Here is a 140865-nt window from a genome sequence, read left to right as displayed (position 1 = left end):
ACACTAAAGAGACTTCTCTTGACACTGTCCCTGTCCCTGCAAAAAATGTTTTCGTGAACAGAGTATCGTGTGTTGAAAGAGTATCGAGTCTAAGAAATGACGTTTTTCATATTTACCTTTGCATAAATTTACCGAAGATGAAAAATGTCGTCATTGACATAGCATAAATTATTTAGTTAACAATGCTCAACACCACGAGTAGAAGACAAAATAGAAAAGCGATTTACAACCCCACAAGCGATTAACGAACTGCAAGATTCGGCAAGCGGCGAACACGAGGTAATGAAATTCGAACCTAGGAAACTTGACATGTAGAGATCACAACAAGAAATAATGAACTAGTTTTAGCTAACACGCAAATGCAAATAAGTCAAAAATATAGACGACAGACTGATCCCAACGGCGTATTAAAGCGGCCAAAAATATTAAACAAAATAGCGAGGAATAGCTTAGCAACTTAAATCGTAATTTCATTCTTCTAATGCAGAGATAAACGAAATGCAGTTTAAACGGATGTTTTTGCCGAACAACCCAAGATTCAATGATTTGACGGACTGAAGATAATGACAAAGGAGTCGTACAAATAATCGTATAAGATAAAATGTATCTCGATGTGTATTTCACACTTTCAAGTGATTTCGGATGGTATTAAACTCACCAGTTTCGTTTTCGCTTCTCCTTTCTTCAACATTTGTGTCCTCGATGGCGATGTTACATGCCATCTTTGTATTATTAAAAGAGTTTTCCGTCACAGCGAGAAAAGGTATTTTAGTGCTGATTTCTGCACAAAGAATGTATGCGCGGAAGAATTCCTAAGGATGGGCCGAACTCTACCATTTCTCTCGTTTTTGCTGTTGTCTCGCCTTCTCGCTTCTCCCCTCCTGCCTCGTCTCTGTCGCCCCGTCTGCTCTTGGTCTGTCTTGTTCGCCTGCTTTCCCCTCCGTCGCCTCGCTCCTCTGCGGTCTTCCTGCCACTCACACGTCATCGGTCGATCGCATCGTTCGTCGTTCTGCCAGCGCCCATCTTAGTAATTCCTGCGATTGCGTGACTACGGGTCCACCCTTTTCACGGGAGACTGGGGACCAGTTTGCCTGTATCATGTCACGCAATCGATTGGCGATACAATGAAGACTTATGAAGACCAGTGAGGCCCTGTTAGGGATTTTAGGGATAAGGGGTAACTCCAAAAAATTATTTAAGGGATAAGGGATAAATGTTTATATAATTAAAGGAATAAGGTATAACAACTCAATTTTAGGGATAATGAAAATCAAAATAATATTGATAACAGCTTTGGTAATTTTAGGGATAAGGAATAAATGCTCTTAAAATTATTGGGATCGGGGGGCCCCCCCCCCCCCCACCACCTCTGAACAGGGCCTCACCAGCATGACCAGTGGAACGAGGTGCTAATAAAATAATATAATTCACGGTTTAGGCTTAGTTTGTTTGCTTTCCATGCTTTATGTTTTAATGCCGTCATTGGTATTGCAAACTGTTCGTGATGCATCCCGCACATTGCACAGCTCAACCAAAAACTATCATAGATTTGTTTAAGTAAATGGAGTTATTTTTTACTAATGCGCACAACTCCCCGCTTGGACTGCAAGCAGGCCCTCTGCTTTTATCCAATTAACTCGCACTTTACTTTCGCTCCACTGCCTAACAAAGAGCTGTTTGCAATCTACTATACACTAGTCGATGCTTACTTCTATTCAGCTTTGAACTGCCTTCAATTAGGTTTATTCACCGGTCACTATTAATAAAGTCACAACAGCCGTAATTTACTATTATTATTTTTATTTTGTTTTCACCTGTACACACGGTCCCTTTAAATACTCACCACTCGATACTTCAAACTTTACCAGTATTCAGAGTTTACTTTTAACTTATGTTCGAGGAAACTAAAAACACTTGAGCAAACGCATTGGAACTGGATTTCAATGCCAATATCCACACTATAAACTCTGGAAGTTCCTTATGCGTTCTCATGTAAAAAGCTCTTGGATCAGTTTATCAGTAACCCTGGAATAAAGTGGGCCAAGGGCCACCTGTCCAGACCTGTCCTCAAAAGTACCAGAAAGTCAAAGCTTCTTTCGACAAATCCTTCTTCACTTAAGTGACAGTGATATCTAGGTGATATTCATCACCCTCCACGATCAGCTACAGTAATGTTTTAGCTGCGGATTAGTACAATTTGTCGTTTTTTTTTGTAGCTCTCCTTGAGTTGTTGTATTGTTTCCATCTCTAAGCTAGGCGTTGTCTTTATTAAAGTTGTGTGTTACGTGTTTGGGCTTTGATCTTTCTTCCATATCTCGTAGAACACCCATCTGTAGGTTACACACAAGTCAAGGAATTAACTTCAATTAGAAAAAAAAAAGAAGTACCAAACATCATAAATCATTTAACTTTTCTAGCGTTCCTACCTGGCATGAAGAGGGCGACAGGGAGATGGGCTTGTTGTGTTGTAGACTGTATGATATAAAACACCGTACTGACCCCTTTGTCTAAACGTGTGGCGGGCAATCTAAACAAAGTCAGTCTTAAACTTTGACACAAGAGGAAACCACTCGAAATATTTTAAGCAAGTTATTAAACATAAGTGACCAAGCACGGATACTTTGGACTGAATCAGGTTCGACAAAGGTCTACTGTGTTGCTCCCACCAAACATTTGTTAGCTCTCATACCATCACACATTCAGTTCGCTTCCAGTGTCATGCTGTTGTTCTTTAAACCTCCCCCCCTAGCTTATTCAGCTTCTTGAAGGAAGGAGCTGCAAGTTATTAATTTGCAGTTTACAAAATTAACTTCAAAGCTCTCAAAATATTAATATTTAATATATCGTATTAACAAAGGTATGTGATAATAAACCAAAAATGATTAAGGTTAGTCGGTTATTTGAAAAGTGACAATCAACTGAAGATAGATTACAATGTGCCGATGCTTCTTTTAGTTAAGAGTCTAATTAGACGAGCTAGGCTTATAAAGAGAACAGCTCACAGGGATGTAGCTAAGAAAACATTATGCCCGCTCATCAACAAGCCAAGCTGGCTTTTCTGGTCTTAATTAGCAGCTCTAAAAGTTTACCCTAAGTCTTTGTTTTCATGTAAAATTTCAGCCGGATTTAAGTTCTATTTCACCCGGTTAAATTAGCTGGGAGCCGGCCCTTAGCAACATCCCTGAGCTCAGTAGATTTGACATTAGGTGAAAGGATACTTTTCGTGGTAGGAAGGTACAAATACACCTTCTTTTCTGTACTCCACTGGACAGGACAGCTTATCCAACTGTTGCTCGTACATCAGTAACGCATCTGGCTTGTTATAACTGTTACCCTGAAACAAAAACACACACATCTTGGTCATTACTTGTGAGAATTTAACTCTTGACATCCTGCGAGAGCTGGAGAACAACCTTCTAATTTTTTGTGTAGTCATGGTGATTTGCATAAAAGGGTAAGGGTTGGGAGGGGTGGTGGGCTTCCTTTTATAATCAATCAATTAATCAATCAATCAATCAGCCAATCAATTTAGGAGAGGGTGATGCAGAAAGAAGTTTATGAAAAAACCCATTAAAAAGTGCTTGTGCGCCTATCTAAAAATAATACTAACAATTTATTATACAAGAAATAAATATGGGATCTTTCACATGTTACCAAGCTTATGTGTAGCTTGAATTTTCCCTGCAATATAGCAAAAAGGTTAGTAAAGCTCTGAAGATGACCAGGAAAACCGTGAAAAAATATGGAAGGGAATGATCTAATGACCTCTGCCCTATTCCTTTCACAGAACTCTTCGCCCCTTGTTTATTTTGTCAGCCTATGAAGGCTACTTATAAGGAGGTTCGACCATAATTCAAAGTTTTCTGTGACGATACATACATACCTGTGTAAAATATTTACCACTCGGTGAGAGAACTTTCATTGACAGATCAAGGATTAATCTCAAGAATTCCCATAATGAACCTACAAGAAATATGACAACATTAACATCTAAATTTGCCATGTGATATTTGTGCATTTCATCTTGCGCTACTGTATAGGAGCAGAAATCAACTGCTCACAGTGTATCTGAAGTCTTAAACATTTCTATTTTCTAAGTAGCAAAATGAGAAACTAATGTTATTAACATAACTATACACACATCCATGTACCTCTTGGCTCTTTGGTGACAGGAATGGCTGTTAAATCATTGATGACATAATCAAATGTCCTGCCTTCCTTGATATACTGTTCTAAGTATTTGACACAGTCATCTATGTGTACCTACAACAGTGAACATATTTAATATTAATTCACCTTAATGTTATCAACATTTTTACGTTCTGTTGTTACTACTTGTCTTAATTTTTATTTTATTAGCATTTTTGTCTACTTATTATTCAACTCTCTGCGCTTTGTAAACCATTCAACTGAAGATGACAGATGCTCTTTCGAAACATGTCTTTAAAACTTAAAAGAATTGTCGTTTTTCTTAAAATCTTTAATTCACCTTAATTTGTACATAAAAATGTTGGTATTTATTATTGCAACATTGTACTTCTGCCAGTGGTTTAGAATTTAGTACTTCTAGACTGACAGTCCACAGCCTCTAAATAGAGGGCTGTGAACAGTCTATAGTACTTCTGAAAAGTTGGATCAAATAATTACAGCAACCTTTATAATTAAAGGTTTACCAACCTGATGATGTTCACCTGAAAGATTGTCTAAAGCATCTCCACATATCCCTGGTAAATATTTTATGGCACAGTTTATCACATCTTCATCAATCTGACATTATTGAAATAATAATTAAGGACCAAACATTTGCAAGAGAAACTGAGTTTAAGCTCTAATTAAAAAAGTTTTGTGTTAGAAATTAATAATGAAAGAATTCAAATTAAATTAATTAATTAAAAGTTTAAAAACCTGGATCACTCAAAGGATACATCTACCATTGTAACAAACTTAGGGGAGTACTGCAAGAGTTCATTTAGAATTCCACCATCCCCTCCCCCAAGAATGAGAATTGTTTTGTCTTTAAAGTCTTCTCTTCCACTTCCTGTTATTGTCTTGGTATAAATAATGTCACTTTCAGCAAGATCTAAAGGAAAGAAACAGTTTTTTTTTTTACAAGATACCCTAGCTCCAATTTTAACAGTTGTAATTAAGTCATCAGACAATAAATGGTTGGCCAAAAAGTGATTATTAATAGTGGTTAAATGCACTTCGCTCTAAACTTTACTTTCCAGACAAAGGCAGATAATTTTAATTCTTACATATAACATTATATGCTAACAGTCCCAACTTGCAGGAGAAGGATGAGTTGGATATTTACAATTCATAACGGAGGAGCCAAACTTGGGACTACTGACAGCCATAGATAGGGGGTGCGATGGGTGTTACAATGACTCTCAGAATGCAGAAAATGTGGACTTACCGTAATGATTCGATTTAGCGCCCTCCTTCAAATTAGCGCCCCCTTCCGAATAAACGCCCCTCTTCGAATGTGTTTTTGTAAATAAGCGCCCCTATTCCAATAAGCGCCCCCATTCTAATTAGCGCCCCCATTCTCATAAGCACCCCTATTCTAATAAGTGACCTTATTGTGGATAACTGCCCATACCGAAGTCATTGATGTCAACTAGATAAACTCCTGACCGTTCGCCGTACAGTTCATGTATATATTTACTGCTAAAATGAACAATTCTTTAAAAAGTAACTGAACTTCAAACAATTTCTAACTGTTACAGTTTCTGTTATTGTTAGATACATTTGGTTGTTTCTCAAGAAATTAAATAAGCGCCCTGTCCCGAATAAGCGCCCTGTCTCGAATAAGCGCCCTCCCTCGAGGTGCCAAAAGTAAATAAGCGCCCCGGGCGCTAAATCGAATCATTACAACATTAAACAACTTGATTTTTCAAAATTTCCTGGGGGAGGATACCCTGGACCCCCCAAGATGCTCACACCTCTGGCACTTGCACCAACCCATGCAAGATCCTGCCTAGGGCCCTGAGTGTAGTGGCAGGGTGAAGGATTTGAATGCAGGACCTCTAAATTACAAGTCTGACAAGCACACCAAACCACCTGGCCAAGCATCCTCAAATATAAGAAAAACATTCATTTGACAATAATTTACTGAACATACCTTACAATGTACAGTCATACATTCAAGTATAAGTACTTACTAATGTCGTTATCTAGAATAAGCACATTTCCAAACTGCGCCGAGTGAAGAACTTTGATGTTTTGATGGGGTGAATTGGTTTCATATATTAATCTAAATGCAGCAAAATAAAAAGAAACAAAATTTGAAATGAAATTATAAAGAACCTATTGGTAGTAAATTAATTTAAATAATTTACATTGTATATTTAAAATGTATTACTATAATAATAATAAAAATTATAATATAAAATGGCCCAATTACCAGCACAACGTTTCAGTCTAGACTGCAAGCAAGCTCAGCCCTGTTTGACTTTCATGTAAGTGTCTTGAAAGAGCAGTGAAGCAGACTACCCTTATAAGGTGTTGCTTTGTTGCTCACATTAGACACCAAGTTGCCAAGTAGCTGCATGTGCAATAATTATTAGAATACAATCCACCCATTAATCAGGGCTGGAAAATAGTCCTGTTCGGTCATTCAGTACAAGTACAATCATGATAAAGGGACATCTCCAAAATACATTAAATACTTAACACTTTCCCTCATGGTGTCTAATCTGTATTAAATAAAAACAATAATGTAATAATAATATTAAAGAATTTTTATAGTGCGACTTTCCAAAAGTACAAGAGGGTTGATTGCATAGCAATGGCTGCTTGTACAGTGTACATTAATTCTGTAATTGCAGAAAAGCTTTACATGTGCTTATAGCATCTAGACATAACTTCTCTAAATACCTGTCAAAGTCATACTGAACCAGGAGTTCATCTACTGTTGGATAATAAGTGTTGATATCTGCACCCCGATTTATTGGTGGTAGATGTAATGACTTCACTGGTGAAAGTACGTCACAAATCTCCTTTTCTAAACTTTTTAACTGCTAAACTTGCCAAGAAAAAAAAAGAGTGGGTTAAATTAACAAAAAATAATACACACTTATATACAATGTACAGCCATTTACATGTACAATGTACATAAAATACATTGTGAAGATGACAATAAACTACTGACAGTGGATCACATTTTCGAGCTTGCAACAGAAACCAAAATTGATTGCAGAAATACAGAGTTTGAAAAATTGAGGGTAAAATTGCAGCGTTTGATTAAGTGCAAGAGAAACAACTTTTGGTTCGAGTTACTGGGAGGTTTGAGAAATCATTAGGGTTCCAGAAATTAGTGTGATATCACTGTACAGAGTGAAATAAAGGTAAAGTCTGCTTCGAGCCTAGTGGCCCATACAGGCCGGAGCTTATCCCGGTTTCCATAGCATTAAGCGACTAGGAGTATTGCTACTCTCCCCTGGATGGGATGCTAGTCCATCGCAGGGTTACTCCCCAGCAGTAAATTCGCCGGTACCCATTTATACACCTGGGTGGAGAGAGGCACTGTGAGAGTTAAGTGTCTTGCTCAAGAACACAACGCAGCGCCCCGGCCAGGCCTCGAACCCGGGCCGTTCGACTCGGAGGCTAGCGCGCTAAACATTAGGCCACCGTGCCTCCCACCACAGAGTGAAATTAAACAGGTCTAATTAAATGTATGAAATTCAATGTAACCATGATATCAATGCAAGAATGGTGAGGCAAGCTTACAATTTAATTTAATTTTATTAACTGAAACCTTACATCTTTAGTTACTGCTAATTCTTCTCCAGATTCTTCTTTTCCATACTGCATAACATCCAAAGTAATCAAACCACAGGGGAAACTTCGAAGAGTCCAGTGTCTGTGAAAATAATCATTCAAGTCCTTTACACCCGATTGATAATATTGTCACATTATGCATCTGCGCAACGTAAACTTCAATTTATAATTATTATTATTTTGTTATGTATTTGTCCTCTCTCCTCTCCCCTCTCTCCTCTCCCCACACCCACTCCCCCACCCCCCCCCCCCACCATAAAGGAAAAATTCCCTGACTGTTTACTGACTGTTTACTGTCACATTCTGTCAGTAATAATTTCCAATACATGTATAAATGGCACAAAGAGGTGGGGAACACTTAGGGAAGGGGCTGAAACCGGGAGTAAAGTAATGGGAAGCTGGGAGGGGGGAGGACCCCTCTGTCATCTATGTCAACTCTCCCGGATACAGGCTGAATCTCCCGGCCTCCCGTACAGGTCACCAAATCTCCTGGATATAAATAATAAAGGAAAGTGCTTAAAGGATCTTAGTCAGCCTCTGCCATTTTCTCTGCCATCTAAATTTGTACATTTCGCATGTTGAAAAGAAATCCTCGTCCATCCTTGTGTGTTTGCTTTACTGAGGTCTTAAACTGACACAAATGCTTTTTTAAAAAGGTTATTTTTGACTAGTTATTCTATCATTCTTTTGTTCGTTTCAAGTGAAATTTATCGGTTGAAGTTAAAGTATCCTAGTCAGCCTCCGCCATTTTCTATGCCATCGAAATTTCGAAATCTGTATGGCAAAGCGAAATCTTATTGCACTTGAAGTCTTTTTACAGTGATCTCTTAATCCTTTAGACACGCTCAGCAAAAAATGTAGTACCGAAATTATCGTATGTAAACAAAAACAAAGGCATGGCTGACTAGGGTCCTTTAAAATACGTTTTTTTTTTTCGATTCTGGGAGAAAATTTTCAAACATTTGAAGCATTTTCGTCGATGACTCGGTGAAGGTCTATTTTCCATGCCATTTTGAGGGTTGGAATCTCTGTATCTTGATCAAAATTGGTGGTCTCCCGGGTTTCGATGTTTTTTTAGGTTGGCATTTCTGCTCTGATCCCCCCCCCCCCCCCCCACATTATATCATAGGAGACCCAAGCGTGAATGTAGGGACTGGTACTGAAAATTGAAACTAATCAAAAGCATATGTATTTTACTGAATGAATAGACCGTTTTACGGATACGGCATTTTGCCCCCTTCGCATCCTATAATGCTTATTAAAATGATTTATTCTTTTATTGTGATAATTCCGCAATTACCATAATAAAAGAAAAAATATATATTATAGGATGCGAAGGGGGCAAAGTCATTATCCGTAAAACGGCCTATGAGGATAGAATGACAAAAAAATAGGATAGAATGACAAAAAATAACACCAGGCAATGTTTAATAAACTTTTTTCAGTAAAATACATATGCTTTTGATTAGTTTCAATTTTCAGTACCAGTCCCTACATTCACGCTTGGGTCTCCTATGATTATATATGATGTGAAATGAGTATGAGCTGGTTATCGTTTTAAAAAAACCTGCTGCAATCTAAAGAATAAGTTGATCTATAAATAGAGCAAAGATACTGTCTTCATAAAACAGGCCAAATGTTCGAGACTGTAGTAAGCTGTAAAAAAAGTTTAAGCTTAAGCTTGCAAAAGTTTTTATCAAATTACCCGCCATCCTTTCCAATAAAGATAAACAAACAGCTCTTTCCATCTTCCAGTTCAGTCGATACCACGGGACCTCTGGTGTGATATTTTCTCAAAATGTCGAACAGCTGACACCTTAAAGCATCGTTTCTGAGGTCTTTTTCTGGAGCTTGAAAGTCGAAAATGCTGTGACTCACCACCATGCTTGTAAACGAAATCACAGGTTCGATCACTTTCGGGACGAATACGAATATTTATCGATGAGCCGAATGATAACCGATCGCTCCCGACATGGCTCGTCTCCAGGGCATACGCGGATGTTCCTGGTTACGAGGCCGAGTAATTGCAGCTCGAATGCCTCGAAAACGTGTTTTATTTTGGGTATGAATGAGTGCTGTTTTGCAGAAAATGCCCGAACTGTTGGACTTTAAAGAAGAAAAAGAGACGCGAAGGAAACGCAAAGACTCCAAACCATCTGGAAAATGCAGTGTTTCCACAGAAAATGGCGAACTTGCGAATGGACTACAGACACCAGAAGAAAAACCTCCTTTGAGTCACGACTATGGACCTCGGCTCAAAATAATCAAAATGAATGACCAAGTTCGAGAACTACAGACAATTCTGAGAGACAAGTAGGTTCTTGGTCTTTCTTTATTGCCTTTATGCTGCGCAATAATTACTGGATAACCTTGTGCAAATTATTTGATCAAATTATTTGGCTTGACGCGTTCAGTGTGTAAACTTATTTATCTTCTTCTTGACTGATTTATTTGAAGAATGGATACCTTGAATAGGTGGGTGAGGTTTTTTTATACACCTCCATGCTGCACGTCTTAAAATTTGCATGCCAACAATTCAACAAGCAAGTACGTGGTGGATTACCCTGCTTTGGACTTTTAACTTAGAGCTAGCTAGAGGGGTGGAGGGGGTGAGAAGGGGCAAGGTGGCCTGGGAGCAAAGATTTTTTTTGGGGGGGGGGGGTGGGCTAGGGGAAGACTCAGCTCTAAGCATCTTGTGGTGTGATGCCGGCTTACAATCATAAGCTCCCTAGAGCTGTGTTGGCTGGTTCAACCATGCCAGACTGGTCAAAGGGAAGACACCTGTCAAAGGATGGCCCCTGGCCCTACAGGTTCGGGGGTTGGATCAATTACCCCACCTTGTAAAAATTCAAATGATAACAGAAACTTGTGTACCATGTGGTGTAAAGAGGTCTAAATAAGTAACTAAGGAGAAGAGGGTGGGGAGCTCTCTTTGCAAAAAGGTGACTTTGGATACATATATCCTAACCCTCTGTAGTGTCCCAATTTTCCTGTAATTCCTTCAGTTATAGTTATGGTAGACTACACACCGTTAGCAGGAGGTGAACGAATGGGGTATTCCAGCTGAGTCTTACAATATTTTGAAAGCAATACTATTGTAGAAGAAACTTCATAAATGTCCCTTTTTTCTCGTATTCCAGAGAAACACAGAGGGGAGACTTTGTCTTTTATGCTGATAGACTAGTGAGTAAATGCCAGTTTTGTTTCTAGTGTTACTGATCATGTATGAAAAGAGACCATGTCTGTGCCAATGATTATTAAATTGGCCCTTATTCATAATCAACATCATCCTACATGTAGCTACGTACATACATGTATCACTTCTAAGCCTTACTTTTGAAAACAAAGCTGTCTCATCAATATGTTCCCAAAGCAGCAAATTAAGATGAAAAGATCAAATACCTGTACTACATGTAAAGCAGTACATGTATAAAGTCCCTACATAGGCCTGTCAGGGAAAGATTCAGGATTTTTGAAGGGGCCTGGTGGAGACCACCCCAGGGTGGTCTTTGTGGAGAGGTCTGTAGGTATAAAATAATTAAAAACTTTTTGTTTGTTGCACACCAATATCAACATTTGTGATGATAATCATTGATCTCTCTTTCTGCTAGATAAGACTTGTTGTTGAGGAGGGATTAAACCAGCTTCCTTATGAAAACTGTACTGTCAGGACTCCTACTGGTAAGATTTTAGTTAGGGAGCAAGGGAGGGGTGGGGGGGATAATAATAATTATAATAATAATATTTAAAACTTATATTGCGCTTTTTCTATAAAAATATTCAAAAGCGCATTACAATAATTATTATTAAACTAAATTAAAAAAAGTTACACAATAAAAATGAATTTAAAATTACAATATTTACATATTAAAATTTCCAGGTATTATAAATGGTATTATAAAGTCCTGTCTGATGAACAGAAAATAAATATACATGATCAAATGTTTGGAGAAACTCCGGTGGAAGTGTCTTATTCTGGCAAGGTCATATATTATAGGTGTCTTGTATGGCCTGAAAGTTATATTCATTTGTAAATCAGGTAAGAACAATGTAATATTGAAGACATGCTGTTACAAGATAGTCATGATGGCTTTGGATAGATTTCAAATTGAACAAAACCATAACTTACCCCTTTAGAACTACAAAATAGGGATTGTGTTTTAGGTTACAGTAGGTATATTAAAGCTAGTTGTTAAATACATGAATGTAGACGTCTTTTTTATTGTTGGAATAGGTGCACCATATGAGGGGTTAGCTTTTCAGAGAGGAAACTGTGGTGTCAGCATCATGCGAAGTGGTATGTGTCTTTAAGAAGAAATAGGAAATCTGTTTCCCTCCTGATCTGTAGTTTATGCCCCATCAGTCAGTGAATACAATCATTTACATGTAACTTGTTTTCATTATGTACATGTAGGTTAGTTGTTAAGAATGATGGGTACAAAATTGATGTAGATTTGAAATGGTATTTTACTCACTACAGTCTGACAATTAAAAAGTAAAGGAGGGGAAGAGGGAGTGTAGTTGCCACAATGCTAGACTTTCTTAAAGTCTGTTTCTGGTAGTTAGGTCATCTGGCGAAAAACAAACTTTTCTCGCCTGCAGCATGCCCTTATTTACCAGTTTTCTGGTTGGTGGTGTGTCGAGGTGTGATAGCATTGATATCCAATCAGGGAACACAATGGGTTGAGACGTTAATTATCTGAGAAACTTGATTCTCGCAAAATCCCTCACTTGTTCTGTAAATGCTCTTGACACGAGCGAAAGTGAAGACATGCGAAGGAAATGAATGTTTTTTGTTGTTTTTTTGAAGGAAATGAATGTGAAGGAAGCTATAAACGTTGGTTTAACAAAGCTTGGTTTCAAGGAAATTCAAGAGATTCGACGAACACAGTTTTTACAGATAATTTAGTCCAACAGCTTTCTTTCTCTGGCTTCACACCAACGAAATTAAAATTTCTAAGTTCACGCTAGCTGGGGACTTAGTGAGGCCTGTTTAAAAGCTTTCAGCGATAAGTCTGGTTCGAAACAGACCGTTTCTTTAAAATTTGGGAAAAGACTGACCCGGGCAACAGTTTGCTGAAGTCATCTCAATTGATTGTTAAATTCACGCATGTATCCAGTCATTTGAGAAATGTTTATTTGAACAAGTGATGAGCGGGAGGGCTGTCAAATTTACTTCACACCCATCACTTTTTGCACCTACAATTATATGCAAATTAAATTAAATCTCTTGCAGGTGGAACAAGTCGACTCGCAACTTGTGCTGCTCGCCTCTTGCGACTTTGTCACTCACTATCTTGACTTCATTACTCTTTTATCGCGACTTTGTTGCTCAAAAGAGTTGACTTGTGGCAAGACTACCACAATGGCTAACATCTGAATGCTTTCTTTTTTCTAGGTGAAGCAATGGAAAAAGGGTTGCGGGATTGTTGTCGGTCAATAAGGATAGGAAAGATTCTTATTAAAATTAATGATGAAACCAAGACACCTATGGTAAAACAGCTTCTTCAAGACAGTAGTATACTCTGATACATGTTCTTATTGTAATTGTTAATAGTGGCATGTTACAGTAACTTTATAGAACTGAGTGGAAAATTGATGTGTTTTGTTTGACATTGATTTTCCCATTAATGCTCGTTACTTGATTTGGAAACTTTCACTAATTAGGAGGTTAATGATAGCAATTAACGCTAGAGCCAGACAGTAACTTGATAGTCTTTGCCGCAGTGCCAACAGTGCAGTAGCTGTAGATATAGCTGATAGTAGGTCCACAATGTATGCAGAGTGGTAAAAATAAATAAATAAATAAATAAATAAATAAATAATAATAATAATATTCAATATCCTGTACATCAACAAGTCTTGGTAACACTCTGAGAAAAAGGTATCATGACTGAGTACATGAAAAGTAATTTTTTAGAATGAAAATTGTGTTAACTAATATAATTAATTTTTTTTTTCGTATGTCAGGTTTATTATGCAAAGTTTCCTCCTGGTATGGATCAAAGAAAAGTCTTTCTCATGTACCCTCTGCTAAGTGAGTGTAATTTATACTAACAATTGAATCCTGATTACTCAAACCTTCCAATATATTACTAAAACCAAATAACTCTCCTTGGTTATTTCCCTGATATGTTGAACCTATTTTCATTTCCCTTGGACATTTGAGAAAGCATCAGGATTCTGCTGTAGTGGGAGCTGTTTGTCATAAAATTACTGCAGCTGTATCAGTAGATCAAAGGCTACATCATGTTTTTGACTTTTGATTTCAGCAGACTCAGGAGCCACTGTGATAACAGCCATACGGGTTCTTCTTGAGCATGGTGTAAAAGAAGAAAACATTCTTCTCTTGAATGTTTTTGCTACCCCAAAGGGTAAGTATAATTATCATAAACTTAGAAAGAGAATGAGAACATTATAACTTACTGTGCTAATGAGCAAGATAACTTTGGAATGGCGACTTGCGTACATGTATTCACCCTGATGAATATGAGTTGATTCTTCTCAAGGATATTGTTGAGCACTCTGTAAGCACAGTTTGTTAGTTGTGAAAGTAATATTGTTTCATTTGTCTTAGCTTGACCAGTAACACCATAATCCTGGCTAGGCGTGACTTAATTCTCATCTTGATCTGATAATAAGCACATGTGTATGCAGTCTACATACAGCTGTAATGTACAACTGTATGTATAACTTATTTTGCTGATGTGGTACAAATGTATGTTGACATCATACATACATCTATTCAAAACTTCAAACTTTGATTGGACATACAGGTACAACATGTACCGGTAAGTGCATGGTCGTACTGTAACAAGGGTGTTGTACTCTTTTAATAAGTATATAGCCCTACAAACAAAAGTTATGTACCTAGTACATCGTTATTTATAATGGAACTGTTCTTTATCCATTTGTCAAGGTGTTGAGCTGTTGCTGAAGAATTATCCATCTGTAACCATTCTGACATCAGAGGTTCACTCAGACTGCCCTTCATATTTTGGACAAAGATATTTTGGAACAGATTAACACGAGTTGTGATGGATTCAAGATCTAAGTGTTATCCTAATCAGCTCTTCCCATGCACTAACCTTACATGTACATAGCTATGGCTAAAAGCCACTTCTAGAACAGTTTTTCATGAAAGAACAACATTGGTGGGCTTAAACAAAAAGTAACAGGATTTTCATAATATGTACATTAATTTTACGGTACAGAACTTAATAAAGGTTTTTGAAAGTTTTTAAGGGTTTCAGTCAACCCTAAGTTCACATCAGTCACATTGTTCTTGTGTGGATAGCACCTTTGCTGTATGTGTGGCCATTCAAACAGATTAAGAAGTGATGTATTTAATAGTAATTAATGTCATTTTTTAACTTCTGACTTATTAATAAATAGGCAAATCTTGGGAGCAAAAGCGTCAAAAAACAAGTTTTAAGTAATAAAATTAATAACAACCAAAAATTCAAGGTGCTATTTATTTTAACTGTTACAATCAAATTTTGGGTAATTCTGGGATTCGCCTGGGTCAAAACTCACATACCGGTAGCTAGTGAAAAACTTTGTAAGTCTTCTATTGGTATGTTGCCACACTCTATCTAGACCTTGTAGTTTTGGGTATTCTTGTAGGGTAGAGTGACAAGAAATAACAATATTTGTATGGAAATCTAATCTTAAATAATTTCAATATGTAAAACTTGAATTCTCTCCTAAGAGCAAGACACCTGATAAGAGAGAAGCCTGTTTACTAAAACCCTCAACTGTCCCTCCACTGTCTCACTATTTCATTGATGGGTTTTCACTAATCTGAGTGTTTTAAGTAATTTGTATTTACTTGGTTTTACATCGCAACACTTCATGATTAGTTCATGAAACTTGTGCCACTTTCTCAACGGATCAAACCAATCGTGACTTGCTAGCACACGTTTTTATGCACTAGGTACATTCATCTATTATTTTACTTTGGGTTTGCCGCTCGTTGTCGCGGCCTCACTCCTTCACTGACGCGGCCTCGCCGCTTGCTTGTATGTTTTAAACTCCAACAAAACCGCCAGCTAAGCTAATTTTTATAAACTCTCTGCAGTGTTAAAGGCTTAGATTAATGTTAAAAAACAACAGAATATTATATGTATTAAATAATATTATTATTTAAAAACATTGCAGCTCAGATTAGATGGTTAGCAACTGGTACATACTGCTACTGATTTGTGGAAAATGTACCGTAATTTTGAACTCTTAAAAAAGTATCTGATTTAAATCAATATGTACTGTATTTCTCTGGGAGATAGCCAGAATTTAATCTGTAAAATTTCAATAAAAAACATTTAATTATTACAAGATAGTTTGAAGATCAGTTGTTTCTACTTATCAGTGCTCTTAGCTTGATTTTTGGTTAATTTGTTATTACCAGGATTTTCAAATCCCAAAATTCTGAATGCATGTGATTTTGGATAAACAGTTTTAAGTTGTGTATTAATCATTTTGGGATGAAAACTGTTCAACACTGATCACACTGCAAAGTTGATGTGAGTGTTCCCGGAAGTGATCAATGTAGAACTTTGAACTCCGGGTTTCAAGTGACGGGGATGATCGCATGGGGACAAAAATGAAGACTCTAAAATCCCTAGGGCTTACAACATAACCCAAAAAAATCCCTAGATCAACAGATCAAAGATCAACAGCCAAACATGTTTTTTTTGTATACTTTATTCACAGAATTACGCAGCCAAGGCACTTCCACGATTCTTCACGAACATCCCGGAATCGAAGATTTAAAAACCCAAACAAAATAATATGACTTGTCCCCAGTCCTGATGGACTCAGGAGGGACAGAAAAGATGACTCGAGATGAGTCAGCAAAAAAATCCTTCAATCATCCCCGTCACTTAAGCTTAAAATCCCGAGTACACCCCCCATCCCCCTAGGCCCTAAGGCAATGTCAATTTCTATTCCCCCATCCAACCATGTTTGTTTTTTTTTTTGGGGGGGGGGGGGAGGGGGGCAGGTTCAGAAAAATTGAAAAATGACCTCTCAACTCGGAAACGATTCATCACTGGGCAGTATTCCAATTCTTGTCCCATCTCAAACTAGGAGCAGTACGTGTAAGCCAAGTTGAGCCTGGAATTTTGATTTCTTTTTTTTGCAGCTTTGGCATGTTTATATGCGGTTTCAGCTTCCTTTCCCCCCCAACTGCTCCTGGGTTTCTGAGGATGGATCTTTTGTGATTTCTTTTACTTTTATTGAGTAGACATCTAATACAGCCACTAAATTGCACTCCCAGATCAAATCATACAACTTAGAATGCAGGTTTCAAGGTTCTTTTAATTTTAAACTGTTTGCGAATACATAGTTTGTTAAGTTGAATAGAGGCACATTTTACACAGCAGAGAAATTTGGGCACGGACCCGTCACAATAATTGTCCGGACCAAACCACTTTTGTAGAGAAACAGTCAAATCAAAACGGGGCCATAGGCGCCTATGACCCTATTTTGATTTGACTGTTTCTCTACAAATTTAAAGTGATTTGGTCCGGACCGTTTTTGTGACGGGTCGGTACCCAAATTTCTCTGCCGTGTAAACATGCCTCAAGTGTAGGTCCTGTTCCTGGAAATTCGAAAGCAACAAAATCATACAATGTATACTAAAGCAAACAAAAACAAGTGAAAAAGCTGGATAGTACAGTTGGTTTAGCAAGAGAAAAAAAATACTGACCATATTATTAATATACTATAAATATTTCACATGCATGACTGTCTAAATGCTTTACAAAAGCTGTAAGATAAGTGATTTCAAGTTTTAAACCGACATGCCATAAAATTAATTATTACTGATCAGTGTGTCCATTTCTGAGGTGGCTCAGTCCATTTTCTCTGTTCCTCCCCAACAAGAACAAGAACCCTGCATCTTTTAATATTTATATCAGTATTTAAAATTTTTGTTTCATTTGGCTCTTCAAAATAGTTGGTAAGAAAAAGTACATCTGTAGCAATTATAAATTGAGCCTGCCGTAAATAGAAAACTACATGGTATAAATCAAATTTACCAAGTATCAAAATTATGCTACACATTGCAATAGAAATATTTGACTTTCACCCCTTGGTCCAGTGAGCCCCCCCCCCCCCGGCGCCCCTCGGTCGCTGTCGCGCTCCCCCCCCGTCTTTGGGTTAATATAATTGTTAAAAATATTTTTAGTTAACAATTTTTAGTAGACTGCAAGCAGCCCCTAACTTCCCGGCTGGATCAATTAGGAAACACAAATTAAACTGACAATTTTGCTCTGGGCTTGTGTTTTTTTTTTACTCAGCAGGAAAATCAACAAAAGAGAATTACATCACAGTCTAGTCACGGGTATTCCAAGTCCAACTCTTGCATGTACAGTACTTAGTCTTGCTGTATTAAATACAATAAAGAGGCTTAGTGTAATACTTTAGTTAACAATAATAATTTAGTCAAACTTGCGAAATGTTACAAATTATATTTATTTAACTATTAACAGTTTGTACCGTGCTTTTGCTCAAACGAGATTCAACCCGGTACATCTGACAGTTATGTTTTTAAGCCTCTTCTAAATTAGATGGTTTTCTTAGAAGACCATAACACGTGCAGTAAAAGCAGGAGGACCACTTTGTAATTTAACACACAATCCCTTACTAAATAAATATAATTAACTATAAAGTATGGCACAGATTGTAAAATAAACGTTTTTCAAAAAATTACAAACAGTTTTTGAGATAAAAGACTAGTCATCAGTTGCAATTGGAAGTTCTGAGTTCTAAGTGATGAGTGATGAATTCTGGGCTAGTTTCTGCCCTTCATTGTAAATAACTCTCTCCATTTCCGCTGCTATAATGTTACTTTAACTTCAGAAATGATTCTAAATTTTCTTCTTCAATGGCAGCTTCGAACGCTTCAAAGTCCTGGAGGGAAATGATCATACAAAACAAGATAAAAATAGAATTACCTTAAGTATGATTTCTACAAAAAAAGGAAATTAAAAGGGGGGGGAGGCGTGGGGAAAAAAAAAAAAAAAACAAAAAAAAGCAAAAAAAAAAAAAAAAAACCCTACAAGTGTTTTTTTTTTCAGATTGATAACAAGACCCTATAAGGTCTAGCAGCAGTCATTTTAGGTTTCAGCATCCTAAGTGGTACCTATCCACAAATTTTACCCCCTAAAAGGTAAGACAGACACCCCCATCATTTTTCATTAGAGGAGTGACTTTATACATTGGCTGTCAGTCAATGGCAATACCTTTAATTTTTTTTCCTGATTTTTTTAATTAATTTATTTTTTAAATTAGTACTTCCCTATACAGTAAATAACTTGTGAACTCCAAAGGGCACACTTTATTTGGGAATATTTCTTAACGTTGTTTTAATCAGTAGACTTGCACAAGTCATGTAAAAACAATTCTTGGCTACGCTCATTACCGTCGCTTGCATCTAAGCGTGACACGGCCGCCGACATGTCTTTGGGTATCAAACATGGCGTTTCGTCATGAACATTGGTTAGAGCGAACGGCACTTTCAGTTCTCTCACCATAAACACTGGAACAGGCGAAACTTTGCACCAGAAGTGATTCAGTGACTGCAATGCATATCGACACAAATCAGGATCAATTTGTCGATGGAAGTCTTGATATCATCTTCCCCTGACTGTTTCGAAACCGAAATGTGTTGAGTTTCGGCGCGAGTTGCGTTACGGTGCTAAACTTCAAACGTTGATGACCAATCATGCCACGTTTGATACCCAATTAGATCATGTTTCGGCGGCTCGTGTTCACGCTTAGATGCAAGCGACGGTATTATAAAACTAATAGCAAAATATAGAACAGTGCTCAGGGCTGCAAATATTTTTTTTTCACATGAAAGGACATAATTATTATGTCCTACTAAGACACCATCTTGGTTGGATAAAACAAAATTGTGGCCGGACATCACCAAAAACAAAGACCTTTATTTTCTTAAAATAACCAAGGTATCACTTTCCTAGCGATCTTTTTGCACTTAATTATTCATCGTTCCTGTAAAATGATTTACAATCAAAAAATTGTCCAGATATCATGTCTGACCACACTCACACACCGTCGGACATGAGCAAATCTTGGTCGGCCAATGTCCGATGACCGACTGTTATTTGCAGCCCTGGTGCTGCTTTTAATAGTGGAGCTCCTTGGCAGCCCGAAGGGCCGCAGAGCGGAGCTCCATAACCATAATGCACACATAGAAAAGTTGCATAGAAATAGGAGAACCCATGCGTTTCATTTATCATGGTCATTTTGGCTAGCGCATGGTCTGCTGGCGCGTGCGCCCAACAATGACAATGTTGCACAACAAGGCGGCTAACATCTTTGATATTGGACATCCATATAATTATGGTTAATTGGCAGCTGTCAAAACAAGGGTATCTGCTGACCAGTATCACATGACCATATCCCAGGCTCAAGTTTCAGACCTCTCAACCTCAAACACTGGAAATCTGGAGATTGAGGTAAAAAATCTGGAGATTTCAGTAAAAACCGGGAGATTGATCAACTGACGAACAAAAATAACTAAAAGAGGCCTAAAACCAGGCGCTTATCAATGACTTGTTACTCTGTTTACCACGAGATTTCTGTTTCTCATTGTGAGATTGAAGTGAAACCGTGAGTCTCACGACAAAATCGTGAGACTTGAGAGGTCTGAAGTTTAGAACTTATCGTGGTCAAGTGTTTTTTGGAAGTTGTCCGCTGACCAAGTAATGAATGATGTTCCATTGGATGGCGGGCGCACGTCCTATATTTTTTCCTGTCAATAGTCAGTAAATTTGGATTTACAAAAATGGCAATTGAAAATGAATAACCGGGGAGCTCCGCTTTTAGGCTTGACTATAACTATTTAATATATTGGCTGTAACATACCCCACAGTACTCGTCACCATTTGCAATTTGAGGAGCTAATGCCTCTTCATCTCCAACAATTTCCCTCATTCTTTCCAGTTCAACGTCATCTTGTGCTACATCAATTATATCAAAAGGCAACTTTTGTGCTTCAAGTACAGTGCGGATGCGCAACTGACGTTTTTTAATCTGAATAGAAAGCAAAGAATGGGTATGATATGCTTTGTTTATTTATTTATTTCATTTGGAATTTTTTGGTGTTTTTTTTTTAAGGTGGTCTGCCTTGTATGGTATTGTATCTCTTTTGCTGACCATCCTTATCATGGCACCTTTCTTTTTCTTTTTATTGTATTTGTAGTTTTTATAATTATGGGCCATTAAGTTGTAATAAAGAATAAAGAATTTATTTATTTATTTATTTACTTAGCAGTCAAAACTAGTAAATAACGATGATTTCATATTTTTGTTTCAAACTTCGGCCCAAACAGACAAAGAGTTGATGGAAATCCAAATGAAACTCCATAATTTTTTCAAAACTTAAATGATAATGATAGCTGGTTTCATGCTTAAGGGACGTGTATGTCAGAGAATTGACACACTTCTTCTTCCCTTATTTGCATATGATATGTTTCTTTTTAACCAATCACCATTTGCTTTCTCAGGTTACCATCGTGATGATGCCTTGCCTTTGTTAAGTATTGTGCTCAAAGAATGTTGAGTGTGATGAAAGGAAGGATTAAAAAACACACTAGATGACCTTGATATTACCTTACAACTAAAATTATGTAAATTCAGGCAACCTGTCAAATTCTCAGCAGATTTTAATGTGCCTGATGGTGTGTGAATTAAGAATCCAGACAACATTTGAGTTTTTGAATATAATTTGAATATTGCAATCTTTATTTGAGGAGTGTAAGTTTGAAACAAAGATGATAAATTTTGATGAGTTCATTAAGCTCCTTATAGGTTTTATTCATCACTGGCCATGGGGATCAGTCATTCAGTGACTATAAATGAACCGAGAGCTATCAGTTAAAATGTACCTGATCATCAGAAATAATTAAAGCTTTCACATTGAAATTAGATGGTAAATGCTTATTGTATAACGGAACGTTAAATTATACGTGCTCCAGTTTGTTATGAATTCAGTTTTAGTTTACAGCACACAGAAGTCAGCTAAGGAATGTTAGTCATATTGGAAATATGAAAATTCCTAAAGCTGTAAATTATCACAATCGTCATTCAGCAGCTCAATTGTTTTCCTTTTTCAAAGAGGGACGGCATAATTGATAAAAAATTTAAGTGATTAAACCAGCAAAGAAGCTGCTACTGGAGTTATAATATGATTCTGTGTAAACTTGCAAATGAATTATTTATTTTATACTTTAGGCTTATTTTGATCCTTACAAAAATGCTAACTCGAACTGTCGGTATTTGTACAGCTTTAAAGCTTGCACTGTTGGCTATAATTAGCCGATGCTTACCTCTTTACTCCCTGAAATATCGGAGAAGAACAAAGTCACTCTTCCAGTCATGATTCCAGCTCAAGAACCCGGTCAGATCGATGAAAAGCGATAAGGTAAGTGATCTCGTTTTCGACCCAACGACAACACCCCCTGCAACTGTCAGCAGGCATTCCTTGCGTACAGCAGCGCGAACGGGGAGAACTGGGACCTGGCAGATCGGTTTTCGTCTCGTGTGACTTTCTTGGTGTAAATGAGCATCTAAGCGCTAAGCCGCGAGAAAAGAGGCTCATAAAGAGATCTTACGATAAGAAATTAGACGAACAACTATCGTTGGCAAAGGATTACGAGCTGCAGGTGGATTTTTGACCTGTCTAGGCGGAAACTGTTGCGTGACGTAAGGTTGATTGGCATCCAGACAAGAGCAGTTCTTGCTTTGCGTTGCATCGGCTAAAGCGATCCTGTTCAATAATTGTTGCAGGTTTTTACGTAAAGATTTCACTGAAGCATTCTACCATGGGTGATAGGATAACATATTACTATTCTTCTGTCTCTAGTAATCTGGAGGTGAGTTCGGATTTTGAGATGTTTTTGACGCTATATTTTGACGTGAGGGTGTTGTTTGGCTAAAGCTGACCGAAGGGATAAGTAGAAGATTTCAATAGATGCATATTTTCGACTGCATGCAAAGAGCGTTTTATTTTATAGCTGAACTACCGTACAGCAAATTGTCAAGGTTGAGGTATTTTGTGAATCGCGAGGTGTATTTGTAGCGGTAAGCGTGTAAAAAGATGGCATTTCCTGATATTTACAAGTCGGAAAGTAAAATATTATATGAATATGGTGGGGCGCGTATACATGAACATGCAAATTGTATTCAAATTGGAATTTGTAATAAAGAATTTAAATGTGTAAATCTATGGTGCAAATGCACGTATCTCTACAATATGTGCTTGAAAACCTTTTATAACGTGACGTTAATTGGTTTGTTTGATAAGGAATATGACCTCGGGGGTGGTTGAAATAACTCGGGCGTAAAATGTGGGCGAGTGAAGACTTAACTGGGCGGAAACGATTTTATGCATCCACGATTTCTCCTCGAGGTTTAAATTACTTTTAGTTTTCTATTCATGTGCATAATGTAGGTGTTTTCCTTAAAGAAAGTAAAAGTACTTGGATAGATTATCCAAGCAAGACTTGAGCAACATGTTGTCAAACTTTAAATTGCAAAGGAGATTGTTAATGGTTAACTTGGCACCAAGCCCAACATGTATGCAGACATGTCTAAAGTAGCTTGCAAGCAGGTTCACCACTGACTTGTGAGAAGGAGTATTTCTACTCCCCCCTGGATGAGGTGCTAGTCAATCACAAGGCTACCCCAAGTATTTAATTCGCTGGTACCCATTTATACACCTGGGTGGAGAGAAGGACAACAAAGTGTCTTTCCCAAGAACACAACATGCAGTAACGCATCAGTCAATTCCAGCAGTGCCCAACCAACCACCCCCCCCCCGGCAACCATGGGGCATTTCCTAATGTTGTCCGTCCCGAGGGTGGGGCATTTGCATACCTCGGGTTGACCCCCGGGCATTTGACACATGCTTTCAAAACCGTGGAGTGAGTCAAGACGTGGACTACATTGCAGATTAGCTAGTTCATGAAGGACTAGAGAAGCTTGTGGATGTTTGTGGATGTTTTTAAAGGTATATTTTCTCAATTTTAGACATTTCTTCATTGCTCAGAAGCAACAACTTGTATTATATTCTTATATCACCTATCGAGAGATTAAAAACAATCAACCCGGGAGCGGGGCATTTGCCTGTTTCCTTCATCCTCACCCCGGGGAATTTACCAATTTTTTTTAAAGAAATGCTAAGTCCAAAAGGTTAGCCCAGGGGGGGGGAGGGGGGATGGGCACTGCTGGAATTGACTGATGCCTAAATCCTGGTCATAGTCCAGACTCCAATGCACTAATAGGTCTGTTGTTGGTGACTGGCATTATGACAACGAGAGCAGATGTCAGTCACCAACAACAGATCTTTTACACCTGAAGGTGGGTGTAAAGACTTCCCCCATCTGGATGATCATATTCATCAAAACCCTGATACTCCTTGTTTCAAACCAATTACTAATAAATATATAACTGAATAATAGATAACAGAGAGAGAAGGACTACAAAGTGTCTTTCCCAAGTACAAATCCTGTAATTAAAGCTTTTAGCTTTTTTATCCGTTTTTAACTTTGTAATGTGCTTTTGAACATTTTATGAATAATTTAAATTTGCGCACTATAAATGTTATTATTATTATTATTTTGGGCCCCCCCGGCGGCGGGGCCCGGGGGGGGCGGCGCTCTCCCCGCGCCACCCGCTCCCCAGATATAATATTTTATTATTATTAATATTGTTGGTCTCCTTTTCAGTTGAAAAAACATCAGCAGAAGATTGAAATGATCTTAGACAGCAAGAAAATTGATTATGATAAAGTAGACATTGCTGGTAATGACGACGCAAAACAGAAAATGAGAGAAATAATGGGTAATCCAACTGGTCTGCCACCTCAACTGACAAAAGGGGACACTTATCTTGGGGTAAGTTTCATATCTACTCACAAATGAATGACCATGAAGTAATCTTTGCTACAGACACCATGTTTTGCAGTATTAATGCACAAGTGTTAACCTGAAAATCATATGTTAATATTCTATACATGTGCATGCCAAAAGGCATGTGGATAAGGTTACCCAGAAAGTTGCATTGTTTTCAAAATGTAGATGCAAGTACATGTAAAGCAAGTCTATATATTTAAGTATTATACTTTACCATTAACAGCCCAAAATTACATGTACATACAGGACTTGGAACTTACAAATTTTAGATACATGTTAGGGCTGCAAATAACAGTCGGTCATCGGACATTGGCCAACCAAAATTTTTTGATCCTAAATCATTTCAAGGCAATGATGAATAAAAATCTGTCCGACCACAATTTTGTTTTGTCTGACCAAGATGGTGTCTTAGTAGGACGTATGTCCTTTCAAGTGAAAAAATTATTTGCAGCTCTGCATGTAGAAAATTAAATGACGGTTACTCAAGTTTCTTGCACTAAGCGATCATATGACTGTGCCAGTAGAGACTTGGGCCGTAGATTTAAAATTTCAATTAAAGGTGGTTGAAGTGATAAATTACAATTTGTGTGTATGCACGATTCCGATTTTTATCATATTTTATCATATTTTATCATATTTTCTATACTAGTATTTTATCATATTACTGATCTCTTGTTAAATACATGTACTTAAATATATTAGAAAGACATAAACTACATACATGCAAGTATTTACAGCTCAGGTGGAAACAAAGAAATATACAATGTAGCTCCTGAAGGAGCAAAAGCATAATAAAATATTCTTTACTGGATTTAAGACCAGGATTTTAGCAAGGGTGTTAGCTGCTTATTAATATAGTGGCTTCTTTAGACAAAAGAAGATTTTAGTTCTTCATAGTCCATTATTGAGGTGTTTTTCCTCCAGTTTTTAAGAGGTGTGCTGCGTACACCTTTTGAGTTTGAGTATGGCCATGTTTTCCTTGTGCATTGTTTGGGCAAGACACCTGAGTCTTTCAGCAGTTTCAGGTGGACAACAGCAAACAGCTGGTCTTTTTCCCTGTAGCCTCTTCAAACTGCTACAATTTTCTATTTCAAATAATTATACCAAACATTTCTCAGTTATGCAAATAAGAATATGAAAATTTAACCGTCCACCTTACAGTGTTTGTATGCCTGCCTGCCCTATTTAAACAAGCTGATTCAGCCTTTTTCTTTCTTTTTTTCTTTTTAGGGATTTGACGAGTTTGATGATGCAGTGGAAAGGGAGGAGATTGAAGAATTTTTGAAACTAAAATGAGTGAACTTAACACTGACACTAAGTCCTGATGTGAGCTAAACTCAGCCATAAACAGCTCAATTTTGCAGATTAAGTTAATGTAATAGAAAGCAAAAAATAATTACTACTTAAACTAGCTTACAAGGGAATAAAATTCAATATTATTGTTGTGAACAAAGTTTGATATGGCCTTTGTTAATCTTGACTTATTAACCCTGGGTTGTTTTAGGGTCAGTGGACCAGAAAGTGCCCTTCCTTGCTCTCCTTGGCCACTGTACCTCCAAAGTATTTAATATGTCATGGTAGTGAAAACCCTGTATGGTTATTGATATAATAAGTAACCAAAGTTGATTAGTTTAGTCTTGGTCGCATGTCATAAATGTCATAACAAAGTGATGTCACCATTTTCAAAATTGTGAAAACTTTTCAAAATGACTGGAAATCGCTGAAACTGATTGAAAGAAGTTGAAAGTGATATTAAATAAGAATGTTAAAACTGTTAGTGTTATAAATGTCACAAGATAATCATAAAGACCAACAGCAAAACCAGAAAAGTGTCAAGTTCGGGTAGAACAGCCTGTCATAACATAGTTGCCATGGAAACATCTAGGTACATTTAGCAAATTTATCTTGATACACAAAATTGTTCCCTAATATCTTTTAGGACAAATTTGGCATAAATTGTTTGAGTTCTTTTCAGACATAAGTTTGAAATCAGATTAGGTGCTTTCTGCAATTCCCCATTTTTCAAAAGGCTGAATAGGGTTAAACTTCAACTTGTGTAGTTCCATAAATTATCCATACCTCCCCCACGGAAGAGATTTTTCCCAAGACCCAAACCCCTCTGGAAATTCCAATTCAGCTTCATACATTTCCTAACGTTTTTGGCCTTTGAGACCCCGCCCACCCTCAGGAATTTTCAATCCCTTTTTGGCGGTGGGGTGGAGGGGGGAGGATAAACATTTTCTGAAAACACACATTTTTATCTACCAGCGAACCAATAAATAAATGATGATTGTTGCTGACAGCCATTGAAGCAAGGTCCAGTTGTACTTTGAAGAATAGGCCTTAGTAAGGGGCGTGGATGGCAAGGAATTCCTTCCGTCAACCAAATACCTTCTAAGCATCATCCAGGTCAATGCAATCAATACAGTAAACTGGTAAACACCCACATAAAAAACAAAACAAAAACAAGTGGATTAAAAATCTTCAGGGTGAAATTTAGCCAATAAAGCACCATAATTATATTTAACAACAGAAACCCATGCCATAAGGGCTGAAACGTGTAACTTTATGCGATTTGTGTTGTACAAAGCTTTTGCACATTTATTTCCATTTATACGTACCATATTTGGAAAAATCCCGAGAAAATTATATAACTGCAATAAAACCGCACAAAAACATCTCTTGTGAGCCGAAACAAGTAATTCACATGCAAAATACAACTTATCGATTTTCCTTGCACCGCTATGTAAAATGCTTATGAATATCCAGACCACCATTAGGTCTTGTCGTGTAAGCTTGACGCTTAGATCCGGTAATGTTCCCGTTAAAATAGCTTAAGGTTGGGATCTCGCATTTCAAGTTAAAACCCGTCCCAGCCACACAACGATCAATGAGCTTTACACGAGCTAAAGATTATGTTGGTTTATCGTTGAGGCCAAGCTCGGGTAAGTGCTCGGTCACCTTGGGAAGCTGAAAAACAAGTAACTGCCCTTTTCGACAGCACTTCTAATAAATGTAGCCTCTTCCAAACATCACTTGGTTTTGCAGTTTGCAATTTAAAAATGAAACTATCCGCCTTATGTTACTGTGGGCATAGCATGTTGATTCCTTTTATTTTCGGGGGGGGGGGGGGGGGTCCACACCAGCCTTTATGGTTGCCCTACGAGACCTGCCTTAACAAAAGCTATGTATGTATGTGGGGGGGGGGGGGGCTATAATGAGTTCGAGGGTGCAGCAGAAAGGGGCGAACTGGAAGAATATTTGCAACTAAACTAACTCATTAAACGTTGACACTAAGTTCTGTTGTGAGCTTAACTTGGTCAAAACGTGAATAAGTTTGTTATTCTTCTTGAGGCTGGGCTTCATTGTTTGGAGTTAGTGGCCCTGAAAGTACCCCGCCTCCCTCGACTTCTTGTCCCTGTACTTTCAAAAGTATTATTTATTGTTTGGAGTTACCGGAGTCTTCCTTGGTCTGCGTTTTTCAAGATCATGCATGGTCAACCACCAATTAAAGTTGATAGCTTTAACTACTTTATTACTAGATGTATCCACGGGTTAGGAGTTGGTGACTGAAGAGTTGTCTTGTGAGGGGTCATGATCATGGAAAGAGAGTAGGTACCCAAGCGGTTTTGCACACTATGTGAGATTGGACCAGAAGGAGGATCCAAGCTTAAATCTTTAAAGCAAAGACTAAATTGACAATATCTCAAAAAGGCGGAGTTCCAAATGGCTGAAATGTTTAAGAACGTTCTGACAAAGTAAAATAGGTTTTAATGGGTTGGTACACTGTCTTTCTTGCCTCACGGTCGAACAGCCTGCGGATTAGTGTGCACTCTTCCAGGAGGATGGAGCCGTCTTACGTTACAATCTCGGATCTCGTCGTCGTCATTATTGTTCAGGTTGTGATTAAGAACCCTTCCCCTCTTAAAGAAATGAACACTCTATATACAGCTGTCTGTGTTTAAGAGGTGACCAGCTTGGAAGATGAAGTAAAATGACTGAAGTATGGCACACCATGCTTATTGAACTGAATTAGCTGGTTAGAGTGTTTGACTGTTAATGTATTCTAGGATCAAGGTCGCGCACTCTACGGTGTTCAGGTTATGTAACGAAATATAAAAGCCATTAGTAGAAACTCAACCGTGTTCTATTGAAAATCCGCGAATCTGATTGTTTCTCCCACTGTTTTCTATTTTAACAATAGAGTGTTTCTGTCGAGGAACTATCGGCTGATAGTTGCCCCGCGGAAATTTGATGTTCTTAAAACAAATATTAGCCCGAGAAGCGAAGCTTCGAGGGCTAATATGCTAGTTTTAAGAACATCAAATTTCCAAGGGGCAACTATCAGACCGATAGTTCCGAGACAGAAACACTCTATTGTTTTTATTGTTCACCACTAAATTTTCTTCCGCGCGCACATACAAAAACAAGCATCGTAAATTATTTTTACTTTTGAGAATAAAAAACTCAATTGAAAGCCGAAATTTAACAAACGAAACAAAACCAGACGAGAAACCCACTAAATGCAGTGAATTTGGTTGGGTTTTTTTGTCTGCAGGCGGCTTGTTTACGAAAAACAGTCACGGGCGGGCACTATCGATCCGGGCATTTTTTCACGGGAGGGCACTATGGGCTGTTAGCATAACCACACTGACCTACTATTGGTAATCGCGCAATCTGATTGGCTACACAGGTGCCTACTATCGATCTGTAGAAGGCTCTCAGAGCGCGCGCGTAGTCTTCGCTTAATTTTATCAATCAAAACCTTCAATAAATCAATTCTAGCGATATTCTGAGTTTAATAGATCGGTCAGTGGGTTATGCTAACACAATTAGACGGCTCGCTCTCGGTTTCTACCGGCTTTTGATAGTTGGCTCGGGGCTTCGCCCCTCGCCAACTATCAGCCGGTAGAAACCTCGAGCTCGCCGTCTAATTGTTAAATAGTGCCCTCCGGCGGACGGGCACTATCGCGTCACGTGTTCAATTTAAACCAATCAGAATCTGAGAAAATTTAGTGGTGAACTATAATCGCTGATAGAAAACGATCGCGCTCTCGTTGCTCATTTAAAGATTAATTTTTCTTCATTTTTGGCTTATAAGTAGGTAAAATTGTAGGTTTTTGGACTGCAGTCCTTTAAGAGTTTCTACTAAAACAATGAGACTACTCGTCCGGCCTCGTTTTCTATGAGCGAATAGTCAACTCGGCTGCGCCACGTTGACTATTTTAACATTATAGTTCACTTCTAAATTTTCTCCGATTCTGATTGGTTTAAATTGAACACGTGACGCGATAGTGCCCGTCCGCCGGAGGGCACTATCGAAGAGAAGAAGAGCAGATAAAGCAAAGGAAACACTACCCGAGAAGGCGCGCGATCAGACAAATTTGAGCTGAATTAAGGCAATGATAATACTACGCAATGCAAACTGGGTAGGAAAGATTTTTTAATAAACTGAAATAGTTTATTGACGCGGCAGACATCGGATAACATAAAAAAGTAAAAAAAAAAATAACCGCTAAAAGCTATATCTTGAGAATGTAATGTTTGAAACATGAAAGCTTATTTTCATATCGGGATACCACTGTATTGTAACTAAGCTACATGTACACTGACGTCAATTTGACGTCAATAAACGCGAAATGGACGACATGAAATGCGTGTGCTCGATTTCCGTGTGAAAAACTCAGCAAGCGATTTATTACTCTTCTATGCCCTGTATAGTGTTTTGCTTTAGTGTGCAAACTACATGGTCGACTCGAACATTACATTCTCGTCGTCAGCAAGTCCCTCATTCTTGGAAAGTTGTTGCTTGCTTCGCAGCTCTTCTTCTTGAATGGTTGCCTTGCAAAACCAGAAACACAGGAAGTAGAAAATAAAAGCTACCCCTGAAAAAGACAGAAAAGTACAGTCTTGACCTCAACCTCGTTCCCAGGGTCTCTCTCTCCCCGCTCCTTTGAGCGAGGGAAGAGAACGAGGTTTTTTTTTTTTTTTTTTTTTTTGGGGGGGGGGGGAGAGACCCTAGGAACGAGGTTGTCTTGACCTTAGCTCAGTCATGCCCGAGCTGACATGGTGTCACGCTGTTAATCGACTATTCTGTTGATATCAACGTAAATTTACTGGTGTAAATGAAAGTATGGCACTAAAAGTGGATGACAAGGTAAGACTGAAACAGACTCCATATTTCAACTTCAATTTGTAACTTGATACTGTAGGTTGAAATCCTAAGGATCGGAGCAAACACCAAACCAGTACGATGACTCGTAACATCGAAAATTTAGAAATCACATTTAGTTACAATCTCGCCATCCAGGCAAGTTTTGTTCTCTATCTTCACTAAGCAGCGAGGCATGCAGGCGACCAATCTGTCATCACAGGTAGCCCAAGCTCCTAAAGGAGCCGTCAACATATAGACCACATATGACATTGCGTAATAACGTTATTATAAGGGTTTGTATGGGAATTTACCGATCGTGAAAAATAATTCAAAATAGAGGAAAAATATCCAATAAAATCGACTTACCTATCCTCTTCTATGCATATGTTGTGTTTCTATGCCGTTTGGGGGCGATTTGAAGCCATTTCAGTGGGTTTTAGGTTCGCAGGAATTATATATAGAGAGGAAACCAGCGAACCTAAAACCCACTGAAATGGCTTCAAATCGCCCCCAAACGGCATAGAAACACAACATATGCATAGAAGAGGATAGGTAAGTCGATTTTATTGGATATTTTTCCTCTATTTTGAATTATTTTTCACGATCGGTAAATTCCCATACAAACCCTTATAATAACGTTATTACGCAATGTCATATGTGGTCTATATGTTGACGGCTCCTTTAGGAGCTTGGGCTACCTGTGCTGTCATCTGTTTCTGGGAATATGATGATGATGATGATGATGATCCGGAAGCAGTAAGTCACCATTATGGAATTTTCCGCTCAAATATCAGACGTCTGTCGCAGTGGCAAGAAAAGTAACGTGACGAGAGACGTCCGCGATTGATTGATTGTTTGTTTGTTTTCAGGGGAGATAACCCTTTGAAAGCTGAAACTATTTAATAAAGTGAAGCTAACCTGTAAAGGCGAATCCCGTGTATCCAAGCCTGTCAGTCAACGTGTTCATCTCGTAAAACTGACAGTTGCCTTTCTTGCCGCAGCTCTCCCCCCACAGGACACATGTGCCATCGAATATGCGACCAAACATGATTGGTCCAGGTAAGAAACCCAGGCAGCGCTGGATTATAAACTGAAAACCGAGGGCGTACGCTCTCTGGTTGTACGGGACACATCTACAAGCAAATCAATGAATTGTTTAGCCATGATTTAAAACCGTCGATACACCTTCGATACTTACGTACGGAGCCTAGCAAAGTTGTGAACCTACATAACCGATATTAATATTATTACACGAATAGGGTAGTCAGAGGGCCAATAACCGGGTATTGTGCCGATTGATCCCGCGTAAATTCGTGTATTGTATATAATAGTTTACAAAAGTTGAAAAAGTTAAGCGGCACGCAATGCATGCAGAAGCTTAGTGGTTGGAGCAAACGACAGGTGTGCAGAGAGTCACTGGTTTGCTTTCCCGTCGTCTAAGCTGCGCACTCGGATATCACATACTTTTGCAACCAACATGACGGATTTTGTATCGTGACTGTTGCTAAAGGCCTATTATCACTCATCTCATCTGGGGATCCCATCATGATTTTAAACAATAACTTTGTAGGTATGACTCACCTTAGTACTACCGTCTTGTTCGCTATCGCAGTGATAAATACAGAGAACAACACAACCACAATCAGAATTATGAATGCGATGTAGGTCTTGCACCCAGACCTCTTATCGCAGAAGCCTTTCACGGCTGAGCCTTCACTTGAATTGCCTTGTGGGTAGATACAGCTACAGTTTGTAAACGTCTGGTAAAAAGAGAGAAACTTTCACTTGGAGCAATTTCGTTTTTAAAGCAACCTAAATACGAGAAGTTAGGTGCGAGGGAAAGGGGCATCAGAAAGGATGTGTTATGATTTTACCGTTAGGGTGTGGTCTGCGCAAGTCCTTTGAACTAGAGAAAGCTCGCAGCTAAACTGTGACGGCTTCAGTTTTCGATTGTCGTAGCATACAACGACTCGGTGTATTTCTCCTGCCTCTTGATGGGCTTAATTGTTCATAACGCGCACTCCTCTAGCCCTCATCCTTACACCATTTGATTATACCAACTTTCACTGCAAACTACAAGAGCTTGCGTACAAAAGAAAAAAAAAAGGTCCTAACTCATACTAATCACCAGATACACAATATTTGTTTGTTACGATAGCATGCTAAAGGCCTGGCCAAACGGAGACACAAGTGGACGCAAGGTTTCACTTGCGTCTCCATTTGGCCAGGACTTGCGTGCACTTGCGTTGACTTGCGATGACTGACGTTCACTTTGTTCAGGTTCAAATTTGCACACAAGTGTACGCAAATTTTTAACCGTTTGGCCACCCAGCGTAAATCTTGCTGTTTACTTCAAGTACTGAAATGCAGCGCGTTCAGTAGCATTGGAATGGGTTTTTTGACAACTTGCGTGCACTTGCGAGTCCGTTTGGTCACCCAACCCAAGTCTGTACGCAAGTTCAACTTGCGATTACTTGCGTCCACTTGCGTTGCCGTTTGGCCAGAGCTTAACATGTGGGTTCCTTGTATAGTCACGCAAAAAGTTGGAAAGTCACAAACCCATACAAGAGTATTTTTAGTAGTGTTCTATGAGAAAAAATATTTATAGTAGCTAACGATACCTCTTCATTCAACACATTCTTGCATCCAGCATGACAGGGCGAAAAATAAGCCAGCTTATCTTCACCGCATACGGGATTAATACTAGCCAGCGAGCAGCTACAGTTCAGGTTGCACGGCACATTCACTCCAGTTTCTTCAAGAGAACTAAAAATAAAATGGTAGGAAATGCCGTTATGATTCCCAACCATGCCAAATGTAGTTAGTTTACTGCGTAGTCGTGCCAAGGACTGGTTTTCACTAGCGAGCAACTTAGCAACACATGCACAATACGCGGAAGAGACGCCCATTTCAAAAGGATGCATGGGATACTCGTCGGAAATTTTGAACGAAACCCCTAAAGGAGACTAATCCGAATGTGACTCAAGCTCCTTTTGACCTCCAAAAGATAACATTTTAAGACCCAGACAGGGACGGCGTTTTTTATTTCTCACCGGGCAACCCTACACGAGACCTGACGGTCCTTCTAACCTGAACAGTCCAAAATCTGTAATTTACACCCCTATGCAAGACGACAAGCATCCCAGTCCCTTTAACATGGGATAACCGATATGAGCGCAAACGCAGGAGTTCATTTTAACACTGCAAAATGATTGCAAGCCCAAGTATGCACAGGGAGTCAGTGAGCACTTTTTTAGCAATTTCTGTTATTGCAAACTTGCTAATTACCTTGACTTATTAGCTGTTTACATGTAAAACATTATAAGTACGCCGAAAAAATTAATATTGCCGCCCAACATTTTCGTTGGACATTTCAAGAGACTAACGCAAAATTCATAAAATAATCGCCCATGCAAATACCCTTTAAATTTCAACGTATTGTTAAACTAATCCACCTAAATTTATGAGAAATTAAGAAGCAGTGACAAGACTGGACAGTAATCCGTTACGTTATACCGAAGGTTTGTGCCGACTTTACGCGGGTTAACGGGTTTAAAGGCTTGATCAAGCAAGCACTTTAAGGCACAACATTCGTGGAAAGCAGCTTTTCAGTTTTATAAATTATTTTACTCCATAACGTAATTTTGTATTTTGTAATTTTTCATATTTCATATTTTCCTGAATTTTCGCTATTATATAAAACGGTACAAGTGGTTTCAATTCTTATTCGGCCTTCTCTCACCTGCCATTATATGGAGCTATTACTCCTGCTAAATCCGGGGTACCACATCCGGGAATAAACCATGCACTACTTCCTGCGAATGTGAAAATTGAGGCGATGACGCAGAATCTAGCCGACATTTTTAGAGACCTCTTCAAGTCAAATCTTCGAACAAGAGCTCCGCCCAGAAGTACACCACCTGAAACAAAAACAGGGATCGTGACCGTCACGGAATTTACTTAGTTTCGACAACCCCTCCACATCTCCATTCCTTGTCGTTGTAGTTTGATGGTCCGTGCGTTGCACTCCAGGTTGAGAGGTAGATTACGAGCCTGGCCGGCCAGGGATCTCGGTTGCATTGTGTTCTTTGGCAAGACACTTTACTCTCACAGCGCTTCTCTTCGTAAATGGGTATCAACGAATTACATGGACAACTGATGAGGAGAATGGGGTGGGGTGCCTGCAAACAAAAAAACTGCTGCTTTCTCTGTTCTTTTAGTTAAAGTGGCAATAAAAATCGTCAAAAATAAAAAGGAACTATCTCTTGATAACTTTCCATGTCTTGCAGAAATATATATAATGATGCGTCTTGACTCTATCTTGACTGACGAATACTAAACGTACTATAGGTCCATTCGTCTTCGTGGATAAATACAGCCACTATAGCTATTGAAAAGATTGACCCTTTGACTACTGAGTTTTCTATATATAATAGCACTTTTTCACACTGCAGCAACATTTTGATCAACATTCCATGTAAAAACGTGCAATATTTCACTTGGGCCTAAGCGCATAAACTTTTTTTTTTGGCTGAACCGTTCCGAATTTTTTTGGTCCTTTTCCTTCTCGTTCCTTTCTACTCTTCACTTCTAACCCTGAAAAGAAGATTTTGATCAGTGAAAGGTGTGTTGGCCTGTAATTACCGATTTTGCACCAAAAACTGATCGTGTTCTTTTTTTCGAGTAGCTCTGTCAGAATGCAGTCGATGTACAAAATGAACAGTCCTGTGAAAAGGCCAACCCCAGCTGTATCAGTTGCGTATCGAAAAAATCCGCTGACGTGCAAATTGATGACGTCACAAGTGGTTAACTGTCCTCCAAATGTCGACAAAAATCGACTTAAACAGTGAAAGGGTTAAACCGAAGACACCTACCAACAGTTCCTGGCACAAGGACTACCCCAATGACAACGCCTGTAATGAAAGGGTTGAGCCCAAATTTGAGCTGAAGAATTTTCGCCATGAACGCTGCTATGCCAGCTCCGAACAGCGAGCCGGAAGTGACTGCTAGAGTGTTGAAGATAAAAACAGGCCCTTTTATCAACTGAAGTGTCGCGGGCAAGATATCTTTCAGCTTCCCTTGAATCCTTTCATCCTTCTTTGGAATATATCCTTCTTTGACTGCTTGTTCTCGTATGCTTTTGGCCCCTGGCATCTCTCTGGGAAATCCCAGAAGAAGGCCTGAGATAAGGACAAGAATAGATCCCCCAGCCAGGTACCCCAGCCACCATGCTCCTATCCACCGGGGATCATCGGGGCTTAGATTAGATCCTTCGGGCTGCAAGGTGAAACACATGTAAATACAAAATCAAATAGCTATAGGGTGTGGGCACGAGGAGATAAAGTACAGTGAACTCTCTTTAAGACGGACGCCTTCGGGACCTGCCCCAACTATCTGTCTTAGAGAGCTGTCCGCCTTATGGAGTGTCAAGGTAACGTGATACCAGTAATTCTAAGACAATAAAGTTGAACGGCTATGCACAGTCAAAGTCGCTTAATTCAGCAAGACCTACAAACTGGGACAAAGATATAATTTGAAAATTGAGTCGTTTGCCCGTTTGTTCATTACAGTCGATAGTGAGCAGTTCATACATGTTGCAAACTGAAACACGGCTTCTATTGTAAAAACTTAAATGTACACTTTGCAAAATGGAACAAGACTTAAATGATAAAAAGACCGTATTCGCTTGTTGAAGCAAAAGTCGAGAGCTTCTACAAACTGTTAGTAGAAAACGACCTCTTTGGTGTACTAACACTTAAGCAGGGAAGTAATTCGTCATATCAGATTGTTTTTGATAAGTACGAAATTATACAGTTGCACCAACTGACTTATTGATTGCTTGGCTCTGAGAAGTTGTATTAAAGAAGAACCGAGAGTGTTGTTATATTCTAGCTTGATTGACAGAACTTATTACCTGCGTGACGTCAATATAAATATTCAACAGGGAGCCACCAGAGATAAACCCCAACCCAGGCCCCAACAAAGTCAGGGAGAAGAAAACAGCAAGATACACTGGTGACGACTTTGGGGGTACATTTTCATCGATATACGCGGGCCCAAGGGTGAACAGCGGTGTTGTTCCGGCCCCCATAAGTAACTGAGCCACGAAGAAGATGAACATGTAATACCATTGGCCGCCATAATCGTCAAAGCAGAACTCTGAAGTGCCATTGACGTTCAGACGACAAACTCCACCACTGGATAAGCCGTTGGAGTCTAAGAGAGGCTGGTATCGCCCGACCAGTCCTTGAGGGAGGACGAATAATAAACAGCCCAGACCTATGGCACAAATAACACGTGTTAGGATATACCAGATGCTTTTTCATCGAAGAGAGTAAACATCGCTCACAAGAGCTTGAAAACAAAGAAAAGACTAGCCTGAATTTTAGACGCCCCTCTCTGGTCGCCTGCTTTCGAGAAGGGAGGAGACCAGAGAGGGACGTCTGAAATTCAGGCTAAGAAAAGACAGGTTAATTGGTTATTCCTAAAGGTGGTCGCGGTCGCTTACGGGCTTACAAGAGCTTTTTGTTACAGAGTTTAGAGTGGCAATTTTAACGAGGCTTCACAGTGGTGGTCTTAGCTAGAGCTGGACGTTGTAAAGAGAGCTTCAAATGTATGAAAAAAAAAGAAAAAGATGTCACATGTTGTCGCTGAAAATAACATTAATTGTTTCTTTACCTGTAATAATTGAGCCGTACCCCAGCCATTTGATCTTGTTACCATAAGCTCCATAAAAGCTAACAAGCGCAGTCAGCAGAATTCCTGCTACGTCATTGGATGCTGCGACAAATCCTACGTCAGTACTTGTAAGTTGAAATCTCTTCTCTAAAGTTAACAGGTAGAGATTGGTGAAGCCGTTCACTGTCATACCTAATGCAAGAGGATAACAAGAGAATCATGACTGTGCCGTCACGCTACGCCGTCTGTACTGCAATCTCGTCCACACAGCGTGACTGGTTAGGACAGTCTTGCAGCTATACCCTGTCTAGGACGGGTCCAGTCTCTGATTAGGACAGACTCGCTTGAAATATTTACTCTGATTAGGGAAGATGGGCCAAAAAAACCACGCCCTATCCAGCGGATTATCCCCGTAAAACAACAATCTTTACTGTATTCTCTTCTTCTTTCCTTGGACTTTCGGGTGGACTGATGGCTCAAAAAAGAAAGTGGGTTTTTGAAAACAACCAAAAGATGCGACAAGTGCCATTTTCTAAAAGAAAAATAACTGCCAAAGTTAACGAACTCCTTGAAAAAATGACATAATTTGGCAGGTTGAAGGGCCAATGGCGTAGGTTAGCCAACAGGGAAGAGCTCAACAGGTTCCTTCAGGGATACAAGTCAACGCCAATCCACTACAGGAAAGAATCCTGCCGTTGAATTGATGTTTAGTAAAAGGTTTACAACTAAAATGCCTGAGCTGGTCGAGGTAGAAGAGGAGGAAATAGTTGGAAGATGTCTGTGAGCGGCACACCCAAAGAAAGCAATCCAACAAGGACTTTATTGACAATATTAAAGGTTCATGCCAGAGACCGAAATGTGATAGAAGGAGACACCATTCTGCTAGACTGAAGAAGAAAGAGAACAAGCTGTTACCTCGCCACGAGGAACCAAATGAGGTGATGTCTCGGCACGGGGACCAAGTAGCAAGTAGTATTGTGTTCACCACAGGGAGTTCAGCACCATCAATTAAGCATAAATTACATGGAAAATTGGCCAAGTTCTGTTCATTTGTTTTGAAGCACTTTGCAACGCTAGGAAACAAGATTTATTGTTAATAGTATAGCGTTGTTGCAGGTACTGTTAAAGCTCTGCTGTTCTTGTATGTCGGATATCAAGTAAAAGTGAACATTGTGGTAAAGTATGATCCTTCTACTATAAGAATAGGAAGTAAAAGAATATGAGAAATTGAGGCACGAAAGTCCTCAGTCCTCTGTTTTCAGATTTGCATAATATCGATTTTTACGGCAACCTCTTTAGCTAAATGCGGATTTGTGATCCGTATGAAAAATTACCATTTGGAGGCTAGTGTTTGCTAAAGAGACGCAAAAATGGTTGTTGTTAGACCAATTTTGTCACATAATACTGTCAAATCTCAGTGACAAGTTTAGGTAGCATTACGTGAGGGGCGTCACGTTTCCGTTTTATGTTAATACAGGATTGAAAGCACAAAACAAGAGAAAACTGTATTAGCGATAATTTTATGTTCTGTTTTTACCTTGAATGAAAGAGAAAAACGCCAGTGCAACCACAAAACATTTAGGACTATTGAGAATTTGTAAACACTTTGGCCTGAAGCGCCCCCAGCCGTACCGAAGGTCCTCTTCTTTAGCCTCCACCATATCAACATGTAATGGAGTTTCTTCTTCTTTCCCGTTTTTCTTTAATTCACCATTTTCGTCACCCATCTGCAAGAAAAATAGGCACAATTTTTAAAATGAATTGGACAATGCCATGTAACTGCGTGCTGTAGGCATTTTCCCTTCTGTATGACGTTCTTGCCTTTTAATTCACTGTAGATAGGGTATAATCGTGCTCGTAAATTGGTAAATTCTGGCTGCTGGCAGTGCTCGCAAACATTCTTTATTCTGCTTAAAATTCTGCTTGACGAAAGCTATTTTGCCTGCTCGAATTTCGATCGGTAAATATAGCATTTAAGTTCACCGTATACGCCAAAACGGTGTGTGGGAGCGATCCAATTTTGCCTCAGTATGACATGTTGCATGTTTGTTTATTTTGTGGGTAACACCGCTGATTTCAGCTCGTTGTCTGTTTCTTCGGATCTGATTAATAATTTGCTTGTAACTGTTTTAACTACCGTTTTAATTTTTGCTCATTTTTCTCGAATTCTGCTTAAAAATTCCTCACTCGCTGCCGCAAATGCTCAGTAACGACTATAGACCAATTTGCCCAAGACTTTAAACGAGCATTCGCGACTTTCCCTTTGAACATCGTCGAGCGCAAGGGAAGGAAAATCGGTCACGCAAAAACTTGTCGCTACCTGTGCGCGAAATGTTTCATTTCAGCTGTTGCGTATACTGAAACACATTAAAATGTGTATTGCTAAAAATCATTTTAACAGGTAAGTACAATGAAATATAGAGTGGAACCCATAATGCGATCGGTAAAAGACATTTAAAAGTTTTTTTAAGGTACATCTGTTCATCTATCTCTGATAAAGGTAAACAGAAAATTAAGATAAGGAAAAACAGATCGCTTTAAAAAACCTTTTTAAGATAAAGAGTGGATTTATTTGCATCATACGCGTATAGCCGTTGTATTTGCCCGTTGAAATTTTTTATTGTTTTTAAGCTCAGAAACAATAAAAAATTTCAACGGGCAAATGCGACGGCTATACGCTTATGGTGAAAATAAATACGCCAATAAATACCTGGGTTACATCCCGAGTTTTTTTTTTGTTTAAAAAGACACTAATTATAAAATGGCTTTTTTTCACTGATTTTACGCTAAATCACGCTGAATAAAAGCTGATGGTAACCTAGGTGTTTAACTAAATATAAACGATTGATATGAGCAGCAATATTCCTCAACCTTTGCGGTAGAGGGACAGGGGAGAGGCACTGACTTTAGATTTGCCACTGAATTGCGTGATAGCGTAAATGAGGGCAGTCAGCCAGTCAGCGTGACATCTGATCGTGACCGTGACATCTAATCGTGACCGTGTCCAAAACAAATAAACCGCATAATTAATTTTTCGGATTACATAAAATCAATGAAGGCCATCGTTGTTTACATTGGTTTGCAGGGCTTGTACGAGACATTCAGCATAATACTTGCAGATTTGCAGTATTGTTCCTGTCATAAATATTTCTGGCTATAAATAATATACTTATCGCTTTTTTCATTATATAGAGACTCTTAAACCAAAGAGTTCACTTCAATGCTATGGCGCACATTTTAATAAAATATAATCTCCTTTGTTCCCCCGATAGTTTGTTTAACAGCTATGTGTGGATTGCTCGACATACTTTCCTCGTTGAACAGAGAAATAAACTACATGGATTCGGTTGTTGCAATTATATAGAGGCTGCCTAGTACCTGCTTGTATACAGTGCTTTCAAGGATCGATATAAATTCTTAAGTGAAGGAATTTTCAAACGAGTAATACGTGCGTGCCACTTGGTACTGATTACGCAACGGCAGCACCGTCGATAAAATCCTTTGCATAACTGCACAGGAATGCAGGTAATCACTAACTTACCTTAGACTTCGACTTCACTATTGAAGACACTGCCGATTGAGATCCCAACGAATTTTAAATACCCAAGAGAAATGACAAAGATCATGCGAGCTCTACACTCAGTTAATTAACACCTCTAATGAACCGTGACTGGGACTAAATCCCGTAATCTTCACCCCTCCCGTACGTATCACACCAGCGGGGAGAGGGGTGGGTACACTGCACTAAGGGAGCAACTTACCGAGCCATGTTTGAAACGTTTCGAGGAAAAAGCTTTCCCTGGTAAAATGTTCTCGTCGGACAAGCGAAGGCCCGGCGTTGACTTCAAAAGATATGCTAATGAACCCTCAAGTGCGACTTGACGATCTTTGCTGACAATATATTGGAATCAGTTCTCACACCGCAGAATATCAGATTTTTGAGGAAGGGAGGCGGGAGGGGTGGGGGTGGGGGTAAGGGACACAAAATGCCGGATTATTGTGTTGAGTGGTCCTTACTGGGAAAACTTGCAAGCCCAGAAGGAGGCTGACTGTTATTTTTCTTGGTCTGTTTGTAAAAGAAGCTCTGCAAAGATATATTAATTACCTAAAATCACACATTTAAAATAGTTATAAATATAACCTAGTACTCGAAGAACTACTGGGAAATAATGCTAACATTGCAGACCACTCCCACCCACCCCTCCCAAGGCAATGCTGATATAATATTCCTGTAAAAACGATTCGGCATGCGTGACGTCATATTGTTCAGTGAGTGAAGGGGTAGGGGGAGAATGCGCCATTTTGATTAGCTCCGAAGAGTATTGACCAGCGTTTAGTGCTACGGAAATGGTTACAGGACTAGCCAAAGGCTGTTTTTTGTTTGTTTGTTTGTAGTCTGCCGCAGTCGTAGTACCAGCTGTTTGTTTTTCGGATAAGTAAGTAAGCAAGTAATCAATTAGCAAGTAAGTACTTGAACCTGGGGACAAATATTTCAAATCCACCTCCTAAAGCTACTCGGTCACCCCACCTTCTATTATTTTGTCCTAAAATACTAATTTACTAAGGTAGAAATCATCTTAGAAAGTTATAGTTAACAAAAAAAAATTAAATCGCTTTGTTTATCGATTGTCAGATTCAAATGTACAGCTGTACAGTACCTGTGAAAATTGAGTACACTGTAAATAAAATATAAACAAACAAATCATGATTGAAAATAGAACAGAAAATCGGCTTAACTGGCAGGAGGCCGACCAACTAGCTATTTACAAAGCGAAAGTGAGTTAAATTCGGGTACTTCAAACACAAGTCCATCTGGTGGCATGAAGGAGGATTAAAACAAAAGGGAAGAAGAGGGAAAGAAAACGCAACAAGCAGGTCGCAAGGTTTATCTGTAAACCAGTTACCCGAAAATTAACTGATAAATTAGCAAATGTATGTTTTACCCTTGGTACAATTTGGAATGTTCTTTTGTTTAACTGATATTCGTCATATTCAACAGACAGCAGAACGTACCACATTGTACCAAGGATAGAATTGAACCACAACATACACTAAAAAAAAAACTACAAAAACGATCCCACATTTTATTCTTTTCCTTTGTTAATATCTTAGAAATCAATCAAGTAATGTAACCTAAGCAATTAAGCACCGAACAGTGACAACACAGGGGCACCCATCGAGAATATAGTTCAAAACCACTTAAAGATACGATAGCACCGTTGAACGTATTTTAGTATTTAAACGGTAGATATAGGCATATTTTTTATCCCCTAAAATTTTTTTATCCGGTTCGGATTTCCTTAAGCTGAAAGTCTAGTGATCCGAAAGTTATAGGGATCAAAACTTACCTTTTCGAAAAAATTCCAGCCAGAGAAAGGCTCCCGAAAATTCTAGGTGACCTTTTTAGAGTAAAAATCCGTTAAAAATGAACAATTATACCATTTTTTAGATATTCGAAAATCCTAGGAAAGGCAGGCAAGCAAAAAAATTTACAATGAATGTTCCGAAAATTCTAGATCTCAAATCGTCTTCCGAACAGATATTTTAACGAAATATTCCGTTGGGTGCCCCTGACAACAGGGTGAAGTAGCAATACTCCTTGCTTCGTTTGCTGCACAAAACCAGAAATAAAATCTGGTGTTTAGGTTAAGGGGACAATAACGAATGCAATATTGCTCCTCAAAGCCCTGGTATTAAAATCTGGAAAGTAAATAATTATTTCTGACAAGATAATTTAAAGTGCTGGAAAATAACTTAAGAATGCCACTGTGATTGTTAGTCGTAGAAACTTAAAAGCGGAGACCACACATGGCACGAAAAATCTTTGACCTCCGTGAGATAACATTGACCACGACCTATCGATTAGAACACCGTTGCTCTAACGACTGAGCTACGACTGAGCTACAGCCAGAAGAAAGTCGTGGGTAATTAAGTTGGTAATTCTTCGCAAGGTAATAACAGAATGCAGTACTGATATTAGCAGCTGGAAAGTGAAGAATTAACTGTAATGTAATTTATTCTTTGCCTACTGCACTCATGTTCAATGCATTTTATATTGTGACAACTCACAATAATTAACGGGCGATATCGTTGCTGTGTCAACCATTGACGTCATAAAGACGACAACCCCTATTTTTGTTCTCCAATATTAGAATATCCTTTAATGGTTAAAGTATTAACATGTTTATGTTTTTGTTTCCACGACAACCATCAAAACACATTTTCTCATAAAAATAAGACGAATGTCAAGGTTAAAAACTGTTAAGGTAAAGTATTGAAGGTGAAAAAAAAAAAAACTGCCCTGCAACGTTGATGTTCCATTATATTAAACTAGAAGGTCAACGAAAGGAGTTTTTGTAAATTCATGTTATTTTCTAAGCAAATTAGGAAAGTCTCACTGTCTGGCCGTTCATAACAACCAGAAGTTCACAGCACTTGACGTCAGCGCAAGAAGGCGTAGCCTTTAACCAGCACCGCTTCGTATTAAAATTTTCTAAAAAAAAAAGGGCGTCAGAAATATGACGTTAATCGAGGAAGCAAAAAACAACCTGAAAAGAAAACAACGCAGGGCAAAAAAGATATATAAGGCCCATAGAGTCTGCAGTGGCTGTCTGCTCCCGACTGGTGCTGATCACTCTTGCTTGGACCATGTACCCATCCAATCATCCTCTTCCTGTATCTGACCACTCGACAACTGTGCCAAAAGTTTTCAACTTTGCCTACAGTATGCGAGACAGTAGGGACCAACTTGACGGTTAGTTTGATGAATTGTAAACTCTTTTTTCGAGCCCCCAGCTCAAAACAACGATTCTGCAGATACCGAATCGATAACTTTCTTTTTCCTTGTCTTGAAAGAAATTTATGTTCGCCCCTTTGAGAATTAAAGAGCAAATTAAGTAATGGAAAAATTTTCAAATCGCAGTTAGGGTAGGATAAATTATTCTCATAAATTTGCCCATATTCTTGCTGCTTCTCAAATTCTTTTTCTGCATTTAAGTGGAAAAGATTCCGTTTGTTCTCTTTGGGAGTTCCTGTTGCGATTTTATTTTCCGAACTTTACACATTCCCTGACTGAACTGGGTACTCTTGTTTTCATCGCTGATGCACTTCGAATTAGAATCATTTCATTCTTGATCTTCTACAATTATTCGGTTGCGCGTTTATGCCTGTTCTCGGCATTTTTTGCTTATTCTGCTCGAAGGTTATTCTACGCGCAAAAATTAACCAAGTCCGAGCACCTTCATCATGGGTCCCCTGCTCCTCAGTTTTTAGTTTTTTTTTTATCCCCTTCACATTTTGAGCATTCGCCAATAGTTTTGTTTAACTGAGAAGATTTTTGTACTGATATTCAAATTAATACACCTGTTAGATCTGCAGTCTCAAGGAATACAACACGTGTCTGAATCAACTGGAAACAAATTTATCGACCTCGGATGGGACAATCCTACAGGGTCACCAAACAGTGCAAACACATTTCAAGGTTTGTTGTTAAAAGGAATTCAATATTCTGAATATTTATTAGCTCCACATGGACAAAATTATTTGGATTACTACATGGTATAAGTCCTAAATCTTTTATTTCTTCGTATAAGGCCCTGTTCTTTGTTAAAACCTGCTAACAGTTCGGCTGATAACCAAAAACTGGATATACGATTTCCTGTAATCTGATTGGCTCATTCACTGACCAAAATTTTGTTCAGACCGCGAAAGCACGAAGCTCCTGTGGGGCGGTGAGCAAATATGGCGTCGGCCCTCGAGTCGTAGCTGGAATGGCAATAGAATCCCGATTAAACCCACGTTTTCTTGAACTTTAACCTCGGATCGAATAAGACAAACCAGCTGTGGTTGTTTTCCTTTCGTTATTTAAATGCTTTGAAACTTAATTACATCTGTCACTGAGAAATTCTGGGCTTTGTTTCTTCTCTAATAGCTATGCAGGTGCAGGGAAGGTTTGGTCAGCGCTTGACTGAATCGACGAGGAAAACGAAAAAAAGGAGAACCCAGTTTACTCTTTCTCAGCTGGGCAAGTTAGAGGCAGCATTCAGCCAATCACAATACATTACACCACCCATGCGCCAATCGTTATCCCAAGAACTGGGCCTGTCTGAAGGGAGTGTTAAGGTAACGCACTTTACACTGTTTGCACAACTGTATCAAAGAGTTATAAGAGAGCAGAGACAGTTCTAGTGTCACCATGATTAAGTGCTACTTGAAAATGCAATGAAGGTGTTGGTGTTAACTGGAAATCCACTAATGGTGGCTTGGCTTTGCTCGTCAATATGCAGTAGATTTTTCCGTCTTTTCTTTAGTGTTCTGTAACATGGCAGTCGCAGGAAAAATTAGCAACTCAAACGCACTATCGTTTCCTTATGTGGTTAACAAAATAGTAGCAAATGGAAAATTCGAATAGTGTTTCATTAGCGAACTGATGTAAATACGTATTCCTGAAAACAATCTCTGCTGCTTTTTTCAGAATTGGTTCAAGAACCGACGAGTAAAATGGCGTCGAGAACAGTGTCAGTATATGCGGCCTGTTTCCTTGGCTCCAGTTCCCTACGTCCAGTGCTTTGGTCACGTGCCATATCCATATAGTACCATGATGATAATACATCCTGGATATTCTGTAGAGCACAACCTGCACAAGCCTGCAAATACAGCCGCCTCTGTCCAAACAAAGACCGCTGACATACGCATACTGGTTCTTCCAAATCGACGAAGCAACAGCACTAAAAAACTCTCAGACTTACAAGAGATTTCGTCAGATTTCCAATAGAGGTTTCATTTTCTAATGTCGTCTTAAATTATCGAAAACTGAAAAGCTACCGAAAAATAGTGGAGTGGATGGGGGTCCGTAGACCCTCCAACCCTCCCCCCCCCCACACTCACACACACCACCCCAACCCTCGCCCCCACCACTATATTTATGGTCATGGAAGTATGACTTGCATGTACGTCTGAGGGCTTATAACTAACTAATAATTAACTAAATAAGTAATGATGTATCCTGAAACATTTATTTATGGTTGACCTTCATTGTATATATATTGAAAACAAAATTGCTAGGTGTTTGAGTCAACAATAGCCTGTTCCAGGCGTTCGGTTAGTTGGGAAGCGCGAAAAACGGCGAGCAAAAAAAATAAGGGGAGGGGGGGGGGGAGGAGAGCGAGCGAGGGAACTCTCGCCCCCTCGCCTTAGTCCCCTCCCCATTTTTTCGCTCGCCGTTTCTTGTGCCGCTTCCCAACTATCCGAAGGCCTGGAACAGGCTAAGTCAACAACAACAACAAGCTTTATTTGCATGACTTCATAAAAATAAAGTAGTGTAGCAAAAGCTACTTAAATTTAATTACTAATGATTTAATTAATAAAGATAACAAGTAAAACAAAAAATAACATAAAATGAAATAAAATAAAATAAGTACAATAATCGTTCATTTTAACTATTCAAGGTGGTAATCATTGTAACGAGATTGTCTCTCAATTCAAAGCATGCCTTGATAAATGAAATTTGCTGAATTTTTACAAAGTAGTCAGTGGAATTCATAAGATGATAATAAGGTTTCATGTGATAGTAACCGTAAAAATGGGATTTTAAGTTCTTTTCTGAGAAGGCTGTGTCTCGTATGTGCGAATAGGTTGGGCAATCTAACAAAAAGTGACTTTCATCTTCAATGTTGTTGCAATTAGTACAGAAGTTTCATAATCTTTCATTACGAGGTATTTTGTCGTATCTACCTGTTTCAATCCTAAGTTTGTGACAGCGTATCCTTAGTTTAACTAATGTTTCCCTAAAAGGGTTTTGCTTGTTAAATCTAGGGAGACAGAAGGGCAATAGTTATTTTTAATAGTGTAAGAAAAACTAAGTTTTTGCGAATTTTGTACGGTTTGGTTACAATACAAAATATACTTCTCTTTCATGATATCAATATGTTGTTTAATTTTCTCAATCATTTAATGAACTTTAGTTAAAGTTAAAAAACTGTTTTTTCGTTACCATAGAGATCAGTCGATATTTTTAAGACTTGTTTGACTATAGAGTTTTCGTCCTCTTGGTGTACTAGGTAATTTAGATATCTTAGTACCTTCTTATTAATATCAATGATCAGAGGGAATTTACCAAGTTCAGCCCTATACATGCAATATTGAAAGTCAGTGGAATCATGCATTGTTATGACCAACCATTCTCGTTACAGCTCCGGCCCCATTTGTTTTGGCCTGCATGAAGAAAAAAAAAACATTCGAATTTCCTATCTACGACTATTTCGCTATTGATGCGACCACGGACCATCGTTTTGCATGTACAAGACTAAAATGAGATTCTAATAAATGAAAACAAATATAAACCTACGAGGGCCAGAGTAGCCAGCCGTGTACAGCCCTTGAAGGTAAAGTGTAACTGACTTAGTGACCCAGGACGTTATGCACTTGGGCAATTTGAATTCGTGTCTGATTATGTATGCGACTAAAGCAAACTAAATTGCATAAATAAACATTTTGTCAAATTATTATAAAATGCGTCAGTTGTGTTTGCTGTACTACGGGAGTCTGAATCAAATTATACCTGTCCTGATTTAATTAAAAGGGTTTACAATGTCGACTTCTTTGGTACCGCGCCACATTTACTGGAACAATTTATATTCTGAGTGAAACTATAGGCTCAATATTCTTACAAATTGCTTCTGTCTGTTATCCGGCGTTAAAAATAACCTCCATACAAAGATGACTTAATGAATATGATGATGATAAATATGAAGTGATGATGAATATGATGATGATGATGATGATGATGAATATGAATGTGATGATGATGATGTTGTTGATGATGATGATGATGATGAATATGATGATGATGTTGTTGATGATGATGATGACGAATGTGATGATGATGTTGTTGATGATGATGATGACGAATGTGATGATGATGTTGATGACGATGATGTTGATGATGATGATGACGACGATGATGACGAAGAAGCGTGGAAGGCGATTGTTATTATTATTAACTGACGTCGTTGATGCTATTTCGCTTTGTTTGTTCGTAGATTGTTTTCGTGAGTGAGGCTTGGAATAAACAGGTTTTTCGGCTGCTTTTTTTGTAGCGGAGTTTAAAAATGACCCTCCTTCCTTAAATAAGCCTTATGCACGATAACGTCATATGATCAAAATTCACCACCAAGCCCGCCTCGTTTACGCGAATTATACACAACGCATACAACCTTCATGCAGTTATCACGTGGGTATTCTTTACATCTCTGCTGCTTTGGGAATAGACCTTTTTGTATTGTCGGTATTGAACTGGAAATAATTGCAATGGAGGCTATTGCGTGGGGGAGGAGGGGGCATCATTAAAAAGAGCTTTACGTCAATTGCATTTAAAAAGATTACCCGCATTAGCCTCGCATTGCAGCTAGTTTCGATCCAGTACCAAAAATACGAAAATGGTCTATTGGTTCATGATAACATTTACAACTTTGCACTTCGAAAGTGAGGCTTGGTGGTGAAACTAGCCAGTCTGGCGAAAACATGCATAAGGGCTATTTATTATCTGATCCTCCTTTGCAATAACAGATCAAGGGAATCAAAGTGCCCTTGGGATGCGCCCTTTCCCTTGTGATGAAAAACATTATTTGTCGCGCAACTATATGCAATTTTTGTCGCTCGCGTCGAAGTTGCATGAAGTCTCCTAATCGCCGAGAGTTTACACTCGTGTAAGTAAGTGGCGATAAAGTTGCCGCGATATCGCAGGAGTTTTGAACCTGTGCGAAACTTGATGCAACTTCGGCGCGACAGAGCTTGCATTGAAATGTGCGACAATCAAAGTGTACCATTATTTTTAGGTTTTCTACGATACAAATATAAATTCTGCAGGATTAGCAACAATTTAAATTTTGCTTTCCCTGAATTAGTTTTCTTGCGGGTCCTCTTTCCATGTCGAATCGGAATTTGAAAAAGCTGGTTTCTCAGGAGGGAAGAAAACCAGAGTTCCCAAAAAAAAAAAAATTGGAGCAAGGTGAGAACCAACAACAAACTTAACCCACATATGGCACCTGGCCGGAATCGAACCCGGGCCACATTGGTGGAAGGCGCCATCTTTGCTCCCCCAAAATAACAAGCTAAAAAGAGTTTCTGAATGGGGTTTAGTGTTTAGTGTTATTTGCCCATAATTTTTAGTGTTTTATTATATACTGGCCAATCTAATTTTTTAATGTTTAAAGTTTCCAGAGAAAATACTGTTAAGTGTTTGGATGGTTTTTCGTGTCTTTTAGCAAAAAATCACTCATAAAATAAGAGAAAATTTGCGGTTTCCTCCTCGGAATTCGGAAATCTTCCGTAGTCTTCGCCATCTTCAGAAGTCTCCGGATATCTCGGTAGTCTTCGGAAATCTTCGGTAGTATTCGGAAATCTTCCTAAATGATCGGAAATCGTCGGAAAATGGATGAAAACTTCTTGATATACTAAACAAAATGATATTTGCCTCTTTGGAGCTGTTTTTGTTTCTTTCTGGATAAAATTTACTGTTACAGTGAATTTTTTACTGTTAGTGTTAAAATGCCTAAAATTTTACTGTTTTTTGTTCCAGAACCCAAAAAAAAAATAGGTGTTTAGTGTTATCGAGGTACCCCCATTCAGACCCTCTAAAAATAGCTAGAAAGCATTATTTTACTGGCGTAGCAGTTACGTCATTAGGTTAAGTTACCAAGACGACCACAATAACAAACAAAAACAAAGAGTGTTGTTCTTGGAAGGGGTTTAACAAGAAATATCTATAGAAGTGGTATATTATGAGTTGATATAACTGCATTTACCTGTTTTAATACCTTTCTGACGAAATCATTGACACCTTTTTGGGGGAAATAGCTCATCCGTAACGGATAAGTAATAATCAATAAAAAAAATAACAGACTCAACTAAGCAATAACGTCACAATCAAACCAAAAATATGCAATTCCAGGTCCTATTTATGTCATCTTGACGACAGTACTTTAAAATCAGCTCATGTTTTCCTGGTTGCCATGCGGATCATACAACAAAACAAGAAAACACTTAGCCGAGAGACAGCAAGGAAAACACATTGCTATTTTCTTTTTATTTCAAGGAAATATTTCAAAATTAAAAAAAGCAAATAAAGGAGTTTGAAGCATAATTGTCTGAGTTTAGTGTGACTAGTGTATTTTTAATCTATAGTTACATTTCCTTTACCCAGCATGGTAAACAGTTGGATAGGTATTAAATTTACGGACGTTACTCATTCGATAACACGTCATTCCAGATCGTTGACTTTGGGTTACTTGCGTATTCAAGACAATAACTCTACGTTCAAGCCACACCTAATCAATCTATAAAAAGGTAATTCCTTTCAAGTGTTCATTGTGTGTTTTGCTAAGGCGTGGTTTGATGACGTCAATCTTATTTTAATCCTTGTTTATTCAATCAATGGCTCTACGTTGGTACCAACGTAACAGGCATTCAAATAAACAAAATTTTAACGTAATTTGGATCGAAAACATTGATAATTACGTAGACTGATTACAGATTGAGGATATAAATTGCCTCGCCTGAACTCAGTAATGACCAGTACTCACTCGGGACTGACATGGCGTTTTCTCCGTTTGTTAGCAGTGTTGACTTGATTCGAACAGGTGCGACTGGTTATTTCACTAAACCGAGTCTATCACCACCAACCATGACAGCTGGCTATCCCAGACCTGTGACTATTTCATTTGCCCAAAATGTCAGCAACTGTCAACAGGAAGGTCCGACTTTTTACATCGGTCCTAACACGAAAAAAGGTTAGTCTTTTTTGAATGATTGAAAAAGTTCATATAACTAAATTCGAAAAAAAAGAATTAACGCATGAATGTAATTTTAAATATAGTTTTCAATTAAACGATTTTCTAAGCAAAAAATTGGATATATACGCAAAAAATCGCTGTTAAAAATGTAGAGTACGATTCCAAATTTGTGCTTTCTAGAATAAATTGTCATGCTGTTCAAACAAATTAGAATGCTGAAATAAATTCACAGTATTGAGATGGTCTCAATGGGGTTAACCGTTAGCCGTAATATGGCCAAACATTTGCCGTTAGGCATAAAATTGAAACATTTTAACCGTTACCTGTAAAACAAGTTAACCCGTAACGACTATTATAAGCCAAAAAGTTCGGCCAACAGAAATTCGACATTAAACTTTACAGCCTCGTGGAAATTAGCGGCGTTATAATTTAAAATAAAATAGGCTAGATAACTCATCCCGGAATGATCCTAAGATCTTAAAACATGTTTAACAGCAACAGAAAATTACTTTTACCTCACAACAATGGAAATTAATTTTTAACCTTTAAAACAGTGAAAATTAATTTTTAACACTCATGTTAACCGTTACGGAAAGAAATAAACCGCAAGTCTATCGTTAGTTTTCTCCTTCTAATAAAAATTACTTTTCCTTTGAGATAATAGCTTTGAAGTATGTTTGTATATCTGATTTGGGTACGCTTTTCTATCATGGGTCAACCCTAGCAATTTGTTGGGTTGCCCCTTCGCCGTTCAAGTAGTGTAAAGTGTCTTACAAAAGAACAAATAAGTACAGAAGAAAAACCAGGACCAGAGCTCGAACTAAAAACGGTCGCGGCGGTCTTTTCGATCCGGAGCCCAGATACTTTATTTACGTGAAATCAGTACTTAGCCATACGGCTAGTTTACAGATATTCCACAAATTAAAAACCCAAAATCTAAATTAATTGAAATATAAGACATAAAAATGCTCACTACTACACAATTAATATAATCACCGTGATTAAAAATATAAAAATTAAAACACAAAAATTAAAACGAGATGAGCGAAGTCCTGCCCAGCGGTGCAAACCCTGCCCGACAGACCAAATTCTTTGTTGCTGTTTTTAAATTTATGCTTTTTAATTTTTGCAGATTTGCCATCACAAGCAGGCCAAGGAATAATGGGACATCACGTGGACGAGCCAATTAAATGCTTGAGAACCCAATTTACTGCCTATCAGCGTTGCGAGCTTGAGAAGACATTCGTCCAATCACAGTACATTTCACCTCAGAAACGTCAATCGCTATCACAGCAGTTGGGGGTTTCTAATGAAATAATTCAGGTACATCTACAACATTAACATCATTTACAACATGTTTTTAGTGCTGCGAGATTATTGTTAGTGGAGATTAACTGGTTATGTGATTAATATATAGTGGAGCTCTAGCGCGCGAAGCTTGCCAGTGGAGCACCATGGGTAAGGAAATTTGGTAAACCCATCATAAAGCCAAAAAAATTTGGTTGTCGAGTGAGCGTACGCGCGGGGAGTAGAAACTTATATTTTCTTCGTCCCATATACTCATGACAAGCTGAATACAGTTCGTACTACAGTATGACCAAGTTTAGCAGCTAACCATCTTTGTATTTATCAACATACCAATAGTAAGTTTAATTTTTTCTTCTAGACCTGGTTCAAGAACAGACGGGTTAAATGGCGAAAAGAACAGCGGCTGCCCAGTAAGAGGACTGCTTCAACTTCTGTTTCAACTGGTCCCTACTTTCAATACTTTGGTCACGTGCCTTATCCAAATAGTAAATTAATGATGCGTGATGCCCGGATGCTTTTTGGCACAGCTTCTGCACATGCTTCATATGAAGACCAATGATGGCGAAGTTAACCAAGTTAAGTCGCTACTCTACAAGATTTATTTCTCCTCATCTTCTTAAAAATTAGACAGTGAGGTCAAGGTTCTATCAGATGATGATTAGCGAGGGGTTTAGCCCCGAGTGCCGTTATCAAAGTAGATAGAATCCGATAGCAAGCAATTCTTGTCATATTTGCATAACATTTACTAACTGTTCAAATTGTTGAACAGTTTCGTTTATCATAGTTTACTCCAAAAAAAAAACTCGTTTTACAACTTTTTCTACAAAAAACATCATGTGCTAAATCAGCCTATACTAGGCGATGTTGCCTTGTTCCTATAAGTTTAGTAATGCTATGCAGATATGACATATTAACCTGACAAGCTAGTGCTATTGTTTAAGCAAATAACCCAGTGGCCGATCTTCTGACACAGAACACCGATATTTCTGATTTATTTAGTGATATTTTTGTTTGACATTCAGTCGGCCGCAATCTGCCAAAAAAGGGCGCAAACGCTGCAAGGGGTTTCGTCTTATGCTAACAATAGTAGAGCCAGACATTTGTGTAGCAAATTAGATTGCGAATTTGGAAATAGTTGCCACTTTTTTATGCTATGCTATGTATATAGCTTTTTTAGCCACATTTATAGGTTTTTTTTTATCGCTCTGATGGTTTTCAGGCGAGCATATTTTGATATTTCTTTTAACTGCTCAATCAGAGATTGTTCTTTTTTGTATGGTAAGCCCGGCGCGAAATTAAACGTATTTAGTGTAACTGTTTCAGCATTCACCGGCTTTGCTGTGTCAGATACAGCACCGGGAGTGTTTTCCTAGCGCATAATATTTGTGTTTTGAGATAAATATGCTACAAAATGACCGACGGTTTTCATATACCACGAACGAGATAACTGTATTTCAGTTGTTTACTATTCAATATTGTTTTTACTCTACATTTGAAATCTTATTTAAGGTGGCTTACTATAGTTTTGAAGGGGTAAAAGAACCCAACTTTGAAATTTTTTTTACGTAAATATGGAACACTCTAGACCAGTCAGTAATCGCGAAAGGTACACTTGCTGTACTGTTATTTATATTTATTTATTTATTTATTTATTTATTTTGTAAATATTTATTCATTACTGCTGTAACGATCAGGCAATGGCTAGCATAAACTGAAGACATAGTGATTGTATTTCGATATTCACGGCTTAAAATACATCAAAAAGACAATAAAGTACTATTGAAGTGTAGTTATGTGTGGAAGTTCTTGGCCTGCCTGAAATCCAGATGCCGCGGTTACTTGGCATCCTGTAGCTAATGACAGGATTCCATCCTCTTGCTGCCTAGAGGCTTGCTTCCAGTTAGTTCTTTTCCTACGTACCCCACCTGCGTCGTGTGAATTTCTTCGCCAGCTAGTGTTATAATATAATAATATAATAATAATATAATAATATAATAAAAAGGTTTAATGGACACTCATTGCAGGAAAAGTTCTGTTACCATTTCCCTTTTCAAGGAAAGAAAAGTCTGGTGTCACAATGTTCCCCAGTACAGTCCCGCCAGCAAAGCATGTTATTAAGTGAGCTATAGACTTGCTTAAAAGTCGAGCTCACAGAGCGCGAAGTGCAAAGGCTCGACAGCGGCGGTTTTCTACTACCACCAAACCGGAAACAAGAAGTGAACGAGTTTTAGAAAGTCTAGGTGGGCTACTACATAGCATTGGGATAGTTAAAAATGCTTGGTTTTGATTGGCTACAAATTGTGTGGTTTAATGACGTCAGCTCTTATTCCTTACGTAGGCCAATCAACGGTGCTACGTTTATGCGATCAATATATGGGTGTGTCATATTCCCTTTGAGATGTTTATTCGTTATAAATAAAAGAAAACATTCAAGTGTTAATAGGGCGCGGGTTAATGACGTCATTCGTCTCATTTCTTGCGTAGGCGAAACAATAGCGCTACGTCTCATGCAAACATAATAAGTGGGTGTGTCATAAACAATTCTAATCGTTCATTGGTCAAAAGAACGAAGCGTGTGATTTGGCGTGAAGTCGTGGCTTAATGACCTTATTGATCTCTCATACATGCGATGGCCATAATAACAAAAAACAAGACATTGTGCTACCTATCGGGCAACGGAATTCACATTTATTCTACAGTAATTGTCAAGTGAATGAATTATATTGTTGGGGGCAACATTTTTGTTACGAGAAATGTATTTAAAAAGCATCGTGTGATTTCTCAAAACCTTTATATGTTACTTCGTGCTGCTGCTAAATCGCGCTGCTATATTCCCCCCCCCCCCAAAAAAACGGTCATCCCAGTTGAAAAGGAAGCCTTATAAATGTGTCAAGGCGTGGCTTGTTGACATCATTCCTATTGTATTCTGTGCGTATGTGCCAAAAAATAGCTCGTTCTACGTTCATTAAAGATTGTAATTCACGAAAAACATTAAGGTTAATGGCAATTAATGTGTTTTTATTACGCAAAACTATGTTGAAGTAAGGATATAAAAACTTCGCCAAAATGGGCTCAACGCAGACTTTATTTTCAAAGCCAAAGAGCAATGGAGTTTGCTACCTCCCTTACCAGCACTGATTATAACCAGATCCAGACTCATCCTACTGGTTTTTTCAAGGAAATACAGCCATCAACTAGCGTCACGTACGTATATGCCAAGCCTGTGACAAGTTCTGGCCAACCCGAAGGTCCTGCGAGTCCAAAAAGAGGTTTGCAGTTTAAGATATCATTCAGGCATTTTATCGTGAAAACATGATCTGTGTAGCGTTTAAATTGGTAAAACGTATTATTTTAAAAATACAATCAAACCCCTATTAAGCGGCCGCCCTCTATTAAGCTGCCAGTTATTTAAGTCCCGAAACCTGTTGTCAGTATAATACTGTAAATAAAACCCATTTTAATCGGCCACCCCTATTTTGAAAGCGACCGCGGCCACTTTTTGCCCGCCTGTCCCATGAGCGTTCTTTTATTTTTTCTGACCCTATTTAGCGGCCAGCAAGAATGTAATACACAATATTTAGCTTTTTATTCAATAAGGTCGAGCAGACAAGAGTCTCTAAAAGAAAGTGGTGGCTGATCTGGATAAATCATTCAAACACAGGATTATTGTCGTCGTATGTAATTCTGTTATTCCTTTTCACACTATTTTGTGTTGAAATAACGTCACCTTTCTAGTGGTCCAGTTTTGTTCATTGTTACTATGCCAGTGTACTGAAGTTATAAACTAGCGATATTTATGCGATGCTATCAGGAAGTTTTGATCACAACTTCAAATAGTCAGGCTGTTTTTTTCAAGTTCACTGAGATTGTTTGTTTTGATTGTTTTCCTCGGGTAACAATGTTACGGAAATGTTCAACAAGTATACATCGAATTTGATGCCAATTGTTGTCTTTCGCATTCATGGATAATTGCTGATTTCAAACTAATATGACTGGTGCATGAATTGTGAAGTTCATCTTTATTGAATGATGTAAATAATTGCCTTATATTCGGGGAGCAGGGATGGCGTAGTGGTGAGAGCGCTCGCCTCCCGCCAAAGTGGACCGCGTGCGATTCCCTAATTCCCGGACCAGGAGTCTGTTGTTGGTTCTCGTCCTTGCTCCGAGGGTTTTTCTCCGGGTTCTCCGGTTTTATTCCCTCCGCAAAAGCCACCACTACTAAATTTCAATTCAATATGGGATCAGTGGGATCGGAAGAGCCACCGATGCCGTTGTAAATTCCCATTAGTTTTTTCATTTTCCATTATATAACGATTTATATATTATACAACATTTTATTTGCAGTTTTGCCACCTCATGGAATTCTGAAATCTCGGTCAGACAAACCAATCAGATACATGAGAACCCATTTCACTGTTTATCAGCGGCGCGAATTAGAAAAGACATTTAGCCAATCAAAGTACATTTCACCTCAGAAACGCCAGTCATTATCAGAAGAACTGGGAATTTCTGATGGAATCATTCAGGTAAAGTGTCAAGTTTACTCTTGTATTTATTTTTAGATAAATTTATGAGATTTGCCAGTTTACAAAACTATACGTTTTTAGATAAGTTAGATAGCTACAAATTATAAAGCGGAGCTGTGCTCAGCGGGCTCTAGAAAAGGCTCTAGAAAAACCCACCTTTATAATTTTTTTCGTGCGACAATAAAGAAACGCCTCTTATTACCAAGTGGCTAACAGCTCCCCATTCCGTCCTAACCTGCGATCAGGCTTTCTTTTTTTCGCGGCGGAGGGAAGGAGAAAAAAAAGGAAAGCCTGATACAATTACTTGACAAGTCGTCTGCCGCCCCTAATTAAAATATCTGTCAACGTCGTCGAGAATGTCGGCGATGCCATCAGATATTAAAGCGTGATTAGCGCCTTCAAATTATTTTTTTACTCTCACGAACATGTGTTAGAATTACTCTTTTTGAAGGAGCTGATCGGGTGGTTTTTAAAATTTGTTTTCTGCAAAGGCTGATTTTGTGTAAGGCTCATAATTCCAAGGTCGTAGTTTTCGTCACTGGCACGATCGTCTGGCGTCTTTGGTGGTGTGATGTAATACCCTTCGACACCACTGGTGATAGATCACGCTCTTACCGAATCCCATCGGAAGCACAGCCAAAACATCTTTTCTTTCACAAACTATTCGCCGAATACACTCCCTTAGTTCGTCTTTAAATGTTTTGTGAACAAAACTCGAGAGATTTTCTAAAACCTAGAAGAACTCGCTTTCTACTTCATTCCGCTCAACACCCGCCATGATAACAATCATCTACCATTGTTTTTGTCTACGTGCGATATTTTTGGACCGGAAATCAGACTTGAACTCCATTAGCCAATCAGGATAGAGTTTTAATGCTGCCTTTTGTTTTCCGGCCAATCAGAAAAAAAGTCCAGATTCTGGACTTTTTACAGACGACTCGACAAGTAATTGTATCAGGCGTTCATTTTTCCGTTGACCCCTCCCGCGAGAAAAATAACGCCTGATCGCAGGTTAATTCCGTCCTTACTCTGGTTTCTGTAGCATGAAGCGGCTAGGAGTATTGCTACTCCTCCTGGATGGGATGCTTGCTGTATTTCACTGCAAGTTACGCCCGGCATTCTGTCAGGTTGCTCTAACGACTCGGCGTTACTATTTATACTGATGGCTGGAGTCCGGAGAGGCACTGTGAGAACAAAGTGTCCTGCTCAGGAATCCGAACCGCTCTCGAGATCCGGATTGCGGTGTTCTAACCATTGTCAATCCACAGCGCCTCCCACGCAGTTTAACATTACTTGAGTTTTTTAACATCGATGAAGAAACGCTAAAAACATTTATGTCTTAGCTTTCTACTAGAAATTAGTCACAGGTTTCATTTTGTTAGCGGACAGAAACTAAATACGGTGAGACTGACCAATGAAGATCCTAAATCAGCCAACTTCAAAAGCAGAAACAACTGACTTCTGTTTTTCATTTTTCAGAACTGGTTCAAGAACAGACGTGTTAAATGGCGTAAAGAACGGTCCGTGACTGGTGCGAGCTCTGCTTCCATTCCTGCTACAACTGGTGCCTTCCTTCACTACTTTGATCACGTGCCCTATCCAAGTGACAAACTAATGATGCGTGATGCCCGGATGTTGTTTGGTTCAGCCTTTGTGCATAATTCAGAGGAACAGCAATATGAATAATGATTTGCGTCAATGTAATCTATACTATTGTACAGTATACATAAGTTTACATAACGTAACAGTTCTAGCGTTCATCGAAAGAGCTAATTTTCCGTCTGAAAAAATAAAACGTATGATTTGCGTCAATGTAATCTATACTATTGTACAGTATACATAAGTTTACATAACGTAACAGTTCTAGCGTTCATCGAAAGAGCCTGTTATAATAGGGTTTCTCTTTTCAGACGTTCTTAAATCAAATTTAGCGAGAAGGCGAAAAATCTTCGATAAACCAAAAAGCTTCTTTGCTCGCTTGCTTTAACAGCCGCGAAGGCTTTTTAGCGTTTCAATTGAAGAACGAAGAAAGAAAGCTTCTGGGATCAGAGTTGGAAACAAAATAACTTACAACCAAAACCAGCCCTCGCCTCTCTTCCGCTTCGGCTTGAGCAATGGGCGCCACAATTATAGTTGTGAAACTTCACTCTGAAAAATGCATCGATTTTTGCTTCTTTCCCTTTCTTCTCTATAAACACGTGCGTGGTGTCACAAGCTAAGTTGTTCATATCAATATCGAGTAGGAAAATCGAAGGTCACAACGATTTAGTAGTTGACGGAATCTAATGTATAGTCAGAATCAATGTATAACTGGTCGTATGAACTACAATCCCGGACACATGGCCTTCGAACTGGGGGTCTGTGGGCCGGGTTGCTCGAAAGCTGATTAACACTTACCCAGGATTAAACGTTGACCGATGGTTCAATTTCTCTTGTATAAAAGCGTTTTTATTGCTTATGTTTTGTGTAGTTTGAGGTAAGTCGACTTCAAAACTTGAGGGCAGAAAATATAAACAGAAAACCACACTGAAAAGTTAAAATAGTGAAAACAAAATTCGCACTAATCCTCGATTAGCTTAATCGGGCTTTGAACAACCCGGCAGCTGGAGTAAAGTTTTTTATTATTATTAGAGACCTTTAGCTTCAGGTCTTTTTGGGGAAACCGCAAACCGCAAACCGCAAACTGCAGTTTGCGATTAGACGTTTGCAGTTTGAGGTTGCCAGGATTTCGAATTTTAGCAAGACGTTCGACTTCGAAGTACGAGTTTCGTTCCGCCTTGTTGTTTTTCGTCAAGTCGATGTGCTTCACTTTCATCGCCTATAAAACTGAATAATTCTTTGATTCAAGTTCAACAATTTAACTAGCACATCGCAGACAGGTAAAGAGACTTATTTGTTGCCTTTAAACGTGAGGCTGTACAATTTGTAATGGCAAAAAACCTTGCCGTAAATCACTTACCGCTAGAAGCCCTTCCTGCCGTTCAAACGTGAACTGCAAACTGCAAACGCGACCGCAAGACCGTGGTCACGTGATATCCTCAGGTTTGCGGTTTGCGGTTTCTCATAAAAAACCTGATGCTAAATGTCTCTATTATTAAAATTATACCTGAGTTTACTAGTGAAGGGTCAGTAATTATAATGCTGCTGGTGTATGTTTCATGGCCATGTAGCATGTTGCGCGTATTATGCGCTGAATCATGATCACGTTACGTGGTGTCTGCCCTAAATCAGTAAATTCTAAGGGGCTATAATCACTAATTCTTTTGGTAATTCGTCTAGTTAATGAAATTATTTGAAAACCGGGTTAAGTAGTAAAATAAGCCGACGTTCAACGCATTTTAACGAACTCCCCGACATACTGAACAACATTCTTCAGCCCCGGCGGTCAAAAAAAAAGTATCCAACAACCCGATATAAAGAACCAGGCCTGGGTATAGCGAAATCATGGCCGCGTCATTACGTACACATTCGTCCTTTCGTTAAATCGAAGTTCCACTGCACAGCTATCCTAGTTTAATGACCTCGGCGTCCTGTGTTTTTTTGTTCGCCTGTCTAAAACTTGGCAAGAGAGCAAGTGACAACAAAAACACCGATATCAGTCAAATCAAGGGTTATCAAAACATTGCCAAATTTTGTGCACATCGCCCCCTCAGAGTGGGGATGGAGACGAGGCCCGGGGGTCGGCCCGGGAGACGAGGGGAGACTCCATATCGTATATGGCACTGGCGGAAATGCCTTTCCTACAATTTTAGACGAAAAATTATCATTTTTATTCAAGATTTTTTTTCAATTCCAGTTGCAGTGAACTGAACCTGAGCCGTGCCACTGGAACCGAAATATTCTGTAGCGCACTCACTTCTAATGTGTCCCGTGACATTTGGAATACGCGTAACCCCCTCTCCAACTTGTCGTATTTATTTAGTCCCCCCCCCCCTCCCCGGGCCTATGGTTTACGTGCGGTACCAATGTTATGCCCGGACTTATCCCAGTCAAATATTGTCGTCACACGTTCGTCGTCTGAAGATTGGAATTTTTTATTGTGTTGCGTGCTATTAACGATGTCACCGGCAAGTACGGAGGTAAGTCAGATAAAAATTGCTACATTCTGGTATTTAACGAAATTGAAAAAAACAAAATTCAATTACATTTTGAGTGCTGGTGCGTGCGAAACAGGGATGGGGTAATTTTATTTCAATCTCAGTTGCGTGCGGCGCTAGGGGAAAGTTTTGTGGCGAGTGATACAATAATGTTACGTTCGCGCAAGGCTTATGCTGTGGCGAGAGTTGATTGAGTTGAAGTTCTGTTCTTCGTGAAACGTTCTGTGTTATACATAGAGTGATTCTAAAAGGGACACCGGCTTCGTTGTTTAGTAATTGCAGTTTGACAACTGCACCGTGGCATGTGGAAGGGTCCTTGACGTAACGACCCTATACAGGATTTTCTCTGTGCGGAAGTGCTATCCTAAGATCATTAGGTATTTTACCGCTCCTTTGAAAACTTAGTGGAAATAAGTTGCTTGGGGTTCCCATCATGTAACTCGATAATTAAATTTCGTTTTCATTGTCTCATTGTAAAGAGGGGGACGTACTGCGACAAAACTGACCTATCAGGTCAACGCTGGCTTGATGAAGACGGCTAATTTTATTCATTTCTTGTCACCATTTTTCGTGTAATGCCGTGCTGTAACTAAATGTTCTTATTTCCGTATCAATCACAGAAGCCCATTAATGGTAAAGGGCTCCTGACAATCACTTAATCCAGTCCACTGACTCCCAGAAAATTTGAGTGAAATGATTCAGAATTAATTGAGTCTAACCACAGGGGAAAAAACTCTCACGATAGTCAGGAAAGCCTTAATGGCATGATTTACAAAACTTCACCGTACCGAGAAGGAATGCGTGAAGGAAAAAGACACGCAAGCGGGTCGGATCAAACAAAGACGATCTTCGGTTACAAAAAATTGTTGCTATAGCAACAAGACTTTTTTCACAACTGCAACGGACACTCCCGCTGGCATCACAGTGATAAGCATTAAGAATTCATGACTTGAGTTAGCATTTCTAATTTACTGTGATTCGTTGTCTTAAGAGGTTGTTGAGAGAATGCTGGTTTCAGTATCCGTCGCGCTTTGCATGTTAAGGTCATCATGTTGTTTTGGCTAGCGATTTATTTTAGTTGGCAATCGGGTTATAGATTATACCTTTTGGTCTAAAATAGGATCAAATTCGTTTCATGGTGCAAACAATAGTCGCCGATTGTTTTCACTTAGGTAATACAATTTGGCACGTTTAAGTTTTGAGGGGGCAATCTAGGCAAATTCCAACTGGTTTTTTTATTATGTATGCTTATATTTTTCCGAACCGTACTATGCTTTCAGTTTTGTAGAAAGAAATGTTGTAAGTCTTAGACTCACTGCCTTTATTAAAAAAGCACCTTGTGTATCTAACAAATATTCCATAATTTGGCTCTCTAATAATAGTTTTGCCACATATTATCTGGTGGGCTCTCAGCCTATGAGAAGGAAAAAAAATGATAAAAAGTTATACTTATTCTAGATTATTTTCCATTTCAGGACATGGATAAAGCAACCAAGCAGGATTTAAGATACGGCTGGTTTTCCTTCAGGCCAAGATGGCTTCAGACGGTTAACAATTCCAAATGTTTTCTCTTCGTTGTTGTCATTCTTACAATGGTTCAAAGTTAGTTTGCGTCAATATTTTTTTCTCCTGGAATTTTGATGAACTTATTAGAACTAGAAGAAAAAAGCTTAAGCTTAAAGCGCGGAAAAACACGCATAAACTTCGTCATGATTGGCCATCTTTACTTTTGATTGTGTTTGTTTCTATTAATTATAGGGCAGTGCAATAGTGTACGACTGTCAGATTACTTTTGATAGTAAGTCTAGGTATTAGAAAACTTTAATCTAATAAGTTTGATTCCTAATACTTGTTCCTTCCTTCCTTCCTCCCTTCATCCTGTCTGCGTATCTGTCTTTCTGTCTGTCTGATAGTAAATTAGCCAGTCCAGTCAATTCAGGCAGGGGGCAGGCAGGCAGTCGGCCAGTCACAATGAAGACTGAAAAAGGTGTTCTCTGACTGAAAGAAAGCGACTTTTGACCGTATCATTGTTCAATTTTACCCATCGAGGATTTCATATCGAATAGTGGAGAGCTCGTAATTTAAAAAAAAAAAAAAAAGAATTGGAACATATGTTTAATCTTCATTATGTTTCATCCTGACTGGCTACGGCCCCTCAATATTTTTTTGTCTGTCAATCGGGCAGACAAACAGTTGGTGAGTTTTTGGTTGGGGTGTAGCTTGAAGTCCTTCTTTGATATTGTCTTTTTTTAATTTGTATATACAGGCATGACAGTTAACGGAATCACAAGCATCAACCTTCCCGCGCTAGAGAAGCGTTTTCAACTGCGTAGCCAAGACCTCGGCCTCATTGCTGCCTCCAACGACATATCCGCCATCTTACTCGTCAGCTTTGTTAGCTTTTATGGAGAATTTGGAAACAAGATCAAGTGGTTGGGCTATGGAACATTAGTCACAGGTCAGTTTCAGTAGCGCATGCGTCATTTGAAGAGTGGAGCCGTACGAATGCGCAAAAAGGTGTTGTAGGGGAGCATGGAAGGCGCAGTGATGAGAGCGCTCGCCTCCCACCAATGTGGCCCGGGTTCGATTCCCGCAACCTCGTTCCCAGGGTTTTTTCTTGGTAAGGCCATCCCCCTTTTTTTTTTTCGTTTATCGTCGTATGTGTTTTCTGATTTTGGGTCGGTCGGTCGGAATTAAAAAAAAAAATTAAAAAAAAAAAAAAAGTGGATAAGGAGTCTGGAACTAGGAGGCCCGGTACCTCAGCATAATGTCCGTGGAGCCTGGAAACAAGAAGGCATGGTTACAAAGTCAACATGGCGGCAATGGAGGAAGGAAAAATCGACGTCGTGGTTAAACTCAAACAAGAACAGCGTAAAAAGGATGAAACATTATTTAAAATAATGTGTCATTTCCTTCTATACCTTCTGCATAAATTTTTTTTTTTGAAAACGCGAAAATCTGGGTCGGTCGGACGACGCTAAACAGAGAAAAAAAAAGGGGATGGCCTAATAGCCCAGGGAACGAGGTTGCAATTCCCGGACCCGGCATTATATGTGGGTTGAGTTTGTTGTTGGTTCTCGTCCTTGCTCCGAGGGTTTTTCTCCAGGTTCTCCGGTTTTCCTCCCTCCACAAAAACCAACACTTCTAAATTCCAATTCGATCTGGAATCAGTGGGATTGGAAGAGCCACTATGTGGAAGATGCCACTAAAATTCCCATTATTATTATTCTTTTTGTTCGAGGGCAAGAAAAAATGCGGCAAGTTATTTTTTATCTGAACCTTGTGTTGGGTAATGGTTTGGAATCATAAAGGGACGCTACAATATTCGACTATTCAGTCTGGGTCGGGGTCGAGGTTGAGGCCGGATTGAAAAGTCAGTTTGTGAATTTCAGTTTCAAAGTAATTGTATGTGACATTCCATTATTCCTACATGATGTAGATTGTGATCGACTTTGTGCTCGGAAGCCATGTTGTTTTGAAAAATTTAACAAGAAGAGTTTGCCAGATGTTTTGGCTTCAGTCGAGTTTCTGTTAGAACGCAACTCTAACAGGAGCCAGCCTTTAATACATACAGCTACTACTTATGGTGTTGAGTACTGGTGAATTATAAACACTGATGTGCACTTACTCTGTTTTTGTTCGCAGCAATTGGCTGTTTCGTGTTTTTCCTACCACACGTCTTGATCAGCCCGTACGAACCTGTTCTGTCAAACACCACGTCCAGTTCCCAACGAGCTGTAGAATGTATCATCAGCAACGGGAGCTCAACCAGTAATGCCTGTTTTTCTGGATACGAGTCAAACAGGATATACTTGTTTATTTTCTGCTTAGCGCAACTCATCATGGGTGCAGGTACTACACCGCTGTATTCCCTTGCGCCTGCGTACATTGATGAGAACGTTCATCCTAAAGCATCGCCCATTTACCTTGGAGTATTTTTCGCGGCTGCGATAGCTGGCCCTGGTCTTGGATTTGTTGCTGGTGGACCAATTCTGAACGAAATTTACATACACATCAAACAGGTTCGTTAATAACTTAATCTGTTACCTAAACCCTTGTTCTGTTTAATTTAAGGTGCAGACACCACGTGCAACATTGCTTGTAAAAAAATTGTAGCGTGTCCCCTCCCCAGCCCTTTATGTATTTTACTACAGTAGAACCCCGGTAACTCGAACTCTGAAGGGAAACGAAAAACCGTTCGAGTTAGCGGGGTTTCGAGTTATCGGGGTAGATTGAATATTTAATTTGCCAAGTTAATAATTGATAGTTTACTGATTTTTCAGCACTTCAGTATACAGCACAGTGCAAATTAAACTTATCTCGTCAGAAACTCTAACACGATCATAAATTCTTAGGATAAGAGTGAAAAAAGGCTGTCAAATACGTGATCTGTTTTGTTGCTCTAATCAATGGGCAACTGTGGCGAGTTGCAAGAACCGGAATTCGAATTATCGGGGTAAATTTGACCCAAATTTTGATCAAGGGAAACGAAATTTAGTTCGAGTTAGCGGGGTTTTCGAGTTATCCGAGTTCGAGTTAACCGAGTAAAAATGACTGAAAAGTGAGTTCAAATCCAAGGGAAATGGAAGTATGTTCGAGTTAGCGGGGTTGTTCGAGTTATCCGAGTTCGAGTTAACGGGGTTCTACTGTATATCATTCCACTTCGAAATTGCTGCTTACGACTTATGTTACACACATAAATAGGAACAGCTTACAGAAGCAATATTATATCGTGGGTGAGAGCCTTTATCTCATTTTTTTGTGACGCTTTAATTCTGTCACTCCGGCGGTGAAGAAAAACCTTGGGATAATTTATCTTCAAAATAATAATTAAAAACGTTTATTACATTTTGACTCACTGCGTGTTGCGAAACGTTTTCCCCGCCAAATATTAACCGTCGCGAGGCAAGCCGAGAAGTTGTGCCAGATTTACTCCGAGCACGAAGCGACAAGCGAAGAACCTCCATTCTCAACGGAAGGGGTGCGTTCCAGACAAAAAATTGGGTGTCGGTAAAACACCGACTCGGGGCCGGGGCCGGGGCCGGGGCCGGGGTCGGGGTCGGGGTCGGGGTCGGGGTCGGGGTCGGGGTCGGGGTCGGGGTCGGGGTCGGGGTCGGGGTCGGGGTCGGGGTCGGGGTCGGGGTCGGGGTCGGGGTCGGGGTCGGGGTCGGGGTCCGGGTCGGGGTCAATTTTTTATTTATTTTTTTTTTTAAATTCACTGATTCACTGAAAATTTCACAGAAAAAAAAATACAAAGTTTATATTAGCGTGTGGGTCATTTTGGGTCTTCACAAATTCGGCACAAATCTTGATCCTTATAAGTTCAAGACTATAAGAGAAGCAATTTAGTTAAGGTCTAACAGGCGAGAGGTGAAATTTAACTTTTACATACAGTTTAGCGATAAGATGTTGTTGTTAACTTCTCTGTAATCGAATATTTTACACCCGCTTTTAATGCTACGTGCATAGCTATCTTTCTACGTCCGTCTTTCAACATCATCTTTCGACAGCATCTTTCGACGTGCTGTTTGAAATGAGCCAATTAACACCGATGGATACCCTTGTTGGTTTCACCCACAAGGTCAAAAGGTCATTCTGGTGGGCTGTAATTGGCGGACTTCGATCCGTGTTGTTTGTTTTAACTAACCGCTATGCACCTAACACTGAAGGCGGGTGTGATACTTTCTCGTCAGCATAACCTCAATTAAAATGTCTTATATTTAAAACAATAACAGAATTTAGAAACTTCAAGATTGCGAGACATGTTAAGGTCGCGCAGGACCCTTGCAATCATTAGTATGTATTTATTTAAAGAGTATGCACGAACTGCCGGACGACTGAAGCCGACAACAAACGAAATATTCATGAGAATGTTTGTTTTTAAACTCTTTTGTACAAGTAATTCAGCAATTGTTCTCCGTTTTGTGCCACGTGCGCTGGAACATAGGGAATTATCATAATTAGATTCGCAGCTTTGAATATGTCACCCGTTGTTGTAAACATTGATTCGGAAGGTCTTCGGAAGCCTCAAAACCTGCAATTTTGTGTCCAAGTTTTCTCAGCCGATATAGAATTTCAATAGTTGATTCGCGAGGAACGTAAACTTGATGTACTCTATTGTGCTATGACTAGAGCGAATTTTTAAATTTCCTTCTCAAACTGAAGATAGCACGTTTCAAAGTTAAGATTTCACATTTTTGCTCTCTTAAACGCCATTAACTTGTAGCAGTTTTTGAAATCGAAAATTTCGTTCTAGCCATAGCACAAAAGGGGTTATGATTTATCACTAGGCTATATAATCATTTAATTTGGTGCACTGTACTAGCTGAAAACTTGGACACAAAATCGCATTATCTGCAGTTAAACTTTTAAGGGTTTGTAACATCTCAGACAACGGTCATCTCTCAGTATAAGGACAATCATGAGGTAATTCCATCATCCCCGAATATCCTTGTTAAATTTTAGAGGAATCGATGTTCAAAATGTAGTGAATTAAAGCTTTATAAGATAGAACACCCTCAAGAAATTTGGCTAATGAATTTATTAATGAGCAAGGGTCCCGCGCGACCTTAATGCGAGCTTCGCTTGCTAAACAAAACAATTCTGCCTCCTCATAAATACTTTTTTGGATACGAAAGGCGGCTTTATTTTAACGATATAAACCTGAATTAATTTTCTCTTGCTACACAAACATTTGTACAATTTAATTTAAACCTGAAAAAGTTCATGCTATGTTAGCGAGTTGCTAGCGCTCAGAAAGAAGTCGTCAGCAAATTCTATCCGCCGAGATAGACAATTTCACCTGTCGCCTGCTAGACCACAAATTTCTTCTTTTATACTTTTGAACTTATAAGGATCAAGATTTGTGGCGAATTTGTGAAGAAAATGCTTTTTTGACTCGAAATGTCCCACACGCTAATATAAAGTAAATAATAAAGATGGTAAATTTTCAGCTCGGTAATTAATAATGAAGATGAAGTGTTCAACATGACTCGAGCATGGGATAAAGAAAAATTCTGAGTCCCCGACGGGAATCGAACCCATGGCCTCCCAGATACCGGTTGGGCGCTCTAACCATCTGAGCTACGAGAGACTCGTTGTGAGCTGGGCCATTTTACTAGGTTGATAAGTGACACGCGTCCTGCATACTGCTAGGATCAGCAATGTCGAATTCATCAAGTTTGTAGTAAATAATAAAGATGGTAAATTTTCAGCTCGGTAATAAATAATGAAGATGAAGTGTTCAACATGACGTACTCGCTAATATAAACTTTGTATTTTTTTTTTCTCGATCAATGAATTAAAAAAAAAAAAAAAAAATTGACCCCGACCCCGACCCCTACCCCGACCCCGACCCCAGCCCCGACCCCGACCCCGAGTCGGCGTTTTACCGACACCCCAAAAAATTAATCCGTGAACTAGAGAAGCCGAGAATTTGATTGGGATACATAATGTATTCGAATTTCAAATGAGCGGGAAATTTCTCTCCACGACTCGCTTGTTACGGTCTTTTGAGTATACACCACAGCCATATTGGCTTTAGCATTAAATTTGCCACTGTGCCACACAAGATGAAAATATAAAGAAGAAAAATGCCGTTTGTTCTTTTCTCTATGCATGTATATCCTCTTTTTACTCTGTATTCCAGGATAGTCGCTTTTGAGAAGCTTAGTTTGTACTCTGATTCCCACCATCATGTTCTTAGAATTGTTTTTTCAAACGTAGCCCGAGGGAGCTAACTTAACTCCAAGGAATCCACAGTGGATAGGGGCCTGGTGGCTAGGATACACTGTAGCTGGTGTGGTGATGTTTATAAGCGCCATTTTAATCCTCGGTTTCCCCCGTGAACTACCCGGATCAAAAGAGATGCGAGATAAAGCAATTAAAGAGGGGGACTTGCCAAAAAAGGACAACAAACTGCGAGGAAAATTGAGAGATATCGTTCCAGCCACAATGCAGCTCTTAAAAAATCCAACCTACATGTTCAATACGCTGGCTGTAACATCTGCGTCGCTGGTCGGGGCAGGGATTGAAGCGTTTATTGCGAAGTTTGCCCAGCTGAAGTTTGGTATTAACCCAGGAATGGCAGGGATTAGTCTGGGAGCCATATTTGTTGTTGGCGCAGCAGGTATCTAAATCTTTTTGACTTCCTCTTTTTTCCACAGAAGCACGAGATCTGTTATCTTTTTTCACCATATTTGAATCATTTGCGCGGCGGCAAGGAGAAATAAGTGGACTATACGTGTACAGAACCTGTTAAAACGGTCTTTTAGAGTACAAATATCGTGAGTTATCTTTACTTGTTTCGTACTTTATTTGTACTCCAAGCGGTGTTTGATAATAATTCTTAGTAGAACTTGCGATGAAATATACAGCACGATGCAATATTCTTAAAATTTTCCTCTGCTGTCAAAAGTTAAACTGGCTTTGAAATAGCTAGCGAAATTCATCACCAAAACTGAATTGATGGTGGCCAATTTTTAACAATTCGAAATCGCGCGGAATATCGCCTGATACCGCAAGATTAAGCAGGATAATTGTTTTATTATTCAACAAATTGTCAACAAAAACATTTTGCAGATAGAAAAAACTGGGGTTGTGCAGCATTTCCAAGATTTCGGACGAACTTTGACAACCTACGTATATCGTAGGATATCTGTTGTGTACGGAGGATAGATAACAATCACATTTTGACCATATATGGGCAGCGTGCGCATTTGTTGAACAATAAATCCTGTTATGGAGCTAGCTGAACTGGTCACTCAGTAAACGTTGAATTAGCATTAATCTCGAATTATCGATGATCGTCTTGCAGGTGGTATCATGTTGAGCGGTGTGATCGTTAGAAGGTTCAATTTGAAGAAGTCCTGTCGACATTCTGCAAAGTTCTGCTTGATATTTCAATTTATCACCTTATGGACTATAAGTTCCTTTATTATTCCTGGATGTGATCAGGTGAATTTGGCGGGAGTCGTCAAACCTTATTTCAACAGGTTAGTGTCCTAAAAAAATTAATAAGGAAGTGAGCTTGCAATAACTTGTGACAGGCTCAGATGTCACGTTCCGTGCCAATCACGAGACGAGACAGGAAGGGACAAAAATAGGAAGGAAATGGCCCGGGGGGGGGAGGCTACTCAAAAACGTTTTGTACGGGGAGGCTCCGGCCTGAAGTCCAACCCCTTACCCTTTTATATACCATTTTGACAGAAAAGGCAGCACTTTCGTTTACCATTTACTGAAAAAAGGTACCCCTTTCATATACCGAAAAGACATGACAAATGCCTAAAACAAGAAGTCTTGATGCCATTTTTATGTAGTGTTTGATAAATTTAAATGATACCTCCATAAGGTGCGTCTGTTCATAATCTTTTAATTGAAGGCATTTTTAAATACCTAAATGAGCGATATGCCTACCATTTTATATACCTTAGCTTGTGAAATCCCTACCCTTTTATATACCTGAAGCATGAAAAAGGTACCCCTTTCGGGCAGAGCCTCCCCGTATAGGCCAATATAGGAAGTGCCCCCCCCCCCCCCTCCCGGGGGAAATGGACGACTGCACCACCACTAATATACTGCGTCGCAGACGAACTCAACCCCGGGGCCGAGCTGTCTACAACGCAGGCTACAACAATGAGCGAGCACATTCTTTAGGTGACAAAATCTTTTATTCTTAAAAGAACGTTTAGTTTCTTTCGTTCTTGGCCGCACAGCGCAAAAGTACCCAACGAAAATTGTTATCGAAATCCATTTATTAGTGACCTAGATGATAAATGGGCAGTTCAGTTAATTTTTAACTACCCTGATGAAAAATTATCTGCTCATCAAGGGGAATAGTCACTCCCTGCTACAGACACCAAAGTTAAGCACCGGAATAAGCCATTGGGCCTCTAAGATCCCTCGGATTGGAACAAACTCAACCTCCATTTAATTTTTTGCTTGTTGCTTTTTTGATCAATAGCCAGTTGCAAACGAGAAGTCCAGTGGCCCCATGCAATATGAACTGCAGCTGCTCAAACGCGAACATAAACCCCGTATGTGGAGTTGATAAGTTGACTTACTTTTCGCCTTGTCATGCTGGGTGTTCAAAGGTGATAGGAACAAAGGTATGAAATATGAAATATAGATTTTGGAAACCCGTTTGGGTCTGAGAACTCTCCTTCGTGGGCTTGGTAGGGAAGAAAGATTGCATAGCAAATGAAATGGGTACTTCTAACAATGGGTACTTCTAACTGCGTTTGGTGAGAAATAGAACATTTTTCTTCAAGGTAATATTTTTCCTCGGCATTTGCTCCAAGACTACAATCGTTGGCCCTTTAGCCTGGTTTTCACATATCGGGAAAATCCGAGATGAATCAGGGTGCTTGTTAATACCCTACGGTAACCGTTCTGACCGTTCCAGATGTTTCCGATATAGGACACTGTTCCATATTAGATGCAAGCTTCGTTTTGAGACCAAAGCCAAGGACAGTATAAAGGGTTGGAACTCAGGTTCCAGATAATCAGATTCATATTTTCAAAAGTCGGAAAGATTTTTGCGATCATCGCAGCTGCAATATCACACGGATCAGGGAATAAAAAGAACGCTTTGAATTCTTTTAATTTGTCGGGAATGTTTTGAACGGTCGGAAAACAACGAAATCTCCGACTGTCCAGGGTTTTCCCGACGTTTAAGTATCTTCTTTTTAGGCTTTCAACTGTAGCTGTATTGGTCCTACATTCAATGGAAGTCAAGCTTTAGCCGAGAAAGGCTACTGTGACAGAGGACCGGGATGCAAGAATTTTTACTACTTTCTTCTGGTCAGCTGTTTTTTACTTTTGGCGGTTTTCTTAACAGCGATACCGAACAAGACAGTGGTCCTGCGGTAAGAAACACTAATCCTTTGACTCTTATGTGCAAACAAGTCTAATTTCGTCTTACGTGAAATCCGAAAATTGACGGACTGAAATTCATGAGCACATTTTTCCTTTACTAATCGTTTGCCCTCATGTATTACGTAGGAGCTTCGTCACAGAGAACACATTTAATTGAAAAAAATGGCAAAGTTTTTCACATTTGTCGTTCGAAATTTGTATTAATTTTTATCAGTCGGAACCATTCTTGGTAATTTTTGCCTTTTTATTACTCCTTTGTTATTTTGCTATGTTAGAAAACTATTAGTTTGAGGTTTCCTTCACTTTGAAAGGAATTAGCAGAAAAATGACTTATATACGGTGACATTGCTCCTTTAAAGAGATAGGAGACCACATAAGGCAAAATAAAATTATTTTGAGTTGGGTGGGATTCGAACCCACGACCTTCGGACTAGACGTTGCTCTAACTGACTGAGCCTCGAGGCCACACGGGATCGGAGAAATTGGTGGGTTAAGTTGTTAGTTCTTCTTTATCGTGATGAAAACGATCGATCATAAAGCAGGGGATATATGTCTTGTACGCAAGCTACTTGAACTTTTAATTACCCGCCGACAAAGTAGAACAGTTTCTTTAGGAAATTAAAGAAAAAAAAGTTTCAACTTCAAATTTTGAGTTTCAAGTTGATTCTGTCCTTCTCGAGGGAAACGAGTAAATACTTTCAAAGGCTATAAGTAAAATTAAAAATTGTACAGTACAGCCGTTTTAACTTTCATTTTCTTCCACCAGGTGTGTACCAGACAATCAAAGATCCTACTCTCTTGGTTTCCAGTTCATTTTCCAGCGCACTCTTGGATTTTTGCCAGGACCCATCGTGTTTGGTTGGATGTTTGATTCTCTTTGTCTCTTCTGGGGAGAAAGTTGTGGAAAACAAGGGCGATGCCAAATATATGATATTTGGAACTTGTCCTTGAGGATAACAGTTATTGGGTGTAGTTTAAAAGGCAAGTTTTTCAGTTAACCATCGTCATGATTGTGTCCAGTTCTATTGCTAACTAAGGTAAAGATAAAGTATGCTACTATGCCAAAAATTGAATTGGACCTAGATGGATCAGTGTGATAGGTGTCTGCACTAAACTTCAGCTCCACTCCGCTCCAGTTTCCACTTGAGCGTCGAAAATAATTTGCATTTACTTTGAACTTATATTAATACACATTGCGAGTGGTGAAAAGAAAAACTCGCGCCACCTTCTTAATTCAACCTTGACAAATCTTGACTCGCTCGCATGCGTTTTCCATGCGCTAAATCGCACTGGCTACATAATTATTAGGGAGCGTTAGCAAAGACGACGGCGATGCCGAGGACAACGCCTGGTGAAAAATGAATTTATATTTTACTCGAGAATTTCGCAATTATCCAGATGTATTCAGTGTATCTATTGGTTTAGGAACTAACCGAAGCTAAATATGTAAGACGAGAGTTCCCCAAATAGAAATACGGAAATATAATTGTCTTTGTTCACGTTCTCCAATGTACGAAGAACTTGGTCATTTCACGTAGTTGTTTCACAGAGAACGGCCAAGAACAGTACCAGGATTTTAAACGCACGTGCAGAGTTATTATTTTGCTCGTTAAACCTTTTGTTTGGCGACGTTCTCGTTCACGTTGCCGTCGTGGTTTGCTGAAGCTCCCTATTTGCTTTACAGTGCGGCCGACTACAACCAAGGCCACCTGACAAAATCTGTGCAAAATAGGAAATGAAAACCTTGTATGTTAACAATGGATTTTTTTACAAAATGTGGATCTACACCAGCTGCATGCTATAGAAGCAGTAAATTTGTGATCATTTTTATTGTTTTAACATATCGGGTGGCCTTGGTTGGAGTAGACACACTGTAAATTTGGTTGGTTTACTGTATTATCAGTATTCTTTGTGATTTCCAGAGAGATTACTTTGGTCTGACTTTTAAGCCATTGTTGCTCTTGTTAACACAGGAGCACCCAGCCGTTTGATGCTTGCACTAACCATTAGTTTACTGTTCACGGTGCCTCTCGTTTCTTACTAGATAGATATCTGTCTAGATCGTTCTGAGTCGTTCTGTTAAGTTTGATGCTCAATATCTTGACTCTAGGTCCATGTTCATGTCTGTGTCTATGTCTATGTCTATGTCTATGTCTATGTCAATGTCTATTTCTATGTCTATGTCTATGTCTATGTCTATGTCTGTGTCTATGTCTAAGTCTATATCTGGGTCTATGTCTATGTCAATGTCTATGTCGGTGTCTATGTCTATGTCTATGTCTATGTCTGTGTCTATGTTTATGTATTTGTCTACGTCTAAGTCTATGTTCATGACTAGGTCAATGTCTATGTCGCGTGATTTTTTCTCAGTTTTTTTTTCGTGGGGTTATCCAATAATAATCATGACCATAATAAGAATCTTCCTCTTTGTTATCTTCAGGTCTGGCTTTAGTGTTCTATTTCCTGACCTTTTGGTTCTGCAAATCAAGCTATGACACTGAAGAAAGAAGTCAAGTTTCAGACCAACCTGAAACAAATGAACTGTTGAGTACTGAAGTGTCCAAAGAAACTACACTTTGAGGCAACACTTTAGCACAAACTTATTGCATTTTACAATTGCTTGGTCAGCAGCCCGGCCTTTGTAAGAAAAGGATGGAGGCTATATTTGTGTTTAGTTCCTGCAATTCACATGTAAATTATTCTGTTATCGAAATACAGCAGAATCCTGATTTCTTGAACCTCCAGGGGAAACGAAAATCGGGAGTTTCGAGGAAACGAGAGTCGAGAAATCGGGATTCTACTGTTGCTTGTGTTTTTGATCTCCATCATCGCTCGGTCAACCCAAGCCCTATTCCATGTATATATAAGCTTGGTTAGATTTAATAGACTTGGAGAAATGTTCCTTTTCATAATTAAAAACACTATAGGTTACTGAAAGTGAATCAGAGGAAAAAACAAACATTTGATGACTTGGAACCTACCCTCAATTAATATTCGTTCACTTGATAGGTAAGGTTTTGGTTACTAAGTAGACTCTAAGTGGGTGCGTAATCAAAAGAGATGCCCGTGTGGACGGAGGACTTGACAATGGCCTACAACTGTAATCGTGCCAAGTGGTTTACAGCATTTTCTAAGACCGCAACAATTAAACAAAAATTAAAAGTGCACGTACCTATGCTATGAAAGCACTTGGAAAAAGAGCAGATTTTCAGTGCATGTCGACCTAAACAATAAGAAGCTATTTAGTTCCCGTTTTGATATCTTATAGTAAGTTAAACCTCGAAATAATGCTTGTAAATAAGAATTAAGTAACAGCACAAACAGGTTTTAATTGCCTTGTGACATCATTACTATTAATTGACCAGACAGGAAACGTAAGACAGAGGAAAGGAGGGAGACGTTTATTCTAGGGAAAAAGGTAGGGGTATTTCCCATTCTGCACGAAAAGACAAACGATTTTAAGGTAGGGCTATACGGTAGTTGAGAACATTCTTTTGTTTTTTATCCTTTTGCATGATAAGGTCTTTTAATATGGTCCCCATCCTCCTACACTGTGAATAGTCCTTTGTAGAATCCGGCCGTCGCGTCACCTACCCGTCCCCATACCCGGAGAAGATTTGTCCTATCTTCTGTCAGATTTCGATCCCCAAATGAATCAAGATGGCGGTTCCGCGGGTCGACTGTGACGGCCCAACGATCTGAATCGCAATCAATTTTCCGACCGGTCGGAGAAAAACTTGTGTAGTCACTTATCTTTGCTTGTTTCGTTTATATTATTACGTTTGGCAAAGAAATTGCCATACAACAAATGTAGCATATGAAGTTGCTTACAACATATAACCAGCTAATATGCTAAAGGTTTTGGGGGTATTTTTAATGCACGTATCAATCATTTTCAAAGTAAAACTTATCCATAATATAAAGTACTACTTAATAAAATGATTTCTGCTCGATCGACATGGCGACTAATTTTGTTGTTATTGTGTGGTACTGCCCTATGAATGAATGAATAATAACTTTATTTCAGCAAGATTATGCTAATTAACCAAGAAAAATAATATTAAACGATAAGAAAAAGTCAAATTAAATTTTCCTGCCGCGACTTATAAGACTTTTGCTAAAAAAGAAAATATATATACAAAGGAAAACCCAAAAGGTCTACAACTCTCTAAAATGCTCTTGTACGATGAATGTTCACTTACTGCAGTCTCTTTTCCTCCCCCGCCCCCCACCCCAGAAACCGTTTAATTTCTTGCTCGCACTTCTGCCACGAAATCAAGGTTTTGCTCGGTTTTTCCTAACCGTCGATCTTAAAAATAGTTTCTTCACAAAGTTGTCTCTTTCCAAATTACTTCTTTGACTTCGTCAGTAGATATGTTATCCCTCTTTACTTTCTTTGAGGCGTTCCGCTTGCAGAACCAAAACGAAATAAGATAGAACAAAGTAGCCATCCCTAAAGAGACAGAACAGAAGAATGTTTTAGGTAATTAATTCAAATTAAACAAAACAAAAGCGCAAGACTTCACCCATTAATTTCTCAAATTTAAGACTAATCAACAACTAATCTTTTCTTTCCAATGTCCGCGAGGCAATGCAATCATATGTGACTAATTCCTATGGCGAGTCAAATGACACGATGGCGTCATATGCCGAGTAAAGCTCTGTTGGACGGTGACAATAAATGGCAGCATTAGCTGTTTCTTTATTTTTGACGTCGGTTCATCCCAGAAAATTAATCGATATTTTGTGGTCGAAAAGTGATAAAGCCGTTTTAAAGTTCACAACTAACCGTGACACGGACGGTTTAAAACAGTTAAAAAGGTATCGGGTCGCAGCAAGATTCAGATCTTATCTCAGAAGTAAATGAAATGAACCTTATAGAAGTTGCACCCTAGAACCTAAACCGGGTTCCGATGCTGTAACGAACTTCTTTTGATCTTATTTTACTATGGTGCCCATACGTGATACGTGACAATAGCCTTACATTTTATTCACCTTGAAATGTTCCACCGAGGTACATAAAGCCATAGGATAGGCCGTTTACGTCATAGAATTGACAGCTTCCTCGTCTGCTGCAGCTCCGGCCCCAGACAAGACACTGAGTGTCAACAAACCCCCAACCGTACACTATGGGGCCTGGAAGGAGTCCAAGAGACCTCTGAAGTATGAACGAAAAGCCAAACGCGTAGGAGCGTATGTTATCAGGAACCGACCTGGAAACGGAACATTAATGAACTGTGAGCTTCTTGCACAACCCATGCTGTAGTTTAATAAGCATTCAACCATGCAACCATTCTACCAACGAAGAAGCAAACCAACCAGCCAGCCAACCAACCAACCAACCGGGCCAACCAACCAACCAACTCAGTCAACCAGCCAACCAACTAATCAGCTAACAAGCCAACCAGCCATTCAGCCAGTCAGCCAACGAGCCAACCATCGAACCAACCAACCAGCCAGCCAGCCTGCCAGTCAGCTAGCCAACAAGCCAACCAACCAGCCAGCCTGCCAACAAGCCAACCAGCCAACCAACCAACCAACTAACCAGCCAGCCAGCCTGCCAGTTAACAAGCCAACAAGCCAACCAACCAACTAACCAACCAACTAATGAGTAGTTAATCTTACTTTAAGTATCTTGTACTTATATTTCAATATTTCTATACATCTCTCTCACCTTAATATCACAGTCTTCTGAGGAACGGCGAGGAAAAAATTAATGAAGAGAATCGACACTAAAATAACCAGAAATATAATGTAGTTATCACAACTGAAGCCACGGTCACAAAATCCACGAACAGTCTCAGGGCCTGAGACATTGAAGAAATCTGCTGTTAAACAACTGCATTTGGAGAAAACCTGCCATAGAAAAGACATTTGATGAGTTAAAGCTAGATTTCCTCATAAATACTTAGCCTTTTTTGAGACTGTTAAGCTTTACATTCTGCAAACGTTTCACTTTGCATGTTGACCACCTTAAACCTTTTAAACGTGCCAGTACGCTTTCTTTTTGCAGTTGAGGAGCAGCGCAAAAAAACGGCGTTCTTTTCGGGTTCAACTAACCGAATGCCAGGAACAGCCTAAACCTTTCATAACAAATTTGTGTAGAATTTAGATAAGTGTTAGTATTAATAATAGTAATTGAGCACTGTGCGTTTTATTTTACCCCTTTTGCGGCTGATGACGTACAACCGGCAAAACAAGGCGAAAAATATGTTAACTTGTCCGCACCACAAACAGGTCTGATCTGGGACAGCGGGCAACTGCAGTTCCTGTTGCATGTTGAGAATCTGCCTCGTCCCCAGGCGCCGATTGGCCGGACGTTGAGGCGGTAAGGCGGGAAAACAGGGAGCGCGGGGATTGATGGTTAGGGAGCGAGCCGCGGAGCGCCTGGCAGATCTTGCATTCAATATGGCAGACCAAAATGTCATCAACCCTGAAAAGTGTATTAAAAACAGCAAAAGAGCCGTCTATTTAGCATTTTTACAGCACAGAGCGCCTTGGACACATCTTTTATGAAAAATATTCTTATTAATAAGACGACGGACTTCACCACCATTTTCGCACGCTTCATGTCCCAGCTCAGCTTGAAAAGAGCCAGGAGCATACGAGGCACTCTCTGTGAAGTTAAAAAGCTTTAAATCCTTTACGGCAAAGAGACGTTGAAATGTCTAATGACATTTTCCGAACTCCAAGAGAGACAGGTACTCATTTCCGTTTATCGAAGTTGTCTTGTAAATCCGAGTGTAAATGACAAGAAAATTAGTTATCCTTTCCATAATTGTTTTGTGTAGAATTTTTTTCGTAGAGCCCGAGAGTTAGTTGCCTTTTAGTTATTCCATGGACGCTCATTTAAGCCAGACGCGACAAAGATAATGCAACAACAGTATGAATCCATCGATACAAATAACAATTCATCTGTCTTTGGGATGTCATTTCTACTATCTCTGGTTTACTTCAATAAAATGTTAATTATCTGCTTATCAGAAATCAAGCACAACCTTTGATAGTTGTTGTATTAATTGAAAATAAAAATTACACTAAAAATGTTTGATATCATAACTGTAATTTTTTTTAATGCAATTTTTGTATTGATTGCCAGTAGGTTCGGGGGTTGAAGCGGAATAATGAATATTGAATACTGGCTTGAAATTGTAAAGGAATATTGAATATTGGCTCAAAATTGTAAGGAATATTGAATACTCAGTTTTTTAATCAAGAATATTGAATACTTGCAAAGAGAAAATAAGTTCTCCTCACCCTCTCTGTCTCCAAATAATAATCGCAGGTGTTCTATATTTTAGATATTTGGCAGGCGCTCTAGATCTGCCTCATGTTAAGCTTGCAAAATTTGCCAGGCGGACTACTCCCCAAGGGAGATATTATTTTTGTGACGTCACTTTCAAAGCACATGCTTCAGTTGACCGCTTTAAATTTCGACGCTTTGGTTACGGTCTAAGAACTGTTCGGATTTGTAAAGATGGGAAAGCACAGGAAAGACAGGTAAGTAAAGCTTTTAAACTATTTTTAACTCGAACAGATTTCCAAACCATAAGCTTACAACAACGACGACAACAACAATAAAAATCGAGAGTTCTTTTCTAATCGATTTCTAAGTGTAGTGTTTAAAATCCAAGTAGATCCATGCATCTTCGCCATTTGACCGCTAATAAACTCATCCGAAACTCATGTTGACTTCAGTCTGCCAGCGAAACCAAATAACGCTACAGACAAGAAGTCACAGTGAAAGGTGAAAAGGATAACATACTATTTTTCCGAATTGAATGAACAATGATAGTTCACAAGCCTCAAAGTCGATCTCAAAGTAGACTTGAATCGAACTTGAAAACTTTTGGCCCTTCAACTCTGCTAACTAACGAATCTAAACATTTTTATCCGTTTGTTAGCTCACATTGAAGCTCACAGATTCCACGTTGGAAAACAGAACACCACGAAAAAAATGTTTTAATTGGCCTTATCACGGTTTTTCACGCCATCTTGCAGGTAGGCAACGCAGTGAGAAATTATAGTGTGTGTATGGAAATCCGACGGCAATATTTTTTTTCAAAAATTGAATTCTGGACAAATTATGAATTGTAAAGTTAAAATGCTAGGCAAAAGTTTTTATTCACCAAGTTTGAAAGATGTAGCTTGGCTAGAAAGCGTTTAGTTACGTTTTTAATTTTCCATCCAGTTGTCTATATTTTCCCGTAAATTGACTGCATCTTGTGTACCCACCTAAGGACACGCCTACCAACATTCTGCCTGTAGCATTAGCCTTCCAGGAAAATAAGTTGTATGTTGCAAGTAACTTGACAAGTAATCCGAATATTCTCGTTATTGACTCGAGGAATGGAACGTTACTGTCTTCTGTTGCTTCTGAATTAATCGTCTCTCCTTCTGGACTTTGCTTCCTATATTGTTGCCTTTACGTATCAAACTCTAGCAATCATACGATTGTAAAAGAATCTGACATTGAGCATGTCCCGAGATACCAACTAGTGACCGGTAGTTCGAATGAAACTGGAGACATGGATGGAGTAGTGAGCTCAGCAACGTTACACTCACCTCATGGCTTGGAAACGTTTGGAAGGACACTTTTCGTTTGCGACAGTGGAAATAAGGCCATTCGGATGATAACGAACGGGAAACCTTTCAAGAAGCTGTCAGATGTCTTTTATAAGTATGCTGAACTATTTAACCTTGATCACTACCGTGGCCCACCAAGATTTTCCTTTGATCAAGGAATATCGATCATTGACAATGTTGTTGCTTTTCTTTTGACCTGGGGAGAGGAAACACGTGAGCGAACGGGCCGTACAGCTACTCAAGGTCCCGACCAAATAATACCTCATTGTACAAGAAGGTCATTTCAACTGATTCATAGCAGCCTTGGGAAATTAAAAAATCTTCTTACAGAATTAGGGGAAGAAGACCTCGTCAACCAGATTCTGTTTTCCGCACCTACCACTTTAATCGTTGGGAATTTTTTCTCCTTAATGCGGCAACAGGACTCGATGCCAACGCAGCTCAAATACGGAATCCGGCGTGCCGCCTGTATAAGAAAGCTGGAAAAGAGAATGCACAGTGGTGATTTTCAATATTTCACTGGTCCTAACAGTTATTATCCTAACAAAGTGCTTAACAATCCTCCGCCCATTCCACAGGCAATTGTCGATGCAGTACAAAGTGATCTGCAAAATTTATCTCTTGAAAAGAAGAAAACTTTACGTGAATTTGCCATTTCATTTGGACGAAGCGTTTGCCAGCATACCGTAAGATACAAGAGTAAAGAAGAAAACGGTCAGCTACCTTATCCTATTTCATTCTCTTTACAGCAGCGCCAAGATTCGAGTTGTGATGTCCTCACAGAAGACTTGGCCGCAGGTCATGCTAATTCGTCAAGCTATTCCCAGGATAATCGAGTTATTCAGTGCGACATCTTGTTCAAGCAAAATGAGACCATTGCAGTGAAACACGGTAGAAAAAAAGAGGAATGGTGATTTTTCCTTGCCGTTCTTATGAAAGATTTGCTGATCAAGAAAGGGAGCAATGACGGAATAGATTTCGTTGACGACTGTATGAGCATAACATGGCTCGACAACTGTGAAACGGGAGACAAATACACCTTTAAAGAGTCATATTCAGATTGTCGAAATTCGCCGTATTCAGTTATTGACCGCGTCGAAGTTGTTAAGTAGTCAATGAGGGTCTGCCAAATGAAAAACTGTACACAATTTTGCAGCAAGAAGTTTTAAGAATTGAGCGGATACTCAAAGGAGGCGTAGACAGTGACATTGACTCCGAGGATGAGGCTTCAGATGCCTCAGACGACGAACAGCCGGGAGGACCATCCAGGGTTTCTTGTCGTACACGAACAGGGAGAACAGCAACCCGTATTAGATTACGGTGATGTCGAACTTTTTTGAAAAATCACAAAGCTGATCTAACAGCTACAGCTGAAAATAGATAACTCATAAAGCGGTGCTCAATGTAAAATGTGTCATGATATAGGAATAATACTCAGATTGGTAACAGAATGCTACTTTTAAATTATGTGGCCCGTTGACGTACTTGTGGGCACTTGTACCGTTCCTGTTATTCCTGAAGGCAAACACTACATTTATCTTTTATCCGTTGTTCACTTATTGGTTTAGAAGTAACTCTTGATAGACAAGTCGTTATGGTTACGTACAGTTGTTGTCTTTGTACATGCTTCAAAAGACTATGCTTCGCTTAAAGCGGGTGTGATATTATGTATTTCTGTTAGGTGCACTAATTTCGACTTGATTGCACGAGTGATGATGTTAAGGAGATAAACGCGTTTTCGAACAAGTTTGTACAATGGCCTACAAAAGAACTTGTTATAAACATCGTGCAACACTTCATTGTTTTCCAGATTATATAGACTCATTGGTTGGACCGCATTGTCGTCATTGTTTGTTTAAGGACGGTGCCTACTAATAACAAGGTATTTTTGTCCGGCCGATGACTAGAAATGTAGATGTTACCAAGGGCTATTAAAATCCAAAAAGAAAATTGGGGGTAGCCACGCAAATTTTCGATATAATTTGGTTTGAAAACTGGAAAAAAGTGCTGACGTGGCATTTAAAAAAAAAGGTAAAACTAAATAACATTTCCTTGCAAATTCCATGTGAAATTGTTTGTACATGAACAAAATCAACATAAAATATAAAAATCTTTAAAATAACTAACAAATAATGTCTTCGGAACTGCGTGATCCACGTTTCTATTAACAAAATAATTGCGTTTGAGCTATTTTTGACTCTAACAGCTCTCACTTGCACGGCCACGAAATCGGCCTAAACTTTTTTTCACTCAATGACAAATAAAACATGTGCTCTTTAGGCTTGCCACTTCCATTTTATAAAATAAAAAGTAGGGGTCACCACGCGTTTTTAAAAGTTATACGAGTTGTTTTCAAGCTCTGTGAAATCGCTTTTGGGGTCTGTTACATTTTTCCTATCCCCTCCCTAGCGAGTTAAAAATTTGCATCTCGCGCGTGCACTACGCCATATGTAGTTAGCAGTTTACGTTTTAGCGCTTAGCGATTTGTTTTTATCTGTCAATGTGAGCCATTTTCAGTGTAAGAGGTCAATGGTTACTGATATGTTGTTCTTCTGCTGTTTCCGCTGTTCCTGCCTTAGTATATGTCCATAAACTAGATTTCGTCGCAAAGAAATCTTTCTTGCTTTTTAGTCGCGCGCTTGGTCGAGCAAATTCATCAAAAGCGCGCGCGCCCGGTGTGATCGATGCATTGCGTGATGCGCAGAACAGGTGCGCAGTAACAATAGGAGGCACCGTCCTTAATAAAGCTTTTCACTGAAACATGTCGCTTGGCTTTTTTTGGGGGGGGGGGGTACTATTTTGCTAGTCAGCAAATAAAGAAGCCACTAGACTTGTTTCAAGTCGCTCGTTAGATTCGCAGGAGACCGCTGGATACGGAAACGGAGGGCGCGCGCAGGCACGAGAAACAAAATGGCGGAGGATCGTTGCGGAACGAGCGACTTGGCTCACCTGCAGCGTGCCAATTCTGAAATATGGCGTCACCGGTGGATTTTTCCACCGGTGACGCCATCGAGATTATGTCAATCATATTGTATTGCGCGCGAACTTACTGAGCGCGCTGTGCCCGCCAACTTAGCGCGCGCTGCTCGCGAGACAAGCTTGCGTTTAACTTTTCAGCTCTTTGGTAGACTTGTTTCCTTCTCACATCGGCAGTTAAACCAGTTTTAGAACAAACAACACAAATGTCTTTTTTTTATGCATGTCCCTTTTAAATCTTACAGAAATGAGAGAGCCATCAAGGGCCCTAAGTATGATTTCCCACGAAAAGGGAAGAAAATCGCAATTTTAACACACGCCACAGCGCGCGTCAGCTGCACACGGCGCACGAAACTGACGTCAATACGATAAAAGAAACCAATAGCGTCGCGCACAAATGACGTCACCAAAATTGAGACCCCCCACTTGACTCAGACAAACTACAAGAGCGATATGAAGAAATTATGTCGCTCGCGAGCACTTCGCTTCGGTCTTTGGCCGTTCTCACGCAAGATGATGGCGTTCCTGGCTCGAAATTTGAAAGTGAAGCAGAGAACTATACTGCGGATCAGTTAAAACGATGGCTGAAGTGCAGAGGGCTAAAATTAAGCGGAAAACGACAACCCTTCGAAAAAATCGTATTTCTAAACACTAATCACGAACCTAGCGTCAAATTTAGAATTGACCGAAAATAGCTATTTTGATCGGCTCGAAATAATTTTTATCGGCAAAAATGTAGCTGAACGGTATAGCAGTTATTTGCATAATCACAGTTGTCGGCGTTTGTCGCCCGAAAGATAACACATTCCCCGCAAAAAAATGCCACAAATTCATGAACCTTCTTTGAAAATTTTATTCGATCTTAATAAACGTTCGCCATGTTAAAAAACAGACTTTTAATCCATTCGTTTTCATGACTACACATAACAAGAAAGAATGACAAACGTGACTAACGCGACCTTTATTTACAACCTGGCGGGCCGGGCGGCGTACATTCACGCACTATAATAAAGATAAGAAATCCTCGGCGGCAGAAAGATTTCGCTTCCTTCATTTTCGGATGACTAAAGCGAGAGTAGTGCTTTTACAGGCGTCTTTATTTCTGATTTTTGATGTTACTTTCATTCACCCTGATTCACGTTTTGCATTTTTGATTCATGTTCGAAAATAAATTCTTTCGCGACGCGACAAGTTTCGATTCAAGCAGGCATCACATTTATCCTTCACGCAAACCTGGGTCGACTTATCATGACTTATACCTGTTTTGCAATCAATGTTTATTTGCCCCATTCAATATTTTTGCAATATTTTTACCTCAGTACCGTTTCGCAAAGTACCATTTCGTAAAGTACCGTTTCGTTTCGCAATTCGTACCGTAAGCCGAATGGAATGAAGACTTTCTTCCCCGATTCCTCCAGCTCTAAGAGCGATTTTGGCCAATGTTCAGGATACTTTGAGTCGGTTTTGCACTCACTATGCCAGCAGTGCTTTGTACTAACCATTCTTGACCCTTTGAGAAAGCATACACTCCGATTTACCTAACTTTTCACATGTTTTCTTCACGTATTGACGCTCTCTCGCATACATTCGCTTATGGCCGACTGCAATGTTTGTCTGAGTCACGCGGGGGGTCTCATGAGACCAAATCTATTTTTAGAATTTGTGCGCGACGCTATTCAGTGCACACAAGCATGATGCAATTTTTCGCGGCAATAAACGTCAGCCAGAATCGATTTCCTGCAAGTGACACAAGTCGCTCGTTCCGAGCCATTCCTCGGTAAGTGTCGCGCGCGCGTTCACAGAAATAAATCCCGCGCGATTACAAAGGTGATTTTACTCAAGTGGTCATTTTATTTAAGTAACTATAGATGCAAAGAAAAAACGAGCGACTTGGGGCAAGTCTAAGAAGCCACATGCTTCTTACACTTTTTAATCAAGGCCATTGAAGGTGTAACTAGAGGGCACCATTAAAAAAGCATGTAATAAGTGATGAACTAACACCTTCCAGAAGGATAGCAGCAGAACAATGTCCAGTGTCCTGTGCACAACTTGTGAATTGGAATAGAATATTTGACCGCTCTCGTTTTGTGGGTCTGAAAATTGTATACCTGGGAACATCAACCTATTTAAAGGAATAATGAATATTGATCTCAAAATAGGCAAGGAATAATGAATACTTGTGAAAAATGGGCGGGGAATAATGAATATTTAAAGTTTTTTCCCATTAAACCACAATTTATTAAGGATAAATACACACTTTTTTTTGTTAAGCATTGTGGCAGTGAGTCTGCCATTTATGCTGTGAATGCAACTGAGGCAACTAAATTGTTTGGAATGTACCCTATGCCATGCCATGCAGGCTTTTAATTTGGGGGCAGGTGCAGAGAGCATTTCTGATGAATGACACTGTTTTCATGAAGTTTTTAGAATGGTTCCCGGTGCGGTATATGATTTAAGATCATCTTGAAATCTTGCTTTGTAAAAATAGAAAGATAATTTTTCTCATAAATATTTATGTATTGATATGCAAGGCTAGCATCTTTGGACATCCAAGGCCCACCATCATTCTATTCTAAATAACTCTAGTAACAAACCCCTCTTAATTTTTTATCACTCTCCTGTAATTCTTAGTACATGTATTTGTAAAATTCTTTACTTTTTTAGCCACTGAAAAGAAATGTTTACTTTGTGCTTGCAAATTTCGTGTCTAAAGGCCTTTGTTATGCTCCCACTGACTTGATATTAACTAATTACAAAAGGAGCTGGGGTGAACTGTACATGGAGGGTTGAAGAGGGTAGAAAATCACTTTAGAAAATCAATCAAGTTAATTTTCAGGAGAAGGCTAACTATTATGTCTAGATGATAATCAGATGAAGGGCACCACCAAGAAAATTGTCGTACAAACAGTAATCCTCAGATTATCTCATGCACAACTTATTTAAATTCACAGTAGGTTAAGGCCATGCAGGTAAAACCCTCCTGGCTAGATAACTTTTGCAAATTGAAGGGAAATGTCTGAATGGTTTTGCAAAATCAGTACTACTATAAATATTTTTAAAAATATAAAAAGGTATCTTTTTCTCTTACAACAGCTGTTGTCATGGGTATAAAGCAGCAGGGTAGGCAAAGCATACATTCAACATTTAAAGTGTTTTAATTGTTTTCCAAGACTGCTAGAGGCAGTGGGCTATTAGCAGACTGGGGAAAAAGTGGCAACTCCAGGTTTGCCGGTTTATTTATTTTAATCAAATTGAATATGGTTAGCCAGGAGTTGCCATGTTCACATGAAATGCATTTAAGAGTCAGTAACAAACCCTTCGATGTAAAATTGCCTGGCATCTCAATTTATTTTCCTACACTATCTCAGCCATAAATTAAACTCTTGGGCCGGCAAAAATAATTTAAGTTTTGCTGTCTGTCATAGTCCAGTGTTTTGTTACCCTTAGGAATAAAGTTTTGCCACACATTCTCTACAAACACCTACTAAAAAACACTCCCTGTGACACTACAACTAGAAAAAACTATATTTTTTTTTGTTACAAGTTTGTCAGTCTTATCCTGCTTAAATCCTCCAAAAGAGTGACCAAAACCTTATTTCTCCTTACAGTATCAATGCATTATCAAGCAGTACAGTGACGAGAAACACACAAATTAATCAGCGGAGAGTAATTTCGATATTAACACTTGAATCAGTAAAAAGAAATTTTGAGTAGGATCTGCCTCCTCTGGTCACTAACACATTAAGTGCTGAAATAAACAGAACTACGTAAAGTTGAAATTTCAATAATTGTACTTTCTGTCAAGAAAGGTAAATTATGAGGTTAACCTAGCTAGAATAAAATATCAGCACACATTATAATTGTTTATGTGTTATGTTCTCATAAGATCTCCTACGTTGGACAACATTAATTTGATAAAACACTTGTTAGCACTTGAACGGCTCTCTCTGGAGCGCTGCTTATAGACTTTATAGCTGCAAGAGGTACAAATAAAAGTATACCGAAATGTAAGGAAGCTAAGCACTGCTCAGAAACGAAACAAACCAGCTCTGGCATCGATTGAAGCGAAACTTACCCTCAGTTCGAAGCTTATAAAGAAATTTAATTTTCTAACGACGGCAGAGATTCTTTACCCTCCGCCATTGACGATCTTCTCGCAATCAAAGTGGGATTTTCTCTGTTCAATCTTCTGCTCAGATTTCATACCATTTCTCCGGATAAATCGCTGATTTTGAGCTAGATTTCCCGCCAACATTAGATTAAAGCAAGGGGACCCCCGCTTTGCTGAAACCAGCCTCAGTGAACGCTGAAAAGAATCGGCTCGATAGAGCAACGAAAACGATCCGAAAGGCCGTCAAAATCCCCATGTTGACAGTACTAACTTCCACGTAGCTCCCAGTGTTGATTTCTTGACCGTTAAACTTGTTAAAAGCGCTAAAACGCCTTTTGACGAGAAACCGAACATTTTTGCCAAGAAACTGAACAGGATCTGCCAGGCGTCCGCTTCCCCGTCCGCATCAGGCCCAGAACGCCAAGCGAACCGTGCACGTCAGTCCCACAACACCAAGCGAACCGTGCACGACCAAGGACGAGGACGCCTGGGGACGAGGCAGTGTTGAGAATAATGAACTGTCCTTCGTCGGGCTGTGAAGAACCAAGTGAAAAATCAAATCATAAATTTTCTTAATCTTAGAACCCAGCAAACTTTCAGGAGGTGGTGACCAAGGTCAGGTGCATAGGTCTGAATTTAAATTCAAGCTATATTCGTTTTTTGTCCGGTATTAAGGCTTAGTAATACGGGCTTCTCTTTCAACTTGTCTCGCAAGATTGTTGCATTGCAAGTTGTAAAGCGTTGTTATTGCGCATATTATCAACCCTATGGCAAGTTGCGGCAAAATGTTGCAAAAAGTTGAAGTTTTGTCTACTTTGCGCAACGTGCTGCCGCAACTTGCAATACGGGAGGTAATACGCGCAACAACACTTTACAACTTGCAATACGGGAGGTAATACGCGCAACAACACTTTACAACTTGCAATACGGGAGGTAATACGCCCAACAACACTTTACAACTTGCAATACGGGAGGTAATACGCGCAACAACACTTTACAACTTGCAATACGGGAGGTAATACGCGCATCAACACTTTACAACTTGCAATACGGGAGGTAATACGCGCAACAACACTTTACAACTTGCAATACGGGAGGTAATACGCGCAACAACACTTTACAACTTGCATACGGGTGATAATACGCGCAACTACACTTTACAACTTGCAATACGGGAGGTAATACGCGCAACAACACTTTACAACTTGCAATGTAACAATGTTGCGAGACAAGTTGAAAGAGGTAATACGCGCAACAACACTTTACAACTTGCAATACGGGAGGTAATACGCGCAACAACACTTTACAACTTGCAATACGGGAGGTAATACGCGCAACAACACTTTACAACTTGCATACGGGTGATAATACGCGCAACTACACTTTACAACTTGCAATACGGGAGGTAATACGCGCAACAACACTTTACAACTTGCAATGTAACAATGTTGCGAGACAAGTTGAAAGAGAAGCCCGTATTACTGGGCCTTTACATACCTGTCCCAGTAAGGTTTGATAATTCCTGCAAGTTGCACTTCTTTGCATCCTGGAAAAATCCACAAAATGCTGCCAAGTGCAGTGAGAGCCTTAATAATAAGACAGTATTTGGCTGCCATTAGGAGAGATTCTTTTAATTTGAAACGACGGACGAGAAGACCACCTATAAAAATTCCACCTGAAAATAATGATAAATAGCAAATTTTAACAACATAAAGGTTTTACAGTTACCAGTAGTATTGCTTATATGTGTGTTCCTATAAAGGTAAAAACACATTCCAATTTCAATTCCAAATAACGAGAAGCGAGTATAATATGTATGTATTGAAACTAGCTCGACCATCACATGTGAAAATAAATAAAAAATAAATTGCTATATTTAAGGTTTTATAACGAAATTAAACGCTAAAATGTTGTAAAAATTCATTTTAAAACTTTAAAAACTTTAAAAAAAGTAGACGACGTTTCGGCGCTACTCTACGCCATTGTCAAATCAAAAGAAGTGATAGTTAAAATAAGAATATATATAACGTGAAACAATAAAAATAGTTGTGTGTCCTATGGGCATAATACGTAAAGTAAAACAATGGAAAAACTAAAAGTTCTAATTAAAAATAGGGAAGTGTCAAGTAAATAATTTGGCGCGGATAGAGTCACTCTGGGTGTTCAGGGAAGGATTAATGTCCCTGATGAACAGCATTTCGTATACGAGGCAGTCAAACTTGCTTCTGCATTTCTTTAACTCTGAAAAGGAGATTAATCTTTGCTCCTTTGCTGCCATGTTGTGCCTCAAGGTGTTTACCGATCGCAGAATAACGGTGCTCCCTAATGCGTTGATGTAGGTGTCGGGCAGTAAACCCGACTTAAAAAACTCATTAATAATTCATAAAGAAAATACAAAAGAAATGAATGTTTAATGAGTTTCTTTATATCTGATAAAGACACGGCTAAACTTAACGTCCAATTTTCTAGGCGAAAATAACCCCAAATCTAAATATAAGTGCAAGAATTAGTTGATCTACATCAGAAGATTTTTAAGCCGTTCAATAAATTCGCAGTTCGTGCTTTGTCAAGTCTAAAACACTCGGCTGCGCCTCGTGTTTTAAACTTGATAAAACACTGCTGCTCATTTATTAAACATTACATAATTTGCATCGCACAAATCACATTTAAACAAGTAAACAACGCATTGTGTGTTTACGATCGGGGGCTTGTTTTCCTTTACGCACAAAATCCGTGACAGTTTTCTGCTGGTAAAGACGGGTTTGACATCGATGTTGATCTTGGATCCCAGAGAATGAATTTCTTTGCGGACGCGATTAGCCGATCGTTGATCTTTAAAAGGCAATGAAATGTAGACAGATGGCTCTGATGGGGTTGCGGCGTGCGGTTCTATATTAGTTTCTTGCCTGAACTTGCGTATTGTAGAATCGACTAATGCGTTCGGGTAGTGTAGTTTTGAAAACATGGTGCGTAACTTGTTGCACTCTTTCGTGAAGGCTTCTTCGGTGGAGGATAAACGGTGCGCCCGATTAACCATTGTGTTTACCAGGCCTTTTCAGAAGGCCCGTGTCAGTTGGTTTTCTGTAGACTTCCGTTTTTAGTGTGTTGTCGTTTCTCGTGATTAGTGTGCCGAGAAATGGAATAGAGACCTCATGTTCAAGTGCCATGGTAAAAGACAAACTAGGATGGGCACCGTTAAGTACTTGTAAGAAATCTATAGCCGCGTCTGTGTTGGGCATTTTGACCAGAGTGTCATCAACGTATCTTCGATAGAATGACGGGATCATGTTGTTTTGTTCCAGTTGGTTCTCTATATGGCACATGAGAACATTGGCTAGTAGTGGGCCAAGTGGCGAGCCCATAGCTACACCGTCTGTTTGCTCATACAGCTCACCGTTGAATTGAAACAGCTGTCAAATGATGAGAAGAAATTTAAACAGAAATGGAAATTCCTTCTCAGCTAGTTAGAGTGTGTATTTTAGTAATGTAAGCAATGCACTTACTTTATACATTTAAATGTAACGTACCAGCGACTGTAATTAATGTATTGTTTAACTTATTGTAATGTAGTGTTAAATATGTAGTGTGCTGTAATTTAGATAAGTATGTATTGTATTGTTTCTAGTACCATGTAAATAGCTTGTGAGTGTTGTTTGTAATAAAAGCGCATTTAAACATGAAAAAAAAAAAAGTTTGACTGCCTCGTATACGAAATGCTGTTCATCAGGGACATTAATCCTTCCCTGAACACCCAGAGTGACTCTATCCGCGCCAAATTATTTACTTGACACTTCCCTATTTTTAATTAGAACCTTTAGTTTTTCCATTGTTTTACTTTACGTATTATGCCCATAGGACACACAACTATTTTCATTGTTTCACGTTATATATATTCTTATTTTAACTATCACTTCTTTTGACTTGATTATGGCGTAGAGTAGCGCCGAAACGTCGTCTACTTTTTTAAAGTTTTTAAAGTTTTAAAATGAATTTTAACAATATTTTAGCGTTTAATTTCATTATAAAATCGTTTTCTAAATCTCTGCTGTTATATTTAAGGTGGAAGCAACATAATGCGGGTCCTCTATCCAAGCCGAGCAACCCCCTAGCATTTCTGCCTGGTTTACCCAAAAAATTACTCTTTGGAAATACCGTAATCATAGTCAGGCATGATTAAAAAATAGTGAAAAATTGTTGTCACTGACTAAAATTTAAAAGTGGACGTTTTGGTTAAAAATACTGTAACCTTCTCCAGAACACAAAAGAGCTGTTTTCACAGATGACAAGAACTCCCTGTTGGCACAATATTGCGCGCAAACTAATCACGATATTAATTTCGACGATGTCGAATTTAAGGACTGCTGTTCTCAGTGGTCACGCAGACTGTTTTTAGAAGCATGGCATTCTATCCGTGAACCGAACTCGATTAACAAACATTCCGTAGATGTACAAAATCCTGCAGGCCAATCTCTAGTGGATTCTCGCCTTTCTAAAAACATTTCATTTACATCTGGACGCCATTTGTACTTACGCTGAAGAAGGTACAGGATTTTTAGCCGAAACGTCCACTTCTAAATTTTTTAGTCAGTGAGAACAATATATTACTATTTCTAATTACTCTTTGGATTCGAATATTGTTGTGGTTTGCTCAGAAGAGTAGTCGTCCCCGGCGTCACGCACACAACACATGTAACACGGAAACAAGGGTAGTGTTTTCACCTTAGTCGTAGTTATGTACTAGAGGGTTCTCCCTCGGCTTAATTTTCTACACTGTTCCATTCCATTTATTCCATTCCATTCCATTCCATTCCATTCCATTCCATTTATTCCATTCCATTCCATTCCATTCCATTCTATTCCATTCCATTCCATTCCATTCTATTCCATTCCATTCCATTCTATTCTATTCTATTCCATTCTATTCTATTTTATTCTATATTACCTCCACAACCAGGAATCAGCGCTACTCCCATCACAAGTCCTGCCATGGCCGCATTTAGATGAAACCTTAGGTAAAGGAATTTCACGATGAAAGGCAAAACGCCAACAGCAGAAAAGGTGCTTGATGTCAGGGCCAAAGCGTTGAAGATGAACACTGGATTCTTCAGCAGTTGCCAAGTGGATGGAATAATATCTTTGAGGTTCTCTTTGATTTTGTGGTCTTTTGACGGAAGAATTCCTCCATTCATCAATTTTTCCCTCCTTTCTCGCGCGCCTGGGAGTTCTTTCGGGAATCCTGACAAGAACACAAAAGGAACGAGGAGATAACTTCCACTGATCACGTATCCCAGCCACCAGGCTCCTATCCAACGCGGGTCTTATCGAGTGAGATGTACGTCTTTTGGCTGTTTAAAAAAGAGGTTCACGGTCACAGTGCCCGTTTTAACCATAAAAAGCTACTTTTCACATATTCTAGACCCGTGGCTTCCTTTTGGAAATAAACAATATCGACCAGGCGACAGTGAGATTGTTGGAACTGCGCAAGCAGGTCTAAAAATTAACGTGCAATAACAAAGTTATGTCTAAAAACATGTTTAAGCTCTACCGCTCTTTTGGTTTAGCAACACAGTTGTGGCACCAAATTTAATGCTCTATTTTAACGCTAGTAAATTGAGGGCCTAGCTGGCGGGTACCGGATTCACGACAAAATTTGACCGCAGTACTCAGTTTTTAAGCCAAATTTTCGCAATAGTTCGTTCATTTGCCTTATGGTAATCGCTCTTTCAAAAATGCATCAAAATATAGTACAGTTTTGAAATCAAAACAGAAAGAAATCTTTTAGATAGATTTCAGACAATGTCGGCAAGTAGTGTATGTGGTCCAGCGTCAATTTCTGCCTTGTCAGAGCGAAAAGTGAATATATTAAATTAGTTAATATAATCTGTGTCATGGACTTAAGTTAAATTCGAGTTTGAAATGTTTAAGTCTATATCATTCATTGTTTGTTTACTTAAAACAAAGAAACCTCAATCCTAGCTGGAAACCCGTTTCAGTTGCAGTTGGCAACAGTTTCAAACACCGTCAATACTATCCCGGCAATTTCTATCAAGCTAGTCAAGCCTAATTTTGATATCAGTGATTTTTCATCCGTGATATTTGGGTATTTCGATAGTTGTAGGGGTCATGAATGGTCTATCAAAATTTTACAGTGCTCGCAAAATTAGGCTTCTACTCGGAATGCTCGCAAACTTTTAGTGGGTGCTCGTTTGCTCGTTAGTTGGCTCGTGGTCGGATATTTTTACAAATGCTCGCATGCTTGGTTTTTAGTGGAGGTAGCTTTTGGAAAAGTGCTCGTTGCTCGCAAGACTAACGTGTGTCAATGCTCGTGCTTGCAAAGAAAAACGCTCTTCAGACGCTCTGTTCGCGTGCTCGCAAAGACCATTCGATACCCCTAGTTGTCGCCAAATTGCAACACTTCAGGGTCAACGAGAAAACCTGTGTGTATCCGTATGTGTTCTGCCGAGAGTGGACTTGAGTCGGTGCCGACTAAATATTGCACACAGGCAAAAGCACGTTATATTACTCCTGGTTAACAGATTGCCTTTGTTGCTATGTGCTTACCTGAATTTCCCGACGAGATGTTACAAATATACTCGGCAACCACCTAGCAAATCCGGAGAATAATCCTAACTCCGGAGTTCTAAAGCATTCAATTGTCTTTCGCTTTTGACAAGCTATGCCCAACCTTCGACCTTTGGAAGTTGATTTAGTGATAGCCCCCGCGGAGGCTTAAAACTTGTCACAATAGAACCGACCAACGAAAAATTTAGAAAAATTTACTTCGAATATTTACCTAGGAAAGTTACTTTTTATTTAGACACCCGGGGAAGGGACTTCCATATGGAAAGGACGGGGATGCTCTTGTATCTAGTAAGGGACCGGCCATTATTTAGAAGGAGGAAGGCTAGGGGCAAATGGAAGGAGGCTATGTTCAAATTATCCTGATCTTCCCCTTCTATGAAGAACACCCTCCCCTCTCTTACGCACTCAGTCCCTTACACCTCCCTAATACGCGAGCATAAATTTATGTGGCTCCCACTTTAACCCTGCATTAATATCATTGACCCTCCTCCTATATTTGCACCAGCCCTACCCACCCTCTAAACAATGACCGGTCCCAAAATCCGGAAAATAATTCTAAAGCATTCAAATGTTTTTTGCTCTTGCAGACAAGCCGTGCCAATAGGTAGCCCCGAAGGCATAAAACAACTTTTCACAGCAGAACCGACCAAGTGCCTTGGGAAGGCCTCCGTAATTTTAAGTCTTTTTTATTTCATTTAGTTATTTTATTTTATCAAAGATCGAACGGAACCCTACTCGTAGGGTAATGGGAACGTCGCTAAACAAAACATTAATGAGAAGTACAATAGTTCTGCGCGTGCGTTAGAAATCTTTCCAACCACTTTTTTGCCGTCTTCTACAAAACAATGGAGACGCGGTGGCCTAATGGTTAGAGCGCCGGACTCCGGATCGAGCGGTCCGAGTTCGAGCCCCGGCCGGGGTCACTTGTGTTGTGTTCTTGGGCAAGACACTTTACTCTCATAGTGCCTCTCTCCACCCAGGTGTATAAATGGGTACCGGCGACATAATGCTGGGGGGGACCCTGCAATGGACTAGCATCCCATTCAGGGGGGAGTAGAAATATTCCTAGCCGCTTAATGCTACGGAAACCGGAATAAGCTCCGGCAGTGTGGGCCGCTTGGCTCGTGGCTTCTCCTCCTTTTTCTACAAAACAATAACGTGCAATGGCCAAATTCCATGTTATGGTGCGTAGAACGCGTACCACAACGGCGCATGTTTCAAGTTTATATTTTGGAATTGATTTAGCTGAGGATTGTTCTGACACAGAACAAAGGCTAAATTGATCAGGATAATCGCGAGATTCTTAAATAAAATATAAATTCATTTTTTCAAATGAAATGAGTAACCGTAATAGCACAATAAATTGATCAGCAGACCTGGTGTGGTCGTGCATTTGAACTAATTATTTACAAATACAAATAACTGTAAAACTTAAAAATATACGTTTAATGTTGGTTGCTTAAACTCCCTCATTAACTAACTCGTCAAGACGGAAGTAGAATTGCTTCACAAAATACCCACAGGGCATTGAACTTCGTACTGACCTTTTCAGTTGTCTTTCAAAGGTTGACAGTTTCCGACATTAATATTCATTTCACTGGTGAACTGCTACATTAAAAAAACGTATTTTTATGGACCGTAAGCGTGGCCCACCTGTTGCTTTTGGCCGAGGGTCTAGTGCCTTAAATTAAGGATAAGAGAAGCACGATGATCGAAAATTGTTCACTGACGGTAGCTAGTGAATCCTGATTTCTGAAAAACGTTATGCTACAATTGCAATCATAACCGTTACACTTGGCCGAAAAGCTTTCACTCGTTGACAGGCCAAACACTGACGCTATTGGCGTTAACGATCATACGACCGATCTGGCCTGATTGTGCTTCTAACCACAACAAAAAAGTGACAAGATAATTGTATAATTAACGTCCATATGCCTCCAGGAGGTTTTATTTTGACAAACAAGTAGGCCAACTTCCATTTCCGGGTGGAGACAGTCAGACTGATACACTCAGTCAGTTCCCGTGCTGAGTGGCTGCATTGGCAAGTAAACGAAAGAAAATATACAAAACTACACGTATTATTTAGCTAAAGAATTGGTAAGTAATGTCAATTAACCGGGGCGCAGCTCATCGACGTCGCAGTCCGCCCATCATTACTACGGAAGATTCTCAGCTTTTAACACAAGCGGAACGACGACGAGAGAGAGACGACGTTCTCAATCGAGATCTGCATACTGCCGCTAGCTTGGAGAGCGTTGATCAGGGCAATGCCACTCGTGTGAGTGCATGCACGCTGCCAGCTGTCATTTCCCACAGCAGCAGTGACGGTACCGATAGCTTAGAAACAGGAAATCCATCAGACCAAGATGAAACTCGTCCAAGTTTGCCTGAAGACATAAAGCGGGTCAAACAAGAGGTAATTAAGAAGAAGTTTTATCAAGAGAAGGCACTGAAAGTCAAAGGAAACCTGCCAAGTTATAACATGTCCTATCAGGCTCCTAATAAAAAGGCAATCAGGAAATTTTCGAGAAAACGTTGCCGCAGCTATAGTTGCTCAGACACGGCGAGTCCGTTTCCATCCGAATTGGAACTCAATAAAGGCAACAGTGATGCTCAACAATGCCTTGAAAAATATGACCACGAAAATGTTTATGAAGACAAACAATCCATTAGCAAGCTTCCAAGCATTTTTGAAAAGAACATGGCTAATTCTAGATCTTGTGCGTCAGCATGTTTGAAAATACGCCGAAGTCAGCAATACATTGGAATAACAGACACATTGCTTGATAAAGACCTGCGTTCGAAAGTAAAGGAGTTTCTGCAAGCGCCCCAGCCCAAATCTAGCACACCTAGCCTTCGAATAAAGAGAGTTCCTGATGTTCAGCTCCAGAATGATAAGAAAGGGAGTAATCATAACACTGACCTGAGGACTCAGCTTACAGGAGTGCCTATTAATACTGACACGTGTCCACTGATGAGTCATTTTAAGGACAGGAAATGGTACTATCAGGATAAAAGTGGAAAATGTTGCTATCTTAGAGTTCCGGAATCACCCGTCCCTCCTGTTTCATTCGTATTTACAAAAGATTAGGACAACATATTCAACCGTAAACACTTTTGTTTTATCTACATCGAACGCGGCATCGTAGTCATGTAACAAAACGTTGAGGGAATTAACTTCCACTGCTGGGCATTCAAAATACCTCAATGTTTGATGTACCGCTCTGACTTAACATGAACGGGCGATCTAATGAAGTTTAACTGCACAACGGCATAGTCCATAACAACTGTGTTTAAAGAAATAAACGGTTATTTGCCTAAACCCATTCAGTGTTCCTGCATGTTCATTCAAACGTATACGCAGAAACTGAGAAACGTTACGTTCACAGATTTGGTAAATCTATAAACACGTCAAGCCTCAGTGATTAAAGGAGCAATGTCACGGTATTGTAAGTCAATTTTCTGATTATACTTTCAAATCAAAGGAAAATGTTAAAGTAATAAATTTTTTAACAGAGAAAAACGGCAACGGAGTATTAAAATCTCGAAAATAAACAGTAATGGCTTTTACTGACGAAGATTCAGATGGACTAAAAACAACGCCCCGTTTTTGAAAACATTTGCCAACTTTTTTAAGGTAATCTCGCGTTTTGTCCGTGACGTAGTTCCTTTAATTTTGAATTCCCAAAACGTAGTTTAGATTGCCATGGCCATGGTAACGATTTTCGTAATAGGAGTAGGCAAGACATGTTTCTGTCGGTGTAAGAAATTGTTTGAAAAGTTTGCCAATACGATCTCATATTACGACTTTGACGTCATTCGTGCATCTGCACTCTAAATTATAGCCCTGTTTTATCTAAGACTTGAACAAGGAAGGGAATGTTCCGTGCGAAATGTCTCGCACTCCAGTGATTTTGTCACGTTGTCGCGAGACAACTTGCACGAAACCTTGCAGGAAGTTTAATACCGTTTTGGCAACGCATCAGAAAATTCCTTGCGATATTTATAAGTACAGCTTTATTCGGTTTGTTGAACGCTGGCTGCAACGAAATAGCGAAAACTTTGTGACAAGTGTTTATAACGGTATGTTGCAATCTTAATTTCTTGTGCAACTGCGCCACTACAAAACTCAGCGAGGCAAGTCGCACGAACATTGACTTAAAAGTCCATTAAAAGATTATGGAAACAGTTAACGAAATCCTGCGCTTTGTCTTGTTTATTCAGTTTATTATATAAATATGAACAAATTACATATTTTGTGAAAGCCATGTACAGTTGATGATCAGTGGCGGCACTTGATTCACCCACTTATGTTATATTGAACCTTAACCAACACACTCGATATTAATAACCTTGTTGTTCCGTTTAAGCTATAAGTTCCCTTTTTAGCGTTTTTGCCGCAGGCATGAATTATTTTATTTGTTTCTTGATAAACAGGAAACATTAATGAATGCTGTAATGGAAAATTTATTAAAACCTTAGTTGTAAATAACGTCAAAAATTTATTGCGAAGTTGCAAAATAAAATGTTGGTACAGTGGAACCTCGATTTACAAACTTCTATATAACGTAGTCCTCGGTTTAAACGAACGATGTCCTTCGCCCCTGTGATAGTAAAATAAATGGAAAAGAATCACGATATAACGAATCCCCGTCATAGCGAACATATTTTTTTTGCCAGTCCCTTGGCCCTTCGTTACATCGCAGTTGTTTTTGTGCATGGTTTTGTCGATCGGTTTTTGCATCATTAACTTATTATAGAATAGCGTGACATTTTGTTCCTTTTTGTGGTCAATCAACTCACCGGTCATTTCCTCTGTTGTTTTGATAAATAAGGTCACATGGTTCAACTGATTTCCTATTCTTTCCACTCTCAAGTCTAAATTAGCCATTATTCTCAACAAGTAACGCGGCAAGAGCTTTGTTTTCACACAACATGGACAAAGAAAGAGATCGGCGACCTTCTGAAGGACAAATGAAGTCGTCGATAGCGACAACGAAAAAGGTTGGTATTACCAAACGTGATCTCAATGCCAATAATTTTTTATCCGTTGACCGATTCAATTGGCAAACACGTTCAGCGGACGTCAAAGGCAATGACGAGGAACAAACCACAAAAGGCTTAACACAGGACCCTAATGAGGAGGTAGACTTTTCGTTCGATCTCGATGTGAACCGTCCGGGATACTCAAAAGTTGCGTTTATGAAGAAGCCATCGGATATAACAAAACAATCTGATATGTCTACGTCTCGAACCTTCTTCATTAAAAGATCAGATCAAAGTCCCCGCAGTGATATTGGCCTGAACGTAAAAATACGTCGCTCGCCGCAGGAAAAAAGCTTTTCAAAGCAGAGCCAATTTAATAGCGGTCCGCTCAATCTCAAGCAGACGAATGTCCTCTCCTGGAAAACTTTTGAACAGTTCTTTAAACGAACAAACGCCTGCTTCTACAAGGGTTGTCACAGCACCCGAGCGGAAAACAAGCCGCTTCACGCAAGTGGATCACTTTTTAGACGCCAACAAGCAATCACGCGATCCCTTGCCCAAGATTACCAAGTCTCTGGAAACTTTGAAGACAGGAGATCAATCCAGACGGAGCAAATCGTCAGAGGACGTGCGTAGTGATGGAAAGAATACGAGTAAATGGTCACCACAAAGTTTCATCTCAGACAAGTCGACGGATCGAAGTCAAGGGCTTCTTGAATCAAAGATAATTCCGGAAAGCCGTCTGTCCACCCCACAAACTTTTGTGTCGGAGGGAACTGGTGATTGTCTCAACAAAATGACAAACAAAAACAAGATCAATGTTAAGTGTAGTCGACTTGACACCAAACAACAAAATATTGCTTCTTCAAGACCTTTTGACGATTTCAAAACCGAAAGTAGTGACTCACTGGGACAAACGAAAGTGAAAGTTAAGACAAGCAAGCGAAGCAATCGAGTTATCGATCATGTCTACAGTTCCGGTGACTCTACAGAAGAGTTTATGGCTACTGCCGGGGAGAGAATGAAACCGCAAACACTGCAACGTAAGGTGACAATGGGCACTCCGATAGGGATGGATCGCAGGCCGAGAAGCAAGATTCCTTTTGTTAGGAACGAGACGGCTGCAAGTGATGAGCCGTATTCAGCTACAAACCCTGAACATGAGTTAGACCTCAAAGTTAAGGCTTTCTTACGAAGGCACCAGCCAACAGCGAGTCCAAGAACACTGAAAGTGAAAACGGTCAAGAGAAAACCTAGTTTTACTGTGAACAAATTACAAAAACGGAAAAGCCAAGATAGAATCGCTGTTAACACAGATACGTGTCCAAGTTCGTATCGGTTAAATCAGGATCGATCCTGGTATTATCAGGACAGAAAAGGGAAATGTCGGTACCTTAGGGTTCCTGAATCACCCGTACCTCCCATAGAATGGGTGTTCAAACGAACATCATCCCCTTAAGTTATCCAGTCAGAACCGAATGTCATATTTACCATAAAAACACAACGTTAGTTTCTATCAATTGTATGTACATTTTCGAAACATTTTGCTCAATATGTTTTTAATTGCTTGTAACGGGCGAAGGTATAGCACTGACTCCGTGAATATAGCGCTTTGCCCCGGCCGCTTAAAATCGTATTAAAATTAGGAAAGTTATGGAGTCAATCGTTAACCCTTAATAATAAGTGCAAAATAAATGGACATCAAAGGAACAGATGTTGACAAGGTTGGCTTTACCCACTTTCACTGATTTTGAGACTTTCAGTGAATTTGCTCACCATATGTCTGCTGCACCTGCCTGCAGGTACAAATTCTGTTACTTTCCCTGCACGTTGGTAGTGGTTCTCATTGTTTAAATCTGTGTACGTGTTTTTTGTTTTTGTTTCTTGGTTTATTTTCACGTAAAAGGATCCCAGCAGTTCAAAACAGCATTTACAATTTTGTCTGAAATCCTCCATTTGTAACAATTTAAAGAAATGACTGATCAATGACAAAAATGACCGCTTCTACAACATTATATTTGTCGTTATTATTCGACATTATTATATAGCTGGAATTTTATTCCCAACAGCGCGCTCTTTCTTTGGCTACTTCGAGGACACATGATAGTCTAACAATAAAACCGTTTCCCGCCAAAAGTCTCTGAGCGGGTAACATTGCAAAATCTATGACGTCAGTAGATAACAGTGCACTGTAAATGTGTGTTACCCTTGAATGCTTACCGACGACCGCCGTTCTTCTGAGGTTTTCGTTCTGCTATGAAAAACTGGTCCCTCAAAAAAAAAAGTTAATTTTGTTTCCCTCAAATCTCAAAACAAAATTAAGTGTTCCCTCGGATCCATGGCCAGTCATTAACTGTTAGGTGTAAAGGTGCCCATATATCTAACTTGATTTGATAAAAGGTGTCTCCCGAAATTTGACATGACACCATGACACCGTAGTTCTGAAGCCCTATTTCTGTAACGAACGCTGAATGAGGGCTAATTTTAGCTCAAGTTTAACGTAAGGTACTCTAGTTTATGTGTTTTTTAACCAAAAAGACTGCATATACGGCATTTTGTTTAAATCAAGAATTCTATCAATTTAATTAAGAGTGTTTACAACTTGAAATGTGAGTCAAAATTAATACCAAGATAGACATAAGAAAACACTCGGCGGAGAGCTGAACTGTAGCGTTCTTAAAGCATGCACGTCTCAAATAAACTGAACTAAAGCATTCTACATCGACATTCGATTCAACTTTAAGCAAATCAGGCGAAATATCTGAGGAAGCGGGCATGTGTTATCTCAATTGTCAACTCCATTGTCGCGGCCGGAAATGCACACGATCGCATCGCCTCCCACTAGCGAATCACAGAGAACTATGAACTATGAGTGTTAGCTAGGCGGAGAACGCCTAAAATTGAGGGGAAAAGAAAACTATGTACTCACATCAGCGCTTGAAGCGATTCCTTGGCTATCCAATCCGACATGTTTCTTTTAGAAATAACCGACAATGTCCCGGATGTATTTGAATGTCGTCGAGCGCATAACGCCCGCTCCCCAAACTTCAACAGTAAAAAACTAAGTCTTTAGCCACGGTAAAGTTCAAGCCAAATATCGTTATGACCGCCTTCAAATCAGCCCGTATAGTCTAGTTCCGAGTCCTAATTGATGTGGCTAAAGACCTTTGCTGTCTAAAGCAAGCTCAACATTATCTGTACCTGGCAAAACGAGCCGACCGGTTATCTGTGTTTAACCGCCTAAAGCTCGGTTTGAGGTACGATAACAGCCGACGCACAACTTGCAAATCGTAAGACTTTCACCTTCACGGGACTTAATGATGTCCTCCGGCAAACTTCCTTTAGACAGCAGAATGGAAAGCTATAGATCACAACTGTTCAACTAGTTAGCGCGCGCAACTAGAATTCAAATGAAAGAGAGGGGTTGGAGTTAGAGACTGGGCTAGACTAACCACAAGTAATTCTAGGGGGAGGGAGACGGGGGGGGGAGACAGGGAGGGAGGAAAAAAAGTAAGATTGCATTCACTACATTAGACAGGGCGACATTTCATTGGAAGAAAGCCGAACAATTCTCCGTATCCTCAAACAAAAAAAAAAACAAAAAATGAAACCCCATACATTCCTTAACAGCCCGATAGCCACCTTTTATCAAATCAAGGTAGATATATATTACTGTTAGTAAATCCTTGTTTTCTGTCATCGGTACCTTTAAAGGTTATCCTGCGATACACGGAGTTTTCCAAGATTCGTCCGAAGTTTTGCAAAGCGCTGCAAACCCGTATAGTGTTTTTAGCTGTAACATGCGTTTTGTAAATAAACAACTTTCCTGCTCAATCATATGCATCTGGCGAAATATCGTCTAATTTTAGCCCACTGCAAGATAATTGCTGATAATTGTTATTCATTCTCAGGGCAATAAAAGATTACATCCACGTCTATAAAGCATACATGTATATAAAGCAAAATACAACGGGAATGTAGGTAGCCATTTTGTTCTTTCCAATCGGCTGATGATGAGCGCCTTGCATCTTTATTTTTTAATCATCTTTTCCCATTTAACTTTTTTAATTTAAAGTTGCTCTTAATGCCATCTAACAACCTTTTCCGTAAAATTAGATCACCCGCCCTTCTCCTGTGCTCCCTGCCCCTCTTACTCCCAGTGACTACGTCCCCCTCCCTACACTTCCCACGCCAAACCATTCCCGAAACCCAACAATTTCAGTTTGCAAGAATTCTATATAAACTATCTAAAAGAAAACCAATAACTGCATGCATTGAGTAGCTGTAGTAGTCAGGAGATGATATACATTCAGTGACAAACATTAACTTTATTCAACTAGCGCGCTTGTTAACGCTGATGTAGTGAACCCCCCTGCAAACAATTCCTCCCTTTAACTTCATGTTTGAAGACTTCATTTTCATAGTTTTATATTCAGGTCCACGGTAAATTAATTGCACGACCCCGAGTACAATTCGTGATTAACAGGTACGAGAAATCTTTTGAAAGTTCTCAAAATGAGAACTTTCAAAACATTTCTCACATCACTCAACTAAAGTACAATTCGGAACAGTTAACTTTATAACTTCATGGCTTGTCTTTACAATATTTTAGGTGAACTTCCGAAACCTTCCTTCATCTTTGAGCCGACATCGGTTAAACTTCGGAAATCTTCGGAAATCTTCGGGTACAGTGTATTGACAAATAAACAAACAGAAGAAAGGACTTGTACATTACAATGTGTCCAACAATAAGCTAATTTCAATTATGTAATTTTCCGTTCTAGGTTATTAAAGCCTGATTCTCATATGATCGCCCAGATCGTTTCTATCGCATCGATCGTTTTGCAAATACTGAGACGATCGTAGGTGATTGAAGCGACCGGGGATTCTCATATGATCGTCTCGATCGCCTAGCATACATGCATGAGCAAAGACCTACGAAAAACAATCATTTTAGCCCAAAATTCAATACAATGGCAGCCTTTAATGAAAGAGCAAAACTCGTGGCCTCCTATCTACTAAGCTACTTGCAGTTTTACGGCGAAGAAGTAAAAATGAAGCTAGAAAGATAGAACACGGGCGATTAAGTGATCGTGATCACCCCAATCGCCACAGACGTTAGCGATCGTCTGTATAATGCTCTCATATAAACGCCCCAATCGCAAGAAAAGTTTTTGACGGGAAATAGGCGATAGAAACAATCGGGGCTTTAGTATGAGAATACAGGTATATAAGTGGATTAAAGCAATTAACAAATTGCCTGCATGCAATAGCAATTTTGAGACCGGTGTCACTGGTAAGGTTGAGATAAATACAGTTTAAAATGAAATGGAAAAGATAACAATAACTTTCATACAAGTTGATCCGGAGTAGTTGTCATCTTCCCATTGATTATTAAGCCAGTCTTCTGTGTACCACACCCTGAACTCTTGACCAGCGGTCACCTCCATTGGAATAGAAAATGTAAAGAGCAGCTCCGGTGAATTGGCAGTGAGCCCAGAAAGCGTGTATGGATCTCCGTTATAATTCTCTGGGAAAACAACATTGTTGTTTTCATCTGTGATGATTGTTCTTAGGTAACTGTTGTCAGCGCAACCCCAGTTGCTTATAAGTGTCTTGGTACATATCCCACCTTGCCGGAAATATACACCAACTTTATGGCGCTGATTTTACCGGTCATTGGTGTTAAGAACTTGCCGGGTTTATCATCTTTAGCTGCCATGCACATCTCTCCTGGTATCTCAACAAACCAGTTTTCTATAATAATAGAACAATTGAATAATTGCGCAATTATTTCTTTAGAATAAAAGCCAGGCGGTGTGCGCACTGGGATCGCTATGCATTGTCGATGTAAAATTTTCAAGATGGCGGCGAAGCTGGGAAAATTTAGTACGTTACAAGCTTCGTTTATCGATAGAATTATTTCTTTTCTGAGCTCCTTTTCTACAGTTACAAAAACTTATACTCACTAAGATTGCATCTCTGTCAACAAAATATATAAGCAATGTATATTATTTTCAGCAAAAACGCAGACAACTCGTCCCGTATGAGCATGTAATTTGAATCCGTCTTGTCTTGAGCTATAATTTTTCGTATATTGCACATTGAACGAAGAAATTGGTATAAACTGTTTCTACAATGCTTGTTCTAAGCCAGGGTATAAACGCTCCCAAACGCTCCCCTCGTTGTGTTGTAGATTTTCCGAATTAATACAGACATGTTTTGGTGGCAAATATGGCTTCAAAGAGGTGACAGATACAAGAAGTGATCGCATGGTGTGACTCGTTTAATCACGAGATAGCGACGAACCGTTTCCTCCAACATTGTTTAGATTACCTCGGTGCATGGCTGATAGAAATCAACAGGCTAACCCAAACTAAATAAAAAATAATGTAGTTCATTTTAGTCAAAGGGAACGATTTATCGTTATTATAAGTCAAAGATGTGTTTAAAAGCTGAATCAAACTCTGTGGGGAAGTTCATTCAAGGGTATTTTGATGTTGAACACAAATTCCCAGATCATTTTCTTAGCTTCCAGGTGTCTAAAATAAAGATTGAATAAATTGAATAAAAGTCTGTATGCTTGACTTGTGTTCATTGTTTACTTATATAAAATGTGCCCATTGAAGACAGGTAATTGTTAAAAAAGAAAATACACCAATTTGTGAATTTTAAAGGTGACGGCATGATAAAGATCCTTAGATGACAACAGAGATACTCAGGGATTTTCTTATTTTGGTAGGCAGAATGTATACTGAGTGCTAAAATGGTCACCAGGTGAACCAAGGGCAGGGAAAACAGCTATTGCTATAAATAACTGGCATCAAAGCAAGTGCAGTCATTGAGATCAGTGCTAATATGTCAATGATGAGAGAATACATTCCGATGAGAGAAATGACTTGCAAAAATTAGCCTTAGATCACTACATTTCAAGATCCAAGTGCTGACACCATTTTATAATACAATAAATGGGAGAGGAAAGGGGTTAAAAGGCATGAAAGAATACTTGCATCATAATTTCTGATCTGGGCCGGGTTGTTCGAAAGCTGATTAACACTAACCCAGGATTAAATGTAAATCAAGAGTTCGATTTCTCTTGTATAAAGGTGTTTTTATTGCTTACGTTTTGTGAAGTTTGGGCCGTTAGTTAACGGCAAAACTGAAGGGCAGAAAATATAAACAGAAAATCTCACTAAAAGACTGTAAAGCTAAAATCAAAATTCGCGCTAATCCTGGATTAGCTTAATCGTGCTTTGAACAACCCGGCCCTGGTTGCTTATATTTATTACACCTGCTAATGTAGGCTGATCTAAAGCTGAAAGGTTCATGAGTATGCTATTCACTGTTTTACAATTCGAGCAAGCAATTGCATGCTCATTTATGTGCGAACCTGTTTCAGGAGGTATGTAAACATGGGAATGACTTGTATGCTTTTTGGGACATGTTTTGATAGCCTAATATAACCACGAGAGAACTAACGACCACTAACTGAACATAAACTATGAAATTCTCCCAAACTCTCCTGGTGACTCCATCAGGCTGTATAAGCACAAATGCCATTTTCTGTTTCATGGCTATAACAAAACAGTTAAACTACTTTTCAAAAGAATTGTACCAAAAAACTGGCAATGACAAATAAACATACAGTAAAATGCAGTTTTTCTTTTATTTGATTTAACACTTTCTAAACCACCTGTTACAAGTATTACTGAAGTGTTCTAGTTTAAAAAAAAACAAGCCCATGGGAAATGTTGCTCAATAATTTTTAAAAAATGTATATGCAGGAGGAAGTCAAACCTCAACCGTAAATAACAAAAAAGAACTGCAACAAGCAGCAAAAAGCCTGGAAAAGCTTAAATTATAAAGGATCTTGTTCATAACATTTTGTACCAACTTTTGATCAGTTTGTATAAACATAAACACAAGAATACATCAGTACAATTCTTATCATGCAGACTCGTTAGCTTATACAACACAAGGCAGCTATTAAATCAAGCCTTTTTAAAGCAATATTTCTACAGTTGAAAGCTCGAAACGATCAAATCGATTTCAATACTCAAGGTGGCACTGAAGTGACTGAACGGACAGAGAAGTCAAAACATTCGAACAGGCCATCTTACCTTGAGTTTGCTCACGATTGTTTTGGGATCACTGACTTTAAGGGAGTCAAAAAAAGCTGACTGATCGTGAATGATCGAACAAAGTGATATTGGGCCCAGGTATTGAGTCGTCTTGCAGTAGATGGTAGGCTATCGACCGCTATCGATGCACCGGCAGGGCAGATAATTTATCCTTCGCTCACATGGACCAACATGCGAATGTACGTATAAACAAACGGTATGTATCAAGAAGCGAAGACTGTTTTCGCAACCAAACTCGACCTTGTTTGTTCATTAACGTTCTTTTAAAGAAAACATAGCAAATTCGCTGATTTTCGCAGCGTATTTAACGAATACAGCTCGCCTTCGTCGCCTGCCACGAGATGTGCACTTATCCACGACTTGACACAAATGACCAGAATTTTAAGAGGCTGTATCTGTAATAGTGGTCTGCCCGATCTGGCTTGTTAAATAGATTTCGCTCTTTTCTAGTGTGTTGCAAGACTTTCATGTACTTATACTAAAAACACAATTCACTTGACCGGATCATTAATTTTTTTCGAGTTTTTAAGGATTTTCGGTTCACCCGAACGAGCACTTGTAACGACCACTGTCAAGGCTTAAATTTACCACAACTTTGAAAATTAATTAAAAAAGAACTAACAACTTCTGTACCAAACAAACACTACAGCCTGTTAAATTATGTCTTTTTAATTTATCACACCAACTTTCACGAACATTGAGCTCGAATCAAGCTAGCAGCAAAACATTAACGACACCCCTATCACACACCTTGATGAAACACTTGAAAACGGCTCAGATTCAAACTTTATTTTTGAAAAAGTGAGGCGATCTACTTCAATCAAACCAACGCAGCCGAAAAGTAGATGTAATAGAAAATGTTCCTATCGAAAAAAACCTTTTGGTATCGTCTTAATGAAATATTTACAGCTGTGTAAACTTGCCCAATTTCAAAGATCTTCATGTTTGCAGCCATTTTGAGGGACTCGTCAGGACGAGGAGTTTCATCAACTGGCCTCGCAGACATACCTAACACCATCAGAAATAAACAAAGATTAGATATAAATGCAGTGCAGTTCAACTGAAAGAGAATAAATCGTGTTTAAAAATGGAAGCTCGACTTACATTTTGACTGTTACGGACGTCTACGGACGTACGGTTGTTACTATTGGAATTTCGCTCGATGATTAATCGGGCGTGGCCGATTTAAGGTTTACCCTTTGGTCGTCCTAGAGCGTAGTCTCCTGGCGCGGCCAAAAAGACGGGGATAGCTCGGGGTTGCTACAAAACCGCTACGGGTGACGCATACCGCAATGGTTTTCATTTTAGTTTTGACAGGAAATCGTTGCAGGCACACTTGGTCGACTTTTGGGTTAATGTGTAATCAGGTTGTGTTTTTTTGCTTCGGCGGAAGGACAGAGAAAAAAGCTTACGGTGCAAAGTACAGTATGGGGCCCAGTTCTCGGCCACTTTTGACGTAAACTTGTATTTCTTACCTCAGAAGAACCGCAGGAACTTGAAATTTCTCCCAGAGCTAGCTACATTATTCAGCTTTTTGGTGTAAAGCTATCGACCGGTCAAAAATTAATTTGCCCGAGCAATAATAAAAATAAAAGCTCCATTTGTGGGCCCAGTTCTCGGCCACCTTGGCCCAGTTCTCGGCCACTTTTGACGTAAACTTGTATTTCTTACCTCAGAAGAACCGCAGGAACTTGAAATTTCTCCCAGAGCTAGCTACATTATTCAGCTTTTTGGTGTAAAGCTATCGACCGGTCAAAAATTAATTTGCCCGAGCAATAATAAAAATAAAAGCTCCATTTGTGGGCGCAGTTCTCGGCCACCTTGGTCCAGTTTTCGGCCACTAAAAAGCTTGTGCGTAATTATCTGTAAAAAAAATGCTCAATTAATTTTCATAGTCATAAAATCACTCTGTAAACCTATTAATGTTATATCGATCCCAAATTATTTTTATGAGGTTTTGTTTTACTTTAGAAAAGAAGGATTTCAACGCGCCTAGTTGCCTATGTGCAGGTTCTGGCAAAACCGCATTGTGTGACCCGTGCATTTAGACGGTTTATTTTGCAGTGAAAAGGTCTTGAAAGATTTAGGTGTTGTAGAAATAATAGACAAGACAAGAGTCAGCTCAAAACTTAGAGATAAGATTGAACTTTATTTTTAAAACATTTATTTCGTTCATTCTGGCAGCAGCAGATGAAATTATATTAAAAACCAAGCGCTAAGCTGTGATAGCGAGCAGGGTGGCCGAGAACTGGCAAATACGCAAACGTCGCAAGAAAAAATTTCGAAGTAAATTAAGACCAAAAAAATACAACGGTTCAACGAAAAGTTAACTAAAGCAGAAAGATGAATTATTCTACGTTTCACATGCCAAAAATTAGCTGGTATGGTGGGGGCTTTTGGATAAAATACGAATTTAACTACATCCATGGGCAAAGTACAGTATGGGGCCCAGTTCTCGGCCACTTTTGACGTAAACTTGTATTTCTTACCTCAGAAGAACCGCAGGAACTTGAAATTTCTCCTAGAGCTAGCTACATTATTCAGCTTTTTGGTGTAAAGCTATCGACCGGTCAAAAATTAATTTGCCCGAGCAATAATAAAAATAAACGCTCCATTTGTGGGCCCAGTTCTCGGCCACCTTGGCCCAGTTCTCGGCCATTTTTGACGTAAACTTGTATTTCTTACCTCAGAAGAACCGCAGGAACTTGAAATTTCTCCCAGAGCTAGCTACATTATTCAGCTTTTTGGTGTAAAGCTATCGACCGGTCAAAAATTAATTTGCCCGAGCAATAATAAAAATAAAAGCTCCATTTGTGGGCGCAGTTCTCGGCCACCTTGGCCCAGTTCTCGGCCACTAAAAAGCTTGTGCGTAATTATCTGTAAAAAAGATGCTCAATTAATTTTCATAGTCATAAAATCACTCTGTAAACCTATTTATGTTATATCGAACCCAAATTATTTTTATGAGGCTTTGTTTTACTTTAGAAAAGAAGGATTTCAACGCGCCTAGTTGCTTATGTGCAGGTTCTGGCAAAACCGCATTGTGTGACCCGTGCATTTAGATGGTTTATTTTGCAGTGAAAAGGTCTTGAAAGATTTAAGTGTTGTAGAAATAATAGACAAGACAAGAGTCAGCTTAAAACTTAGAGATAAGATTGAACTTTATTTTTAAAACATTTATTTCGTTCATTCTGGCAGCAGCAGATGAAATTATATTAAAAACCAAGCGCTAAGCTGTGATAGCGAGCAGGGTGGCCGAGAACTGGCAAATACGCAAACGTCGCAAGAAAAAATTTCGAAGTAAATTAAGACCAAAAAATACAACGGTTCAACGAAAAGTTAACTAAAGCAGAAAGCTGAATTATTCTACGTTTCACATGCCAAAAATTAGCTGGTATGGTGGGGGCTTTTGGATAAAATACGAATTTAACTACATCCATGAATTTTAAGGAGCCGTAAACAAACAAATTTTTCGGGAATGCAAATTCACCTACCTCCGCGTAAACTCGACGTGTGAGCTTTCTATATCGAATTGAACGATCAAACTCAAGATACTTAAAGCACATGAATCAGTCTATCGTTTGAAGGAATTACCTTTTTCTTTTAATTCAACTGGAGTGTGAAAAAACGCGTTAAACACAAAGTGGCCGAGAACTGGGTCCCATACTGTACTGATATTCACCATTGTGAAATTGCACTTACTTTGACAAGTTAAAGTTATTTTTGTAAATGAAAAAGATAACGTCATTGATGTCACGCAGTGTTTTTTTTTAGCAAACTAGATGTTTGCTGGTTTCTGACTATGAATGGGGGTGTGATCTTGCGGTATATTTTTTGAGCCTGATTCCGCCGTAAAACTTTTTTTTTATTTAGGAAGAACTGTGTCGATTTTCATTTCTGAACAATTGGTCGTCAAGTTGTTTGTCACAAAGAGTAGAATGTTTGTACAGCATGTTTTGGAATTATTTTAGATTTGGTTAGTAAGACGCTTCTGAAGACCTGAGCAAAACATTGGGAATGTACAGTATTAATAGGAACTTGAATGGAATTTTTCACAAGTTGGATAAAGGTATCAACTGAAAAAAATGGACTTCAAAATGAGAACTTGGATTTTGTTGTAATTAAATTTTATCGCGGATTGGATGCATAATATCACGGCTTTGAAAGTCTTCAAATAATTAGAAAGGTTCCTTTCTTCCTTTTGATCTTATTGTTATTTTCATGTATTGATTATTCGAAACTGGTTTTCGTTGATACGAAAAAAAAACGGGTTTTCACTGAATTGCTTGAAGTATTTTTAGACGTGATATATTGGCTTAATCAAATTACATTGTGCACGAAATATTTGTTATTCTTTTGTCTTGAAACTTTGAGGAAATTGAAATTTTTGTTTGACAGTAGTGTACGAAAGGCATTTTATAGAACTGAATAAAAAATAACAAACATTGATAAAGGTTATTTCAAAGATTTATTTTGCCTGATTTTGAAGGGTTTCAGGAGTTTTAAAGAGTGCTGGTAAACGGCTGTATGTTGTTTGTGATTACGGATCTTATTTAGTTTCGAACGCTCTAATTTTTGAAAGGTTAAAACAGGTTAAAACCGGGCGGTTTCATGAGTTTTTTGGGTAGAAAGGTACGGTGGTGGTCAAAAAAAAATGTTTAGAAAGGAATGACTGTAGTAGCACGTAAGTCGGAGGTTTGCGTGAGTCACGGGGTATAGTATGCGTGAGCTGGATTTCCGGCGTCATAACGGCATGTTTTGTACTGAAAGATACACTCGACGTTAAGTTAGCTTAGTCGGCTTGGGAAACTATTTTAAAAATGAATGTTGTAATAGTTAATTAATAGTAATCTAGAATTAACCCACTCTCGATTGGAGTCTGTTCTGGATTCGCGCTACCTTTTCGCCGCGAAGGAATTTTGTAAAATTTCGCTAGTGGAAAGAGGTACTGTAAGAACAGTATCAATAACTCAAAAGGAGGAACTTCTTTGTAGCTCTGAATTAAGACGTATGATAAAATTTTAGAATAAGAAACTTTCGATATATGGTTTTCATATTGTTTTTGTCAATTTCCTTTTGTGGCAGATTTTTTGAGAATCAGCTTTTCTTTCGTGTGATGACAGACACAGGACAGAACGAGAGGTGGATGAGAAAGATGCCGAAGATGAATAGGCACCGAAAAACGACAAGAACCGTGAAGGACTTATCTTTAGAGGGCGGGGAGTTTTGGGATACTGTATTTCGAGGACTGGACTGGACTAGTAAAACGCGGACTAGTAAAACGCGGACTTGTAAAACGCGGACTAGTATAACGCGGACTAGTAAAACGCGGACTTGTAAAACGCGGACTAGTAAAACGCGGACTCAGATAAAACGCGGACTTGTAAAAGGAGGACTAGTAAAACGCGGACTAGTAAAACGCGGACTTGTAAAACGCGGACTAGTAAAACGCGGACTTGTAAAACGCGGACTTGTAAAAGGAGGGCTTGTTAAGCACAGACTTGTAGAACGTGGACTTGTAAAACAAGCGCTTGTAAATCGGATAAAACTAAACGGTTTAGCGAGCGAAACAATTTGTGTTTGAAGCTCTTGTGTGTTTCTTCGACGGCATATTTCTAGCTTTTTTGAGCACTCTATGGTCTGTTTTAGCGTGGAGATGTTTTTGCAGTATAGCACATGTTCGTTCTGCAAACCCCTACTAAAACAACGAGATTGATGCTATGAGTTGTGTGCATATGTTTCTTTCTTTTCACTACTTGATGTCTGTTGAGTGCAGTCGTTTGTATTGCTCGCACGAGGTAGAACGGGGCCCGTCCAGGAATCAACAGTCAATGGTAAATAAAGGTGACGGGCTTACACGACTCCTACGTTCGTGACATTAGAATATTTGCCGTTAAATGTTTAAATTCGGTCTTTCGACCTTATTTGCTTCTGACTTCTTTCTGAGGGTACTGTTTTAATTTAGGGGCAGTATGTGGTAAATAAAGGCAACGGCCCTACACGAATCCTACGTTCGTGACATTAGAACATTTGCCGTTATATGTTCAAATTCGGTCTTTCGACCTTATTTGCTTCTGACTTCTTTCTGAGGTTACTGTTTTTTTGAGACATTATGTATTGAAGAGAGCCGTAAGATGATTGTGGCCAAAGAAGTGTCTAGAGGCGTTTTACAAGTCCGCGTTTTACTAGTCCGCGTTTTACTAGTCCAGTCCAGTCCAGTCCACGAAATACAGTATGCCGGGGAGTTTTAGTATAAACAAAGAATTCTACCGGTTTCGCTCCCAATCGATTTCGCACCGTCCGAGTTCGCTCCCACCTTATACCGCGTTCGCACCCAGTGTGACCGAGTTCGCTCCCTAGTATGACCGAGTTCGCTCTCAATAAAAACCGAGTTCGCACCCACCCTTTTCGAGTTCGTACCTAACTTTTTCGAGCCTTCTTAACCGAGTTTTCAATCGCAGCCATCTTGAAACTAAGGCACGGACGCGAGATCTGGGGCGAGCGGAAACAGCAAAGTAAGATGTTGTTTCCGGTCGGTTGAAATACTGTATGCAAACAGTTGTGGACAGATTTATAGACAATCTCGTCCCCAGAGCCTGTGTTCCCCTTGACCAGCGGTCGGGAAACTCAACGGCTCTGGACGAATCCAAACCGGAACCAGGAAATCCTGGTTCCGGTTTGATTGTGCGCGTGCGCCAGAGATTGCAAGACTCTTTTGCGCACGCTCCACGTTCCACTGAATAATTAATCGGGCGTGGCCGATTTAAGGTTTACCCTTTGGTCGTCCTAGAGCGTAGTCTCCTGGCGCTATTACAGTAATGGTATAAAACAAATGTTCAATCATTCATCAACAAGTTATGATCATTTTGTTGACAATAGTAGTTCCCCGGTAAACAGTTGTAGTACTGTCCCATCAAAGTGCAATGGCTGGAAAATACCGAAAAGCACATGACCTTCAGGTGAAACCGCACCTTACAGTATTACCAATACACTGCACTTTGCTAAGTCTTAAAACTTTACATTGTCTAGTCGTCTACTTCAATCGTTTATTTCTATTGTGTGAAATACATTTATAAATTGAAACCATCATGTCATTAAGTAATAATGCAATCTCGACAACGTTCTAGATATTATATTATGCACACTAATACAGCTCATGCAAGCCCTGTGACTTACACAAACACAGTCGGACTAAGTGCTACTTAAGTAACTACTTCGTCGTTTCTGCTGTACTGAACCCTGCCTTTCAAGGCAAAACGCCCGATTTGAAGCTTCTCAAGCTTCTCAATGTTCTTGTTCCACTAGAAATAACAATATTTGACATACAAACTTCGACTTAATGTAACCTATGAATCAGCTCAAGGCAGTAACTTTGTGCTTTTCCTTCCCTTACTGGCGTACAGCAAAGATTTTCCATCGCAAAACGTTGAACGTCGAAGAAACAGCTGAAGAAACGGCCTGTCGGTCACTACTTCATGTATGAGGCACTATACGGTACACATACGGTACACAACGGTACTCCATACATGAAGTATATAACCAACCAATCGATTAACATGTCAGTTTGGTCTTCTTTACCTGATGCTTGCTGTTTTGTCGTGAAAACAACTTCGCTGTACGCCGGTAAAGAAGGGAAAGCACGAGGTTACTACCTTTAACTGATTCAAACGCTACATTCAGTCAAAGTCTACGTGTCAAATATTGTTATTTGTTGTGGAATCATCAAGCGAAATTCGAACAAGAATGACCTTACGCCCGTAGAAATCGTTGAAATGTAAGTCGAGCTTCCATTTTTAAACACGATTTATTCTCTTTCAGTTGAACTGCAATGCATTTATATCTAATCTTTGTTTATTTCTGATGGTGTTAGGTATGTCTGCGAGGCCAGTTGATGAAACTCCTCGTCCTGACGAGTCCCTCAAAATGGCTGCAAACATGAAGATCTTCGAAATTGGGCAAGTTTACACAGCTGTAAATATTTCATTAAGACGATACCAAAAGGTTTTTTTCGATAGGAACATTTTCTATTACATCTACTTTTCGGCTGCGTTGGTTTGATTGAAGTAGATCGCCTCACTTTTTCAAAAATAAAGTTTGAATCTGAGCCGTTTTCAAGTGTTTCATCAAGGTGTGTGATAGGGGTGTCGTTAATGTTTTGCTGCTAGCTTGATTCGAGCTCAATGTTCGTGAAAGTTGGTGTGATAAATTAAAAAGACATAATTTAACAGGCTGTAGTGTTTGTTTGGTACAGAAGTTGTTAGTTCTTTTTAAATTAATTTTCAAAGTTGTGGTAAATTTAAGCCTTGACAGTGGTCGTTACAAGTGCTCGTTCGGGTGAGCCGAAAATCCTTAAAAACTCGAAAAAAATTAATGATCCGGTCAAGTGAATTGTGTTTTTAGTATAAGTACATGAAAGTCTTGCAACACACTAGAAAAGAGCGAAATCTATTTAATAAGCCAGATCGGGCAGACCACTATTACAGATACAGCCTCTTAATTTCGACCATGATGCATAGCGAACCCAGTGCGCACACTGCCTGAATAAAAGCTGTACAAACAATCAAAGAAATATTAAAGATGAATTCCAGTCCGTACTGCGCAATCTCGGCTGCAATGTTTATGTGAGCCCACACGAAGGGAATGTTTACAAGCAAAACTAAAAATTCCGCGACAAACTTACCTTTTTCTTCATTATTAACGCCAGATATCCTTGCAGAACAAATAATAACGAGTAGAAGAACCTTGACGCTATTTCAAACCGACGTTTTAGCTCATCGGAACTTCTTGAACGAAACGAACTGTAATGGCGGACTAAAAAACGTCATGTATGCTGTCACCGAAGTGTAACGTTTCAACGAATTCAAAACAAAAACGTAAACAAAGCCCGAGTCTGCGCAGTACGGACTGGAAATCATCTTTAAGGGGGGTGACCCTTAACTACATAATGGTTACTATGGATTACTTGTAACCGTCAAATCTTGGGCTCCCTTAGTATCCTGGGTTTAGTTGTTGGTCATGTTTGTTTTGTTGGAGGTTGCCTTTATTTTCGGTAGTCATGACCATTTCTGGTAAGTCAAGTGACCATAACACAAGAGCAGAATTTCATGGATTCGCGAATGCGATTACATATCGCATAAACTAAAGAAGCAGGGCCCCGGGGGGGACTCGCACGTGAAAGTGACGGGGATGCTCGTCGTCTCGCTTAGTGTTGTAAATTTCGGATTTTTCGTATCGCTTAGGGTTTTTGGGCAAAACGCCAATATTTTTAGCCACAATGGTCTCGTTTAGGGTTACAAACGAAGAAATATACAAATATAAATGCTATTCTTGGTTTTCTGGTACCTTTTAGGGCTCAAGAAAAGCTTCAGCCACACCCAGATTGTCCTCTTTTAGGGGTTCTTTTCAAAATTTCCGACGAGCATCCCCGCCCGTTTTATATAGGAGTCCCCACCCGGGAGCAGGGCATGTTTCAAAACTCCTGGACCCTGGTCAACTTTTATCAGGATGCGTCTGACAAGCTACACTTGTGAAAAGCCAACTTTTCTAGCCAAGAACGGCTTATTTTAAGTTGTCGTACATACCTGGTTGTAAATCCATATCCCTATGAACGCAATTCACTTCACTTATGAAAGATGTTGGAGCAGAATACGTTGCTGCAAAGTTTAACTCGCACTCAAGTTTATTCCACCAGAAGTTGCAGCTTCGGCACTGAGGGTCTTGATTACACTTCAAAAGGCAGCCAACGAAGTTGTCGGCATGTACAGTCTTGTAAGTGTGATTCACAAGAGCGGATCCCCAAGTTATTTTCTCTTGTTTGCATGTTGTTTCGTTCGCAGAAGTTTTGGCCATGAACAAAAAAAACGCTAAAACCAATAACGGCTTCAACCAAAGTTCATCTGACTGCAATAGAACATAAGCACTGGTACTTCGAATAAGTAGTATTTAATTATGAAAAAACAAAGATGCATGAATGAAATTTATATCCCACGCTACAGTAACAAGATTAAGTACTATTCATTTTATTTACCGTGGATGCGCAAGCTAGGTTGGATAACTGATAAAGAAGGTAAAAACAATCTGCAATCTCGAAGTTTTCCTCAGAAGCGCGGTTACCATGGTTACCAGATGTTTTAATTCTCAGTAAAGCTAAGTAATCTGAAATGCATTTCGGTAGCGTTGAAACAATTTGTTTCAAAGTGAGTATGTTATCCTTCACATATTTTCTCACAAACTTGTCAACAAGCATGACTTGTGTATTTCTTGTTAACTTTTAAGTTAGAATTTAAATGGATTTCGAACAACCAGGCTTGGGTTTATGTATTAAGGGAAGATATCTTCGCATTCAGAATTACGCTGTTAAAAAAGAGCCAGGTAAAATTCGGCTTCTGTCGGATTCGAAAACTATTTATCACTGTTAAGGTTCTTATTTATCGAGGCGTTATCCACGCAGACTGTCAGACTGAACGATGATGTTTTTAAATTTTATAGAATTTTTAAATTGTTATTACTGATAATAGTGAATGTTTTCTATCTTCTCAATATTAGGATGTCTTTTTTATATGTCTTTTTAAATTTTTAATTTGTACACGGCCCCACAAGCTTTTAGCTTTAATTTTTTTACCGTGTTTAAATAAAGTTGTTGTATTGTATTGTATATTAAATTACTTTTACTCACCGAAGGAACTCGGAACTTGAAAATACTCGCTTCATTTGCATTTTCTGAGCTTTACTCGACTTCTCAGGTTATAAGTGATGACAGTTAAAAATCATTTACAACAACACCTTGCATTTTATTTTGTACAGTATGGGCATAATAAGAGTTAAATAATTGATTATATTATTGTAGTAGCTAGGAGATTCAAAAATTTAACATTCAAAGTTTCGTGTAAAAAATTCATTTTCATCCTTGGGGTTTGACGTTATCAATTCTTACGTACTGTAACTTGAAAGCATAATAAGATACTAATCTTTTCTTAATAGAATCGAGTTTATTTACGATTTTAGAAAGAAAACTCGGTTCTGCAAGAAAAATGAAGTATTCATAAAGTTGAGAATCACACAGAGAACTTTGAAAAGACTTCCACGCTGTAGTTTCGTTACCTGGCAACGAGATAACAACTCGATTTGGATAGGCTTGATGATGGCAACTATCTTTGGTGTCTTTGTTTTATTATCCGTCTTTTATCATGAAAATGAAAGCAGAAAAAAAGACGATCAATTGTCATGTTTTGGAGACTTGTTTTTCGCTCTAACTGCCGTTACGGACAAATTCCGTCATGTATTTCTAAAGGACGTTTTCTAAAATTGCGAAACGAATGACCATGAAAACAGAACTGAACTGAATTAATCTCATTGTAACCTCCCCTTTTCTATCTGACTTGTCCAGCTATATCAATACTTTTAACATGCTGAAAATTAAAGCGGTAGTCTGTTAACCATGAGTGAAATACAGACTAAAAGTATAGCAGGACTAATTCAATTTTAAACAAAAATTTTTTGAAAATGTCAAAAGAATACTCAATCAAATGCGTTAATATATTATTGAGCTCTCGCGTTTTCAAAAGTTTCTTGAGTAAAATACAACTGTTTTCAACTAACCTAACCGCTAACCGCACTTCGCACACAAACTGCTCTACAAAACCAAATCATCAATAAGGTGTTTTGCTGATATAACAGAAGCCACGTAATTTCGATAGTCTTGTTAATAAAAGAATTCCCGGATACTTTGTAAGAGTACTTATTAGGCAAGCTCCGTGAATCTTAAAAATGCACTTTAGTTAAGAACATTTCATGCTAACCAGGTACGGCTGAATTGAGCGAGTTGCAAATGAAGCAACGAAAAATAAATAAAATACAATTTACTTACAGAAACAACGCATAGCATGTAAACAACATGAAACACGAAAACATGAAAACTCGTCTCCTCGTACTTAATCTCATACTCGTAGTCCAATCTAAAGGTCGCTTATAGCAATTTTAAGACCAAGATTAAAATAGTTGCTGACAAGTGTAACTGAAAAATGCTTAAATCGACATCAAACAGTTGAAAATTAAATGGAAAAGATAGCAACAACTCTCATACAAGTTGCTCCGGAATAGTTGTCTGATTCTTCTTGGTTAGACAAGTCTTCTTTGTACCACACCCTGTACTCTTGACCAGCGGTCACCTCCATTGGAGTAGAGAATGTAAACAGCAGCTCTGGTGAATTGGCAGCGAACCCAGGAAGCGTGTAAGAATTTTGGTCAATATTGTAATTTTCAGGTAGAATGACGTTGTTTTGGTCATCTGTGATGATGGTTAATAGGTTACTGTTGTCATCGCAACCCCAGTTGCTTATATGTATACTGGTACATCCAACCTTGCCAGAAATATACACCAACTTTATGGCGCTGATTTTACCGGTCATGGGTGTTAAGAACTTGCCGGGTTTATCATCTTTAGCTGCCATGCACACCTCACCTGGTATCTCAACAAACCAGTTTTCTGTAGCAATAGAACAATTGATTGAGTAATTGCGCAATTATTTCTGTACAAACAATCAAAGATAGATTGAGGGGGATACCCTCAAGAACTACATAATAGTTACTATGGATGACTTCTAACCGTCAAATCTTGGGCTCTCTTAGTATCCTGGGTTTAGTTGTTGGTAATGTTTGTTTTGTTGGAGGTTGCCTTTATTTTCGGTAATCATGACCATTTCTGGTAAGTCAAGTGACCAGAACACAAAAAACCCTAAAAACTCACACAGCTTACATTTTTCTCCGTTTAAATCAAAACCATGGGTAGAGTGCATTTAGAAGCAAAATCTGTAGCATGGATTTGTTAAAATTCGCGTTACTTAAAAAAAACTATGACGTAATAAAGTTTTTGTGCTGTCATAACTTTAAAATAATGTAAATTTCAATATTATACATTTTGCAGTCTATTCCATAATTTGAATTGCAGTTCCACTTTTTAAACGTAATAAATTAAGATTGAAAGCAGAATTAACTTGCTCTTGCGATAAAGTACTGCTAGTCGGCATTACAGCTGAGCAGAATTTCGCTCGTGAATGAGATAACAGATAGCAAAAATGGAAGAAGCAGGCCACGTTTCCAAACTTTTAGACCCTGGTCACCTAAACGAACAGAACGCCGACATTCAGTTTACCAGGGAGATCGAAGAAAACGGAAAACTTCCTTTTCAACTACAATACTGACTTTATTAGACGCAACACTCACAGAACTACTGAAACTGACAGAAATCTGACATCTGTTACTACAGCGACTTTACCCTACATCAAGGGCACTTCTGAGACTATTGCGAGGATCCTACAACCCTACAATATCCGTGTAGCTCACAAACCTATAACAACGTTACGACATTTACTGACCAACGTTAAAGACAGGGACGAACCTAACAACAGACAGGGAGCGATTTATAAGATCAAATGCTCCGACTGCCAGGCCTCCTACATCGGAGAGACCGGTAGAAACTTGACCACGAGACTGACTGAACACAAACGAGCGACGAGAAATGGTGATGTCAACAATCACATTTCTGAACACCACCGACTTACTAAACACAAAATCGACTGGGACTCTGCTGAATGCTTAACCTACAGTACTAACTATTTTCAACGACTGACTCTGGAAAGCTGGTACACAAACTTAGAACAGACGCCTATCAACAGATGTCAACAACTACCGGCACCTTACAAACGACTTATTCACGACGTAAAGAGAAGCGACAAACGAACCGCCAACAGAACGACTTAATTTGACTAACAATAGACGGAACAGAACGACTTAATTAGACTAACAATAGACGGATCGAAACTGACCAATTACTGATGACAAACTTTACACGAGTCTTACAGCCAATAACATCACGGCTTAACTGACCAATCAGCTTCAACGGACCAGACTTATAACATCATCGACTGACAACAACTTTTCACTTGACTCTGAAGATGACTTCCGCTCAGGTTGTCGAAACGTCAGTCACCAACAACAGTTCTTCTCAGAACTACTCTCACCCGGACGATCACACTATACGAACTACTGATACTCCTGGGTTCAAACCATTTACTTTATTACGTACATACCTGGTTGCAAATCCATATCTCTATGAATGCAATTCACTTCACTTATGAACGATGTTGGAGCAGAATACTTTGCTGCAAAGTTTAACTCGCACTCAAGTTTATTCCACCAGAAGTTGCAGCTTCGGCACTGAGGGTCTTGATTACACTTCAAAAGGCAGCCATCGAAGTTGTAAGCATGTATCTTCTTGTAAGTGGGATTCGCAAGAGCGGATCCCCAAGTTATTTTCTCTTGTTTGCACGTTGCTTCGTTCGCAGAAATGTTGGTCATGAACAGCAAAAATGCTAAAACCAATAACGGCTTCAACGAAAGTTCCTGTGACTGCAAAACAACACATGAAATATATATGGCACATTACTGAAATAACTTTAAGAATTTTTTATTTAATTCTACATTGATGTTGAATTGATGTTGAGGTTGTATAGCTAAGAAAAGATGTAAAATCACCAGTACAATCTCAAGGTTTTCTACAGTAGCACTTTTAATCTACCAGATATTTTCTCAATAAAGTAATCGAAAAATGCATTTTGGTCTTCATTTTTCAAACTGATAATGCGAACAACTGAAAATGTGTGCGCTAACGTAAGTCATCTTTTTATTCTAATGGCACCCGAACTAGATGGAGCTAAATCCAGACTGTTTATAGCGACAAATTTGATTTCTGTTTTGCGGTAAGTTGCCAATGACGATTTGATTCTGTCATTTACGCTATCCTTCATTTACTCGGTAATTCGTCTACTGGCAACGGAAAACTGTTATTAGCAGCATAGTGTATTTAAACAAGATGAATGAAACCCACTGGTTAACCTTTTAACCTGGAATATAAAGTATTCAAACAACCGGGCTCAGGCTTTTGGGTTACTATATTAAGGGAAGATCTTTTCGCAGTTTCAACGGCGACTCAGGCGACGACGTTGTTAACGTTAAAACGAAAGCCAGGAAAAACTCCGGCTTCAGTGGGATGCGAAAATTATTTCATAACTTTCGCTGGGCTTTAGTAAAGTTCTTAATTTAAAAACCGGTCGGGTTAGGCAAATATTTAATGTTGAACTACTTTTACTCACCGAAAGAACTCGGATCTTGGAAATATAGACCTTGACGCCCTTCATTATGCCTTTTTTCTGCAGCTTTCAGAGCTTTTACTCAACTTCTGGGATCGAATGATAACAGTTTGAAATCATTTACCACAACATTTCTCATTTTACTTTTTACAGTGAGGCGCGACAAGAGTTAAATAATTTATTGTATTATTGTAGTAGCCAGGGGATTTAAAAATATAGCCTTCAAAGCTGCGTATTAAAAATTTATTTTCATCCGGCTCTGGGGCTTCCAGGCTATCGTATTGGAGCTTGTAGGCACAATATTTATTTTTCTTTTATACAATCGAGTTCATTTAATATGTGAGAAGGAAAACGCGGTTCTACTGACAAGAATAATACACTTTTACTCATAAAGTAAAGAACCACACAGGGAACTTTTGAAAGAAGTATAAAGTATAAGTTTAATTTGAGAAACTTTCTGATGACGGCTATTTTTTGTATCTGATCACTGATCTCTTTATGATCAAACATTTATAATAAAGATGATGAAAGCACTGAGAAAATCAACTGTCGTGTACATGTTAATCCAAGTCTGTCCACAAATGTTTTTTTTTTTCTTATAATTGTTTTTACTGGCGCTCTCAAGCTCTCGACAAACTAAGAGAAAACAAAGGGACGTCTGTAAAGCCGGGAGCTTGCCATGGTTTAGCAGACTTGTTTCTACTGTTGTGAGGACTGTGGGCCGAGCACGTACGGTTCAAAATTTGCTCGCGTTATTTTTTTTTCTCCCTTTTTCGGTGAGCAGAATCGCTTGACCAACTCGTTCTTCTACTCGTACTTCTACTCGTGAAATTTATGCGTTATTGGACTTTTGATTCGAAGCAAGTGTTGAATGCATCAGCTCGTTTCGGAACGCAAGATTTACAAATAAACATCATTACGTGATTCACGTACCGTAATGTGTCGACGTTGCAACGTTTTTTCGGCAGCGTGAGAGATGAGATCATTGGCTTCGTCTGAAATGTTATTTCACCAAAAGCGACAGTCATCGACCTAACTGTAATTTTCCAAATATTTTTCGTTTTTAGCGTCATTGAATTTCTCTTCCTCTACCATTGAAGCGAGTTCAGAGGTTTGAAGAAAAATTAAATATTTACAAGGCAAACTAGTAGGTTGTCTAACTTGTAAGGTTTACGTCGTGCTAAAGATACCGTATTTTGTGCCTCAGGCGGCCTTTCGGGGGCGGCGCTTCTTGGGGCGGCGCTGGCGCAGTCCTGTTTGGGCTTTGGTGTCCTCGGGGGGCGCTGCGGCGTGGCCCCCATCTCCTCGTTTGTGGTGTTGGCTTGGGGACGATCTCACTTCGCCACCTGGCGCGCGTCAGGCGTTTCTCGCGGCGGGCAGTGTCGCCTTCCCTCCCCGCGAAAAGCCGTCCGGACGGTGCTGGGCTGCGAACTTCTTCATGCGCCGCATCGGACTGCGCCTTTTCGGGGGCGGCGCTTTTACTTTTTTGTCCCGATCGGCGCTTATTCGAGTAAATACGGTAGCTGTGGATGATGTTACATCAGATCGTGATTACGTTCCTAATCCTTCCGCAATAAGACTTAAACCGTGACTTTCAAGCAGGAGAGCTGTTAAACCAGTTCCGAACTTCTTCATTTTATTATTGTGTTACCCATTTTCCTTTCGTGTCATATGTTCCAGGATCCAGATAAAGAACATTTAGTGATCAGAGCCGGTTTGACAATGGCTTTCAACAATGGTCCAGTAATATAGTTCGTATGTAGTCGTTCGTTTTTGTCGGTTGTTGTGCTTGATATTGAGCAAGTGACGTAGTGTTTACGTAACCTTTTTGTGATCAAAAAGCAGTACTAACTTTTCAATTACGAGCACGATAACCACGCGATTTTCTGCTTCCTCGAGCTTCTTGTTCTCACTTGATAACTCATTTATGAGTTTGAAAATATATCATGTAACGCCTTCTCGTGAGAACTAGCTGATACCTTGAAGTTCCGATAGACTTTCTCGCTGCTTCGCTGCTAAAAATTTACTTCGCTCCCCAACAAGGCCGCCAGCTACACCGGCTAGTAGCTTAAAATAATTAAGAGGATAACTGACTTGCCTATTTAAACAATAGAGTGTTTCTGTCGAGGAACTATCGGCTGATAGTTGCCCGCGGAAATTTGATGTTCTTAAAACAAATGTTAGCCCGAGAAGCAAAGCTTCGAGGGCTAATATGCTAGTTTTAAGAACATCAAATTTCCAAGGGGCAACTCTCAGACCGATAGTTCGTAGACAGAAACACTCTATTATTTTTATTGTTCACCACTAAATTTTCTTCCGCGCGCCCATTCAAAAACGAGTATCGTGAATTATTTTTTATTTTTCAGGATAAAAACTCAATTGAAAGCCGAATTTTAGAAACAAAACAAAACCAGACAAGTAACCAACTAGCGCAGTGAATTTGGTTGGGTTTTTTTTGTCTGCATGCAGGCCTTCTTCGGTTTGCAAAAAATTTCACGGGCAGGCACTATCCATCCGGGCATTTTTCTCGGACGGGTACTTTGGGCTGCCAAAAAATAAACAAATAATAAAAAAGACGGGGGGGGGGGGCTTTTCTTAATTTAAAAAAAAAAAAAAAAAAAAAAAAAAATAAATATATATTTTTTTTATAAAATATATAAAGAGTGATATAAAAAAAAAAAAAACCCCCCTTTCTACCTACTTTTTAAAAATGAAAATCGGGCTTCCCCCCCCCCCAAAAAACAACCATAAAAACCTCGAGCTCCCGTCTAATTGTTAAATAGTGCCCTCCGCGGATGAACACTATCGCGTCATGTGATCAATTTGAACCAATCATAATCGGAGAAAACTTAGTGGTGAACTATAAGATGGAAAAGTCTAAAGCAAAAATTGGCTCATTGGCAACAGGTAGCAGCTCAGGAAGTTATTTCATACTTACTACTTCAACGAGCTTGTCAACATTGCAAATTGCAAGCTGAAGTGAACAGGACAATTATAAACTAAAGCCATTTGTTGTTTTAATTCCACTGCATGTTACTTTATTGACAGTTGTTACATTTGTTTAATTTCTGACATTTTCTCTGGCAAAGCTGAAATAAATTCGCACGAGTCGTATTTTCCAGCGTCAAGTTACCAATCTACATGTAGTTGACTTCAGTGGTCTTTGTTAAACAAAAAGCAGCAGAAATGGACTTCTCAATTCAGCTGCAGTGCTTAGTTCAGTCTTTCACCTATAAAGTATAAAGTAACAAGTGTATCATTTTTGTAAGCTGCTGAATTCTGATTTTAGCTAGGTGCTAGTTTTATGTTTAAGTCATAGTGCCATGGCATAAGTATAAACGACACAGTGACAGCATCGTGCACAAGAGTTTCTATACTAGTTTCATGTCAATACAGGTCTCTTCGTTTTTAAGAGAAAGGATTTTAAAACTTGATCAAATATGTAACGGCTCACATCTCAGTGCTTCACAAATGTCACTGTATAACGACCTCGGGGAAGGGTTTGGTACTGTTTTATTTTTTCAGATGTCGTATTAACTGACAATTTGAAAGTGTTTCCACTGTTGTTGGCTTTGTTTTGGAAAAGCACATTCCTTGATATAAAATCATTTTCGAATTCTTTTTATACATACATGTACTAAAATTTTTCCGGGTTATTTATTTTGTTAATGCAAGTGAGCCCACTTGTCACATTGAGAAAAAATATTTAGAAACTGACAAAATTAAAACTTAACTAAAGGTTAAAAGGAAATAGGCTTAAGAACTTTAGACCAGTTATGACCGCGGGTTAGAAACAGAACCGTCTACCCCATTATTTCGGCCGATCCCCTGACGACAGTCTGCATGCATGTGCCGTAGATAGTATTGGCGATGGAGAGAGTAGCAGTTACAACATAGTAAAAAATAAAAGCAGATTAGATACCTTTGTATGTTACAAGGAAACGGTTCTTGGCAGAATTAAGAACACATTGAACACGATTTTTTGCAGCCTTCAAGCACTTGAGGGATAAGAAGGGTCGCATAGTCCAAGTTCTTTGTAACGCTTGCATTCAGAGCTCTTGTCCTCGCAGGCTTCTTGTAAGAAAAAAAGGAATAAATACTGATTACCTATTTAAATTCGTTTTGCCGTTTATCCAGGATTTAAAATATATAACTGTGTGTAGTTTTACTCCTATGGTAGTAAGCGAAATCGAAGAAAATGAAAATGTTCTGTTTCTTCCAACTCCGAATCCGACAAGCTTCTGACTCCGCTTACGACTCCAATTTTTGATTTTCATTAGGTCGCGCGTAGGCGCTGTTACGATGCCGACTACGACTTTGTCGCTATTGAAAACCAGCCTTTAGAATTTAGTTTCTCACAATATTTAGAAGTTTCCTATTGTTTTCTGAATGGGAGGCGTGGTGGCCTAATGGTTTGAGCGCTGGACTCAGAATCGAACGGTCCAGGTTTGAGCCCTGGCTGGAGTCACTGTGTTGTGTTCTTGGGCAAGAAACTTTACTCTCATAGTGCCTCTCTCCACCCAGGCGCTATATAAATGGGTACCAGCGAATTTACTGCTGGAGGGTAACCCTGCGATGGACTAGCATCCCATTCAGGGGGGTGTAGAAATTTTCCTAGCCGCTTAATGCTACGGAAACCGGGTTAAGCTCCGGCAGTATAGCTCCACTGCTCGAGGCTTCCCTTTTTTCCTATTGTTTTCTGAGATAGGTAAGGAAGTCCAACTATATTTCTGCAAAAGAAAGTGGATTTTCAGTTATTCTTACCCGGGCAGGAATGAGTGTTACAGTCGACAACCTCTTCCGTGTTACCGAAGCAAGTTTTTCCACATTTGCTTGGAGGGGGGTTGCTACATGATCTTGTTCTCTTTTTTTGGCCTCTTCCACAAGTTCTGCTGCATTGACTCCAGGCAGACCAAGCGGAGAGATTACCATCTACTGCAAGTTTAACAGACAGAATCATAAAAATCAACAAAGATCAGTGTTCCCGCTAAGTTGTCCTTGTAACTACAGATTGTTCACGGACAACTTTTCAATAAGTCTTACTACTATACCGTTGAGGATCGAACTTAAGTGTCGATTATTTTTTGCACAACGAAAAACAATCATTTCAGCCACTGCATTCATGATCATTCTCCAGCGTTCGGCAAACAGCTGATGGCGATGTCGTTTTGCGTTTGTTGTTGTCTACGTGAAATTAAATCGCATTCTGAAAGGAAGGACAAATATCCCCTGGTGTCGCTCTTTGGGATGGGCGAACAAAACCAGAACAGCTTTTTACTCACAAATATCTACATAAACTTATTAATACCCCTCGCAATAGAGGGAGTATTACAGAACTCGTGTCGTGCCTAAGTCCACCCGACTTTTTGACACGCTTTTGCTATTCGTTGAGGAAAAAACTAAAATCTTAGACAAAAGTAGTTGACACATTGACTTCCCTCTGCAGTTGTTATGGCAAATTTACCACTAGTTTTTAAATTCCATGATAGTCTGCTAAAATACTCCCCTCCCCCATCCGATGTTGTAAAATTGTAGCAAAGGGCTCCCAAAAACAAACTACAACATTGCCGATAGGGGGAGGAGGGTTGGAAGAGTGGAGCGAAAGGATGAAATAATACCAAATAACAATGAAATAGAGTGTAAATTGATAATGTGTCAACACTATTTCCAATGATTGCAGGTTTGTTTTTAAGTTTATATCAATAATTTATGCTTTGTACTTGACTCGATGATTCTGTAGACGTAGTTTGTCCTTTCAACTCCAGTACACGCCACGTCTGAATCGTCGTTGCATGGTTTGAATTCGTTGTTTATTGCAGTGATACATCGGCTTGACTTCCCGTCTCTTGCATAAGTTTGAGTAGCGTTTTCTCCGCTCCAGCATTCGCCATAAAATTGAAGACCGAAGATTGTGAAACCTTTCTTGGAAACTGCCTCTGCGCAAAGTGAAACTTCGCTGAAATGAGACAAATATAACAGGTTATGATCTGAATGGTACTCTAGAAAAGGTTAAACTTCCCACTTTCATTATATTACTAACAGCTAGCAAAGGGAATTTTTTTTAAAAAAAATCTCTTGCATTAATTTTAATTCATATACAGTATCCCGCTTAAGGTTGTTCATCCATCTTCGGGAATTACAGACAAGGGAGCAGGGATGGCGCAGTGGTGAGAACGCTCGCCTCCCACCAATGTGGCCCGGGTTCGAGTCCCACGCCGGTGTCATATGTGGGTTGAGTTTGTTGTTGTTTCCCGTCCTTGTTCCGAGGGTTTTCCTGGGTTCTCCGGTTTTCCTCCCTCCACAAAAACAACACTTCCAAATTCCAATTCGATCTGGAATACACGGCCCCACAAGCTTATAGCTTAAATCCTTACCGTGTCTAAATAAAGGTAATTTATTTATTTATTTATTTATTTATTTTAATAATAATAATAATAATAATATTTACAGACAGTGCTGGTTTTCTGCGACACATTATTCTCAACGTTGTCAGTACTGTGTCTTCTTTTAAATTGGTGAAAAAAACAGCATAAACTTGGGAATAACGGAAACGTTTACAGGCAATAGCCGGGTTCTACCCATGTGAGAAAGCAAATCAATTCTGCTAAAAGACAAGCAATAAAAGTGGGACTCTCTGTGAGCACTGTAAACAATAATGATGATCTTAACAAAAATAAATTGTCTGGATGTCACTAACAGCAAGGAATCACCATGGTGACAAATCCCGACCATCGGTTTTCGCTGCGCAGAGATAACTTACCCGCTTATTGACTCGTCTGGAAAATACCAGTTGAACACAGGACGATAATTTTCTATCAGTTTTGGTAACGGGCGAGGTTTTCTCAAACTATCCGTGAAGCAACCTACTTTGACATATTCAATGCAACTGCTGACGTCACCTGCAAGTAAATACAAAAATACATCGATTTAATCAGTTTTAGTTTTGGGAGTTTTTAAAAGACTCTAATAAGCTTTTGAAGAATGTTGGATGATTTTTAATATACATTTATGGGAAAGAAAAGCCGGAGATGGTGGAACAGTGAATTTTAAATTGAGAAAGGAAAAATGTATTTTAAGTTAATATTAACACTTGGGAAATAAAAAGGAATTCCGCCAAACTGAGGTACCTTCCATGCATTCATAAAAAATCATAAACGTCTTCGTAGTTGTATATTAACTTGAGTTCAGAAAAAGAAAGCTTAAAAAAAGTTCAGGTTTGAACAAGATTCGAACCCATGAGTTTAGCGATTCCGCTGCAAGCGCTAAAGCACTGAGCTATCTTTTACCCCATTCACACCAAAGCCTGTGTAATTAAACAGGGTTTAAAAATTGTTTTCTTCATACAGGTTGCTAACTGATGTTTTGATTTCAAATTTAGCTTTAAGAAAACACAAGTTAGATTTTATTTGAACCCCATGTAAAATTCAGTCTATCAGTTTTCTGTTGCTGATTTTCATTTTGTTAAACCTGGTTAAACTAAACATGTTTTATAGGCGTAAAAGGGGGTATTAGCCACTGAGGGTTGGTCAGCGGAAGTAATGACTATTCGATCATCGATTCACGGGGCCGGGTATATAAAACAAAACTCGCAACTGACCAGCTTCCAGTGGCTTTATAGCTCCGTGACAGAAAATTTAGCACTGGAATCACAAAAGTCATATGCATGAGTTTGAATGCAGCCTGAATGTTTTTGAGGTTTTCTTCTCAACTCCTAATAAGTTGATTTATAACTGCGATGTCATTCTTTTCCGTTCTTTTCACCACAGTTCATAAATAGAATTTGCTTTCTATACTCATCGTCACTTTTTAACGTTTGGCATATTATGAAATTGAATCCTGTCGCGTGAATTAGTCGAATTACATGCGACTTCAAATTCGTTTCAAGGGTCTCAAAGACGTTCGTCGTAGCCTCTCACTTTCATATCGAACTGTATAATACTCTAAATGGATAATATTTCATGAGAAAGGAGGGCTTCCTCGATATTTGTATGTCATTCGCTGAATACATATTGTCAAAACATATAAACCAACAATGCTCGATGAATGTTAATTTTTTACAGTTTTATTAGAAAATTCGAATTATTTCACGTATAGTGGTTCTGAAATTAATAAACAACATAAACCAGTCGTCTTAGAGAGAATTCAGTATTGCTTTTTATATTCTACTTTGCCAACTATTTTCGCCGGCTAGAGATACAAGAGTAAAGGAGTGGTAACCGAGTTCTTGAAACATACAATCGAAAAAATGTTTACTAAATCAATTTCTTCGTACCTTCAATAAATCCCCAATGAAGGAGCAAAAGGACACTCATAAGACGGAAAGCAATGTTAGTCAGTTTCATCATTCGTCGTAATTTACTATCCAGGGAGGTCTAGCTTGTGAAGAAGAAGAGCAAAAGGCAATGATGTCGTAGCACGTGGTTCTTCAGGGCGAATTCATCCGTTACAATATCTCTCTCATTGTCCGTCTGCTTTTATTAATATTTCTTTTTTCCGGAATAAACAAACATGACACTTTTAGCGGCTACTTTCTTCCTTGTTCCGAGACGTTTTATCCGGCGGCTGCATTCGTTTCTGATCTGCGCTTGATATCGCAATATTAACAGGAAAATAACCAAACTTTGGAAGGGTTATTGTTTTCTTGTATGTTTCCGGGATTGATAAAAACGCTGTTCTTTGAAAGAAAACAATGAATGAACAGTTTATAGGAACAGCGTCTTTGTGTCAATGCCGGTGGGAGGATTTTGAACTTTAAAACATGATTATTAATTTTTACTACATGATTGGCGTATTAACATCACATTGTCACGGGAAGATTATAAGATTAAGACTTTTTATTAAGTTATTAATAAATCGTTTTATCCAGTCTTTGCCAAAATATCTTTTTTTCTTTTATTTCTCCATTGAAAGGAACATATTTGTACATATTTACTCTTCTGTTATGTCAGGCGTAGAAAATTCTTTTTAAAATCAATATCAAGTACAATTGTATGGGTTGATACGGTAAAATAAAAAACGTCGCATCTGGCCAAACAAGAGCGTGTGAAAAGCCAGAAGGTTATTTATTGAGAAGGATTTGTCTCTTTTTTAAGCTTTATTACTTTTTCAGAGAAACAAAAAAAAAGCACGGAGTTCAGAGAGCTAGTGTTATTTTATCGGTCTGAACCCAATACACGACTTACCTTATTTTGAATATTTTTTCAAGCGGTTACAATAGACCAAAACGCGTGAAAATTTTACTTGACCCACATCAACTGTTAAAATGATTAAAAATATTCATTTGTTACGTTTTTCCGATTGCTCTCCGAAACCACAAGTTAATTCATTTTCAATATTACTCGGGCTCTAAATTTCTACAAGATCAATTCCTTAGTCTAATTCAAATAGGACGAGAACTAAAAATTTGAGTGAACAGTTTAGTCATTTTTTCCTTACCAAGGCAAGGCGAGAAATATCAAGTGACGTTACTTAACTGCGTGTCTGGTTGAAAGTTTCCAGTTTTTATCAGTTTTATTATATTACGTGACCTCGTGAAAAACCATCTCAACTATCGAATCAGATCACTGCATGTATCCATCGTAGTTTAATTTTGATTTCTTACAATTATTAGTATGGTGATTTACAAAATTTGCGGTGAGAAAAGACAGCAAAATAATAGCACGCTTTTTTCAGTTCCTAACGGAAGCACGTTGGTGGGTTTATATCTCAGTGTTAAAAGTTTGTTTATTGAATAAAGTATGATGATGGATTAAATGTTACAAGTGACCCACGAAGCTGGAGCTTTAATATCCGTTTCCGTAGTTTAAAGCGAGAAGAAGTATCGCTACACCCTCTTAATATAGAATCCTTGCCCATCAAGGTTTAGGCTTCCAGCGGCACATCTACGGTCCCCTTAGAAATTCAACGGTACCCGATTTAAACGCCTGACAAGGAGAGACAATCTGAGAGTAAGGTGTCTTGCCCAAGTACACAGGGGCACTTCACATGAATACGCACAATTAAACTATAAATCTACCGTGTCTCACACAAAGAGCTTGTTTTGTAATAAGATCTGTTTGATATGTAAGAGGCCTGCGATAAAGTTTTCCAATATATGTTGTTAAAGATAAGGGTTCTTGATTGGTTTTTTGTTATCTGCAGGACTACGCACAACAAGCCTGCAGATCATGATAGTACACAATGTGACATGGCATTTTCATTTCCTTATTTTCGCTTTTTAATCTTGCAAAATTAAGCAAATAATAAATGGATTTAGTAAGTGTCGATTTTTATTCGTTATATAAAGAGGTACTTGCTTTATCAACATTTTTAAAATATATATTGAAGAAGGATAATTGAAATACGAATAGGAATGAAAAGTGAAATGTAATAACAATAGACATACAATCTACTGGTATTAGAGTAAGGTTAAGGATATTAATAGACAAAAGCTATAGTGAAACAAATCCTGTAACTTCCCCGCGTCGCTTCGCGCGGCCCCCGGGGCGCTTGGTGCGTCTACAAATCCTGTTTCTGTTTGCAATGTTTAGATTATTCATGTTTATGAATTTTCTTTGATTTCTTGTCTAACTTGTCACTGACGTGTACAGTTCTAAACATCAAACAACATTTTTGCAATTAACACTGATTGTATTACACTTCATTTATGTAAGTTTTTGATGTAAGAGAACTTTTCCCCATAAAGTTGATGATTTTCGTATTGTCCAAGTCGATGACTCAGCGTGATTATGAATTTTGTAGACATGAAATAAAATATTCTACAATAAAAACATGTCTTTGTCAGCAAAAAATATATCCCCGAGAATTATAAACAAAAAACGTTTTTAAAAAAAGATATGTGATCTTAGAAACAACAGCTAAAATAAAATTCAACGTCTTAGCATTGCATTGAAAATATCAATACAAAGATTTTTTTCTTTGGTTACAGAAATATTCTAAATATATGTATTATTCGTAAACGAAATTATACTTTATAGCTCTAATGAGCTATACAGGCTTTGGCGTAGTCATCTTATATGAACTGGTTCAAGAGAAAGTTTCTCTTTACTGGTCACAGTACGTTCCTTACTGATAGCCTTTGCGTTTTAATTTTCCTGACTTGTCATTTTCTTTTCACTGGTTTTTCATTTCCTTTTGTATTACCCTCACTCAGTTCCCTTGACTTGTCATTTCCTTTTGCCCATACCTCATTTATTAATATCAATTACTAAGATACATGTTTTACGTGGATAACTGACAGTGGTTACGTTCTCCTTAAACAAACCGTCAAATATAGACTACACTTGTTACACGGTTTACCATGACATAATTGATTCACAACTAACCGATAAGTTAATTCAATTTATTCTTCATTACCAAAGAGACCATATCCTGGTGTTCTGCGTTCAATAAAAAAGAATACATGCACCCAAGCTGCTTGTCCATCAGGTACGAGTCGTTTGGCGAGTGCATGTTTTTTTTCATAGGACATCACAGACATCAACCATCTACTCCGGGGTAACGAGCTTCCATAACTTTGGCGGGCTTCCTTACAAAAAGTAGTATGCCTAGAATTCAATCGCGCGTATGTTAAACTAAACACTGATAAATAATAGCTTTTTTGTGAGAAAATACCCGCTATAATCTTGCAGAGAGCTTGGGATGTGAAAAGAAAGACCCTATGGAATGGAATCCCGAAAGGAAAATACAGAAATAAACAGGAAAAAAGTGAACTGATTACTGATTTTTTTATGCATTTGACGTTTTCATCGTTTACTCATTTCTGTACTTTGTTAAGAATAAAAAGGAAGTTCCTGGGAACATGTTTTAGCCTTTAGTGACGTAGATAAGCCCATGGAATCATGGAAAGTCGACAGGCAGCTCGATGAATCAGGTGGTAACAAAGTAAAGTACTAGGTTTCTGTTCTAGAAATTTTGCGACCACATCGAAATAAAGTTTTCCGACCCTTAAGTCCTGACTACACCAACAGGAAGGCACGTATTAATAAACAGGAAGGTACGTATTAATATATTCTATTTCTATTTATGAATAAATGTCACGCTTCAGCGTTCCCTTAAAGCGATGTCGGATCACGCGACTTAAAGCTACTAAACTACGACTTATCCTGGTTTTGATTACTAATAATGTTCGCCTATATAATGAATAAAAACAATTCTATTCTATTTATTGAGATAATTATTTTTAAGGGCATGTGAAAGGTAGTCCAATATATATTAAATATATCCGTCAGTCGTATTGGCCTGGGAATATTGAGTCGCGCCACTTCGCATCAAAGGTGGGTCAGACAAGCTATTTATTATATTGTTTTGGAAATTTCATCAATAAGCACAAACAAGGCATTCAAAGCCAATGGTGCATCCAAGCATTTAAAATCTATTCAAGGCGAGGCCTTTCAGTTCGCTCGGCATGAAACCATTTGCTTTGTACTCAGAAATATGAGAAACTATAAGGAAAGCTTAGTTGTTACGTGCAGACCGTGTTTTTGCGAAAAAAAAATTGCATTTGACTAATTGTAAAAAATACTTTGCACCTACTACTCATCGATGGTTGAATAAATGTCTCACCGCAAAGGATAATTAACACCCACGATGGCGGAATCAAGCAATACCTTGAAGTACAAAATCGATACAAAAATATATTTAGAGTCAGTGATGCATCCAAGTATCTCATATACCTTCATTTACACTTGAATGAAGTGATTTATTTCTTTTGATATTTAAACCTTTTCATCTTTGTCGGTTTCAGTATGCTACAGCACGAAGTAGCCGCTTGCTTGCTCAGAAATATGAGGAAACTCACAAACCAACAGTAGTATCTTGAGAGACCGTGGCTTTCCCCTAGTCTATTCGCATAATGCTTTGAACCGCTTATTTAAAACTAACTTTTCACAACACCTTTTTAACAGTCATAATGCCGGGGGGTAATTAAAAGTTTCAGAATAACTTAGCTTACATACATAAAACAGAAAAACAAACGCTTGTTTTTCTGGAATGTTCCCGGACAGCAAGGCTGTTTTTGTAGGACCGCATTATTTCAAAATGCACTTTACGATGTCAAGCCTGGAGCAACTACTTGAAGCTAAGCACAAACAAAGCATTCATAGCCAATGGTGCATCCACGCATTTAAATTCTATTCAAACGAAGCCTTTCTGTGCCTTTCGTTGCGCCCAGCTCGGCACGAAACCACTTGCTTTGTACGCAGAAAAAAAGAGAAAACTTGCAAAACAAGCTGAGTTGTATCGTACAGACCGTGCCAGTTGCAAAACACTCTATATTAAGCATACTCGAAATTAACTTTGCATCCGCTACTCAGTGATAACTTGAATAGCTGTTTCGCCGCAAAGGATAATTAACGCCCACCATACCGAAATCAAGCAAGAACTTAGAGTCGATGGTGTACCCAAGCATTTCATGTACTTGGAAGCAAAGCTTTTCATCTGATATTGTCACGCGATACTCTTTTGTTTAAACAATTTTGCACAACAACCTTTCAAATAGTAACAATGCCTGGGGAGTAATTAAAAGTTTCAAAACATCTTAGCATACATAAAACTGAAAAACAGACGCTATTTTTCCTTCACGCTCATCATTGGAAACGCCAGTGTGTTGGTTTCAAACTATAATAATCGTCATAAAGTGAGCTCGGTTTTGCTTCAGTTGGCCGGATTTATGCTTGGTCAGGCATCACTTGCACTGCTTAGCTCTTTACCAAACATAAATTCGTAGATGCCATAAATAAAATTCAAATCACATAAAACGAGTTTTACAAAAAACATTGATTCGCATAACATTTCTTACATAGCAGTTCAAGAAGTACTTTACTAAAGCGAAAACGTGTTGGATACCACATTCAAGTACACAACAAGACTTTAGTTTGCAACTGACTGCTGATGCATTTTAATACTGATATATTCCTGGTACGTGCCATGAAGACACACCCCGAGTTATCTATCATTCTATATTTTCTTTAAAATAATAGACTTCTGTCTCAAGTTGTCTGTGTTGCTCGCGTCATTTTAAGGACGTTACGGAAGGAAGCCCTTTGAATGCAAGTGACCGGACGTGCTTTTCAGTAAACAGAAAAATAAAAAGCATGGCTCGAGTGCCATATAATTAACTACTTACTATCTTAGCTTGCTTGAGCCGTACTGGGGAATATTGGCCCTCCATCGTTTTTGTACGGACCTCACTATGCTTGGTCCGTACTGCCACGAAGTCAAGCCAATATTCCCCAGTACGACTCGAGCAAGCTCGGTTTGCAAGAGGTTAGTAGCTTTAAAGATCTTTAAACAACCACGATGGTGCAACCAACTGACGCAATTACTTGAAGCAAAAACAAAGCATTGAATTTCATAGCCAATGGTGCATCCAAGCATTTAAATTCCATCAAAACGAGGCCTTTCAGTTAGCCTCCTACGCAGGCCTCCTCGTCATTACGTGACGAGCCAAAAGAACGTCTGCGTAGGAGGCTACCTTTCAGTGCGCTCAGCTCGGCACGAAACCACTATAGTAGTCTTGTTTTATGCGCAGCAGTAAGAAAAAGCTCGCAAAACAAGCTGAGTTGTATCGTACAGACCGTGTCTTTGCGAAAAAAAACTCCATATCAAGCTTACTTTAAAACTACTTTGCACCCGCTACTCATTGGTAACTTGTTTACCTGTCTCGCTGCAAAGGATAATTAACACCCACCATACCGAAATCAAGCAAGACATTTAGAGTCGATCGTGCATCCAAGCATTTCAAGTACCTGTAGGCAAAGCTTTTCATCTGATATTTCCACGTATCCCTAGTCTTTTCGCAGTGTGTGTGTTAAAATCTGTTTTGTTAAAATTACTTTGCACAACATTTATCACCGAGCTTGAAATTTACCATCTTTATTATTTACTACACATTTGATGATTTCGACATTGCTGATCCTAGCAGTATGCAGGACGCGTGTCACATATCAACCTAGCTCACAACGAGTCTCTCGTAGCTCAGTTGGTTAGAGCGCCCAACCGGTATCTGGGAGGCCATGGGTTCGATTCCCGTCGGGGAATCAGATTTTTTCTTTGTCCCACGCTCGAGTCATGTTGAATAATTTCTTCACTAACCTTTCAAATAGTAACAATGTCGGGGGAGTAATAAAAAAGTTTCAAATATTTTAGCATACATAAAACTAAAAATCAGACAGGGCTTTTTTGCCTGGAATGTTCCCAGACAGCAAGGCTGTTTGTGTAGGACAGCATTGTTTAGTTTCACACTGCACTTTTCGTTGTCAAGCCTGTAATTTTTTCCACGCTCTTTATTTTGTTCCCTTATTTTTTTCCATGCGTTTTAATACTAGATTGGAAACGCGCGCCTATGTGTTGGTTTTAAACTATGATAATCGTGATAAAGTGAGCTCAGTTTTACTTCCGTTGGCCGGATTTGTTCTCGGTCCGGCATCAATAGCACTACTTGGCTTTCTACCAAACATACTGCCGGATATATTCCATGCGTGGTACATTCCATGAAGACACACCCCGAGTTATCTTCCATTCAATATTTTCATTAAAATATTAGACTTCTGTATCAGAGGTGTCAATGAAACAATCCTTTCAACGCCAATTGGTAGATATTCTCACGTATACCAATGACCCAGACGCCTATAAATTGCTGCCTATTTCAGCTGGAATCGCTATTCACACCTTAACTGTGCGACGAAGAGTCGTGGTATTATTGATTTTGCTAACTGAAGGTAAGTGGTTAGAATTAATAGTGTTTTAAGATTTGTGATGGCAAAAGGAGGTAGTGTTTTAATATTTTCATTGATGGACGAGATTTCTCGGTTCAATTTTGTTCATGAGAAAGTTTCAGTCATTCTTCTCCTGTTCATATTACGTCTATATTTATATAAACAATTTGTTAGTCGGCTGCTGCCATCTTGTCGTTTATGTAAAGGAGTTTCATTTATCCTCGAAATAAATTCGAACAGTACTTTCGTCTTTGTATTGGCGAGAAAAGCGTCTTAAAATCACTTCAAATATGTTCAAAAAGAGTAAAGTGAGTAGTTAAAAAAAGGATTACAAAATTCTTCCCTCCAGATAGCCTATTATTATCGGTTGATTTTTTTTGTTCGTAACAATTCGAGCTGCTGTATTTTGAACGGATTGTAATCTTGAAAGTAGATGCTGTGGAAGACCATATAGCAGTGAGTTGCAGCTATCCAATTTCGAAGTAATAAAGGCATGATAAACAATTTTGGCACCCTCTTCATCAATGTACTTTCTAATTTTGGCAAGATTCCTTATGTGGTAATGAGAAGAGTTGCAAATTGATATTTGATTTGATGTGTTTTTCAAGGTTAAAACATGCACTGATCAAAACTAGCGCCCAGATTTCGAGCTTAGGATGTTGGTACAACATTCACATTGCCAACTTGAATAGACTCTAAAGGAGGACTAGGGCGATATCTTGAGCTGATAAGAACAACTTCAGTCTTGTCTTGATTTAATTTGAGCTTGTTGATAGCCATCCAGTTGTCAATATCACAGACACACTGCTCAATCGAAGTTTTACACTGTGTCATTTTATCAAGACAGTCAGTTTTAAATGCCACGTAAAGCTTTGTGTCGTGGTGGTACTCTAAGTTATGACGCTTAATAATGTCGACAAGAGGTGATGAATACAGTAAGTCTAAAAGAGGACCAAGGACTGATCCCTGCGGTACACCACGTTCCACTGAAGAAACGTCGAGAAGATCTGCAGTTATTGTCTTTTACGAACTGTGTGCGTGATGTTAAACATGATTTGATTTCAGACAAGAAAGCACTGTTCCTTTGAAACCGAGTAGATAGCCTTGATAATAAGATGGAATGGTCTACAGCGTCAAAGGCGGCAGATAAATCAAGTAGAAGTAAACAAAAAAGAGTTATTGTTGTGAATAGCAGTAAGAATATCATTTTGAACTCTTACAAGGGCTGTCTCCGTGCTGCGAAATCATTTATAAGCGGATTGAAATGTCTCACCAAGATGGTACTTATTTCAATATGTGCTCGTTTAATCGCGGAGCAAACAGCTTTCTCTATCAGCTTCTAAGACACAGATTTCAGATTGTTTAAGATTGGCCAGATGTTTCGTAGCTGCTCAGTATCGGCGTCTTGTTTCTTGAGAAGCGGTCTTAATACGGCAACTTTTAGAGCATGTGGCATTACACCAGTCAAAACGGACATGTTTATCATAGAGGTTAAAGTCGGTGAGATGACAGGGAGGCCTGCCTTTAGAACAGATGCAGGCACTGGATCGAGCTCACATTATTTCGACGATGTTTTCGTAGCAAATTTTTTCAGCTGGTCCAAAGTAACCTGCTGAAAGTTGTGAATTTTCGTATTACAAAGAGGCCTATAGCTATCTGTGGTACGAGGTAAATTGAGGTCATTCTTACAACAGTCCTTTCCATGAGTGTATTGTGTATCTTGTCAATTTTACTAATGCTGGCGGAATCAGAAAAACTGAAAGCATGTTGTTGCCCATTCCGTTTCTGGAGTAACTTGTCAGTAACAGCTTCAAATAACATCCTTTGATCTTCTGAGATCCCACTGATAACGGTAGTGTGAAAAAAAAAAATGATTTCGCTGAATCGATAAAGTTACACTACATTGATGAAGGTATAGTTCACGATCACTTGGTAGTCGTGTAGAAGGCCACTTTCTTTCGAGTTTTTTTCTGGTGCGTTTTTTGGGCAATCTCAGTTGAATACCAGGGTGCTGATGGACGAACTGTAATTATACGTTGCTTGGTAGGTGCATGACGATCTAACAACCAGCGTAGCACGTTATCATACTGGTCAACCATTAGACTTCTAAATCAGTAGATGGCTCCATAATTAGAGAGGAATCGGTAATGTCATTGCAAAAGATGTTATAGTCTATTGAATAGAGTGTACGATAAGTTATGGTTTTCTTTTTGAATTGAGGTTTCTGTAGCTGCAGATTAATATTTACAGCAGAATGGTCTGAAATCACTGGGTCGAAAGTTAAAACACCACCGAGATCACAAGATCGAGGGTATGACCACTGAGGTGGGTGACTTCAGTTACATTCATGCTGCCTGAGATTATAGGACTCCAGAATATCCATGAATCTTTTAGCTTGCAAATTATCAACATCATCGACATGCAAGTTAAAATCGCCAACTATCAGCAAACCTCCTGGCCCCAGTTGT

At 39.0% G+C, this 140865-nt stretch overlaps 12 protein-coding genes and 2 pseudogenes across 21 annotated transcripts in view; 6 read left to right on the top strand and 8 right to left on the bottom strand.

Moving 5' to 3' along the window:
• LOC144658601 (BTB and MATH domain-containing protein 36-like) overlaps positions 1-801 on the bottom strand; it is a 30288-nt gene extending 29487 nt beyond the window's left edge. For all 3 annotated transcript variants that reach the window (XM_078519056.1, XM_078519053.1, XM_078519054.1), the window contains exon 1: positions 659-801. In XM_078519056.1, the coding sequence (XP_078375182.1) occupies positions 659-722 (64 nt within the window). In that variant the 5' untranslated portion in view covers positions 723-801. The remainder of the gene's footprint in view (positions 1-658) is intronic.
• Positions 802-1783: 982 nt separating this feature from the next.
• On the bottom strand, positions 1784-9693 carry LOC144658589 (spermine synthase-like). Its single transcript, XM_078519034.1, has 10 exons — positions 9488-9693; positions 7765-7864; positions 6880-7022; positions 6165-6256; positions 4926-5080; positions 4678-4767; positions 4152-4263; positions 3884-3963; positions 3219-3334; positions 1784-2330 (listed from the first exon to the last, which is right to left on the bottom strand). Exons 1-10 carry the CDS (start codon positions 9664-9666, stop codon positions 2282-2284), a joined length of 1116 nt encoding a protein of 371 aa, XP_078375160.1. The 5' UTR covers positions 9667-9693; the 3' UTR covers positions 1784-2281.
• Positions 9694-9757: 64 nt separating this feature from the next.
• On the top strand, positions 9758-16116 carry LOC144658609 (uracil phosphoribosyltransferase homolog). 2 transcript variants are annotated; one of them, XM_078519070.1, is made up of 8 exons: positions 9758-10095; positions 10923-10965; positions 11394-11463; positions 12017-12079; positions 13181-13275; positions 13753-13819; positions 14058-14156; positions 14702-16116. In XM_078519070.1, exons 1-8 carry the CDS (start codon positions 9851-9853, stop codon positions 14806-14808), a joined length of 789 nt encoding a protein of 262 aa, XP_078375196.1. In that variant the 5' UTR covers positions 9758-9850; the 3' UTR covers positions 14809-16116. The 2 variants fall into 2 exon arrangements, with proteins under 2 accessions (XP_078375196.1, XP_078375195.1); XM_078519069.1 differs by having other exon boundaries at positions 9765-10095; positions 14055-14156.
• Positions 16117-18021: 1905 nt separating this feature from the next.
• LOC144658867 (SH3 domain-binding glutamic acid-rich-like protein 3) lies at positions 18022-22335 on the bottom strand. Its single transcript, XM_078519350.1, has 3 exons — positions 22140-22335; positions 20677-20844; positions 18022-18696 (listed from the first exon to the last, which is right to left on the bottom strand). The coding sequence occupies exons 1-3, from the start codon at positions 22188-22190 to the stop codon at positions 18631-18633; spliced, it is 285 nt and encodes a 94-aa protein (XP_078375476.1). The 5' UTR covers positions 22191-22335; the 3' UTR covers positions 18022-18630.
• A 39-nt stretch (positions 22336-22374) lies between these two features.
• LOC144658866 (SH3 domain-binding glutamic acid-rich-like protein 3) lies at positions 22375-26178 on the top strand. Of its 3 annotated transcripts, none has more exons than XM_078519349.1 (4): positions 22375-22515; positions 22600-22685; positions 24540-24707; positions 25956-26178. In XM_078519349.1, exons 2-4 carry the CDS (start codon positions 22635-22637, stop codon positions 26019-26021), a joined length of 285 nt encoding a protein of 94 aa, XP_078375475.1. In that variant the 5' UTR covers positions 22375-22515; positions 22600-22634; the 3' UTR covers positions 26022-26178. The 3 variants fall into 3 exon arrangements, with proteins under 3 accessions (XP_078375475.1, XP_078375474.1, XP_078375473.1); XM_078519348.1 differs by having other exon boundaries at positions 22375-22517; positions 22603-22685; XM_078519347.1 differs by having other exon boundaries at positions 22380-22685.
• A 3957-nt stretch (positions 26179-30135) lies between these two features.
• LOC144658561 (solute carrier organic anion transporter family member 4A1-like) lies at positions 30136-41393 on the bottom strand. 3 transcript variants are annotated; one of them, XM_078519003.1, is made up of 10 exons: positions 41319-41393; positions 39095-39284; positions 37558-37749; positions 36794-37158; positions 35754-36156; positions 34622-34799; positions 33501-33645; positions 32461-32639; positions 31798-32012; positions 30136-30610 (listed from the first exon to the last, which is right to left on the bottom strand). In XM_078519003.1, the coding sequence occupies exons 2-10, from the start codon at positions 39282-39284 to the stop codon at positions 30468-30470; spliced, it is 2010 nt and encodes a 669-aa protein (XP_078375129.1). In that variant the 5' UTR covers positions 41319-41393; the 3' UTR covers positions 30136-30467. The 3 variants fall into 3 exon arrangements, with proteins under 3 accessions (XP_078375129.1, XP_078375126.1, XP_078375128.1); XM_078519000.1 differs by lacking the exon at positions 41319-41393 and adding an exon at positions 41099-41209; XM_078519002.1 differs by lacking the exon at positions 41319-41393 and adding an exon at positions 39379-39539.
• A 9755-nt stretch (positions 41394-51148) lies between these two features.
• Positions 51149-53214, top strand: LOC144656516 (homeobox protein Hox-B5-like). Its single transcript, XM_078516739.1, has 3 exons — positions 51149-51344; positions 52480-52670; positions 53014-53214. The coding sequence occupies exons 1-3, from the start codon at positions 51149-51151 to the stop codon at positions 53212-53214; spliced, it is 588 nt and encodes a 195-aa protein (XP_078372865.1).
• Positions 53215-61179: 7965 nt separating this feature from the next.
• LOC144658562 (solute carrier organic anion transporter family member 4A1-like) lies at positions 61180-76110 on the top strand. Of its 2 annotated transcripts, XM_078519004.1 has the most exons (10): positions 61180-61260; positions 62754-62880; positions 63545-63736; positions 64924-65300; positions 69004-69406; positions 70094-70271; positions 71240-71384; positions 71968-72143; positions 72920-73134; positions 74594-76110. In XM_078519004.1, exons 1-10 carry the CDS (start codon positions 61240-61242, stop codon positions 74731-74733), a joined length of 1974 nt encoding a protein of 657 aa, XP_078375130.1. In that variant the 5' UTR covers positions 61180-61239; the 3' UTR covers positions 74734-76110. The 2 variants fall into 2 exon arrangements, with proteins under 2 accessions (XP_078375130.1, XP_078375131.1); XM_078519005.1 differs by lacking the exon at positions 61180-61260 and having other exon boundaries at positions 62754-62825.
• Positions 76111-76282: 172 nt separating this feature from the next.
• Positions 76283-93245, bottom strand: LOC144658592 (solute carrier organic anion transporter family member 4A1-like). Its single transcript, XM_078519037.1, has 7 exons — positions 92769-93245; positions 89324-89501; positions 88339-88359; positions 78317-78440; positions 77828-78009; positions 77149-77366; positions 76283-76606 (listed from the first exon to the last, which is right to left on the bottom strand). The coding sequence occupies exons 1-7, from the start codon at positions 93013-93015 to the stop codon at positions 76479-76481; spliced, it is 1098 nt and encodes a 365-aa protein (XP_078375163.1). The 5' UTR covers positions 93016-93245; the 3' UTR covers positions 76283-76478.
• A 3191-nt stretch (positions 93246-96436) lies between these two features.
• On the top strand, positions 96437-97956 carry LOC144657629 (uncharacterized). Its single transcript, XM_078517984.1, has one exon. The coding sequence runs from the start codon at positions 96513-96515 to the stop codon at positions 97497-97499; it is 987 nt and encodes a 328-aa protein (XP_078374110.1). The 5' UTR covers positions 96437-96512; the 3' UTR covers positions 97500-97956.
• A 1334-nt stretch (positions 97957-99290) lies between these two features.
• On the top strand, positions 99291-101267 carry LOC144657732 (uncharacterized; annotated as a pseudogene).
• A 3723-nt stretch (positions 101268-104990) lies between these two features.
• On the bottom strand, positions 104991-118229 carry LOC144658620 (uncharacterized). Its single transcript, XM_078519080.1, has 3 exons — positions 118211-118229; positions 117117-117435; positions 104991-105151 (listed from the first exon to the last, which is right to left on the bottom strand). The coding sequence occupies exons 2-3, from the start codon at positions 117382-117384 to the stop codon at positions 105000-105002; spliced, it is 420 nt and encodes a 139-aa protein (XP_078375206.1). The 5' UTR covers positions 117385-117435; positions 118211-118229; the 3' UTR covers positions 104991-104999.
• A 110-nt stretch (positions 118230-118339) lies between these two features.
• On the bottom strand, positions 118340-122742 carry LOC144658434 (uncharacterized). The gene is made up of 3 exons (XM_078518833.1): positions 122685-122742; positions 121623-121941; positions 118340-120019 (listed from the first exon to the last, which is right to left on the bottom strand). The coding sequence occupies exons 1-3, from the start codon at positions 122727-122729 to the stop codon at positions 119586-119588; spliced, it is 798 nt and encodes a 265-aa protein (XP_078374959.1). The 5' UTR covers positions 122730-122742; the 3' UTR covers positions 118340-119585.
• Positions 122743-126624: 3882 nt separating this feature from the next.
• On the bottom strand, positions 126625-131245 carry LOC144656592 (semaphorin-5A-like; annotated as a pseudogene). The gene is made up of 5 exons (XR_013571327.1): positions 130954-131245; positions 129442-129580; positions 128402-128637; positions 127446-127616; positions 126625-126755 (listed from the first exon to the last, which is right to left on the bottom strand). The product of XR_013571327.1 is annotated as a semaphorin-5A-like (transcript).
• Positions 131246-140865: the final 9620 nt, after the last annotated feature.

This window comes from Oculina patagonica, chromosome 6 (genome assembly GCF_052425735.1).
Source record: "Oculina patagonica isolate OP01 chromosome 6, crgOcupat, whole genome shotgun sequence".
Lineage (NCBI taxonomy): Eukaryota > Metazoa > Cnidaria > Anthozoa > Scleractinia > Oculinidae > Oculina > Oculina patagonica.
Note: the sequence above shows the minus strand (reverse complement) of the source record. Positions and strands in the feature narration are given on the sequence as shown.

What these genes read in the sequence shown, in the direction of transcription:
- LOC144658562 (XM_078519004.1), top strand. Translation starts at nt 61,240, where the DNA reads ATGTCACCGGCAAGTACGGAG. An exon ending in TGTCACCGGCAAGTACGGAG is followed by an intron (nt 61,261 to 62,753) that starts GTAAGTCAGATA and finishes TTTCCATTTCAG; the next exon opens with GACATGGATAAAGCAACCAA. An exon ending in CAAAGGTGATAGGAACAAAG is followed by an intron (nt 71,385 to 71,967) that starts GTATGAAATATG and finishes TCTTCTTTTTAG; the next exon opens with GCTTTCAACTGTAGCTGTAT.
- LOC144657629 (XM_078517984.1), top strand. Translation starts at nt 96,513, where the DNA reads ATGTCAATTAACCGGGGCGCAGCTCATCGACGTCGCAGTCCGCCCATC.
- LOC144658434 (XM_078518833.1), bottom strand. Translation starts at nt 122,729, where the DNA reads ATGAAGGGCGTCAAGGTCTATATTTCCAAGATCCGAGTTCTTTCG. An exon ending in CCAAGATCCGAGTTCTTTCG is followed by an intron (nt 121,942 to 122,684) that starts GTGAGTAAAAGT and finishes GTTGTTTTGCAG; the next exon opens with TCACAGGAACTTTCGTTGAA. An exon ending in AGATATGGATTTGCAACCAG is followed by an intron (nt 120,020 to 121,622) that starts GTATGTACGTAA and finishes CTATTGCTACAG; the next exon opens with AAAACTGGTTTGTTGAGATA.
- LOC144658592 (XM_078519037.1), bottom strand. Translation starts at nt 93,015, where the DNA reads ATGAATGGAGGAATTCTTCCGTCAAAAGACCACAAAATCAAAGAGAAC. An exon ending in ATCAAACCTTACTGGGACAG is followed by an intron (nt 88,360 to 89,323) that starts GTATGTAAAGGC and finishes GGTTCTTCACAG; the next exon opens with CCCGACGAAGGACAGTTCAT. An exon ending in CGTCATCAGCCGCAAAAGGG is followed by an intron (nt 78,010 to 78,316) that starts GTAAAATAAAAC and finishes TTTCTATGGCAG; the next exon opens with GTTTTCTCCAAATGCAGTTG.
- LOC144658561 (XM_078519003.1), bottom strand. Translation starts at nt 39,284, where the DNA reads ATGGGTGACGAAAATGGTGAATTAAAGAAAAACGGGAAAGAAGAAGAA. An exon ending in ATAGCTCCATATAATGGCAG is followed by an intron (nt 33,646 to 34,621) that starts GTGAGAGAAGGC and finishes TTTTATTTTTAG; the next exon opens with TTCTCTTGAAGAAACTGGAG. An exon ending in AGAATGTGTTGAATGAAGAG is followed by an intron (nt 32,640 to 33,500) that starts GTATCGTTAGCT and finishes TCTTTTTACCAG; the next exon opens with ACGTTTACAAACTGTAGCTG.
- LOC144658589 (XM_078519034.1), bottom strand. Translation starts at nt 9,666, where the DNA reads ATGGTGGTGAGTCACAGCATTTTCGACTTTCAAGCTCCAGAAAAAGAC. An exon ending in TTTATTGGAAAGGATGGCGG is followed by an intron (nt 7,865 to 9,487) that starts GTAATTTGATAA and finishes TTATTTTCACAG; the next exon opens with ACACTGGACTCTTCGAAGTT. An exon ending in GTTCAGTATGACTTTGACAG is followed by an intron (nt 6,257 to 6,879) that starts GTATTTAGAGAA and finishes TGCTGCATTTAG; the next exon opens with ATTAATATATGAAACCAATT.
- LOC144658620 (XM_078519080.1), bottom strand. Translation starts at nt 117,384, where the DNA reads ATGGCCAAAACTTCTGCGAACGAAACAACATGCAAACAAGAGAAAATA. An exon ending in GGATATGGATTTACAACCAG is followed by an intron (nt 105,152 to 117,116) that starts GTATGTACGACA and finishes CTATTATTATAG; the next exon opens with AAAACTGGTTTGTTGAGATA.
- LOC144658867 (XM_078519350.1), bottom strand. Translation starts at nt 22,190, where the DNA reads ATGACTGGAAGAGTGACTTTGTTCTTCTCCGATATTTCAGGGAGTAAA. An exon ending in ATATTTCAGGGAGTAAAGAG is followed by an intron (nt 20,845 to 22,139) that starts GTAAGCATCGGC and finishes CTTTCTATTCAG; the next exon opens with ATTAAAAAACGTCAGTTGCG. An exon ending in ATGGTGACGAGTACTGTGGG is followed by an intron (nt 18,697 to 20,676) that starts GTATGTTACAGC and finishes ATTTCCCTCCAG; the next exon opens with GACTTTGAAGCGTTCGAAGC.
- LOC144658866 (XM_078519349.1), top strand. Translation starts at nt 22,635, where the DNA reads ATGGGTGATAGGATAACATATTACTATTCTTCTGTCTCTAGTAATCTG. An exon ending in CTGTCTCTAGTAATCTGGAG is followed by an intron (nt 22,686 to 24,539) that starts GTGAGTTCGGAT and finishes TCTCCTTTTCAG; the next exon opens with TTGAAAAAACATCAGCAGAA. An exon ending in AAGGGGACACTTATCTTGGG is followed by an intron (nt 24,708 to 25,955) that starts GTAAGTTTCATA and finishes TTTTCTTTTTAG; the next exon opens with GGATTTGACGAGTTTGATGA.
- LOC144656516 (XM_078516739.1), top strand. Translation starts at nt 51,149, where the DNA reads ATGGCGTTTTCTCCGTTTGTTAGCAGTGTTGACTTGATTCGAACAGGT. An exon ending in CGGTCCTAACACGAAAAAAG is followed by an intron (nt 51,345 to 52,479) that starts GTTAGTCTTTTT and finishes TAATTTTTGCAG; the next exon opens with ATTTGCCATCACAAGCAGGC. An exon ending in TTTCTAATGAAATAATTCAG is followed by an intron (nt 52,671 to 53,013) that starts GTACATCTACAA and finishes TTTTTCTTCTAG; the next exon opens with ACCTGGTTCAAGAACAGACG.
- LOC144658609 (XM_078519069.1), top strand. Translation starts at nt 9,851, where the DNA reads ATGAGTGCTGTTTTGCAGAAAATGCCCGAACTGTTGGACTTTAAAGAA. An exon ending in TCTTTTATGCTGATAGACTA is followed by an intron (nt 10,966 to 11,393) that starts GTGAGTAAATGC and finishes TCTTTCTGCTAG; the next exon opens with ATAAGACTTGTTGTTGAGGA. An exon ending in ATGAAACCAAGACACCTATG is followed by an intron (nt 13,276 to 13,752) that starts GTAAAACAGCTT and finishes TTCGTATGTCAG; the next exon opens with GTTTATTATGCAAAGTTTCC.